The following is a 125,821-nucleotide window of genomic DNA, read 5'->3' on the forward strand; positions in this document are numbered from 1 at the left end:
TGGTGAGAGATCCTGTCTCAAGGGAGTGAAGTGGAGAGCCACAGAGGGAGACACACGATGTCTTCTGGTCTCGGCATACATGTTCAGCATGTGCCCACCCACGCATGCACATACACACATGCACACACACATGCATGCACACATACATGCAAACATACACAGAAATATGAAAGTAGTGGCACACGCCTGTCATCCCAGTACTCAGGCTAAGGCAGGAGGATCATGAATTCACAGCCAGCCTAAGGTACAGAGTGAGACCCTGTGTCATAAAATCGTCTGCTTACTCACTCTTCCATCCACACACAAACACTCCCCCCCCCACAAAAACACCCCTCCCCACAAACACTCACATACACACAAATACCCCACATACAAACACCCCCCAACACACACATACAAACATCCACCCTCCACACATACACAGCTCCCCACAAGCACCCCCAACACACACACCAACACCCCAAAACACACAAACACCCACCCCCCACACAAATACCCCCAACACACACAAACACCCACCCCACACACAAACACCCCCAACACACACAAACACCCACCCCACACACAAACACCCCCAACACACACAAACACCCACCCCACACACAAACACCCCCAACACACACAAACACCCCACATACACAAACACTTCCCAACACACACAAACAACCCCCAATAAACACACACACAAACACCGCCCCCCACAAATACCCCCACACAGCTCCCCCACAAACACCCCCAATATACACACATAAACACCTCCAACATACACAAACACCCACCCCCCACACAAATACCCCCAACACACACACAAACACCCACCCCCCATACAAATACCCCCAACACACACACAAACACCCCAACACACACAAACACCCCCAACACACACAAATACCCACCCCACACACAAACACCCCCAACACACACAAACACCCCACATACACAAACACCTCCCAACACATACACACAAACAACTCCCAATAAACACACACACAAACACCGCCCCCCCCACACAAATACCCCCATACAGCTCCCCCCACAAACACCTCCAATATACACACACAAATGCCCCCAACATACACAAACACCCACCCCACACACAAACACCCATACACATAACCCCCCACAAACACCTCCACACACACAAACACCCCCCAGTACACACACATACAAATACCCACTCCCCCACACACATAAGCACTCCCAACACACACACAAACACCCCCCAACACACACACACACACACACACACATAGACAATAAAAGGGGACAGATGCTGGGGGTGGATTTAGCAGAGGACTCAGAACCCTGAAAAGTTAGTACATCTGAATATTCCTCTTCATTTATTTATTTACACAAGGTTTCACTATGTAGCCCTGGCTGGCCTAGAACTATAGACCAGGCTATCCTTGAAGAGATCATTCTATCTCTGGGATTAAAGACATTCCTCCATAACACTAAACCTGTCCTCCACATCATAAAGTGACACTCAAGACAGGGATGGTAGGGTCTTGGTGAAGAAGCTAGGGACGGGCACTGAGGTGGCGCAGAGGTAAAAGTGTGCACATAGGGGAAGTGACTGAGTGTGAGGCCCAGGTCCCACAGCGGAAGAGAATGGATTCCAACAGCGGTCCTCCATACACTCAAGGTGTCCAGATGGACACAACGCGCCTGCCGTCTCGCTCTCTTCTCACAATAATAACAGCAATGGTATGCCCAAATCTCCAAAGTCCCCACAAAAGCCAACAAGGAGATTGAGTCCCATATGTAAAAGCAATGAGCCTTTATTTTATACAAGTTTGCAAACTCGGTCTCTCTGCATGTCTAACATATTGGAATAGACGGAGAGCCCTGAGATCAGTTAGAACTGGGTTTTTATAGTAGTAAAGGTGGGGGTGAGGGGTTTAGGTTTAGGACCCCTGATTGGCTGACATTTGTCTAGGGGTGTCCTGGTGACTGTATGCTGGCAGGTGATCCTATCTACAGCGGTTGAAATGCTAGGCATTTCCTTTGAATGGGCTGTTCTTGGATGGTGCTCAGGTAATCTCAAGTGTGGTTCTTCCTGCAGCCAGGTATTGCTTTAGGGTAAACAACTGAGACTCAGGCCTCCATTTAAATTTATCAATGGCTGAGTCCTACTCTGGCAGGTGATAATGGTTGGAAATAAAGAACTTCCTTTGGGTGACCTGCCCCTGTTTAGCTTATCATGGCTGGCTCCCACATTTCCCCCTTCACAAGCACCGATGACAGGACCCAATTTTGGGTCCTGCTTGCCCCTGGTTTTAAGAAGGCATGGAACTACTTAAATTGATAAATCTATTAATTGACAACTCTGGACCTAGTATATCAACAGGCACTATAGGTGGTTATCTTGTCCCCCATGCCAGGGAGTTCCCCTTGTCTCAGCCTTTTAACCTATTTTGGGCAGGGGGCATGGGACAACATGTTCCTTTCTACAACTACTTCAAGCTGATATTGGGACATTGTTATCAGGGCCCAAGCAGGTAGAAAGGCTAGCCAAAGTTGTGTGTGGGGGGGGACATTTAGGCAATGGGGCCCTTATCAGACTTTGTTGAAGGGACAGGGAGCGTTCATGTTCAAATCAGCTGGACTGGTCCACATCAGCTTTCAGGAAGTCCAGGGCTCACCACCATTCAGAGCAGGTTGTAGTCAGCAACTGATGCTTAGATGTATCTGCCAGCCATGTGGAAGCCTATTGAGATAAGTTTAAACTAGGAACAGAAGTTAAAATTTAGAAAAAGAGCAGATAACAGATGTCTGTAAACAGGAAGAATAGACTCACACCTTTGAGTCCTAGCTAACAAGTTGGCTATAGCTTTGTGGAAGAATCTGGATACCTTTTGCTATTAAACTGACATTATAACGGCCCCAGCCATTAATAGTATCAGAGATCTCAGAATGAGAATTTGAGTGTTTAAAACATTTATCCTTCTTAGTCTTTCCTCAGAAAATGAAAAAATATTTTTGTTTTATTATGTTTTTTTGAGATAGGGTTTCTCTGTGTAACAGCCCTAGCTAGAAATAGCTCTTGTAGACCAGGCCGGCCTCGAACTCACAGAGATCCACTGCCTCTACCTCCTGAGTGCCAGGTTTAAAGATGTGCACCACCACTGCCCAGTTGTTTTTTGCTTTTCTTTTTGTTTTTAAGACAAGGGTCTCACTGTGTAGTCCTGGCTGTCCTGGAATTCACAGGGATCTACCTGCCTCCACCTCCCAAATGCTCAGATTGCAGGCATGTACCATGATATTTAGCCGCAGGTTTTTTTTTTTTTTTTCAAGACAGGGTCTCACTATGTAGCTCCTGGAACTCACTCTGTAGAGCAGGCTGGCCTCCAACTTACAGAGATTCACCTGCCTCTGCCTCCTGAGTGTTGGGATCAAAGGCATGCATCACCAGGCTCAGCTTGCAATGAAAGAAAACAAACCAAAAAAAAAAAAACAACAACAACTACAAAAAAAAACCACGTTATTACAAAAAAGAAAAAAACCCTTGCAAACAAATGAAAATATAACAGACTGAAATTCATCAATTCCAACTTCTGTACAACTTAGTGAATTTGCAGATAGCTAGTACTGGCATTTGAAACGGAAGCTGTGAAGCTTTGAATTAAATTTAACAATGTCAGTATTGGCAATATTTTATGCATTTATCCACCACCCAAATCAAAAAGCCCATGATAGAATTAGAACTAGAAAAGCAATTAGCTTTATATAATTATTCATTACTCTCAAGCACACTCAATATCAATAGTGAAGTGAAATATGTAAGAGAAGAATTAGGGACACAGAGGATGAGGTCTATGTCTGAGTGCAGTGGCTATAGGCACAAGGACTCAGACGGGCAGGACCTTTACCCAAGGAGGGACATGCCACCCAAGGTTTCCAGCACCGTGGAGACCACCAGACTTGCCCTTTGAGAAGCTCACTCTGGCTGTCAGGTAAAAGAAGGCACTTTGAGCTCTAGGAAGCTAGCTCGGTGGTTAAGAGCACTGACTCCAGGTTCAATTCCCAGCACCCATGTGGCAGCTTGCAACTGTCTGTAACTCCAGTGCCAAGGGATCTGACGCCCTCACACAAAACACCAATGCACGCAACATAAATCATTTAAAGAAGAAGCAGCAGGAGGAGAAGCACCGAGGGAGATGGGTAGGAGCAGGCAGCCAGTGCAGAGGCTGCTGCAGAGTCCAGAGACGGGGAGACAGATCTGAGCTGTGTGGGAAGAGGCCAAAGGGTGAGACCAGATAGGCCAAGGCTGATGTCCTTGCTGTTCAGGGTGACACCAGTTCCTCATACAGACCAGAAGTCTCCAGGGTGCTTTCCCCACCTTACCCATCGCCACGTAAGTGCCTGCTACTGTCAGAAAGCTTTCTGAGGCCTGAGGGCTCGGTTGGTAAAGTGCTTGTCCAGCACACGTGAACTCCTGGGTTTGATATGTCACTTCATAAACTAAGCACACCTGTAATTCCAGGACTCGGGAGCTGAAGGCAGAAGAATCAGAAGTTCAAGGTCATTCCTTGGCTACCTAGGGAGCTTGAGGCCAGCCTGTGCTACACGAGACTCTATCTTAAACAAAACCAAAAGAGAAAGAAAGCCCGGTGAGGGCTTCCAGCTGTAGTTGGAGCTCTATTGCACACTGCTTTGTCTGCTCAGTGCTGAGGAAACCATGGGGTGAGAGATGGGCTAGAGCCAAAGGCCTGAATGGCAGGCATGCCTCTTGCATGACCACTATCAAGCGAGCCAACCCCTGGTGCCCAACAGACTCAGACCCAGGCAGCCTGTGCCAGGGTGCGTGGGCTGGAGAAGTCAGCGCAGAAGCTTCCTGCCCCGGGCACTTCAGGTCTGTACCGGCCCTTCATTCCACCTCTGGAGGCTGCTCCTACATCAGAAGCCTCCCTCAAGTCCCCACTGTAGACTCCATAGGCTCTTCCTCTGATTCTTTCAGAGGTGGGAGGCAGAGAGCAGAAGCTCTGATCCTCATGCCAGACACAAACCCTGGGAAATTACTCGCCCCAGGATGAAGTTTCAGAAATCCTGGCAAGGGACCCAAGCCCCAAGGACAGTAAGAATGGCTAGTCAGCCGAGGCTGTGGTGCTGGGGATGGGGGTAGGTGAGCAAGGGGGGCCTGGAATGCTGGGGGCGGGGGTAGGTGAGCGGGGTGGGGGAGGCTGTGGTGCTGGGGGCAGGAGTAGGTGAGGGGGGCTGTGGTGCTGGGGGTGGCTGTAGGTTAGTGGGGGCTGTGGTGCTGGGGACGGGGGTATGTGAGGGGGGACTATGGTGCTGGGGGTGGGAGCAGATAATTGGGGGGCCATGGTGTTGAAGGTGGGGGTAGGTCAGTGGGGACTATGCTGTTTGGGTGGGGGTAGATCATTGGGGGGGCTATGGTACTGGGGGTGCCCCCTTGCCAAAGCTGTGCAGATTCCCACCCCTTTCAGGGCCTCAGTTGCCGCCTCTGTAGAAAGGGTGTCGTGATTCCAAGAGTACTAAAGAAGTCGGTTTTATTCCCAAATATTTCTGCCCGCTACCTATCACTCATTCCAAAGCTCCCCTTCTTTTGCAAGCTCAGCAGCTCTCATCTGTCACTCAGAAGGCAGCTAAGGATCTGGAGCTGGAGAGATGGCTCAGCAGGAAAGAGCACTGGCTGCTCTTGTAGAGGACCTGGGTTTAGTTCCCAGCGCCCCCAGGGCAGCTCACAGTCATCTGCAACTGTGACACCTTCTGACTTCACAGGCCAGCATGTGGTGTGTCCGCATATATGTAGGCAGAACATGTGTATAAATGAAAATAAAGTAAGTAAATGCAAAAATAAGGTAAGCAAATCAAAAAAAAATTACATATTCTAGTAGCCGGAAGTGGTACTTATTATCAACATTTTTTAAGTAAATAAATAAGACAGCTGAGCACCCAGCCCGCTGCCTATCTCTCAAGGAGGATTCTACAGATCTTTCTATAGGAGGCTTTATAAGCAGAGACCTCCAGGCAGCTTCTTTTCCGTGTTGTTCCCCATGCTATTTCCAGATGGTTCCATTTCACTGGGCCCCAAAGACATCAACACAAATGTTCCTTTGCTAACAGGAGGCTGAGCTGTCACTGGTCCAAGCAGGGACACTGCCACTCAGTCATGCCATCCTGTATTTCGTGTGACACCTGTTTTCTCTTCCTGCACAACAGACCTGTTGATTGGCTTGGAGGAAGGGGGTAAGCGGGAAGGGAGGTTGGTGGGTTAGCCATATCAAAGACCACTAAGGATGTCCCTGGCTAGTGGCATGTCTACAAAAATGGTCTTGAGGTTCAACTCCAGCAAACCTCTCAAAGAGGGAACCCCCTCCAGGTCTAAGGAAGGCCCAGAAGATTCAGACAGGTCTCTAGGCCTTAAAATGAGATGGAGACAGACTGATCAGAGGCTGAAGGCCTCTCACATGTAAGGAAAACCAGGCTGTTGGATTTCCTATCAGACTCAGAAGCCAGGAGCTGGTAATAAATCAAGAACAGAAAAGTAATGTTAGTGCTTCCAACGAAATTTCCAAGCCCAGGAAACAATTGAGCATTAAAATCCATCGGAGGGGAAAAAAAATCTATTAAAACTTCAAGAGAAATGCTTTGCTATAAATTAGGTTTCTCTGCCAACTGGGATAATTCAATAATTTCCTCTTGACATTCTCAAGATTGCTCTTCGGGGGGAATTATGATTTGCTGAAGTCGAGAGCGATTTGTTCCCAAAGACAAAGGTGGTGTGTGCTTGTAATCCCAGCACCAGGAGGCTGACAGAAGCTGGGGCTGCAGCTCAGCTGGTACACTCTTCCTCAGCATGCGCAGAACCTTGGGTTTGGTCCCCAGCATACGCCAGGCACATGCCTGACATCCTAACACTCAGGAGCTGGGAGCTAGAGGGTCAGAAGAACACAGCCATTCTCAGCTATCAGTGGTTTGAGGCCAGGCTGAGGGACATGAAACTCTGTGCAAAATAATAACAACGGCAATGATAGATGGACCGACAGACAGACAGAAAGACTCAAGTAGGAGTAGAGGTGACAAATGACAATGCTTCTAACTTAGACTCCCGTGGAAAGATCAGTTCATTGAACTATGAGACTCCACAATGGTGTGTTGCCTCAGTGAGACACTCGCGAAGGCCACATTTTGACAGCAGAGCAAGTGAGGGGCTCAGACAAGTCCTTGAGGGTCCTCCAGAATCTTTTAACACTTAGAGCAGTCTCTTTCCCACCTCCAAAACCTTTTGGAATCAGATCTAGGCCCAGGTCACAGCATGCTGGAATTCCTTCTTAACTTCAGCGGGTGGGGGCTGTGGACCCCGCCCCCTCAATTTGCTTTTGCTGTGCAAAGCCCCATCCCACAATGCATTCTCCTATCATTAGGGGCCTCCATGCCAGTACTTAGAGACTCTGGTCTCTCTGTACAAGGCCCAACAGAATTATGATGTCTGCCTATTGGCTAGAGTCACCCTGGACAGGTCAGCTAAAGGAGGAGGGAAGGAAGGTATCCAGGAAAGGCGGAGACCTTTGAGAACTGGAGGCAAAGAGCATGGCCATCTGGCACTAACCTCCAAGAGGGGAGGGGAGGGATGTAGAGCCTGGAGGCTGAACCGGGATCTTCCTAGAACAGAGCTCCAAAGACACCCCATGTGTATGGAAAGTCCCAGGACCATGCCCTGCACCCAGAAAGGGGATTTATTAGTGTTCCGAGCCTTTCCCCGATACCGGAAACCCATCCCATACACTCCCTGCTCAACTCCCCTCCGCTCTTCGGTCCTCTTCCTGGTCTTGGGAACTGGCTTCCTCCAGAAATAACTGGGAAGGATACGGTTTGCCCACAAAACTAGGCCAACTGAGAGGCACCAGCCCTCATCATGCTAGGTCACAAGAGTCACTCAGCGCTGTTACCAATACCCTTTCCAGGAAGGATGTTTGGCATTTGAATTCTTTGGTTTTGCAGAGGCCCTGAAAGGTTAAGTGATTTTTGCACAAGGTCATGCTTTTCTGAGAAGTCCTTTGAACCCAGACTGTGGACCAGGTCAGACAAACTCAATCACAGTATAGGGTCCCATCTCGAGATTTCCTCTTTCTTCCCCTCCTCAGATTTTCCCATGAGTCAGAGCCTCCGAGATCTGCAAACACAGGTCACTGAGACCAAGGGAGGCACTGAGGCAGGGCTGTACAGCAGACGCAGGCAGTGTGCGCTCTTTCCGGTTATCCTGTGGGTCTCCAGAAGCTAAGATCACAGGCTCAGCAGAAAGAGGTCAAAGGGGAAGGAAGTGGGAGAGCCTGGGAAAGTTTCCATCCAGGCAGCTGTCAGAGCCAGGCTTCACACACTGCTTGGCTAACACCACACAGGGCACAGGGCGGGGGGGGGGGGCGGCTGAGGGGCTATCTCAGCCCTGTCTACTCCCTCACAACTCCCATTGGTGGCTTTGTTTAGTTTGTTGTGTACCGAGACAGGGTAGCTTAGGGTTTTTGGTTTGGTTTGGTTTTAGTTTGGTTTTTGGTTTTTCAAGGCAGGATTTCTCTGTGTAACAGCCCTGACTGTCCTTGAATTTGCTTTGGAGACTAGGTTGGCCTCAAACTCCCAGAGATCCTGCTGCCCCTGCCTGCAGAACGCTGGGATTAAAGGTGTGCACCACCACCTCTTTCTACACCATTGTTTTTTCCTTCTTGACATTTTGGAATTCAGTCTCTCTTGCCTCTCAGTTCACTATGTAGACCAGGCTAGCCTCAAACTCACAGCTATCCACCCACTTCTGCCTACCAAGTGATGGGGTGAAAGGCCTGGACTAGCAGTCTTGTCAACACTGCCTTTCTGTGGCACTACCCTGGTCTTGACCCCCACACCTGTAAGAGACAGCTAATGGTCACAGAGTGGCATGGGCCTCTTGCTAATCAAGGTCTGAGTTCTCAAAAACCAATCAATGGGCAGTACAGAACTGGGCTCCAGGGTGGTTAATGCCTCGCAGGAGATCCAACTTAGCACCCAGGAGTCTTCTTTAGATAGAGGCAGTTACAAGGAAACTCAAGGCTAGGACACTTCTGACACCAAACCAGACTGTCTGAAAATGCTTAACAATGCCACTGGACTTGGGAAATGTGTGTGTGTGTGTGTGTGTGTGTGTGTGTGTGTGTGTGTAGTTTTGGGTTTGTTTCTGTTTTTCAAGACAGGACTTCTCTGTGTAGGCCTGGCTGATCTGAAACTCACTCTGTAGACCAGGCTGGTCTCGAACTCAGAGATGGGCTTGCCTCTGCCTCCCGGAGTGCTGGAATCAAAGTCATGGGCCACTACATTGGTGGAAAAGGACATATTTTTGTATAGAGTTAGTCTCCAGGCCCAAGGATCTATCTCTAGGTTCCTGGTTTTGCCTTAGGAAGATAACATTGGGATCACCCACTATCATATAGCTGAGTGTGATTTGGGACAGACAAAGTTGAAGAGGGGTTGCTTGCTTGAAAGCTGCAGTCCAGCCACTCAATAGCTTGGCCTCTTTGTGCCTCAGTTTACTGCTCTAGGCAAATGCCAGCCTTAGTAACTTGACACAGAGAAGGGAAAACCCTTGGGACTTGCAGGCTCCTCTGAGAAGCTGGGCGTGGTGGGCCAGTCTTCCCGGAGCGGCGGGAGGTGGGGGGGAAGCGGGAGGAACGGGGACTGGGTGTCCAACCCCCCTCCGCCCCGCCCCCTCCCTCCCCACTCAGAGCTTCCTTACTGCTGGCGGCAGCTGAGTCACCGTGCGGGCTCGCCTGGTATCCTCATCTCTGGACTTCGTAGTCCTGGAAATCCGGAGTCTATCCTCCAGGCTACATCCAACTTGCGCCAGGTGCCTCCAGGAATTCTGGAAATGCTCCTGGGGGCCCACGGGTTTGGGATGTAGAGGAAGCCGAAAACCTCATTCTCGGCTGTCTGGCGAATTCCAGGAAGCCCTTGGGAATCTCCCTGGCACCGCTGGGCACCGAGCCTATCTCTGCGCCTCTTATCTCAGCTTCCCTCGGGGGCTAGAGCTCTCTCTACAGAACCCCCTTGAAATACACCTGCCCCGGAGTGGACGTGTCACTCCAGGTTAGAGAAAGACGCCAGAAGAAAGGATGCTGGAGGCAGACGACTATCCGACTATCCGAGCCTGGATGGCGAGGCGGGCGGCTAGAACTCCCACTGGCCCCGCCTGTCCCCTCCCAGCCCCCAGGACTCCAGGGGAAGTGGTGGGTGGGGGAGGGGAACCAGGCTGACAGATTCTGTAAACAGAGCCGGTTTGGGCAACAGCCAAGGACTGGGTGTCCTGGCCCAGCCTGGGTGTGAGGTCCATCCGCGGCTCTCCAGGACACCCCGCCCTGCCCAGCTGCCCTGGGGTGCCCGACCCACAGCCAGCTCCAGCCAGAATGTGTCTGCGTTTTGGGAAACAGCCAGCTCCCTTCTGGGGAGGTGGGGGGTGGGGGTGTGCAGTGACTGAGCACCGCGGGAGGTGAGGTGGGAGGGGGCTTCTCTCTACGAACCCTCAGTCACCTTTCATTTACATAGTATGGAGTTCAGAAACCTAGGCAGACCTGGTTCCCCGCTCTCCCAAAACGCGGGTGCTGCTGCGTTGTCGCCCCACCCCTGCCCCCACCTCAGTCCCTCGGTCAGAGGCAGAGTCGTAGGTAGAGAAGCTGACCAATGGGTTTCGGGTTCTGAGAGCTCCCTTCAAGAAACGGTCCCGCCCCCATAGGCTCTTGCCAAATGTGGTCTGTGGTGCCCATGACCTCAGAGAGGCAGCTCAGAAGGCAGAGAAAGCCCTGGAAAGGGAGGCTGAGGGAAAAGCAAGCTTTCGGGGTGATTCAAGCTACTGTGTGAGGAGAAGCAGGGGAGGAGGTCCCCGGTGGTTAGTTAAAGATCTCTGTACCCCAGCAAGTGGAGGCTTGCAGAGAACTGTACCTTGTCAAACGAGGAGAGGAGTGTGTGTGTGTCCACCACCCACTACACCCCCACTCCACCCCGGGTGGGAGGAGAGGAAAGGGTGGCCCAGTGCTAGGTGCAGGACTTTACTGTGGGGATAGCTGCCAGGGGATACTACATTAAAGTGTGCTCTGCAAACAGTTCTAAGACCTATAGCTGAGGATGTCCCTCATTTGGTAGGATTCTTACCTCAGGAGAACGGGGTTTCGATCTCAGTACTGCATGAACTGGGCATTGTGACCCAAATCAGCGCTCTCGGCACCGGGGAGGTAGAGTCTGAGGGACAGAAGTTCAAAGTCATCCCTAAGCTACATTTGGCTATGTGAGGAGTTTGAGGCCAGCACCAGCGATTGATTCTGTCTCAGAAAACAAAACTAGTCAGGGACTGGCATGGGAGGCAGAGGCAGACGAATCTCTGTGAGTTCAAGGACATCCTGGACTACGTAGAGGGTTCCAGACCAGCCAGTGAGAGTATCTTAAAACAGTGAGAGTATCTTAAAACAGTGAGAGTATCTTAAAACAGTGAGAGTATCTTAAAAACAAACAAACAAACAAAACAAGTGACCCACACCAACAGACCTTTCCCTATGGGCTTTCTCGGAGCCTTCATTTTTGTCATTAAATAACATCTTTGCTTCTCCAGGAGAGAATTGAGTGTAGAAGGCCCTGTGATAGTTAGTTTCTGTCACCTGAACACAACCTAGGCTTACGTGGGCAAAGGGCATCTCAGTTGAGGAATTGCCTCCAACAGAGTGGTTTGTGGACATGTCTGTGGAGCATATTAATGAATGTGGGAGGTCCCAGCCCACTGTGGGTGACTCCACCCCTAGGCAGATGATGTAGAAGGTCCCAGGCTACTGCGGGTGGTGCCATCCCTAGGCAGGTAGTGTAGGAGGCCCAGCCCACTATGGGTGGTGCCACCCCTAGGCAGGTGATCTAGGAGGTCCCAGCCCACTGTGGTAATGCTATCCCTAGGCAGGTGGTGTAGTACAACCCAGCCCACTGCAGGTGGTGCCATCCCTAGGCAGGTGGGTCTGTGCTGTACAAGAAAAGTAGCTGAACGAGCCTTGTGGGAGGCAAGCTAGTAAGCAGTAGCCTCCGTGGTCTCCGCTTCTGTCTCCGCCTTCAGGTTCCTGCCTTGGTTTCCTTGGATAATGAACTGTAAAGTGTAAAACGAAATAAACCCTTTCCTCTGCAAGTTTCTTCTGGTCACTGTTTTATCTCAGAAACAGAGAAGCAAACTAGAATAGTCTCTCCTTCCACCCCAATCCCTTAGAACTTGTCCGAGCCCCAGTTTGTCTTTCTTGCTGGCTGTGGCCCAGATGGAGTGAGTGGGTGTATATATGTAGGCACCTAGAAAGTCAGATTCAATGGGTACCTCCTCCAAGGTGGGTCAGCCTGGGCAAAGCCGATGGCTGCGACAATATGCTAAGAGTGGGTTGGTAGATGGGTATGGGGATATGTGGCTATGATTCCAGCACATGGGAAGTGAGGCGGGGGGTGGGGGGAATCAGGAGTTGAAGGCCAGCTTTGGCGACTTAGAGAATTTGAGGCCAACATGCGCTACATGAATCCCTGTCTTAAAAAAAAAAAGAGTTTGACAGACTCGGAAGAGTTCTAGGTGCTAGACCCCAGTCATTTTCCCTCCCAGATCCCGTCCCAATGCAGCATCTGAGCCCCTTGGTGTCCTGGTTGTTGGGGAACTGGTGGCCTGTACAGAGCACATACTAATCAGAGGTTGTAGATTATGGCAGGGGCCGTGGCTCGAGGCTGGGTTCTCTTCACCGCTTCAGGCAGGCAGCCCAGGCTGCACTGCCCAGGGGTCCCTTTGCTTAGATGGGGCAGCACTGTGAGGACCTGCATCTCTGCTGGGGGCAGAGGGTGGCAGGAGGAACTTCAGGGGAAAGAGAGTGAAGATGTTGCGTCTCCTTGCAGCATCCCTGGGGCTCCCAGGAACCCCAGAGCACTAGGAAGGACATTGAAGAATGGACACGTTAGCAGGTAGTGAGTGTGTACATGGGGGCAGGGGCAATGGTCAGTCTTCACTGTCAACTTGACTGGATTTGGAATCACCTAAGAGATATACCCCTGGGTGTATCTAGAAGTTTCCAGGAAGGTTTAACCAATGAGAAAAGCCCTACCGAGGTGGTCTGGATGAGAATGATGCCCTGCCCCCCCATAGGCACATATGAATGTTTGTCTCTCCCCCATCAACTGTAGTTGGTAAAACTGGGAAGGACTAGGAGGCGTGGCCTTTTTGGAGGAGGTGTGGCCTTTTGGAGGAAGTGTGTCATTGGGAGTGGACTTTGAGGTTTCAAGAGTCCATACCATTCCTAAATAGGCCTCTTGCTCTATCTGCCTGATGCTTGTGAGAAAAGATAGAAGCTTTGAGCTACTGCTCCAGCACCATGCCTGCCTGTCCTCTACCATGCTCCTCACTACCATGGTCATGGGCTGTAACCCTCTGGAACTCTGAGCCGCCAAATTAAACGTACTTATTTATTTTGTTTTACATGCAATTAGTGTTTTCCTGCATGGATGTTTATGTGAGGGTGCTGGACCCACTGGAACTGGAGTTACAGGCAGTTGTGAGCTGCCGTGTGGGTGCTGGGAATCGAACCCAAGTCCTCTGGAAGAGCAGCCAGTGCTCTTAATCCACTGACCTATCTCTCCAGTCCTAAATGCTTTCTTCTATAAGTTGCCTTGATTGTGTGGTTTTGTCCTGGCGCTAGAAAAATAACTAGACAGCCACCCACCCTGAATGTGGGCAGCCCTCTATCCTGGGTTGAATGAAGTGAAGATGTAAAAAGTGAAGGAGGCACTGGGCATGCGTCACTTTCTGCCTCCTGACTGTGGATGCCATGTGACCAACTGCCTCGCACTATCGTCCTCCATTATGGACCGCATCCCCACAAACTGTGAGCCACTGGAATAACCCCCTCCTTTCCTAGGCTGCTTTGGCTCGGGATTCTGTTATAGCAACTAGAGGGAAGTAGTAAGGGACATGAGGCAAATGGGCTGTGCTCCTGCTGGGTCCCCTCCCCTCACTGGCTTCAGAAGCAGTGAGAGCTGCCCTTCAGCCCTGCCACACTTGCAAGTTGCTCTTGGAATGCATAAACTTCAATCTGACCGGGCTACCTTGCATTGAGGAGAAAGTGGTTAGTGAGAGTGGACATCGAAGGGAAGGTGTCCAAAGGCAGGCTGGGTGTGGTTTTTCCAGGTGGCTACATTTCAGTGGCAGGGGACTGGCCTGGCCTGTCTGGTCAGTGTCAGGAAAAAGGACTGGTGAGACAAGCTGTGGAATGCCACAGTGTCTCTCATGGCACAATAAACAGCCCTACTTCTACCCATCATCCCCGTCTGCCTTTGTGGCTAGCACAGCCACCAGAGCTGTCTCTGTGTCTTCCTTGCTTGACTGCCTGTCACTTCACCCAGCCCAGTGTAGCTTTGACTGAGGTCATGAGAGACCAACCTGACGCAATTGTCTTGTTGTGGTTTCTGGTTTCATGAGTCAGGATATCACTATGTTACCCTGGCTGGCCTTGAACTCACTTTGTAGACTAGGCTGGCTTGAGACTTGCAAAGGAGCCTCTTGATCGGCCTCAAGTGCGAGGACTGAAGGCGTGCGCCACCTCACCTGGCATAGCTGCTTTTCAAAAGAAGAGCTTAGAGCGCTAGATAGATGGCTCAGTGGTGAGGAGCACACAAGGAGCACACAACCGTCAGTGACCAGGTGACCAGGATTGGGGATCCCCCGGAACTGGAGTTACAGGTGATTGTGAGCCACCGTGCGGGTGCTGAGAACCGAACACAACTCCTCTGGAAAAGCAGCAAGTACTCTCCACCGCTAAGCCATCTCTCCAGCCCCAAAATAAATGCATTTAAAAAATAAAAATAAAAATGTGGGGTGGGCACTGGTGGTGCAATACCTTTAATCCTAGCGCTTGAGAGGCAGAGGCAAGTGATCTCTGTGAGTTCAAGGCCAGCCTCGTCTACAAAGGGAATTCCAAGACAGTCAAGGATATACAAAGCAACCTCTTCTACAAAATAAAAAAGTGAAGTAGAATTTTTAAAAATTATATTTATGAGTATGTTTGTCCTATGCCAGCCTGGACTACATAGTAAGACACTACCTCAGGAAACGGTTTTGAAAAGGAAAAGAAAACTATTCACCCCTTTTCATAGCCGAATGATATTTATATTTTGTTATGCAGATACACCACATTTCCTTTTCCCATTCGTCTGGTCATGGGTGTTTGGTATGTTTCATACATTTTGGACGTTCTCGGTGCTGCTGCTATGAACACTCATGGGTAAACTGTTGGGTGGACATGGTTTCACTGCCCTTTGGCCTGTGCCTGAAGAGAACGGCGGGACCATACAGGAACTAGTGCTCACGGTTTGTGGTTAACCTCTGTTAATTGCTTTCCAGTGCAGCCGGGCCACTTTCCATTCCTGCAGCCGAGAACGAAGGTCCTAATTTCTCCACACCCGTGCCAACACTTGTTACTGTCTGTCCTTTCGCGTACAGCACTGTGGTGTAGGGAGTCATATCCCGGTATGGTTTGTGTTTTCTTGATAATTAATGATATTTGTGAGTTTACTCCCCACGTGTGCTGGGAGTTGAATTCAGACCTCCCATATTGCTAAGAACACTACCTCAAGGTGGAGCAGGCTCACATCTGTGGGTCTCCACAACTCACTAAGCTGTGTCCCAAAACCTCATTAGCTACTTTAATATCTTCTTTGGAGAAATGTTAGCATCTCTCTTTAGCCCAGGCTGTCCTCAAACTTGAGGCCACCCTCTTGCCTTAGCCTCTCAAGTGCTGGGAACATGAACATGAGCAACCACTATAACCTTAGATGTGACTCTTACCACACATACACTTTGTAAGCATTCTCTGGTTGTCTTATATCTTTATTTTTAATTTTTTGAATTGTTGTGTTAAGTGTATGAGTGTTTTGCCTGCATGTATGTCTGTGTACCATGTGTGTCCCAGGTGCCCTCAGAAGCCAGAAAGAGGTGTCAGATCCTCTTGAATGAGTATCAAGTATTCAACTGTATAATCCTCTGGGGGCCCTTCTCATTCAAACACCATAGGACCTTAGGGGGTCCTCCTGGAAGGTTCTAAGCCCATATTCTTGTCTAATGCCCATCCCATCAGCTTGTTCCTCTAGAGAACTTGGGTTCAATATTGCCAAGAACCTGGCAAGGGGTCCTTTCCTCGTCTCTTTCGTTGTTCTGTATGTCTAAGCCTCATGCCAGGAGCTCACAGGCCTGAGTGTTGTAGCTTTGAAACAGTTTTGAAAAGGAGAAACATGAGTCCTAGACTTTTTCTTTCCACATCATTTTGACAATCCTGCTGGGCATATTTCATGAGATTTTAAAGTAACAATATGTTCCTATTTCCTTGTGTGGTGAATTAAAATAATAGCTGACGTTTATATGCGCAACTCGGGATCACGTGGTGATTTACCGATGGCTGTGGGGTATTTAATTAAATATAATGTCTTGTTTTACTGTATATCTAACCCACCTAAATTTTTTATTATTACATATTATGCTTTAATGACTATCCTTTCCATTGTTTCTTAGAAGTGACTCATTATTTCCCGAGAATCATTTCCTTAAGATTGATTCCTAGGAGTGAGTGGTTAGGTCAAAGGGGAGACACCAACACTGGTAAGATTCTTCAGTGGCTGGTGAAGCGGCTCATAGATAAAAGTTTACAACATGAACATGAAGAGGCCCTGGGCTTGGGTCCCAGCACCCATGGAAGAGTCATATGTGGTCCTCTGCATGGCCCTGTGCGCCTGTAGTCACAGAGCTGGGTTTGGGGTATTGGGGATAGAATCACTGGCAATGGGGCTGCTGGGGTTTTCTGGCTGCCAGCCTAACTGAAAGAGAGACTCTCTCCCAGGGGAGAAGGGTGAAGAACGACAGAGGGGCACCCAATGTCCTGCTCTGGCCGCTGCACACATGCATCTCCACACTCTTAGACCCCCACATGAGCACATTCAAAAACAACACACATGCACACACACACACACACACACACGCACATACAGCTTCTTCAAGTACACTTCCAATTTTCTCCTGCAGCTTCAGCAACACTTGCATAATTGTGTTGAAAAACAATTCTTATTCACATAGGCACACTCAAAAAAGTAAAGTTTTTAAGTTGGGGGGTGGTGGTGCATGCCTTTAATCCCAGCACTTGGGAGGCAGAGGCAAGTAGATCTCTGAGTTCTAGACTAGCCTGATCTACAGAGCAAGTTCCATGATAGGCAGGGCTATGCAGAGAAATCCTGTCTCTAAATAAATAAATAAATAAATAAATAAATAGATAGATATAAAAATAAAGCAATAACAAAGATTTTAGAAAATACCCTAGGAGGCCTGGTTGCGTGAGTAGGTGGAAAAGCTTGCCTGGCGCACATGAGCGTGCAGCCCTGGGCTGATCCCGAGCACCTGAAACAAAAACAGAAGAGAGGTACATTAAACTAAACACATGTCTCTCTCTTGTCTCTCTCTCTCTGTCTCTCTCTGTCTCTCTCGCTCTCTCTCTCTCTCTCTCTCTCTCACACACACACACACACACACACACACACACACTCAAATGTATATATGTAGGCTAGGCTGAGAGTGCCGGGACTGTGTCAGGGACCCTCATTTGGAACCTTTGGACTAAAAAGCAGAAACTAATACACAAATTACGCTACAGTGGAATTAAGGACTTCAGTGGCAGCTTGGTGGTAGAGCACTGGCCCTGGATGGTCCTCAACACTGGAAAATCAACTGACATTGTCCTGTCCATCAAAGTGTCGCTAAAACATCGACATAAAGCTAAGTGAAGTGCCAGGCAGTGGTGGCGCACACCTTTAATCCCAGCACTCAGGTACCGTGCAAGCGCGGGCTGGAACCAAGAGTCTCCTCGGAGGGTGTCCAGGTTGAATGAATTCACAGAGCACGAGGTTGAGGTGGAACAGCTTCTTTATTGCTCTGCTGGGGCTAACTTTTATACCATGGCACCAAAAGAGAAGGGGGCTGCAAAGGGACTGTCACCTGACCCCAGCAGGGATCAAGGAATGATAACGTGCACTCAAACTTCCTTTCCCAACTCCAGGAGCAGAGGGAAGTTATTATGTTTTCTTTGCAGATAAGCACCTCAAATGGGGGCAGGGAAATGTAACTCGGGGCTGCAATTCCCACGCTCAGGAGGCAGAGGCAGGCAGATCTCTGTGAGTTCTAGGCCAGCCTGGTCTACAAGAGCTAGTTCCAGGACAGCTAGGTCTCTTACACAGAGAAACCCTGTCTCAAACAAAACCAAAACCAAACCAAACCAAAAACAACAAACAAACAAACAAAAAGCCAAGCGAAGTGGTGTGTACCTGCAGTCACAGAGGAGGCAGGAAGATCAGGTGCTCGAGGTCATCCTCAGACACAGTGAGTTTCAGGCTAGCCTGGGCTACATGCGACCCTGTTTCTGTTTTTTGTTTTGTTTTGCTTTGTTGTTTTGTTTTTTTTTAAAGAAGGATATTAAAGGGAAATAGCCACAAAAAAATAATTAGTGAAGAACTCATATTGCTTTGTCAGATGAATAAATAATAATAAAAATCCTACAAATCCAAGTGTATGCCTGGTATGGTGTCATACAAATACAATACTAGCACTCTGGATGCTGAGACTGGAGGATTGCGGCAAGTTTAAGACTAACTTGGGCTTCATAGAGAACAGCAAGTGAACCAGAATTATACAGTGAGATTCTATCTCAACGGCCCCTATAGATAGATAGATAGATAGACAGACAGATAAATGGATGAATGAATGCATAAATACACGCCTGTGAAGTGAGCTAAGGTAAAATTGAAAGAAAGATCTACGGCACTTCGTGTGTATTTAACATTGCTGAAAATTGACAAACCAAAGAGAATCTTACTCCAATAATGAAATAATATAAATGTGAGATGAATGGGTTCTGTTGTTGCTGTTGTTTTGAGTCTCACGTAGCTCACCTAGTTCAGGCTGGCCTTGAACCTGCTAGATAGTCAAGAATGACTTTGAACTTCTGATCCTCCAAACTCCACAGGGAAAGTTCTGGGACTACAGGTGTTTATGCAGCACTAGGGATCGAACCCCAGGCTTTGTGCACTGGAGACAAGCCCTCTAACAATCGAGTTCCAGCTTCGGCCTTTTTATTTTGGAGACAGGGTCTGTTGTAGCCTAGGCTACTCTCAAACTCGCTGCATGGCCAAGCATGCCTCTGCACTCCTGACCTCCCTGCTTCCGCCCCTCAAGTGCTGTGAATATGGGCATGAGCCACCACAGCTGGCTGTAGAAGAGAAAAAAAATTAAATAAAAGCCAAGCATACAATAGGGAGAATTTTTTATTAATATACTTTGTTCTTCAATTTAAAAATAAATCACTGCTGAGAACTGAACCTACAACTCTGGGCGTACTGAAAGCAGGATGCTCTTAGACTGAATGTGATGGCTCATGACAGTCCTCACAGCATGGCGGACCAAGGGAGGAGAACTGTCATGAGTTTGGGAACAACCTGGGCTACAGTGTGATACTTCATTTCATTTCAAGAAAGCAAAATAAAAAATTGCTGGACCGCAGAATTAACACACAGCAAGACTTTAGATTGATAAATTTCTGATAAGACTATTAATTAAAAACAAATTACTATGAGGAGTAAAGAAGGGTCATTCCAAGAGCGCCCACATACGACTAACGATGCTGAGAGCAGGGCGGGGAAGGTGACTCTATGGGTAAAGTGCCCGCTGAGTGAACACTGAGCTCAGAGCACCAGCACCCACAAGATGCTGGGCCAGCGGGCACTGGGTTTAATGAGAGAAACTGTCACATATGATAAGGCGTAGGATGAAACAAAGACACTTAGTGTCCACCTCTCGCCTACACATGCATGTGCACACATGTGCACTCTCATAAATGCATGCACATGCACACACGCATACCACACAGACTGTGTAAGTAAAAATAAAGCCAAGATACCAAGAGGATATTATGAGTAGCTTAATGCCAACAGCTATGGGAGGCTTAGATGAAACAAAAAGTTCCTAGAAATAATGAACTATCAAATGACTCACTGAAGACATGGGAAACCACAATATCCTATAAATCCTGTAGGTTCAAACAGCAATTATGAATCTGTAGCTGGGCATGGTGGCACACACATAATCCCAGCATGTAAGAACATGGGAGATGAACTCCAGGGGATCAAAGACTCAAGGTCAGAGCCTGCAAGGTGTCTCAATGGGCAAGGTCCTTGCCTGCAAGCTTAGATTTGATCCCTGAGACCCGCATGGTGGGAAGAGAGCATAGGCTCTTCCACAGGTTGTTGTCTGTCCTCTACATGCATGCTCTAGCATGTGCACTGAAGTGATGTGAAATGTCCTTCTGTATATGTGTTGCTTTATTGGTTGATGAATAAAGCTGCTTCGGCCAATGCTTAGCAGAGTAAAGCCGGGCAAGAAATTTGAACAGAGATATTGAGAGAGAGAGGATAGGCAGAGTCAAAGAGATGCCATGTAGCTGCTGAAGGAGAAAGATGCCAGAATAGAACTAACCTTAACCCGGTAAGTCACAACCTTGTGGCGATATACAGTTAATAGAAATGGGTTAATTTAAGATGTAAGAGTTAGTTAATAAGAAGCCTGAGCTAATAGGCAATAGGCCAAACAGTATTGTAATTAATATAGTTTCTGTGTGAGTATTTGGGTCTGGGTAGACGGAAACGAACAAGCGGTCTCCTCTTACACTGTGGTATACATGTGTGCATACACATCAAATTATTACTTTTTTATATTCAAGGCTAGTGATAGCTACATAGGAAGTTTGAGACCAGCCTGGACTACATGAGAGTTTATCTCAGAAATAAAAGAAAGAGAGAAAGAGAGAAGGGAGGGAGGGAGGGAGGAAGGAGGAAAGTACTGAAGATAGATCTAAGTTGTTAGAATGCTTACCTAGCATGTAAGGGGCCCTGGATTTGATACCCAGCATAAAACAGGCGTGGTGGCACATGGCTGTGACCCTAGCCTCTGGAGCTGGAGGCTAGAGGACCAGAAGTTCATTGTCATTGGCTACACAGCACTTTTGAAGTCAACTTGGTTGCGTGAAACCCATTTTTAAAATAAAAAGTCTTCCCAGGCCAGGAAGAAAACTACAAATTCAGATGCTTCACCTTTGGGTTATAGTGAAAACTTGAGGGAAAGATATTCCATGACAGCACTTTTTCTGTAAATTTAGGCGATCCACCCCACGGACAGAAATTATCCCTAACTCACCTTACGGAGTCAACACTGACCCTGACCTCCAAATCTGAAGATCAATAAGGGAGAATTAAAGGCCAGTCTGGTTTATGAGCACAGCTATGAGATCCCTAAGCAAGTTTAATGAACAGAATTTTCCATACATAAAAGGGATAAGACGAGGGACCACCAAGTTATATTCAAGTCTAGAAATGTGAAGTTTGGTTAATGATCAAAACATAGTCTATGTAACTGATCAGGACAGACTTCACAAGTCTCGGCTGGTTATCTTAACGAAGGCAGAAAAAGGGCCCCTACATACAATCCAGCACTGATTGGATTAAAGGGGCAAGTAATTTTAAAAAGTTTTTTGTCAAACTAGAAACAGAAAGAAACTTTCTTAATCTTATAAAGACTGGTTTTGGGGGCTGGAGAGATGGCTCAGTGGGGGGGGGAGAGAGAGAAAGAGAGAGAGATCATTAATTCTAGATTGCCATAACAGTTTTTGAAGCTTAATTTTTTTAAAAAAAATATGTTTATCCATTATTGATCTTGTTTTGTTTTGTTTCTTTGTTTGATTTTGAGGCTGACTCTCCACGTAGCCCTGACTGTCCTGGAACTCACTATGTAGATCAGGCTGGCTTCAGATTCACAGAGCTCTGCCTACCTATGCAGGGATCAAAGGCATGCATCACCGTGCCCAGCTCTTCCTATCCATGTTTTATGTGTATGTTTGTACCTGAGTGTACCATGTACATGTCTGGTACCCAGGGAGGTCAGAAGAGGGCATCTGATCCCGTGGATAATTCTTAAAATGTTTACATTTCTTTACTCTCTGAGCAAGGTGAGGTGGTTACATGTGCCACACCCTGAATGTGAAGGCCAGAGGACAACATGGAGGGCGTGGCTGCCTGGAATCAAACCCAGGTCACCAGGTCTGATGCAAAGTGTTTTGACCCTCTGTGCTATTGCACCGACCCAGTTTTTAATTTTTTTGTTTATTTTTTTCAAGACATGGTTCCTCTGTGTGATAGTCCTAGCTGTCCGAGAACTCTGTAGACCAGGCTGGCCTCAAACTCACAGAGATCCACCTGCCTCGGCCTCCCAAGTGCTGGGATTATAGACTTGTGCCACCACCTCTGGCTCCAGATTTTAATTTTGACAAAATTCAATCTATCGATTTTTATAGTTTGTGTTCTTAGAATTCTATTTAGGAAGACTGATAGTTTTAGTTCGTGATGGAAGAGTGTAGGTCCATTCCTCTCCCAGAGCTGAGAAACTCCCCAGCATCATTTGTTGGCAAGGTTAACCCATGGTTTAGCATTTTTTTCCTAAAAGCCAATGGGCTTATTAATGGCTCTTTACAACAGTGGATTTTTGTTTATATGTATGTATGGGTGTTTTGCCAGCATGCCTGGTGCTCACAGAACCAGAAGAGGACGCCAGATCCTGTGTGTGTGTGTGTGTGTATGTATGTGTGTGTGTGTGTGTATGTGTGTGTGTATTTTATATATATACAGCTTGTTTGTTTGCTTATTTGTTTTTAGAGACAGAAGCCCTGGCTGTCCAAGAACTCACTCGGTAGACCAGGCTGACCTTGGATTCACAGGTGCCTGTCTCTGCCTCCCTAGTACTGGGATTAAATGTGTGGGCCATCACCGCCTGGCTGCCACATCTGCTCTTAGGAAGATCTGTCTCAGACCCCACACCACCACCAAGAGTCACGAAGAACTCTCTCCCCTCTGCCCATCGCCCATCCCGCACCTCTGTCCTCTCATCTTGTCTGGTCATATCCATCCTCACACGAGACTCAAAAATCCCTGTCTTCTACAGCTCAGGACTCACTGCCCTTTCTGACTTCATTTCCCACCTCCCCCTTTGCAGAAGTCCACGGCTCTCTGAATCTCTGGTGAACTCCCCTCCCACAGTCTCAACCTCCTTTCTAATTGTCCCCATCACTCCGTTGCTCTGACAGGAAGGTGCCTCCAATGACTTGTGTTTCCTCTCTGGTAACCCATGTGCCCCTTGGGTCTAACTAAGGATGGGGAAGTTCAATTCCCAGGGGTTTCCCCCCATAGCGATGTACCATCATGCTGTGAAATGTGTGGTTCTGTTTTCATATTTGAGACACGGTCTCGTTGTGTAATCCAAGCTTGCCCGAGAGCCTCCTGCCTCAGCATCCTCAGTCCTGTGATTACAGGCAGATGCCACCATGCCCAGCTCACTGTTTTCTTCCATCACTTCCTGTTTCTCCTCCTCCTCCTCCTCCTCCTCCTCCTCCTCCTTCTCCTCCTCCTCCTTCTCCTCCTCCTTCTCCTCCTCCTCCTTCTCAGAGAGACCAATGGCAGGCCAGAGAGATGGCTCCGCGGTAAAAGCATTTGTGTTGCAAGCCGGACCTGAAAAACTGAGTTCAGTCCCTGGAACCCAGGTTCCAATGCAGCACTGTCCGTCTGAAACTCCGGCCCTCCGTTAGTGAGATGGGAGGCTGGAAGAGGAAAACTGTCAGAAGCTGAGAGGTCGGCCAGCCTGGTGTATCCAGTGCAGCGTCCAACACAAGGTGGAAGGTGAGAACCATCTTCAGAAAGCTGTCCTCTTACCTCTGTACCTATGCAGCGGCACAGTAGCACCTGCACGCATGCACATACACATGCACGCATGCATGCACACAATTCATTTTAAAAAGTAATGTCCAGGGCCGGGGCTATAAAACAGCTCATTGGTAAAGTGGTAAAGAGATTGACTTGTATGCAAAAAACCCCGAGTTTTGTCCTCAGCAAAGTGAGAAAGGTCAATGGTTAAACGATTGAATACAATGGGTCTCTTGTAGCCCAGGCTAGCCTCAAATTTACTTTGTAGCCGAGGCTAGCCTTGACACCCTGATCCTCCTGATCCTCACCCCAGCTCCCAGAGCTGGGATTACAGATGTGTGAGACTGCCCTGCAGTAGAGTTTGTTGTTGTTTGGTTGTTGTTTTTGAAACAGGGTCTTAATGGTAGTCCTGGCTGGCCCAGAACTCACTGTATAGATGGCACTTGTTCGTAACTCACGGAGATCTGCCTGTCTCTGCCTCCTGGGTGCTGGGATTAAAGGTATATGCCACCATACCCGGCCGGAGTAATTTTTGATTCCAGCATTTAAGTACATAAACAGTTTTCTCTCTCTCTTTCTCTGTTTCTCCCTCTCGCTTTCTCTCCTCTCTCTCTCTCTCTCTGCCCTTTGTCTCCTCTTCAGACTTCTATAATAGCTCAGTCTCCTCTCCTCCAGCCAGGCTTCTAAGGAGTGGTTGGTTATCTGTCAGTGAGATCCTTCTACCTCTCAACTCCATGAATCCCACTGTCCCGTGGACACTGCCCTTCTCTGCAGCCTACCCTCTCCGCCCCCACCCCCCGGAACTCCAACCCAACACTCCATCTGAAATCCATTGATCTGAGCAAATATCTGGGACCCAGCCTAATGTCCCACTTCCCTCCTGCGCCGGCCTGGAAGCTATGTCCTAATGTCATCTACTGACCTTACAGTACGGTCCTCTGGAAAAGACGCACAGCCCGAGTAAACTCAGCTCTTTATCCCCACCCGGTCCCACAGGCAACCAGAACTGAAGGTAAGCCTCTAACTCACCAGCCGGCCTCCACTCACCCACTCATTCCAGAGCTGGAGGAGTCGAGGCCTCGTGCATGCTCCCCCTGACTAAGCTGCGGGCTCAGCCCCCAGCCCCGCTCCCAGGGCCACAACTGCCCAGCCACCACACTCTGCCCCTCAAGTCTATTCACACCCATTCTCCTAGACGACTGCTTCACACCTCCTCCTCCACCTCACTCTCAGCTGACAACCTCTTCCGATTTTGCTAAGAAAATAGAAGCCCTTGGCACAGGAGTTGTGCTGGCTCCCCTGCTCCCCGCCCACCTGCATCTGTGCCCATCCGCTCTGCCTTTCCTCCCACTGAGGCAGCACCCGCCCTTGTCCCATGGCGGGGCAGCCCCGTTTCTTGTTTCCTTTTCTTTTTTCTTTTTTTTCCTTTTCTGCTGTTTTTAGACAGGGTCTTATGTAGCTCAGGCTAGCCTTGAGGTTGCTATGAAGCCAAGGTTAGCCACGAACTCCTAATTCTCCTCCTGCCTTCACCTTCTGAGTTCTGGGATTACAGGCATGTGCCACTCCACCCGGCTGTGCACCAGATGCCAACCCCACCTGCCTCTCCAGGGCTCCATGCCAACGCTCACCCTCTCCTCACCCATACTTCCCTGACTCTGTGGTTATTTCCACCAACACACAAAAAGCCTCTGAATTTTCTTCCTGAGAGGAAAAAAAATCCCTCATGACCTTATGCTCTCAAATCTCTTCCTTCTCTCTCGCCGCCCCTCTCTGCCTCGTGACGTGACTCCCAGAAGGAACGGGCCCACTGGATCCCCTTCAAGCTCTCCCCTTCTCCCTTCCTGTTCCGTACTCCGAACGTCCATCCGACCCCCACCCCTCGCCAGCCCAAAGTGTTCTCTCTCCACAGCCTTAAATTCAGTGGTCAATCATTGAACCTCACCTTCCTCTGTCTCTTTAGCACACAAGAGTTCATCTCGGAGCTGGGAGGTGGTGGCGCATGTCTTTAATCCTAGCACTCTGGAGGCAGAGGCAGGCGGATCTCTGTGAAGTCGAGGTTAGCCTGGTCAATAGAGAGAGTTTCAGGCCAGCCAGGACAACATTGAGAGACCCTGTCTCAGGATTTAGAAAAAAAAAAAAGTTTATCTGGGGCCAGCAAGGTGGCTTACTGAGTAAAGGTGCTTGCAGTCAAGTCTGATGATCTGAGTTCAATCCCTGGATGGAGAGAACTAACTCTACAAAGTGTCCTCTGACCTCCACATGCATCCAACACCCCCCCCACTCCTCCCCCCACCCCCCCACCCCCGGCAACACACACAAATAAATGCTTTTTGAAAAGAAAAGTGTTCATCTTCCATCTGGGTGCTGTGGGAGGTAGATCCACGAGGATCTTGAGTTCAAGGGCATTCTGACCCTAACAGGAGTTCCATGCCTGCCTGGACCGCAGAGTGAGACTCTTGTCTCAAGATAAATAAATAAAAGAGGAAGCAGTGAGAGCGCCAACTAGAGACCCGCCCTTCTCCATCCCTTTGACCAATCTCTGCTCATCTCCGAGGCATGCGATCACCTTGCCTCCACCTCCTGTCCCCACCCTGAGCGCCTCCTCCAGTATCTTGGCTTTAAACATCATTTAGCGGCTGGTAACTTCCAAATATATATCCCAGCCTGAACCTTTTTCTGAATTCCATTGCCATTGTCTCCTGAGGCTGACTCACAGCCACCCCTAACAATCAGGCTCCGCTTGCCAATTCTCCCAGTCCAGAGCTGGCCCATTTTCCTGCAGACATTCCGGTTTGGACTCTCAAACTCTCTGTCCAGCATCCGGAGCGCAGCGGCGGCTCACCCAACATGGCCGCCAGTGGGCCCTCTCCTCCCGGAGCTGGCCCAGTAGGCTCAGTGTGTGCGTGGCACTCGGGGACTAGGGGGCCATAGTGTCTGCACCTCTCATCCCACATGTCTCACAGATACAAGCCTCTGCTTCTTGAGAATTGCATGTCCACCTTGCCTCTCCAGATGTGGGGATGTAATGGCACATTCCAGGAGGGTTTCGCTAAAGGCTCAAGTCCTGGAGACAACTGCCATTCCATCGTGCTAATATGAACTCTCCTCTGACTTGATTGTTTTTAGGACCCATGAAAGTCCTGGTGGGGACCTCTGTAAAAAGCACCCTGGCTCCTGACCTACATGGCTTTCATTTGTTTGCCTGATTGGTTTGTTTTATTTAAAAAATTTTTAATATATTTATTTATTTAATGTATTCATTTTTGAGAGAGGGCTTCACTATGGATAGCCTGGAACTCTATAGACCAGGCTGACCTGAAACTCTCTCTATAGACCAGGCTGGCCTAGAACTCACAGAAATCCTCCTGCCTCAGTCACTGGAGTGCTGGAATTAAAGGCATATGCCACTACATCCAACATTTTTAAAAAATATTTATTTATTTATTTATTTATTTATTTATTTATTATGTATACAATATTCTGTCTGTGTGTATGCCTGCAGGCCAGAAAAGGGCACCTCATTACAGATGGTTGTGAGCCACTGTGTGGTTGCTAGGAATTGAACTGAGGACCTTTGGAAGAGTAGGCAATGTTCTTAACCACTGAGCCATCTCTCCAGCCCCCCAACATTTTTTTTAAGACAAGGACTCATGCATCCCAGGCTAGCCCCAGATTTCATATATAGCCAAGGATAACCTGGAACTCCTGATCTTCCTGCCTCTACGTCCCAATATGCACCCCCATTTTATGACGTGTTGGAGATCGAACCCAGAGCTCCGTGCACACTAGACAAACTTTCCAAGTGAACCACATCCCCCAATCCACAACCTGGCTTTCAGGGTGGGTTGGGTCCCCCTGACCCAAGAATCAGGAATGGGGAGTGGACCTCTCAGCAGCAAATGGCAGCACCAGGCTGACCCCTCCCAACACTGCTCACAGTTACAATTTACAAACCAAGAATTAAAGCCTGGAATCCTCCACGCCACCCGCTGTGCGGTCTCCCAGAGTGGGAGGGAGGATCCTTCAGCGGGGCTCAGCTGCCCTGGGAAGCCAGGCGCATTGGCAGCGGCTCCCCGGGTGAAGAAGCATTCTCTGGGTCATGCTAATCTGCCGTTTCCTCTTCTTTAGAGTGTCTGGCTGAGGCTAAATTGAATTATTTATCTAGTCCTGTGTGCCCGCGTCACTTGTCCAGACAACCAGTTTATTCATGGCTCTACCCTATCAACTTCAACATGCAATTTGCGATGAAATTTGACTGATCAGCAATACCGTAATTAGTTGCAAATGTCTGCGCTGGTGTTTGCTGGGTGTAGGGGCTGTCTCATTAAAGCGATGGAGGCCAATAAACGCTGTGTCTTTGCCCTGGGACACAGGATGAGCAACGCTTGTGTCGCAGGGCAGGGCCAGGCCCAGGCAGGCTGGAAGGGGAAATCAAAAGGATTCGAAGCTGGCACCAGAGCTGGGTTTTTGCTTCCTGGGTTTTCGTAGTTTTTGTATTTGTATAGATGTTTATTTGTCTACATTTGGTTAAACTTATTTACTTATTGTGTGTACAGGTATGTACATGTGTGGGCCAAAGAACATGTGTGGAGCTCAGAGGACAGCCTGAAGAAGTAGGTTCGCTCCCCACCAGGTGGGTGCCGTGAATTGAGCTCTGATCACCATGCTCCACATCAGACACCTTTGCCCACTGAGCTGGCTCTGTTTATTTCTTTGTTTTTGTTACAAGGCTCCTGTAGCCCAGGCTGGCCTCAGGTAGTTGAGGTTGCCCTGGGCCTCTGACCTGCCTACTGAAGCCCCCCAAGTGCTGGAATTACAGGTGTGCACCCCACACCATACCCTGCATTTGGTTTTCATTCTAAACTGCTTGTTGGTGTCACCCAGAGCGCCTGGGGCCGAACAGGTGATGCCACATGTAACCCACGAGGGGGAACTGGAGCTACCCTGAAGGCCTCCCTGTTCCCAAATCTGCTTGCACACCTCCAGAGAACCTCCAGTGACAGAGGCTTTGAGTCTGAAGTGGCTCTGCTTTCTAGAACATTCTTTTCCTCATCGAGACCCTCTCCCAATTGGAGGTTCTCCCCACCTTGCTCTCATCTCAACTCAGAAAATATGATATTGCATAGGCGTGGAGCCAGCTGTTAAGCCTCACCTGGGGACAAAACGGGGGCCACTCAGCCATCCTTCCTGGAGACTGTCATAGTCAGCGCTCCTAGCTCCTTGTAACCTGACCCAGGGCCTTGAAAAGGCCAGGCAGGTGCTCTGCCACTGACCTCTGCGTCCTGAAAAATGACTGTTAATGAAGTAAACTGACATTGGGCCAAGCACGAATATAATAAAGCAGTCAAGTAACGCTGAGACTCTCTGGGAAAAGCTGACCGTGGCCCCAGGTCACACTGCAGGTCAGGCTCTGTCAGGCACTTACGTCACTATTGTCTCTGCTGCCACCATCTACCAGACACCGTGGCTGTGCCCTAGCCCAGGAGTGCAAACATCTCATTGTCCTGAGCGTGCCATGGCTACTCACGGTGCCCTCCACGGAGACTGGCTTTTCTGCCAGCCCATGGATTTGACTGGCAGAGTCTATGTCTTGTGCCTTTTTCAGGGACGAGAGGACAGGACACAGGACTTCTGGTCTCCTAGTGGGGGGAGCTTCCCATCTTAGGAAGAAGGCTTCAGTTCTGAACAGCCAAAAGGAAAACTTAAGAATCAAACCAAACGTCAATAGTAAAGAGGGCTGAGAGGTAACAAACTCCACACACATGCCAACACGGATTCACATCCACTCAGCAAGAGTTTCTGCAGTTCTGCGTGGGAGGAAGTCGTGGGCCCTGCCCTCACAGGCAGTACATGCTGAGGCCAATAACCTTAGCCCAGACAGTTGACTCTAAGTGAATCAGGGTGCCCAGATTACACAGTAATAAAGATAACAGGTCCTAGAGGGGTGAGCTGAGGGCAGGGGCTGCCAAGCAAACCCCATCCTTCCTTGGAGTTGGGCAACCTCTCACAAGTTCCTTGCTCCCAAGCTGTGTATCAGCACACGGACGTCTCAAGCCAGACCTAGATCAGAGGAATCAGTTCACACTCACCTGCCCCCTGCTGAGAACATGGTTTCCCTGCTTAGGCTCCATTCTCTTGTCTGGTAAGAGCAATCCAAGTTTTTAAAAGAAAGATTTACTTCTACTTTTATTAGTTTTTAATTGTGTGTGTGTGTACATGCACACACACACACACACACACACACACACACACGAGGGCAGAAACCCATGAAGTACAGAAGTATCAGATGTCCCCTAGATCTGGAACTACATGTGATTGTGAACTGCTAGACTCGGGTGCTGGGAACTGAACTCAGGTCCTCTGCAAGAGCAGTTGTCTCTCCAGATGGTCCCCAGAATCCCAAATTTTTATTTTAGCTTTTTTTTTTTTTTTTGAAACAGGGTTTCTGTGCACCACAGCCCTGCCTGACCCGAAACTCCCTTTGTACACCAGGCTGGTCTCGAACTCACAGAGATTCATCTGCCTCCCGAGTGCTGGAATTAAAGGCGTGCACCACCACGCCCAGTCAGCATCCCTATTTTCACCTGGGCAGCTATTGCTCTCATCACTTCCAGCTCGAAATCTTCAGATGGGATTAGCTCCCTGGCATGAGAGTCACACATGAGCCATGCCTAGCCCAAGAGAGCTAGAGAGCATCTTACCCGTCGTGCTGAGCTGTGAAGCGCCACGCCCCAGTGCTGAGATGCAGAGAGCTTTATCCACATACAGGGCTGCTGTGTAGCAGCTTACTCACAGTGCAAAACTCAGAGCACTTCCTGCCTGGTGTACAGCTGCACAGCACCTTCCGGATGGTGCAGAGTGCATTGTGTTCAACACAGGGCTTTGGGACGCCTTGTGGGCCATGCAGAGCTGCAGAGTGGTTGGTTTGGAGGGGTCTGCGATCCCATGCCAAACCAGTGGTCTAATCGTGAGCTATTTGGAGAGCCAAGGTCACTATAAATCTGAGGCTGGCCTGATCGGCCAAACCCTGTATAAACAAACAAACAAACAAACCCATCAACAACAAATAACCATCAGGGCTGGTAAGATGGCTCAGTTGGTAAGGTAAAGTGCTTGTCAGTGCGAGGCCTTGAGTTCAGATTCCTAGAGCCCATGGAAAAGTTGGGCAAGGCAGTACCCATCTGTGCCTCCAGCACTGAGGTGAGGGCAGGAGGACCCTGGAGCTCACCTGTCAGTCAGTCTAGCTGAATCAATGAGTTCCAGGTTCAGTGAAAAAACTATTGTCCCAAAAACTGAGGTGGAGGGCTGGTGAGGTGGCTGAGTAGGCAAAGGCACCTGCTGCTAAGCCTCATGACTGGAGTTTGGCTCCCAGAACCCATGTGACAGTAATGAAGAGGACCAACTCCAGAGTTGTCCCCGGACCTCCATGTGCACTCCACAGCGCACACTCTCCTACACGCAACAATGAAAATTAATTAAATAAAATGAAGTGGGAAGTGATTGAGAAAGATAACTAACATCAACCACTGACCTCCATGTGCTTATGTACAAACATGGACACAAGAACTCATACATACCACACATACAAAATAAATTAAGAATTATACCTACTTATTTGTTATGTTCACATGTATGTGCTTAGACATGTCAGAAGACAGCAAGGGGGAAACAGTTTTGTGCTTCTACCATGTGGACTCTGAGTATCAAAGTCAGGTTATCAGGTTTGGTGGCAAGTACTTTTACACCATCCGTCTGTGTGTGCGTGTGTGTGCGTGCGTGTGTGTGTGTGTGCGTGCGTGTGTGTGTGTGTGTGTGTGTGTGTAATAGGTTATTCGGCCATGCTATCCATATAGAGTTGAGAAAACTAACGAAAGTCTAGTTTAACATCTATTAGGAAAATCTTTCCTGGCATCTGGAATCCGATTGTGGCTCATACTTACAATCTTAGCTCCTAAGTGACTGAGGCAGGAATATTTGAGGACTATCTAAGCTGTATAGTGAGATCCTGAGATTCTGTCTGGGAGGGGAGAGAGAAGATAAAGAGGAGGAGGAGGAGGAGGAGGAAGAGAAAGGGAGGAAAGAAAAGCCAAGGGCTGGGCTGGAAAGAGATCTCTCGGTGCTAAGATGTTTCCTGCCAAGCCCGATGATCTGAGTTCACTAAATTCGATCTTCAGGACCCACACTGTAGAAAGAGGGAACCAACTCCCACAAGTTGTCCTCTGATCGCTACACACACCACAAGTTGTCCTCTGATCGCTACACACACCACACATGTGCCCCCTCCACACACACAAAATGAACAAATGCAATAAATACATTTTCAAGGGGGTGGGACTGACAGTATAACTCAGTGGTAGATTTCCTAGCATGTGCAAGGGCCTGGATTCAGTTCCCAGAAGCTTAAATACTCTCTCTCTCTCTCTCTCTCTCTCTCTCTCTCTCTCTCTCTCTCTCTCTCTCCATCATGGTAATACTCAAACTAAGGGCCCTGGCAAGTCTATCCAAGGTCGGGCTACATGCAGGGGATACAGGCAGCAGGCAGTAACAAACCCAGCAGCTCCACAGGCTAGGACAGAAAGCTCACTTGAGTCCAGGAGGTGGAAGCCAGGCTCAGCGCAGCACATCTGCAAACAGACCAGCAAACAGCAAAAATGAACAAAGGAGAAGGTAAAAGACAGTCTCCTTGGGGCTGGAGAGATGACTCATTAATCAAGAGCACTGGCTGTTCTTCCTGAGGACCAGGGTTTAATTCCAAACACCCACATGGAGGCTCACAATGACTGTCTGTGACTCCAGTCCCAGGGGACCTGATGTCCTCTTCTGGCCTCCACAGCCACCAAGCATGCCCGTGGTGCATTGACATACATACATAGACAAAACACTCATACACATACAATTAGTATACTAATTAACTGAAACGAAACGCAGGTAGTTTCTAGAGAGCCCAGCCCCTCTCACCAAGGATACAGAACCCAAAGAGGTCAAGGTAACTATCTGGCCTTTGTCCCCACAACAGTAAACTAACCATGGTTCCAGCCTTCAAACCCAGCCCCTCACACAGAGAGACAGACAACTTTCCTCAGATGTTTAGAGAATCCTTTCCCAAGAAAGATTCCTGAGACCCTTGTTAGGGGTAGTGGCGCACGCCTTTAATCCCAGGCAGAGGCAGGCAGAGCTCTGTGAGTTCAAGGTCAGCCTGGTCTACAAAGTGAGTTCCAGAACAACCAGAGCTACATAGTAAGACTCTCGTCTTGAAAAAACAGAAACAAACCAGCCAAAAAAAAAAAAAAAAAAAAAGATTCCCAAGGTCCACTCTCCCACTCTTTCCAGGAAGATAGATGGACAGGAGGACAGACTCCAATGTCGAGAAACCCTGCTTGTAGTGTTGACAGTGGTCAAGAAATTGGCATTCCCTGAGTTGGAAGTGAAGCAGGCACACAAAAGTACCTGCTCACAGGCCAAGCCCTGGCTTAAGCCCACAGGGCAATGCTGAAAGCTCGGCATCTCTGCTGCATTCGGTCTTGGTTAGAGTCACATGAGAAGTAGTGCTGAACCTTCTTTGAGTCATCCTGAATTCCAGAAAGATAAGCGCACAACTCCGTGGACACTCAGAGTCCCCACCCCACCCCCAGATGAGGACAGCCATCCATGAGGGGAAGTAAGGCTGCTCTCTCCACAGCTGGTGAGTTAACAGCTGCACTTAGGACCACCTTGCAAGGCAGACTTGAGCCGAGATGCTGATGGCCAGTGATGGGCGGGGCTACACTTGACCAGCACTGCTTACTTAGACATACTTCTTGCTCCCTATGCGAACCGAAAAGGATGGATTTGAAGTCCCCGGACCCCCTAATCTTCTCTTCCCACTGTAATCACATTGAACAACCCCCTTTCTCAGCCTTTCATCTCTACTCACCTCTCCAAGTGGCACACTAGGGACAGGGGACCCAGCCTGGCTTGGTGAGACTGCCAGGGCCCTAGACTTTGATCCTAAAAAGTGGTAACTAAAGCCAGCTCAGAAAGGGACCAGGAGAAGACCTTCCCCTTGTGGCTCAGGGAACAGCCTACAATCCCAGTCCTAGCCCCTAGCTATATCAGTCCCTCATTGAAATAAGTAGGGAAACTTGTGGGAGCACATGGGACCCCCTTTTTCCTAACAGCATTAAGTGACAGCGTTGGGGTGCCCGACACCGCATGTTCTCATCCTTAGTCAGAAAACCATGCTCTCTGGGAGGGTCTAACCTCAATGTTCTAACCTGGGTGGGGCCTCCATGTCACCTGAGGGGTTTCTGTGGCCTCCAGGGATAAAGGCCTCCCAGTGCATGCTTCCTGCAGGTTCCTGGCACCCAGCTGGCCTGGGCTCTAGAGCTTATTTAGCCCACTCCTGTAGGGCATCATCTTAGAGCCCTTTTGGGGAGCCGGCACATACAGATGCTCCCTTAGGCACACCCTGACCACCCCTTTACCGTCACAGAGCACAGATATCTTTGACCTTGTAGTCAAGGCAACAGAAAAAAAAAATTACAGGTAACTACTCTTTCTGGTCCCCAGTTGGAGAGGAGGATGTCTCCCACCACTCCCTTCCTTCCCCTCGGCTGCTCTTGGTCATAGGGAGGACATAAGAATTAGAAAGTTAATGAAGGCAGATGTAGCTTTGAAGTCATTACTCACGCTTAGATGCGACATTTTTTTGCGACTGTTTTTGAATCACCCGGGCTCCTGTAACTCCTCACCCAAGTTCCTATACATAAACCCAGTAAACCAAGTGGGGCTTGAGTGGACCGACTGACTTACTCGGTTTGTTTGCAGTGCCCCTATCTAGGATGAAAAGACAATAGTTCACATCTTCAGAAAAAAAAATAAAAAACTCACATTCACCTTGTCGGGTATTTGCCAGAAATGAAAAGTTGAAAAGGGTCTGTGGAAGACTGGACATGGTGGCGTACACTTTTAATCCCAGTCCTTAGGAGGCAGAGGCAGAAGGATCTCCGTGAGTTTGAGGCCAGGCTGGTCTGTATAGTGAGTTCCAGGATAGCCATAGCTACACAGCATGACTCTGTCCCAATAAATCAACAAAAAATAAATAAGGGTCTGTGGATGTGGGTGCCTGGTGTGCACACAGCCCTGGGTTTGATCATCAGCACCAAAACACCAGGTATAGTGGCAATAAGATCAGGAGTTCAAGGTCATCGTCAGCTATGGAGGAAATTCAGAGCCAACAAGCCTTGTCTTTAAAGGAGGGAGGAAAGAAGAAAGAAGTAGGTTGTGAAGTTGCCTCTCTGATAATATAACTAGGTCTAATGATACCACCTGAAGTTTCAGTTTATTGTAAAAGCAACGAGCTCCCCATGTAAAACCAGTCAAAAATGTTCAGCAGTCACCTCCAATGTTAAACACTGCACCCTTTTCCCCCCAACAATTCATTCCTAACTACGTATTCCTAACTATGTCTGATAAAAAGGAATACAGCTATAACCAAAAAACAAAAACAAAAACAAACAAACAAAAAAAACCCACATGCAATGTGTAATGGCCTAACAGTGATACAATCATAAAACACAATATAGCAGGAGACTGGGCAAAGTGTTTTATCCTCCATAGCACGAGTGAGTAGAAGCCAGACATAAAAATAGCCCACACTATAAGATCCCATTGACAAAGTTCAAAAATAGATGAAACTCACATGTGGAGGCAGAGGTCGAAACAGCGATTGCCCTTGGGATGTGACTGGGAAGGAGCACAGGGAGCCTGGGCTGCAGGTGTCGCTTCCATCCCACAGGGGAGGTGGCGGATTGGAGCACTGTGCACTTTTCTGTATGTGTTTGTACTTCAATAAAAAGTGTATTCGGGGGCTGGAGAGATGGCTCCGAGGTTCAGGGCACTTGTGCTTGCAGAGAACCTGAGTTCAATTCCCAGCACTTCGTGGCACTCACAGTTCCAGGGGCTCCCGCTCCCTCTTCTGACAACTGAGGACACCAGGCACATACATGGTTCTATTATGAGGCAAGGTTTCACTATATAGCTCTGGCTGTCCTGGGACTCACTATGTAGGCCAGGCTAGCCTCAAACTCATAAAGATCTGCCTGTCTCTCCCTCCCTAGTGTTAGGTCTATGCTATGTAACATTTGCTATCTCAGCAAATTATTTTATTTTATTGCATTTATTTATTTTGGTTTTCAAGACAGGGGTGTGTGTGTGTGTGTGTGTGTGTGTGTGTGTGTGTGTGTGTGCGTGTGTGTACATGCGTGTGTAATTTTGGCTGCCCTAGAATTAGCTCTGTAGACCAAGCTGGTCTCGAACTCACAGAGATCTGACTGCTTCTCTCTCCCAAGTGCTGAGATTAAAGGCATGTGCCACTGCTGCCTGGCTTTTTTTTAAAAGTTTATTTAAGCTGGGTGCAAGGGCACACACATGTAGTATCAACATGAGACCCTGTTTTAAAACATATACACACTATATTTATTTATATGTTAGGAATACTGACTTCCCTTCCTGATAACCTGGGTCCAATTTACAGCACCTACATGGTAGCTTATAACCACCTGTAACTGCAATCCCAGGAGACTGAATGCCCTCTTCTGACCTCCTCTGGCACACACGCATGTAGGTATTACAGACATACATGCAGGCAAAACACCCTCCCCGCCCCCACACACAGAGCCCCTGTGACCCAAGACACTTCATGCAGGATTGCCAGTGGCAGCCCAGAAACAGCACAGGGCAGCTCATCCTGTATCAACCTCTGCCAATCCTTGGTTTTCCAAAGCACTCAAACCTGAGGTCAGCAAGCAGAGTTCTGGGGACACGGGAAAAGAGAGAGGTGACTGACAGGGTGACATCCCTAGGACAGTAATGGAGGTATCAGTGGCTCCCTAGGCAGCCTGAAGGGGGCTTGTCCTGGCCTTGTCTGAGTAAACTATGTGGATCACTGTGGAGGCTCCGCAGAGGTTGGCTCCCCACAGGTCTTCTTTCAAGATAGAACTCTTCCTTAGCTCTCTGGAAACACATTTCAGAGGCCAAAGGAGCACATGTTCAAAGTTATATCAGACTATTTAGGGAGTTCCAGGGCCGCTTGGGCTACATAGTAAGACTGTCTAAAGAAAAGGAGGAAGAGGAGGGAGAGAGACGGGGGTGGGGTAAAGAGCGAGTGCACCTGTGGTAGAGTGGAGGCAGGATGGGCGGATGGGTGGATGGGTTGGCCTTGGCCCTGAGCCCAGTCGCTCTCTTGGCTGTTTGAACTCTCAAAGCTTGTCTATCTACTTCCTGCTGGCTCAGCTCAGCTTGCAGGCTCTCGGAGCAGGCAGTCTGGGCACCTGACAGGTTTCCAGTGATAGGGGAGGAGGTGCTGGACTATGTCCCCTCTGCACCTGCTTTCAGGGTGAATAGCTCCCATCCCCCTGACTGGGTGCAACAGAAAGAGGGACCTTGGAACCTTCCAACGGCAAGAGGGTCTAGAGTGTCAAGCGTGCCGTGGGCTTCGCAGGACCCCTGTGGGAAGTCTGGAGAGGGTGAAGTTTCTGTTCTCAAGCCGAGTAGGCTCCCACCCAATAAGCTGACGAGCTCTCAGCTCGGATCCTGCACGCAGCAGTCTCTGTAGGTGGGTGGCTTATTGGAGAGGAGAGATGTATTTGCGAGGAGAGATGTATTTGCCCGCAAGTCTATACCATGAGACCAGGCTTCCTACTGGTCTCCCTACACTCCATTGTACAGACAGGCAAACAGAGGGAACTGTTGCCTTGTGCCCGCCTTGTAGCTCATCTGCTAACCTCGGTTTTGCTTGGGGTCAGCACACCTCCACTCTAACGGCTCGCCTGCCCCACCTTGGAGTTTCTTTGCTGTTATCGCTGCCATCCGTGTCTTATGCACACCCTTCTGTCCTGTTCTAGAATCAGGCAGGCCGTCTGCTTCCAGGAAGGGTCAGCTGGGGAGTCTCATTGGGTTAGGGGTCCCTAAGGTCAGCCTGAAGGAGCTCAGTTCCACTCATGTGGGTGTAGGCAGCAGAGACCGTAGGTAAATGACTAGCATGGCTAGGTCCTTTATTCATGTGTGCTGAAATCTGAAATTTTAACTATTTTAATTGCATGATTGTTTTGCCTGCATATATGTCTGTGTACCACACACATGCCTGGTGCCTGAGGAAGCCAGAAGGTGGCACTGAGTCCCATAGAATTGTAGTTACAGATGGTTGTAAACCACCGTGTGTGCTGGGAACCAAACCTGGGTCCTCTACAAGAGCAGCCAGCACTCTTTTGGGCTTTGTTTAGAGACAGTCTTCCTGTGTAGCCCTAGCTGGCCTGGAATTTCCTTGGTAACCTAGGCTAGTCTCAGACTCACAACAAAGGTTTGCCTGCTTCTGCCTCTCAGTGCTGGAATTAAAAGTGAGTACCACCACACCTAGGGGCAGTAAGCATTCTTATTTTTATTTTATTTATTTAGATTGCTTCTTTTTTTTTTTTGAGACAGGGTTTCTCTGTGTAGCTATGGCTATCCTAGAACTAGCTGTGTAGACCAGGCTGGCCCCAAACGCACAGAGATCTGCTTGCCTTTGCCTCCCGAGGGCCTCAGGATTAAAGGTATGTGCCACCATCACTCTGCCTTATTCGTGTGTGTGTGTGTGTGTGTGTATGGGTGGTTTGCCTTCATGTATAGTTATCTGTGTACCTTGTGTGTGCCTGGTACCATTGGACAGTAGAATAGACCATCAGATCCGCTGGGACTGGAGTTGCAGGTGGTTGAAAGTCACCCTGTGGGTGCGAAGAACCAAACCAGGGTTCTCTGGAAGAACAGTCAATGCTGCTAACCACTGGACCATCTCTCCAACTCTGACAGTAAGAACTCCTGAATGCTGAGCAACCTTTCCAGCCCCTTGTGTAACTTTCAATGCCTGGTATTACTCTCAAGTTTGTTTTCAGTTATTTAAAACACGAAAACTCTGGAGTTGGTCACCCAGGTGGTAGAGTTCTTGCCTAATGCACTCAAGGTGCTGGATTCAGCTCCCAGCACCCATACAAACCAGGCTTACACACCTGCAATCCTAGCACTTGGGAGGCAGAGGTAGTAGCATCCCAATTTACCTCTATTAGTGTGATAAAAACACTGGCCTACAGCAACCTGTGGGGGGAGGGGTATATTTCATCTGGAGGGTATATTTCAGTCCATCGAACAGAGGAGCCAAGGTAGGAACTCAAGGCAGAAACTAAAGCAGACCCTGTGAAGAAACATTACTTACGGACTTGCTCTCCATGGCTCACTTCTACAATCCAGGACCACCTGCTCGGGGTCCACACAGCCCTCAGCAGATGGGGCCTATCCAACAGACATGCTCACAGACCAATCTGAACCTGAGTTTTCTTCTTTCAAACTCTAGTTTGTGTCAAGTTAACAAAAAGCTAAACCAGCGTAGGCAGGAAGACCAAGCAAGGTCATCCTAGTCTTTACGAGTTCCAGTTCGGCCTGGGTCGTGTGGGATCTTGCCTTAAACACTAAACAAAAAAAGTATAAACTGTTCTGAGCTTGTAGGCTATAAAAATACATGTATACATTCATATATACATACATATATACTTACAAGCCCTGTGGGTCAAATGTGGTCTTTGGGACATAGTTTGCCAGCTCTCTCTTCTAGAATGCTCTGCCCTGAGGTTTAGAGTGCCACTCACCACAGCCATAAGTCACGGGTGGTGATACAAGGGTCAGTAGCTGTGGTTGACCTCGAATGGATGACTTCCTAGGATTTGGGATTTTAGGTGTTAAAGCCAGGGAAGTCCCCAGCAAAGCAAAACAGCTCATCACCCTGTTTGGCAACTGTTAACCCAGTGGGACCAGGCTTCGGGAGACAAGTCAGCCAGGGCTCCAGTATGGCCCTCTGGGGTCTGCCTATGCCCTGCCTGGTCCTTGGTCCTGGAGGTGTATGGTGGGGCCTTTGTCCCATGTCGGTTGGTCTCCTGCAGGGAGCTGCCCCACTCTTCCCAGCAAGGAAACCTCTGTGGTCAGGGCGCTCTCTCAATAGGCAGGAAGTTGAATCATCAGCTCCAGTAAGGTTTCTGTGGTGTGTGGGTCGGTCCCAGAGTCCAGGCTTCAGGCCCAGTGGCTGGCTCCAAACTTTGTTTTCTGCTTTCTCCAAAAAGGAAAGCTCCAGAGCAAGGAGTCTGATGAAAGGAGAGCCCCTGTGTCACACGCAAGTGAAGAGCAGGTTCAAGCGGGCTCTGTCCCCAGCTGGGTAGCCTTCAGTGACTCCCTCACTTGCTCTGTTCCTTAGCTTTGGCTTCTAACACAGAACTCTGATTCCTGATGTTTTGTCGAGAGCAAATGTGTGACGAAGGTGAGAGGACACCAGGTCCCAGGAGACGCGTAGGTTTAGCGGCGACAAAGGATGCTTCGGTATACATCCTTGTCCTCAGCTTGCTTGGGGACAGAAGCTGTCCAGGCACCCGATGCAGGAAAGATTTTTGTCAGGAGGTAGGGGGAGCAGCAGGAGGGACTAGCTTAAAGGACTTCCTCCCAATCATAAGAATAATCATAGCATCTATTGCCTTTACTGTCTTATTATCTTATTCATTTATTTTAATTTATGCACACATGTGGAGATCAGAAGACAACTTGCAGGAGTCAGTTTTCTCCTTCACCGTGTGGGTCGCAGGAATTAAACTCAGGTCTTCAGGCTTGGCTACAAGTAACTTTTTTGACTGAGCCGGCTCATCAGTCCCAGGCTGTTGTAGGCTGAGGACAGAGTGTGTGCATAGCATGGGTAAGGCCCTGAACTCCAGGCGCTGCACGGTGTGTGTGTGGGAGGCACTTGCAATATTCCCAGCCCCTAGGCTATCTTCTTTGATCCTCACAAGGGCTTTTAAGATAAGAATGATCATTGTTTCCACTGTGCAGGTAATGTAAAAGGGGCCCAGAGAGTTAGAGACCCACACAGGGTCACTAACACAGCTAGCCAGGAGGCATGACCTTAACTCCACTGTTAGAACGATATTTTAGGGTAGGATTAAGGGAAGACATGAGCTTTTGAGGAAAGTCAGGCACAGGGATGTGGAAAGATGTTCCATTCCTGATGCTGCATAAGGACATTGGAGAACATCGAGAAGTCGGAAAAGGAGCTACAGGTGAGATTGAGAGTTGGCTCAGTGTGTAGGAGCACTTGCTGCTCTTGCAGAGGATCCAGGTTCAGTTCCCAGCACCACAACTGTCTGTAACCCCAGTTTCAGAGTATCCAATGCCCTCTTCTGGTCAAATCCTACATGAAGGTGGTGCCCATAGGCACATACACATAAGTTAATTATCAATCCATCAATCAAATTTAAAAAGTAGTTTGAGGGGCTGAGGCTGTAGGTTGGTGGGTAAAACATTCCTACACAAGTGTGAGGCCCTGACCCTGACTGAAGCTGAACGTGGCGACACAAACCTGTCATTGTGGCACTCCTCCAGGGAGGTGGGAGGTGTACCCACACTCCTATAAGTATAACCTCTTACCTGTGATCTCAATAAGTAAGCCCCAAAATTTCATTGGTTCCACAGAGTGAACTTTGGCTCTCTGTCATTGGGACCTTAAAGAGAAGGGTAGACTTTTTGACATTTCCCCAAGAGAAGGAATTATAACAACAGAGGTAGACACACAGAAACAGGTGAATCCCTGGAAGCTGGTAGACCAGACAGCCCAGGAGAACCGCTACCCACAATTGTCCTTTGACAAATACACACACATACACACATCACAACATGACATATGCACACCTGCACTCAACACACATCAACACACACACACATTACACACACAGGGGATAAAAATAAGTAAGTAAAAATGATTTTAATGTCTGAGAGACTGGGGTTATAGATCGGTTGGTAGTCTGCTTGCTTGGCTTCAATCCTCAGTCCATAAACCAGGCATGGTAAAGGACCCCAGTCACCCCAGCACTCAAGATGTGGAATTCAAAGTCATCCTCACCTACATAATGAGTTAAGAAGAGGTAGCATTTGCTGGGTTAGGGTAATGCACCCCTAGATAAGCAGCCTGTTGAGCAGGTTGTCCCCACAGTCTCCGCAACCATGACGAGGATTTGGCACACAGCAAGATCTTACTGTATGCAAAGCTATCTGAACAATGCCGAGCAAGCTGTGCCAGCTTTCCCAATGGTGTGACTTGTGGGGGGGGGTCCTTTATGTCTTACCCCTCTTAGTGTGGATGTCATACTTAAGATGGACCACAAACTCTAAGTTTATGGGGAGGAGACAGCGAAGGTACAGCAGAGTTTATCACCTTTCATAGAGAGCCAAGGCCATGAAGGGCTAGTGAGTCCACCCCATGCCCCATTTGGGATGTGCAAACACAGCCAAGGTTGATGCTGTCTGATTGGCTCAATTTAAGGCCTCAGAAGCCACGCCGGGCAAAAGGCCAAGAGAAGGATGCAAGAAACGGATCAAAAGAATTGTGTGAAAGAGTAAAAGGCCCTAACCCAGAGTGCTTCCTGGGAGAAGGACAAGATAGACCATTCTAGAGAAAGAAGTCAACCCACCTGCCTCAACCTGACCTTCTGCCCAGACTCACGCCAGCTGCAGAGATGGCGTCCCCCATGAGCGGTAGAGTCAAAGCCCTGGGAACTCAGTCTCACTGAGACACCGTGAAGCCTCCCATGAAGTCACACATCTAAGAAGTCTTTTGCTCGTGGCAGCTGTGTGGTTGCTGTCTAGAAGCTGTTAGGGCCAGAGCTTCAGAAGTATCAGTACCTCAGGACAGGTAGGGATCAGAACAAGGTTGGAGAAGGGCAAGAAGTGAAGAGCAGGGACTGAGACTAACCTCTGACACCCCACTTGGGACTGTTTGAGACTCAGGACCCTAACCACTCCTTCGGACACTGACTTCCATTAACTGGCTATTTTTGGGCAGCCCCAGACTAGACTAGTGGTTCAGAAACCTGAAATAGATCTGTATTAGACGTGGCTGGCTCACCATCTTAAATGAGTCTTTGGGGCCCCCCAGGGGGGGTCTGGTGGTGAGCACACCTCACTGTGTTCCGCTCCACAGATGCAGGAGTAGTCAGGGCCTCCACCCAGAGGCTAAACTCCATAGCACCACACATGTGGGCTGAGGGCAAGTGGCCACATGGTGCCTGCAGCCAGGTCTGTCCCGTATTCTACCTGGACCTCCTCCAGGACCAGCTCTGAGCTCCACCTCTAATCAGAAGGTAGAACAGGACTGGCTGGTTGAGAGCCCCATGGGATTGCCCTGTGGGCGCTGGAGAGTGACAGTTCTGAACCTCTCCCTGATTGCTGTGAGTGCCAGCCTGGCACCGGGCCCCAGAAGCTCTGCTTCCCCAGTCCAAAGGCCACTAACAGCCAGAGGCTGGGAGTGCATGAGGGCTGTGCTCTAGCCAAGATGGTGCAGATGTGGAGAGAGGGCCAGAGGGAGAGGAAGCCCAGAGCTTCAGGGCATACACAAGAAGGCCTGAGACCGTTCCAGCTGCCAGCCAGGGCTGCCTGGCTTCCCTCGCCTCATAGTCAGCTGACTCTGGACAAAGCCTCACAGATTAGCCCATCCCAAGCTCAGGTGGCAGTTCCCCTAGAGAATTTGAACCAGCTGTGAGGAGCCTGTCGGGCCCCTGAAGGGGCAATGCCCACTTCCTCCCAGGGCATAGGTCTTTATGGGGTAACACTGACAGGCAGGTAAAGGAAATGGTTGGGTCAGGAGTCTTTCATCTGGGTTGTAATTCATGGCAGGCCTGGTCTAGGTGGGCCAAGGGGACTCTGTAGGGCTCTGAGGGGCTGGAGGGAGATCCTAGGAAGGATACAGTGGGGTCCAGAGCAAGAAAACCTACCTGAAAGTCAGGAGATTGGTCTCTGTGTGCACTCTGCAGTGAAGACATCCAAGTCCAAGTAGGAAGTGTAGCAGGGACAGTGGACCTGAATCTGCCCGAGGGACCAGATTCAAGGCTTCTAAGGCCAGGCTTGACACGCGTTTCAGAAGAGACGGCAAGTGCCCACCTGAGCACTGTGCCGTAAACTAAGTAGGGCTACACCAGAGGCAGGTACCCACACAGCAAGGTCAATGGCAGAGAGACAGGTTGCCAACTGAGAAAGCAATGCTGCCAAGTCAGATAAGATGGTGAGTGCCCGGACTAAGGCTGAGGCAGGAGGATGGTGAATGTGAGGCCATCCTGGGATACATATTTTTTTTAAGTTGTGGATGAATTGAAAATAGCCAGCCATCTGGCCCTGAGCTCTCGCCTTCCAAGTCTTTGCTCAATTGTGTTCCAGTGCCCCAGCTTGCAAGAAGATGTGCTGAAGTCCTATCTCCTAGTGCATGCAAGGTGACCCTAGGTGGAGCAGAGTCCTTGCCAATTTAATACAGTTAAATTTGATCATTAGAGTAGAGTGGGCCCCTATCTAGTATCTTTATAAAAATGATAAGGCTGGCGTCTTTTTAAAAACAAGAATATTTGAAGCTGGGTGTGGTGGTACAGTCCACCTGTTATCCCAGCACTCAGAAGTCTGAGGCAAGAGGATTATGAGTTTAAGGGCAACCTGGGCTATACAATACACACAGTAAGTCCAAGGCTAGCTTAGGTTACAGAGTGGAATCCAGTTTACAGGAAAACAAAAACAAAGACAAGAAGTAGTGGAGAAGGGAGAGAAGGGAAGGGGAGGGGAAGAAGAGGAAAGGAGGGCATGAGATGGGAGGAGAGGGAGAGGGAAGGAGGAGGGGAAAAGATGGAAGGGATGGAGATTTGGGTACATACACAAGAAGAAGGAGAAGAAGACATTTGAAGACACAGAGGCACACAAGCAAGCACGGAAGAAAGACAGTCATGTGGTGATGAAGGCAGAAACCACAGAGATGTGGCCCCGAGCCAAAGAATGCTTGAAGCAACCAGAAGCTGGAAGAGGCAGAAGCATCCTCCCCTGAGTCAGGCATTTGAAGGAAGAGGTCTTGTCAACACGGATTTCTGGCTTCCAGATCCCAGAGCAGGAGAATAAATTTCTGTGTCTAAGTCATCCTCTCCGTGGTGCTTTGTTATAGCATCCTGGAGAAGGATGCTGGCTTGGCTTCCCGCAGAGCACTCCCACACCGCCACTTCGGCAGGTCCTCTTACCGCCCAGCATCACCTGCCCCACAACCCTGCCCCTCCCCTGCCCCCCAACTCGGAGCCCTTCCCTCCTCAGTAAAGCTGTAGACTTGGTAGGTCAGTTGATCTCCCAGCACAGGCTGCAGGCACTTGGAGGGCAGGGTCTGACCTACAGTTAATCCTGTGATGCCCGGCACATAGTGGGGGACTAAGTGGACAGTGAGCCCTGCGAGACCACGTCAGTGCCATCCACAGCTGCGTAGCCTGCTTAAGCTTCGGTTAGGGAAACAACAGTCCTCAGAGAGCTTCTTGCATGGTCCACACAAGGGCTGGAGATACGGCAGTCCCTGAGTCTTCCAGCCTCGTCTGCACAAGCCATCCTCAGTTACTCCACCCTCCAGTTCCCTCCTGGACCTGTGTAATTCTGAGGAACTTGGGGAAATTCCTAACCTCCCCTTTCAACCGAGCCCTTGGCTCTTGGAGTTAGCCACAACATAACTACTCAGGTTCCTCCAACAAGGGGACTGTGTCTGTGGCCGATGACTCATGCATGCTGCTCCATCCCGCAACCTTGGGCGGGACTTGGGCTGGGGAGGATGCCAGCCAGCTCAAGCTAGGAGCTTGCATCCTGTTGCCCCAACCCAGTCCTTCAGAACAAAGTGTACTCAAAGCTCCAGGACAAAAATCTGGAAGCGGAGAGCCAGCTCGCGTTTGGACTGAGACTGAGTGATGAAAAGAGCAGACAGGGGAAAGAGCAAGTTCAAAGTTCCTGAGGTGGGAATGCACTTGGCACGACCAAGAATTGAAAAGAACACAGGGAGGCAGGAGCAGTGCTACAGGAGAGGTCAGGACAGGCGTGGGACCAGAAGGGGCTTCACCTGGACAAGCCGAGTAATTGCCCATGTCGAGCTCCTTATTCTTGTTTGTTAGCTTTTTGAGACAGGGTGTCTCCATGTAGCCCTGGCTGTCCTGGAACTCACTCTGTAGACCAGGCTGGCCTCAGATTCACAGAGATCTACCTGCCTCTGCCTCCTGAGTGCTGGGATTAAAGGCGTGTACTATCACTGCCCAGACTAAGCTCCCTTAACTTTTTTAGAGTTATGTTTTATTTTCATTCATATGTATTTGTGTGGATGCACAAAGGCATGTGAGTACCTGCAGAAGCCTGAAGAGGGCTCCAGATCCCTGGGAGCTGGAGTCATGGACAGTTGTGAGACACCCAACCTGGGTGCTGGGAACTGAACTTGAGTCCTTGGCAACAGCCGCAATGATCTTAACTGCTGAGCCATCTCTCCAGACACCATGTCCTTCATTTAATGATCTCTGCAGAGTCTCTTTTGCCCCATAAATAAGAGAACATACTTCACAGGTTCTGTGAAGTCCACTGAAGACGATGGGGTGGGCATTGTGTCTCTCCCGCCCTCTTTGTCTATCCCTGATCTATTTAGATGGATAATCTGCCAGCTTATCACCAGGCCACACGCTATGTCTTCCTTCCCTTTATCATACAGTCGATCAGACCCTTTGATCTTTCTCCTAATCTGACACATATCCTACCCGTCAGTGATCTCATAGGCAGACTTTTAAAAAGCCAGCTGAGGGGGTGGAGAGATGGCGCAGTAGTTAAGAGCACCAGCTACTCTTGCAGAGAACCTGGGTTCTGTTCCCAGCACCCGTGTGGTGGCTCACACTCATTCGTAACTCCAGTTCAGGGGATCCCATGTTATCTTCTGTCCTCCTTGAGCACCAGGCACACCTGTGGTACACACACAGTCAGAGCACTCATGCATGCCAAGGAAAAATTAAATCTTTTTTAAAAATGCCTTTTCCAAAGGACACAGTCAATAGGACAAATGGCAGCCTATAGAATGGAAAAAGATCTTCTCTAACCCAATATCTGACAGGGGGTTTAGCTCCAAAATACATAAAGAACTCAAGAAAAGACATCAACAAACCAAATAATCCAGTTAAAAAGTGTGGTACAGATCTAAACAGAGAATTCTCAATGGAAGAATCCCTAAGGGCTGAGAAATATTTAATGATATGTTCAACATCCTTAGCCATCAGAGAAATGCAAACCAAAATGACTCTTGAGATTCCACCTTACACCTCTCAGAATGGCTAAGACCAAAACCACAAATGACAGCTCATACTGGAAAGGATATGGAGCAAGGGGAACACTCCCCCACTGCTGGTGGGAATGCAAGCTTGTACAGCCACTTTGGAAATCAGTGTGGTGGTTCCTCAGAAATCTGGGCATCGACCTACCACAAGACCCAGCTATATTGCTCTTGGACATATACCCAAAGGATGCTTGATCACAAGAGCACTTGCTCTACTATGTACATAGCAGTTTTATTTGTCATAGCCAGAACCTGGAAACAACCTAGATGTCCCTCAACCAAGGAATGGATAAAGAAAATGTGATACATTTACACAATGGAGTATTACTCCGCTGTTAAAAACAAGAACACCGGGAAATTTGAAGGCAAATGGATGGAACTAGGAAAAAATCATCCTGAATGAGGTAACTCAGACTGAGAAAGACAAACATGGTATGTATTCACTCATAAGTGAATATTAGCTGTAAAATGAAGGGTAACTATGCTACAGACCACAGACCGAGAGAAATTAGGTAACAAGGAGGGCTCATGAGGGGACACCCAGATCTCCATGGGAAGAGAAAATGGAAAAGATTTGGTGAGTGAATTAAGGGCTATTGAGGATGATACAGTGAGCGACCAGGTTGGGGGTGATAGGGAGGAGGAGAGTACGGAGAGGGACAGCTGCGGGGTGCATTTCGGGGTCGGGTAGAGGCCTGGCACAGGGTAATCTCCCAGGAGTCTACAAGGAGAGCCCCAGCTTAGACTTCTAACAATAGCAGAGAGGTAGCCTGAACTGGCCCAGCCATCCCCTATGACCAGATTGGTGCCTGGCCTGGTTGTCATCAGAAAGGGGCCATCCAGCAGCTGATGGAGGCAGATGCAGAGACCCACAGTCAAACACTGGGTGGAATTTGGGGATCCAACTGACCTGGACTCACAGGAGCTCACAAAGACTGAACCAGCAACCAGGGAGCCTGCATGGGACTGACCTAGGCCCTCTGCACATATGTTACAGTTGCATAGCTCGGTCCTCTTGTGGGACTCCTAGCCGCAGGAACAGGGGCTGTCTCTCACTCTTTTACTGGCTTTGGGACCCTACCCCTCATGTTGGGTTGCCTTGTCCAGCCTTAATACACGGGGAAGAGTTTAGTCTCATTGCAACTTGATATGTCATGTTTTATTGATATTCATGGGAGACTTGCCCTCTCCCGGATGGAGACAGAAGAGGAGAGGATTGGGAATGGGAGTGGGGTGGGCAGTAGGGGGAAGGACTTGGAGGGGAGGGTATGGGGGAGGCTGCAGACAGGATGTAAAATGAATTTTTTTTAAAAAAAGTGTCTTCCGCTCCTGAACTTTTTGCTGACCATAGGACCCTCTTTGATGCTGTCACCATCAATCCATGCACTCTGTCTAATCTTGTCATATTCATGAGGGCTTTTTTGACATGGGGTTCTTGCTATGTAAGTCATGCTGACCTCAGACTTACAGCAGCCATCCTGCCTCAACCTCCCAAGCACTGGGATTACCGAGATGCCCCCACCAACCCTGGCAGGACCATTCTTCTCTAGACTTACTCCAGGCTGCTCTGGGCTGCCTCTTGCTCGCTATGCATAAATAATGCAGACTCACTTGAACTGGATGTTGATCTTAGATTAAAGTGCGGGTTGAGAAGTGTCTATGCTAGACAAGCTTCCTGGGCATCAAATCACAGATCCCGAAGCTGGACGGAAATTATTTTTAGGTTGTCTGGGGGAAAAAGCACAAAAGGTGGGGACTCCAGAGAAGGGGCCGTAGGCTCGTGTGGACATGTGCAGACGATGGGCAGCCACAAAGGCATACATATCCGAGTACCCTTTCCCTCCCTTCAGCCCCCACACCAGCATCTCCTGTCTGGGGTCCTTTCTCTTCTCTTCCGCTCCCTGCCCCTCACACAAACAGAGCAGACATATGTGAGCAGCAGCTTATGTCTTCCTTCATCTTATACCTGGTTTCTTTTAAAGAACTGGGAGGGAGGAGGACCAGACACACATGCCAAGCAAGACATTTATGTGCAACTCAGAGGACAACTTGAGTGAATTAATTCTCTTGTATCCCATAGCTCCCTCCTTCACACCCCTTGCCACCAGCCCAAGCTTCTTTTTTTTTTTAATCTTACTTTATTTTTTTAAGATAGTGTCTCAGGTAGCCTAGGCTGGACTTGAACTCTCTCTACGGCCCAGGACAACCTTGAACTCAGGAAAGATTTGAACTTAGGCCACTAGATTTGGCAGCGAGTTCCTCTACCTGCTCAGCCATCCCTCAGGCCCCTGGTCCCTGCTTCCCTTAAGGAATACCTGTCCATTAGGGACTGCACACAAATACCTACTGGCCTTTGTTTAATCTCCAAGAGCAGTCGGGGATCAGGGATGACATAAGGAGCGGAGTGGCCAGGGCGGTCTGCACCGCCCATGCAGCCCCCTCTGTCTCACCTGCAATGTGCCCTTCCTGCCCAGTCTGGATGTCAAAGGACTTTCTATAACTTGCCCTGAGGTCGGTAGATAATCTGTCTAGAGCTAGCCTAGATGAGGAGCAACTCAAGCAAAAACTCTCTCGTTCTCATCGTCTTCCTGATGCATATATCCAGTGTGACTCCATTCCAAGTCTCCCTGAGGCCCTGGCTGGACCTCCGGCACCTCCCGCTACAACCACAGGTCCTGGATGTCCAGTAGGCAGTGGCCAAAGTCCAGAAGGAAGACCATTAGCTCCTTCATCCCCTAAGAGTGCCGGAGCACTTTCTACAGCAGAGGATTGGTCAGAACCAGGACTGAAGGCTAGGGGGCCATTTACGGTTGGCGTGAGACAGCTCAGTGCCTGGCTGTTTTGGGTCCCACACTGAGCCTCGGCTCAGTCCATGCACCTCTATGGTTTTCCCTTCCCTCCTGTAATACAGGGACCTCATCAGCCACACATCTGTAACCTGAGAACAGCTCACACCAGGATACACCAGCCCAGAGCTCAAGTTTTGCCATTGCCCACACCGAACTTGAACTTGCTCTGTGGTCCAGGATGACCTTGAACTTTTTTTTTAATTCCTTCTATTCCGTTCCTCTGGGTGTGGGTATAGGTATGCCTTCTCACATCACAGAGTGCATGTGGAGATCAGAGGAGAGCTTACGTAAGTCAGTTCTCACCTTCCGCCACGTGTGTTCCGGGGATGAAACTCAGGCTGTCGGGTTATGGCAAGTGCCTCTCCCAGCTCAGCCATCTCAGCCCCGAGTTTCTGATTCTCCTGCTTCCACTTCCTGAGTGCTAGAGTTACAAGCATCATATATGTTGCGTGCATCATATATGTTACGTGCATCATATATATTACGTGCATCCTATGTCGCCATGTTCAGTTTATGTGATGCTGGGGACTGAACATAGGCCTTTGTGTACACTGGACAATCACTCTATCACCTGAAGAACATCCCAGCCCTGAGCAGTTTCTTATTAACTGTTTGAAGAATGAATTATGCCCACCTTTATCATACCTGGGGCCAGATATGTTTAACCTAAATATACTGGGGAGAACAGGAAAACTAGAACCTCACCTGCCAAAGGAAGCTGAGCATCCTCTGGAGGCCAGCCTTCTCAACAGTGTCTTTTATTCCACTTGATTCCCAGGCCCAGCCCCACCTAGCTGACCAAGACCCCAAACATGGGGTTTTCCAAGTCCCTACTGGGGTGTAAGCTCCGTGGGAAGGCTCTAAAAGGCACGTAGGCTCTGAAACTGGTCCGTCTGGACCCATCCAGAGAAAGACCATAATTCTAGGTGCCAAAGAAAGCCGAACAGTCCCAGGCCACACAGACCACAACACTAGAAACAGGCTCGTACAATCCATACCAAGTGTCTTGAAGTAAGTGCCACTGTCCCTTAGCTGAAGGTTTCTGTCAGAGGTGGCACCGCCCCATGCCCAGCTTGCACTCCTTCCCATTTCCCAACACTTACCAAAGACTATAATTAGCTTCTTGTTATGTATTATTTTTCTTTTCTCTCTCTCTCTTTTCTGAAAGTTTATTTTTAGATCAGGTCTCATAGAACCCAGGCTAGCCTCAGACTCAATCCACAGCTGAGGATGACCTTGAACTTCTGACCTTCCTGCTTCTGTCTGCTGAGTGCTGGGATTTCAGGTGTGTTCCACTGGGACTGGAGAGATGGCCCAAGGGTTAAGAATGTTTCTCTGAGGACCCAGGTGTGGTTCCCAGCACCTACATAGTGACTCGCAATTGCTTGTAATTCCAGTTCCAAGGGCTCTGATGCCCTCTCCGGCCTATTGGGCCCCTGCACATACTTCATACATAGAAACTCATTCAAACACACACACACACACATACACATAGACAAAACAATGAGACTTGAAAGGTTTTAAAAGACACAAAACAAAGCCAGGTGTAGGGGCACACGTCTTTAATCCCAACACTCAAGAAGCAGAGGCAGGCGGATCTCTGTGAGTTCGAAGTCAGCCTGGTCTACATAGAGAGTTCCAGAACAGCAGGCTGGGGATGACAAGGGACTCCTAATCCTTATGCTTTTATTTCTCACGTGTGATTCCAGACGCGCACTCCCATGGCCTGGCTTTCAGACTGGAGTTCAGCTTAGTAGCGGAGATTCCCTGGGACTCAGCAGGCTCCAGGCCCTAGCTGACACTAAACTAAAGGGGGACTGGGGGCTGGTCCTGCAGGCATCTGGTTCTCCTGTGAATGGGATGACATGCACCTCGTAGCCTGAGGCCTGCTCATCACTTGAGGCTTTTCTTTTATGTGATGGGTGTTTCGCCTCTGTGTGTGTGTGTGTGTGTGTGTGTGTGTGTGTGTGTACCATGTATATCTGGTGCCCACGCAGGTGAGCAGAAGGCATTCCAATTCTCTGAAACTGGAGTAAGAGATGGCTGTGAGCCACTATGGGTGCTGGGTCCTCAGTGAGAGCAGCCGGTGCTCTTAACCACTGAGCCACCACTCCAGTCCCAGGTACCACAATTTTAGGTCTTTCTCCACACCGGAAGTACACAAGGCTGCTCCTTCCTTGGCACCTTGTTCAGTTGGCACTGTGCTCTGTTTTCTTTGCCCTCCTAGGCAGCTCTCCTGTGCTCCAGTCAGAGGGTCTACCCAGAAGAGCTGCTGGGAGTAAAACTGCATATTCTCACCCGCACCTCCCAAGTTGAAGACCCAGGGTTCCCAACTCCACCTCAGAAGGCTCCAGAATGAATGGCATTTCCTCGGTCAAGAGACTCCTCTCAGGCGATTCTGACTCCTGTCCCTCTGCACTGCAGTGTCCCCGGCAAACACCCCTGGCCTCTCGGGGACATCGCTCCCCCTCCCTATACCATCTGACATGACATCTGCTGAGGTTTACAAGTGGTCCATCCCCCAAGGATTCATGGGTTGGAAGCTTATTCCCTGGTATGCTGCTGTGGGAGGTGATGGAACCTGCCAGAGATTGGACCTGGTGGGAGGTGTGTAGGCCACTGCAAAGCCTGTCCTCCCAGCGGGTTCTCCAGATGCTGTGTTGCCATACAGCCCTGAGCTTGGTCTGAACTCCTTCCCTGTTTCTGGCCTTGTACTCTCTCCACTTCACAGAATTCCTGCCTCTATGATGCCATCAGACACGAGGCTCCCTGCCAGAGCCACATCAAGACTGGTACTATGCCCTTGAGCCTCCAAAACTATGACTATTCAAACTTTTTTCCTTGCTGTGTTGGGGCGAACACCTAGGGTCTTGTGTACACTAAGTAAGCAGTTCGCCAACTGAGCGACTTCCCCAAGCCCGGCGTACTTTGTTACAGAAATGAAGAAGGGAGGAATACTACATTTGTATGATCCCTTCAGGAAACTCTCGTAGGTTTGGCGTGGTGTCGCACACCTTTATCCCTGCACCCCGAAGGGGCCAGCAAGGATCTCTGTGAGGTGAAGGCTAGACAAGTCTTCACAGTGAATTCCAGGACAGCAAGTCCCAAATAGTGAGACCTGTCTCACAAAACGTAAAGAAAGGAATTTTTTTTGACCATTTAAACCCACATTTACCAAGACAACTTTTTCTCATTTGTGTTATTATTTGTTGGAGACGGGGCGACAACCTTGAACTCACTATGTAGCTGAGGATATCCTTGAATTCACTATGTAGCTGAGGATATCCCTGAACTCTTCAAGCCTCCACATCCCAAGTGCCGGGATTATAGGTGCTCACCACCAGGCCTGGTGTATGCAGTGCTGTGGATCAAAGCCAGGGCTCTGTACATGCTATGTAACTACTGTATGTGCTATGTAACTACTGTATGTGCTATGTAACTACTGCATGTGCTATGTAACTACTGTATGTGCTATGTAACTACTGCATGTGCTATGTAACTACTGCATGTGCTATGTAACTACTGTATGTGCTATGTAACTACTGTACCAACCAGATGCATCCCGAGCCTGTAAGTCTAAAAGTGCACTGTTTCTAAGAAGGCCAGTCACTGCCCTGTGACTGAGGACGGAGAGCCTGGAGGTCCGGCAGTGGGAGGGGTTTGTTTCACCCAGGAGAGGTGAAAGACTTGCTTACAGTACTCAGCTTGACTTAGAATCAGTACCTTGGGTTCCTGGTGGCTCTTGGATGGGGCTGATCCCCTCAGCTCAGAGTGGGGCATCTCACACTTGGACTCTGCTTGGGTAGGCACTGATCTGCCAGGAGTGACTGGCTGCTGCCAGGTTCTGGAGAGACATCTGGAAGCCCCAGGGATCTCCACTGCCCTCTGCCATCTGTGGCCAACGGGCTGGGTCTGAGAAGATGAGAAGGGACAGGTGGCCCGGCTGGCACATTATTTAGACATCTCTTGGGACTGGTCAGAACCATGTCTGAACCGACTGACGGTAGCTGCGGAGGGGCATCTCTCCCAGCCATGCACTGTAGTTTACCCAGGCACAGCCAAGTCCAGATCTTGCCAAGGTAGTAGAATCCTTAGCCACAAGCAGCCCTGAGTGACTTTTCACTCTGTTCCAAGACCCAGTTGGAGTTTCTTTGTTAGTGTCCAGGAGGCTTACACTTTTGGCTTTGTTGTCTTCTAAAGGTCTGTTTGGCACACAGTAGGTACTCAGCAGATATCCAGTGAATGAGCAAGGGACTGAATGTTAGCTGTCGTTAAGATAAAGCCACCTTATACTACTGACCCTAGACAGAAGAGAGAGAATTCTAGAAATGTTGATAAGAGCAAATCTGAGGGCAGGAAATGTTGCTCAGTCGGCAAGGCACCAGCCTACCATGCACAAGGCTCTGGGTTTGATCCCCAGCACATAAAACCAGGCATAGTGACACACATCTATAGTTCCAGCACTTGGGAAGTTGGAAAGTAGAAGTTTGATCAGAAGTTCAAAGTCATCCTCAAGTACACAGAGAGTTCAGGGCCAGCCTAAGCTACATAATATCCTGCCTCAAGAAAAAGAAAAGTCAGAAGTGATGGACTGTGCCTTTAATTCCAGGAGCTGGGAAGCAGGGGAGGCTGTATCCAACTCTGAGGCCAGACAGGGCTACATAGTGAGACTATGGGAAGGGAGGAAGGAGGGAGGGAGGGAGGAAGTAAAGGAGGGGGGAGGGAGGAAAGAAGGAAGAAGGAAGAGCAAAGCTTACTGGTGTCTGTGCAACAAGCATCTTCACAGACTCACTCCCCACAAGGGAGACTCCATTTCCCACAGGGATATAATGCACAAATGTTTCAGGAGCCCTAAGGTAAGAGCAGGGTTCTTACCTGGCTTCCTAACCTCTATTCAGTTTCAAGGGCGCCCTGTGCTGCTGCTGCAGGGAGCTGCTGGAGGCTTATGAGAAACAGAGACTCTCAAGCCTTATCCCAGGCTTCATGAATCAGAACCTCCCCTTGAAGAAGCTCCTGGCCACCCGGTCATCTGTGTGCCTTCTATCTTTGAACAGACACCGAGCCCCATCTGAGTGACTGTCAGCCTGGAGCCTGCAGAAGGACTTCTCACCCCGCCTGGTCCTCTGGAGGCAGACTGCTGGCAACTGTGGCTGGCACATCTGGGGCTTCTTTCTGCCTACCTTGATGACTCAGACAAACGTCTGAGTCAGATGATTTGTCTCTCCAGCCCTTGAACGTTGCCTGGAACATAGCAGGCACTCAATAAATATTCAGGGCATGAATGCTGAACAAATCTTACACTTTTTTTTTTTTTCAATTAAAGCACTTACGGTACAGGGGACCTCTGCTTCTGGACACAAATTGCAAGTTATTTTAGAGGATTTTTGTGCTCTCAGTAAAGACTCCTGGAAGAACATCTATCGTCTAATGAGCAATTACTGAGTGCCAAGCCAGGGTTTGACACCGTGTGCACAAACTCCCTGTTTCATAAAGGATAGTTCACAGGCAAGAGTATCAAGAATGACCAGGTAGGGAAGCTGGAGAGACAGCCCAGGGATAAGAACACCCACTGCTCCTGCAGAGGACCTGGGTTTAGTTCCCAGAACCCACATGGTGGTTTACAACCATCTGAAACCCCGGTTCCAAGGGATTTGATACCTTCTCCTGGCTTCAGTGGGCGTGTTTGAAAAATACTCAAACATAAAATAAGTGAATCTTGGAGAAAAAAAAAAAAGAACCACTAGGTAAGGGTGGGGGTGGGGTGGGGGATGGGGTGGGGGATATAATGCAGTTGTTAGGATGTTTGCCTAGTATATATGCTACCCTGGGTTCAGTTTCCAGCCCTGTGTGATGGCCCCTGTCTGCAATTCCAGGCACTCCAAAGGTAGAGGCAGGAGGATCAGAAATTGAAGGTCAAGTCATATAAAAATTGCTTTAAAAATGATAAATAAATATAAAGTTCAGGGTCATCCTCAGCTACACAGCAAGGTTCAAGGTCAGCATGGGCTACTCAAGACCCTGTATCAATAATAATAATAATAATAATAACAATCAATGAGAAAAAAGAAAATAATGACCAAGTAAGGCAAGTGTGGTTTAATCATTGCACGTGAGAGACTGAGGCAGGAGGATTACTGCAAGTTTAAGGACATCTTGGGCTACATAGTGGATTGTAGTTGGCCCAATATAAGACTTTAGCCCAAAAAAACAGAAGGAACAACTAAGTGATTGTTGAAAATACAGAGCTATAGATCCATGGACCCTGCTTAAATCTGTCTATTGAAAGCCCATGGTTATCAGGCCAGAAATATGCTGGTCAGAAATATGCTGGTCTGTCTGTCTTCTGTCTGTCTGTCTCTGTCTCTGTGTGTGTGTGTGTGTGTGTGTGTGTGTGTGTGTATGCCAGAAAGCAAGCCCAAACCCCTGCTCTTTTCTTTTTTCTGTTTTTTTTTTTCTGAGACAGTCTCGTTTAACCCAGGCTAGCCTTGACTTTTTATTAACTGAGACTGACCTTGAACTTCTGATCCTCTTGTTTCTCATTAAGTCACGCCCCAGCTCCTGCCACTCTCTTCTGACAACCTAGTCAAGTTTTTGCTTGACTTTTGCTCTACTGTTGTCAAGGTCACCAGTGAACTCCATGGTTCTGAACCTTAAGATTTTTATGTTTTGTTTTTTGACACAGGGTTTCTCTGTGTAGCCCTGGCTATCCTGGAACTCTGAATAGCCCGGGGTTGCCCTTAAAGTCAGAGATTTGCCTGCCTCTGCCTCTCTGGTGCTTGGATTAAAGGCGTGCATAACTACTCGTGGATTTTTTTTTTTAAACACAGTGTCTCCCTAGGTAGACCAGGCTGGCCTCAGACGTGTAAAGTGTGTTGCTAGAATTAAAGACCTGCATGACCGTGCCCAGGGTCATGACCAAACGTCATCTGATTTTTCAGCAGCTTGGTACGCGGAGCTTTCACACCTTCCTCCCAGTTCTCTGGATGTTTTGTTTACTTTGCTATTTGATTTATTTTATTTGTGAGTAGGGGTCTCATGTAGCCCAGGCTGTCCTCAAATTCAATATGCAGCTGAAGATTACTGAGAATGTCTGGTTCTCTACCTTCACCTCTCAAGTGCTGGTATTACAGACACTCACCACCACACTGGTTTATATGAGGCGAGGGATCGAACCCAGAGCTTTGTGTGCGCTCAGCAAGCACTCTACCACCTGAGCTATGGCCTCCGTCCTCCCTCTCTCTCTCTCTCTCTTTTGATTTTTTGAGACAGGGTTTCTCTGTAGCTTCGGAGTCTGTCCTGGAACTCACTTTGCAGACCACACTGGCCTCAAACTCATGGAGATCCTCCTGTCTCTGCCTCCCAAGTGCTGGAATTTAAGGCGTGCGCCACCATCACCGGGCCCTGACCCTTTCTCTTAATGATACCTTTGTTGCCTCCTTCTATTCCAGATCTCAGCCTTACAGTACCTAAGTGCATCATCCTTAGCCCCTCTTCCCACACTTCTTTGATGATCTCAGAGAGCCCTATAGCTTTAAAAAGCACACATCAGCCCTCACTTTGCTCAGGCTGAAACTGCCACATCCAGCTGCCTATGAGAACCCCAAAGTTGGACCTGCAACAGGCACCTCAGGCTTAGGATGCCCAAAAAGGAGCCCCCTTTCCTCCTCAAACCTCCTCCTTCCATTTTCTCCACTCTAGGAAACAGCAACTTCTCCCACTGATTTACGACAAAACTTTTATAGCTGTTCCTTTATTTAAAACAAAATTTCAATTATATTTTATTTATTTGTATGTATATGGGCATGTGTGGGTATGCAGGGTCATGCATATGCCACAGCATGTGTGTGGAAGTCAGAGGACAACATGAAGGAGTTGATTCTCTCCCTCCACCAAGTGACTACATTCAGGAAATTGAATTTGGGTGGTGAGGGGTGGCTGAAAGTGCCTCTCCCCACTAAGCCTCCCCATCAGCCCTTCTGGTTTTCTAAACTCTCGCTCTCTCTTGTTCCATCAGCAAACTCTGTTAAAATATATGCAGAACCCACCCACTTCATGAATTATCACTGCTATTACTCTAGTCCAAGGGAGCATCTGCCTCACGTGACGCCAAGTGACCTGTAAAATCACAGTACCAGACTGTGACACTCTTCTGCTCAAAACTCTCCATGCCACCCCAGCACAGGCCAAGTCCCTAATAAGGTTGCACAAGGCCCTATAAAGTCTCATCCTTTAAAAGGCAGCAGACTCTTGTCCAAGAGCAACCACATGCCAGACCCTTAACCTGAGACCTAGGGATTCTTCTGGAGTATAAGACCTTATTATTTTTGCAATTCTGAGCATTGAATCTAGGACCTTAGGCAGCTTAGGCTGACTTCACATTTGCGATTTAGTCAAAGATGAGCCTGAACTCCTGATCCTCCTCCATTAACCCCCTACGTAGTAGAGTAGGAGGTGTGAGCCACCGTCCTGCAGCTTTTACAGCAAGTCCTATGAATTATGGAGGAAACTGATCATCTTAAAATGCAACTCACAAGACATTTTCAAAATGTGTACCATACCAACATGTGTGCTTTATTAAATGACAAGAGTAGCATAATTTGGGGCTGGAGAGATGGCTCAGAGGTTAAGAGCATTGCCTGCTCTTCCAAAGGTACTGAGTTCAATTCCCAGCAACCACATGGTGGCTCACAACCATCTGTAATGGGGTCTGGTGCCCTCTTCTGGCCTGCAGGCATACACACAGACAGAATATTGTATACATAATAAATAAATAAATATTTTTTAAAAAAAGAGTAGCATAATTTGAAGTACTGATGTGCAATGGTATTTTAGGGTATTAGTAACAACTGTAACGGAGCATGAAAATACCTGTGATTTTTCACCTGCAACGATGTCATGGTGTAGCTAATAGCAAAGATTTGTTGTCCCTATTCATAACTGAAGAACATGCTACATTTTATTGATGAAAATGAAGATGTGATTTTTTTTTCCATCAAAATTTAAGACCCCTAATTTGTGTTCACAGACCTTTGTAGGGGGATGTCCCTAAACTCCAGCATGTTCCACCCTCAAATGCACACACACACCACACACACACACCACACACACACCACACACACACACACACACACACTACAGCTCACTCTTCACCAGCCATATTCTCAGATCACCCAGTTTAAAATGGTACCCCTTGATCTGATGACTTCTTACCTCTACGGGGAATGCACACACATGAAACACAGACATACATGCAGGCAAGACATCTATACACATAAAATAAAAATAAATCTCAAAAAATTACAATGGTAATTCTATAATGTTTTGCTTTCCAATTGAATTTTTCACTGTAGAAAATACCTATGAACAACACATCACCACACACCTGTAACCCAAGCATTTGGGAGTCTGATTGATATAAAGATTACAGAGAATTTGCGTCCAGCCTGGGCTTCACAGTGAATTTGAGTCTAGTCCGGGCTCACACTTGATTATTCAGTGAGATCTTACCTTAAACTTATTTGTTTGTTTGTTTTCAGGACTGAAGAGATGACTCAGCAGTTAAAAATCTCATATTACTCTTGCAGAAGACCAGAGTTTTGTTCCCAGCATTCAGGGGACAAAGCCTGTAACTCCAGTTCAAAGGCATCTCACGCCCTCTTCTGGCCTCCACAAGCGTCTGCACTCACACACAGGCACACAGGCATACACATACACATAATTAAAACTAGAATGTAACATAAACATTTTCTCCTTTCCTTCCTTTTCCATGTGTTTGGGTCAGGGCTGCTCTGTGGCCCATTCACTCTGTTGTCTCATTTTACTGTGCAGGCCAAGCAATCCTCCTGCCTCAGTTTTCCAAGGGCTGAGATTACACATGTGAGTCATGAGGTTTGGCTACACCAATTTCACATTTGTTTAATTAAACTGTGTGTCTCTGTCCACCAGGAAGTAGGTACCAAGAGACCAGGCATCTATGGTCCTTTCACTTGAGCCTGTGTCCAACAGGTACCTAGCAAACAGCAAGTGATGCTTTCTCCACAAGCCTTCTCTTCTCACTTTTTTCAAAAAAGTTAATGAGTGGTGAGTGGTTGGTGAAACTTTTTATAATGACTATGGAATTAAAGTTAGCTTTGTTGTTATCATTTTGTTGACACTTCCAAGGTTCTCCTTAGGCAATAGCAGAGAGCTGTGGGAAAGGCAAAAACCAGAGGGGATTTGGACCCTAAACCAGCAGTGTTTCCTAGGGACGTCCTTCCTTCTCTCCTTTCTCACTCTCTCTCTCTTGCTCGCTCTCTCTTTCTTTTTTTCGAGACAGGGTTTCTCTGTGTAACAGCCCTGGCTGTCCTGGAACTCGCTTTATAGACCAGGACTGGCCTCGAACTTCACTGAGATTCACCTGCCTGTGCCTCTCAAGTGCTGGCATTAAAGACGTTCGCCACCACTGCCTGACCTCCTAAGGACTCTTTAGGGGCTCTGTTCTGGTCTCAAGTTAAAGAACTCAAGGACTAAATAGAGCAGTTGTTCTTGCTAAGATCAATCACAGACTATTTAATAATGCTACTTTTTATTTCTAGAGTGCAGCAAAGGGCAGCCACACTGTGATCAAGGTCATCTGGACTTAGGTGTCCACTCACTACCTCCGGCTATATGATTACTGTTGAGTTACTAAAGTCTTTCTGAATGGGGTTGATGGGCTTCTGCCAGGGTGAAATGGAACAGCTTCCATACAGGGCACAGCAAGAAGCACACGCTCATGAAACGCTCATTCCTTGCCTCTACCATCTCTCTAGGTCATTCTATAACTCCTTGTCAAGACATTTTCCCGTTCCAGTTCATGGGTTCCTGCTGACCAGGGGAAACAACCTGCCCTGTTCTATCCTGTCCTATACAGAAGCCCCAAGCAGCAGACCAAACCTGCGGGTCCCTTTAGACTGTCTCTATGCAGTGTACCTCTACTTACATCCCAGATTCATGGCTGGCACTGTTGTCAGGACCTTGACCATGTAGCCCATTATTTCCCACAGTTTCCTCCTCTAGTCCTTTCTGTGCACACTGGGAATTCTTGTCTGTATCCTCAGGAAAGATAAACGGTATCTCTTGTTCTCACCCTGCATGGGTAAAGCCCTGGTTTCTATCAGCAGCAGCTGCAGCAAACACAAAAAGCAGGGGCTGGAGAGATGGCTCAGTGGTCAGGAGTACCTGCAGCTCTTCCAAAGGACCCGAGTTCAGGTCTCAGCACACATACCAGGTGGCTCACAAACATCTGTAACTCCAGCTACAGGGCTCCCATACCTCTGGCCTGTCTCACTTGGCACTCATGTGCCCCTGCCCACATGCTGACACACAACTAAAAGGAGGTATGCAGGGGCTGGCGAGATGACTCAGCCATTAAGAGCACTGACTGCTCTTTCAGGGGACCCAGGTTCAATTCCCAGCACCCACATGGCAGCTCATAACTGTCTGTAACTTCAGGATTCAATAACTCCAGGATTCAACACACTCATACACACAGGCAAAACACCAATAAAATGAAAATAAAATTTAAAAAAGTAGGTACACATACACCTTCACATAATTAAGAATAATTTTAAAAATAAATAGAGTTTATAAGAAAGAAAACAGTTGCAAAGCCCTCGGGTACCACCGTGCACTCTTAACCAGGTCCTGCTTTACTTATCCAGGATGTCAATTTACATATTTATACACACGTGCGCGTGCACGTGTGCTCTCTGGAACCTTCAGCTCACCAAAGGTGAAAAACAGATCCAGAGAGAGGTCCTCGGTGGCTGCTTCACACAGCCTCTGAAAAGGAAAGCCAGGATTAGTAGCCATTAACCGTGCTGTTAGGCACTCCCAGCCTGCAACACCTGTTAGCAGACAGTGACCTTGGCCTGGGAAAATCTTCTCAGTGGACCATTGAGAGCCAGAGCCTAGCCAGGGCTAACTGTGAGGTGATAATGAGCCCCTCCTCCTGCCAAACAAGCCTCTTCAAACTTTGTGAATGAAGGCCAAAGACGAGAAATTCTACTGGTGGCTCTCTTTTGAGTTCATATTTCTTTCTTGTTGCAAACAGCGCTTCTTTCCGCATCCATCATGCCCCTCTTTGTTGCACAGACAACCTCCCTGTCAGAGGATTTGAGCTGTTATGAGTTTGTTTATTATTAGATTTATTTCTCCTATAAGCAAATGTGTTCACAACATTCCATGGGGAATCTTCTTAATTGTCACATAAATGTCATCTTATGTAAATTGAATATTTATCTTTCCATGCAAGGGGGGTAGTGGAGGGGAAAGGAAAAATAAACAACCTTCAGTCTTGGAGAGGGAAAGGGATTTAAAACTCATCCACCTGCCTTCAAAAACAAAGGTGAAGGAAGGAAAAAAAAATCATTGGATTATCTTGGAGGGGGCAGAAAACCTTGGCAAGAAGGAGATGGTTTGGGGATGCTGGGCCAGGCTTCTCCAAACCTTAGCCCAAAGCTAACCAGCCTCCCCAGCTGGAGCATTCCCAGGAGGCAGAAGGTTGCCCCCCACGTGCCTACCCATCCAGGAGGCCTGCCCTTTTCCTTCCTAGAGAGAAGGTGAGCTCCCCGGGCGCAGCGGGTTGGGTGGGTGTGGCTCGCAGCTCAGGGAACCGACCCAAGGCTCCGCCACTGCCGGCTAGCCGCCCGACAGCCCGCCCGCCTGGCGAGCGCAGGCTCTTCTTCCAGAAACTGCGAGGATTGGAGAGCACTGTTTGTGCACCACAAGGTCAAGTCGGGAAGTGGAGTCGGAGGAGGAGGGGCGAGGAGGAGAGGGTGGGGAGAGGGGCGCCCCGCTTCTCCGCCAAGTACCAGCCCTGGGAAGTTGCCCCTCGGTTTTTAACCCTTTGCGGTTATAAGAGGCACGAGGCAGAAGGAAGGGGGTGTCCGGGGGCAAACTCCGCCTGAGGCTAGGACGCGCTGCCACCCTCCTAGCCACCCACCCATCACAGCGCGCCTCACTCTCCCCCCCCCGGAAATGCAGGGCAGCACCGGGCGCCAGGAGGCATCCGCGAGGGGGAGGGGGCAACGAGCCCAAGAAGGGACCCCTCTCCCTCTACAGCAGCCCCTTTCTTCCGGAGGTCGCCCACAATTTCAAGTTTCCCTGCCTGGGATGCTAGTTTGCATTTGGTGTGGGTGGGGGAGGAGGACCGCGCCCCCTCCCCCAAGCGCGCCCCTCCCCTGCACTCCTGCCAGCACTTTCTGCTCACTTCTGGCGCTGCAAAAAACGCCACGCGATTTATTCGATTCCGATTTTAAAACCAGTGATTCCTAAACCTGGCGCAGGGCTAGGGTCTTCTAGCTCCGGAGTCCCCGGGGGTGGGGCGGGCGGGCGGGGTACTCCGTGCAAGCCTCGTTTCCTCCGCGAGTGTCGCCTCCAGGCTGTTATTTGCAAAGAAACGTCTTTTTGACGCAGGGAGAAATGGCAAATTTTAAGTACGTCATTAATATGGCGCCAAAAGATTTTTTTAAGTATAAGCTTGCTTTTTTTTTTTTTAAGGTTGTGGGGGGCCTCCGCCTGGGTCTGGGGCGCGAAGGGGGCGGGGTGTGAGCAGAAAGTGTGAGTGAGCGAGTGGAGGGGCGGGGTATGTGTGTGAGTGTGTGAAGTGTGAGCCGACCTGATGGGACTTGCACGGGCTCAGCCGGCGCTCGGGCCCGGCCCTGGGGACAGGGCGGGCTGGGGGCGCCCCGGAGTCCACGAGGAGTTCGGGCCCGCGTGCAAGCGGGCGGGGGACCATGCAGGGCACCCCCCCCTCGCGGGGGGGGGCCCGCAACGCTACCTGGGACTGTCGCCGGAGCCAAACAACTGGGCGAGAAGGGGGGGGGGGGACACGGCGGGGGGGGTGCCGGGAGCGGAGATCCGAGTGAATTAGAAAAAAGTGGCTACTCCCCCTCCCTCTCCTCCTGCCCGCCCCCACCCCACCCCCACCCCAACACATTTTTTTTCTCCTCTAAAGAGATCACAAGGAAGTCTTGGTTTAAAAAGAAACAGAAACATACACAGGGGGTTGGTGAATGGTGCCGACCGCGGCCATCGCAGTTGGAGGCTATTTTTTTGGGGGGTGAGTAGCGTCCATGGAGTTACTTTGCGCCCACTCCTAGAGGCACCAGCTCAGGAATGGAGGGTTGACCGTATTCCCAGCAGGGGTGCGGGGCTTGGGGACGCTGCGGCCCGGTCGCCTCCCTCGCCACGACCCCGGATGGATGCGCGCCCCCCGCCCTCCCGCGCCGGCCCCAGGAGCTCCTGGCTTCGGGAGCATCCTTCCCGCGCCGGCCCCCGCCGCGGCGCGTAGCCGAGGGCAGCGCCCCTCGGGAGGGCACCGCGGAGCAAGGTAAGAGTCAGCCCCCAGCGAATGGGCCCTGCGCATCTCAACGGCATTATTTTGTAGGCTTTTTTTTTTTTTTTTTTTTTGCAACAGATCTGCCAGTGCTCCTCGCTCCCTCTCTCTCTTGCTCACTCGCTCCCTCTCTCTCTTGCTGGCTGCCTGTTCTAGGAAGCCAGCGCGGGGGGTTGGGGGGGGGGACGCACAGCACTGGGGAAAGAGATTGCGCATGTTGGTCAGCCGTGTTTTAAAGAGTACAGTGCGGGGAGGCTGAGAGGGGCACATGCAACAACTTTTGGAAGGGTGAGCCTGGCGACCTTCTTTATTAATGACTGCGGCAAAGCGCCCCTGGGCCGGCGAGGGGGCGCGGGCGGGTGGGGGTGCTGGGGCTGCAAGTTGCCTCGCGGGCTTCGGCCGGCCCGAGGGGCTGCGGCGCTACCGGGGTGCGGGGTGGGGAGGCCGAGCGGCTGGGAAGCAGGGCACGGAAACCCGGAGCTATCTGCCCTTCTGTCTCCCCGAGTTTCATTTTGTTGATACGCAGCACGTCCGGGTGCCGAACCGGACTGAGCCGATGCACATGACCCCGCGCTGGGCTCACGTGCAGCCGGTCCAGTCCTAGACATCTTCCGGGGGCCACCGCCTCCGCCCTGCGCCCCCTTTCCAGGCTGGGTGCACGCGGGCGCTGCACGCGGGGGCAGCATGCTCGGTTTCTGGGCTCAGAGGCATTGCACAAATTAAGTTTTTTTTTTTTCCTTTTTGAGGGGCGGGGGACAACCTTTCCAGGTGAGTGCAAGATGCGCAGCCCAGGTAGCTAGGGTGCGTACTGGGGGTAGGGAGCAGAAGCCGTTCGGGGCTGCGCGGGAGTCCGGCGGGGGAAGAGGCGCTGCTGCTAGAGTGGAAATGTACCGGCGACGGCCGGAGCGGCGGGTGCGCGCTCGCGGGGCGACGGCAGGGGGCGTGGCCCTTGTTTACCTTCTCCCAACTCTGCCGGTTCGCGTCCCGCTTTGGGGACTACTCTGCAGCTCCCTGCCCTCCGCCCTTACACTCTGGGTGGTACCTAGGAGCAGTGGGCAAGTGGCGGGCCCTGCCTAGGACACACGCACCTGACCCCAAAATGAGTGACATTGCAGCCCCCGCCCCCACCAAGCACTGCTGCAGTCCCTCCGGCGGATCCCCGGCCCCGCCCCGCCCCCGGCAGTGGCATCTTCCCGGCTCACCTCCTTCCTCCCTCTCCCTCTCCCTCCCTCCTTCCCACCCACTTGCCTGCGCCTGCGGAGCGGCTCTCGCACGCCCACTCCCAGCCAGGGTGCCGACTTGTAGCTCCCCACGGTCCCTTCCCGCCCATCCCTGGGTCCCGAGACACCCCCTTCTCCGGGCAAGAGCTTATCCTGGGTCAGCTTGGCGACTCGTAGCTGTTCTGCCGGAGGGTGAGGACGTTTGCAAAACCGGCTTGGAGGCTTCTCTTTACGTTACAGAGAGGCCCAGCCAACCCTACCCGGTCCCACTACTGCACACCTCTACACCGCTCAGCACCCCTGCCCCCACCCGGGGCTCTGTTGCCCTTCCCTGAGTCCCCCTAGAGCCCTTCCCCGCCTCGGGCGCCAAGCCCACCCACCTCCTGGCACCGCCCCCGGCCCGAACCGCCTCTTGCCCTTCCTACGCCTGGGCCGGAGCCCCCCGCAGCCACCTCCGGCTCCTCCTCCCGGCTCCCGCGGTCGGAATCACGCCGGCGCGCCTTCAACTTGCGTGCCCATCGCCCGCCACCAGGGGCAGGCTGGAGGCGCTCAACCTTCTTCTAATCCCCTTAGCGACTGCAGCCGGCCTGGGCACTTTTTTTTTTCAAACCAGTTGGCCTCAGGCCTCCTGCCGGGGGCGGGGGAGGGGCGCCGGATTTCTTTATGCCCGACAGTACATTGCACTGGCCATCTCAGGGCTCTGAAGATTTCCAAACTTCACCCTTGCCCCTAGCACCCCCACATCTGCAGAATTCCGAGGTACAAAGTTTTACTCAGAGGTAGTTTGCAAGAGGTCAATGGGAGGGATTATGGTTGTTTTCAGAGAAGTGCCAGAGGGGTTAGGGAACCCCTTTTTGAAATTAAAAGTTTTGAGCCAGAAAGAACTGTTAGGGTGTACCCTTAAACATTTATATTTGCAAACAGGCCCGAGTTTGGGAGGTGGGTTCTCCTCCCAAAGTGGCACTGTCTCATCTCACTGGTAAAATTCCCAGTAGGACATTTGGCAGGAGGGCCGGGCAGCGGGCTGCCAACCGGGCCTGGCCCTGTTTCCTGGGTTCCCAGGGTACTGACTTCTTTTTCCCCTAGCCTGATTTCTTTTTTCCCCTTAATGCCCCAAGCGAACACACCAACCCTCCAGGTCCAATTGTCCCATCTTCCTTGGGCGGGTTGGGACTCGCAGAGCAATCCACTAAAGCAGAGGAGGAAAATAACAGAATAAACTGTAAGGTGGGGGGGGGAATGAGTAATAAAACTGACCCAGTCAAGGAGGAAGGCTTTCATGTTTAGGCTATGCTATTTGCTTTTTAGGTCACAGGCTGCAAAAACAGGCTTTGATCCGAAGCGGGCGAATAATTTATTGAGAAAGTTTGTATGGTGGTGGTGGTGGGGGGAGGATGTTTGTTTGATCTGGAGCCCTCTCCTCCGTAGTTCCAAGTGCTGTTGGCTGTTGTTTGGAGTGGAAAAGCATTTGGTTCCACAGCAAATGCTTGGTAGAGGGAAGTCCTCACCCTGCGCAGCAGGACTTACCAGTGAATGTTGGTTTTGAAACTGTTTGGCCAAGGGTCTTCCCAGCACTCTTCACAGATGAAGTGTTTAAGGGCAGGGTTATTTGGACTCTGGATACAGCAAATGTTTTCCCATCCAACATGCTTTTCCTTTTCCCAAATTGCCTGGCTAAATGGCCAGTGACTCTTATCCAAGAGTCTATCGTATCTCAGCCATTTAGCTGACCGTTTGGATATGTGATTCCCCAGCTCTCTAGTGTACCTTACTATCCAAGTTGAGCCTTTGACACTGACTCCTCGGTTTTTGAGGTTCTGGGTATTTCCAGCCAGTGGTTCTATTGGGCTAGAAGGTGGCTGGTTGTCCTGTGCACCCGCCGGGAACTTCACTGAGTGTGCAGCAGGCTCTCTGGAAATTTTGTGGATGTTTAAGTTGGATGAGAGGAGGCCAGATAACTTTGGGAGATAACTTTAACTTGTCCCCGTATAAGACCTATGTCTTGAGACTTAAAGTCTTAAGTGACAGGTCTATATTCAAAGTTTAGGCATTAAGGGAGGTTGGTTCTGGGGCCTTAGGCAGTCCTCTCCGCTTCCACTCAGCCATCCCATTGGAGTTTGGAAAACTTCCATCCGTGCTACGAACCGAAGGCCTCCCTACAGACTTGAGCCCCTTGACCGGGCAGCCAGCTGGCCTAGGTTTGAATGGAGTTTCCAGCAATGGCAAAGGCACTGTGAATCTCAGTTTATCAGCCCGTGGGATTGATGATAATTCCTATGTCTAGGTGAGCATAGGAAATGAATGATTGTCTTAAATACTCACCCTGAGACGGAGGATGTAGTTGGTCTAGCGAGTGCAAGGCCCTGGGTTCGGTCTCTGTCACTGCAATGAAAAGGGAAGGGGGAAAAGGCCGAAGTGAGTTTTGTGGTAGTACCTGCACCGTAGCAGCCAGTCTTACTCTTAATGAACTGAGGCTAGCCAGTTTATTATATACACCCTGGCCTTTGGCCAGCAAACCTTCTGTGAAGAAGGGATGAGAAGCATCCAACAGGTGCCCATGGGCAGCTAGACTTAGAACAGTCCACTGAGTTTTGCCCTGGGTATGTGGGGGGGGGGAGGAATAGGGTTGAGGAAGTACCAAATGACAGATTAGACAGAAGAACCCATCACATTCTTGGGATCTCCTTGGTTGAGTCCCTAGAGCTGTCCTGCACAGTGCCTGTAAGCGCTGGAAGCTGGAGCCTGGTGGGGACTCTTATAATTGCAGGTAGGCAATGATGTGGTAGGAGAGGGTTCAGGTTCCCCTAGGACTTGGAGAAGTAGAGTTGACAGTCACAGACAGCAGCCCTCTGCCCTGTGTGCACAAAAGCACTTTCTGTATCTGCAATTATTGTCCCCAAGAAGGCATTAAAGTTAATGAGAGATGGGAAAGAGTGGGGCTGTGACCCCCGTTTGAAGCGGTTTAGGAGTGCGCGAGCTCTTGTTTTCTGAATGTCTGGCCTTCCTTGCACAAGGAGGCTCTGAGGACAGGTTTTCCAGCCGAAATATCATTAAATTGTATTAGCATCTTATTACACACACGCCTTCGCGGTCTGCCTCAGACAGGGAGAGTTTTTGTTTCTCTCTGAGAGATTGTGTCTGGAATGGTAAATTGCCTGCTTGAAGGTCCCCCCACCCCCACTTTTTTTTTTTCAGGAGGACGGAATCCTGCTGTGTGTGTGAGGGCAGGCCTAGTGGCCTCTGGAGAGGAGAGGCCGGAGGCCAGGTTGGGGTGTTTTAACTGCCCCAGGGAGTGGCTGCAGTAGCTAGCCTGAAAGACCCACTGTTCCCAGGGTCAGCTGGGAGGGCGTTAATGGAGGCCCAGGGTGTTTATTTGAATTTATTTGCAGAGACATCTTTAAAAGAGACTGGCACTGGGCAGTGGCGTTCCGGGGCCAGAACTTTAGTGGGGACTAAAGCCGATGGCATGTGCTGCCAAGAAAACATCTGCCACCAAATTGCTGCCCTATTACTGAGTTGACATTGGTTATTAGCCAGGAGCCCAACCAAATAAAGCTGCCTGGAAAATGTGTAGGGTCAAGACTGGGAAAGAGGACCGTGGAGACAGGAGGGAATCTTGGGCTGGTGTGTTGGTGTCTGCCAGCAGCAGGCCGGCCAGCTGGGCTGTGTGGTCCTGACACTCCAGGAGGGAGGGACCAGAGTTTGCTCAGTACTCCCCATTGTCCTGGGTCCAGTTCTGCTAAGAGAAGCAGAGGAGGTAGGAGCCCACGCTGGGCTTAACCCTTGAAAGGGTTCCTGGCGTTCACACGAGGATCTAGCCAGACATGCTCTTCACTCATTCCCAAGGAGGACAGTTGGCAGGTAGCTCAGCACACTGATGGGTTCTCCGAAGACAGACAAACAGGGTAGCTAATTTCTCCAGATAGGGTAATGGGCAGTAACTGACATAGGCAGCTGACCCGGCTTATGCCCAGGTCTGGAAGCACAGAGAACCTTTGGGAAGAGAAAACAAAAAGTGGCAGGGGCTGCGGCTGTGGTTGAGTGGTGGAGTTCTTGCCTTTGGTGAACGAGGTCCTAGGTTCGGTCCCCATTCTTAAGAGAGGGAGTTCACTGTGTTGGGATGTAGTGAGGAAGGGGAAGTCACTGTCAACCTGAGGTAGGCACTGTCCAGATTGGTGTAGGCTCTGGGGAGGAGATGAAATTTGGCCTTGGATCAGCTGGAAGTCTGTGAAGGAGTTTGGAGGTGGGGGGCAGGAGTTGGCAGTGTGATAGGCTTTAAGCTTTAAAGATTTCTTTGATTGCCGTGTGGCGTTTTGAGTCCGCGAACGTGGTAGCGAGAGCAAGGAAATGAAATGGACCAGGTAGGCGGTGAGATGGGCTTGAGCCAGTGGGATGATAGTGGAGTTGGAGTGGGCGTGCGTAGGACTGGCCAGAGGTTGACTGGTGCAGAGGAGGCACGGAGGCCATGGGCCACTGCTGCTCTGTTGAGGGCCCTTTGGTCACTCACAGTCCAGAGAGCTCCCCGTGTGTGTTGCTATCCTGGGGTGGCATGGGGAGTGCAGTGGATCCAGAAGAATCAAGAAAAGATCTTTCTTGCTCAGACTCTCCTCTACAGATAGGATTTCAGGACTAACTACTTCCTGCTAAAGCAAGTGCCTGGTGCCACTGAAGTCATCTGCCGGGGCAGACCGAGCCTGGGGAGAGCTGGGAGGGGTCCTTAGAGGGAAGACCAGAGGCCAGGCTGAACCAGAGGCCAGGCTGACGGCAGCTCCATCACTCCCACCTGTTAACTGCCCCCCATTCTTGCCAGTGGGCCAGGTGATTTGTAAATCGCCTCATTGAGGAGGCTGGGTGTAGATCTGCAAGCTGACAAGTCACCTGTTGGTCTTTGGACAAGGACCCAGCACTATGAGAAGGGCATGGGCAGCCATGGTCACTGTCTGTTCTTTCCAAAGGGCTGGCCCCGGTAGGGCTCTCCATTCTGGCTCAAGGCCCCCAGTGTGCAGGCGTTTACTAGCTAGTACCCAAGCAGCGCTCCAGCCGCTGTGCTGAGAGTGCTTCTCACTCATTTAGTCTGACCAGCTGATTCTAGCCAACAAATGTGTTTCGTTTGGCCCTTTCAGGGTGTCCTTCAAATCCTGACTCAGTCGCCAGCTTTTAAAATTCAAATGTATGGGGAAATCAGATCCAGTTTACCTCCTGGGGGAAGTATGTCTTTGCCAAGACCTCTGGCCTTGAGAGCTACCGGTGGGGCTAGAATTTGACCCCAACACTCCTAAGTCCATAGCTCCTGGACTGGAGGTCACACTCAGGGACTTGTGCCTAAGCACACTGCAGGTGGCTCCTGAACTCTGCCCTCAGCCCCCAGCCAGTTCTTAGTGCTGCAGGAGCTCTTGGTCTGGAAGTACTGTTGCCCTCCTTGGAAACGTGAGCAGTTCCTGCTCAGGGTTGCTGGAGGAGCTGGAGGAGCTGGAGGGGTGAATTTACTGCCACACCAGCGGGAGGGCTAAGTGGGCCCATCTGTGGGCCAAGGCCAGAGTTCTTTAGAAAGCCAGCCTTCCTCAGATCCTGGATGTCACAAAGGACCAAGTCTGGTACCAACATTGTCACCTTGGGTAATTCTTGAGCCTCAGTTTCCTAATCCCTTAGATTCTAAGAGTGAGGGAAAGGCAGTTACCGTATACACTATTAACCAAGGGCTATCCTGAGATCCCCATGGTGTTCTTGTGTGTTTGGAGACACCCCTCTCCTCGCCCCATCTGCCATAAAGAACAGGTCTTTATTGTTCCTGCCTCTTGGGTTGCTTGCTCTGGCAGGTGTCTTTCACTCCCTTGCCCTTTAGGAAACACTGACAGCAAACAAACAGCCCCATTGGGCTCCTCCCATTCTCTTGGGGGACAGTGGGTAAGAGAGGCACCTACTTGAGGTCAAGGGTAAAGCAGGAAGGTCATTGTGGTTGGCCCAGAGATCCGGATAAGCATCCTCCCCACTTAGTAAGTGTATGTTCCAGGGTCTCTGTGGCTCTACAGGAAGGTAGGCAGGGGCACCCCATAGTTTGACAAGAACTGTCTAGAGAGAAGATGGGGTTGGGGGACACTGGCTGTGGTGAGGCCATTCTAGGACTGAACGGGAACATGGTGGGAGTCCCTTGATGCGAGTCAGATATTAACCAAGCAGGCTCCACCATTCAGACTTTTGCAAGACCTGGGGAAGAAATGGATAGGCACAGCTTTCCAGGTTGAAGCTGATTCTTTGCACAAAAGGAGCTCAGGGTAACCTTGGGGATCAGGCCTCAGATTCTGGGATTCAGTACTCATCTCTATCCAGCCAGTTAGTAGTGGGATGAGGCAAGCATCATCTGTAAACAGACCTGTATCTTACAGTGCATCAGCTGTCTGGGACTTGGCCCTGTGGATGAGGTTCTGACAGCCATGTGAGGGAGCCACCCTTAGTGTCTTAGAAGTTAGATGGTGCGATTGAGATAAAGTAGGATTACATTTTATCTGAGAAAGGACCTGCTACCCTGTTTCCACAGCCCAATAGCCACTATGCTCAGGATTTGGGCCTCAGTCATGGTTTGTGCCTTACCTTGAGAGCCTGGTCCTGGCAGAATCCTCCTTATTCTCTCTTCTCCCTCCTTCCTCTAGGGATGCTCAGGAGGTACCTGCAATAGGTGATATTTTCTGGTCTTCTCATTTCATTGACTGGGAACCGGGACTTGAGTGGTCATTGTCACCTTTTGGTGTGTGCCTGCTGGTCTCCCTGCAGTCCTGTCTGCTGGACACACTTCTGCTTATCAGAACCTTTAACAAAGCTCGCCCTGTGAGTGGGTCAGGGAGGGATGAGGCCGGAAGAGAGGCTTGTCCTTCTCTGCGTGGACGTGTGGGTCGAGGATGCAGCTGATGGGGTGTTTTCCAGAAAGACTGAGGATTTCCCCAGATGTCTGTGGAGGTAATGACCCTTCTTGCCTTTTGTTGCAGATGGAAGAGAAGAGGCGAAAATACTCCATCAGCAGTGAGAACTCCGATACCACTGACAGTAAGGCCCTCCCACCTAAGGCTCTAGAGGGACAGCCTATAAGGAATACTGGCATACCCAAAGACTTGGTAGGAGGAGGCTGACCTTCTATTCAGCGCAGCCCAGGGCTGTCACATGGGTGAGACCAATTCAAGTCAGGTTCCTCTGCCCTTGAGGTAACCAGTCCCTGCCCTTACCAGAGAGCCTCACCATCCCCTTTAGGGACGCTACCCTCTAGGTATGCCTTCCTACTGATTGGAATAGACCAACTCTGATCCTCAGGGCATTTGCTATTGGCTGATAGAGGGGGAAAAATTAATTCTTTGGCTTCCTGTGGAGTAGGGACCCTTTTAGAAGTCTCTCCAAAACAGACGCTTTGTAGCCCTGTTAATTAATTATTAAAATCTAATAAGTGACTTCCCAACCAGTGGCAAACTCTGATCAGAGGATTCCTATCGTGTTCACTATGGCACATAGTAGATGTTTTATAAATGTTGGCTGAAGAAATTAATGAAGAAGCACATCCTTCACGGAATCTTGGCAGTAGATTCTCAGAGATTGATTAGATAAGGGCTGGGTGTGTCGGTTGGATGTCCAGAAGTGGAGAAAGGGGTTCCTGTTGTAGGTTCCAGGTCCACTAGGGCTGGTTAGTGAGACTCTGTCTAAAACAAAAATAGAAAAAGCCTTGGGTCTTCCTGACCCTTCTTGTTGAGGCCATTTCCTATAGTCTAGCAAAGGCCTCAGACCCTACAGTCGTGGCCAATTGAGGAATCCTTTTACACCATCCTAAGGCTATAGATAACAGTATCCTTCAGTCAGCCTTTTGAAGACCCTTCATTCTGTATCTCGTTAATCAGCTTCTTGTTACTGTCATGAAATATGTGAAATCATTAGCCTAAGAAACAAAAGGTTTACTTAGCTCACCATGCATGAGTAATCATCTCCAGTGACAATCCCTGTGAGGTTCCAGGTTCTAAAAAGTTGCACCATGATGTAAGAGGGCCTTCTGTCTATGTGTTACTTTCATTGGTCAGATAAAGAGACTGCCTTGGCCTTTGATAGGACAGTAGCTTAGATAGGCGGAGTAGACAGAACAGAATGCTGGGAGAAAGAAGCAGAGTCAGGCAGACGCCATGGCTCTCCTCTCCGAGACGGACATAGGTTGAACTCATCCCGGTAAGCCACAGTCATGTGGTGATATACAGATTATTAGAAATGGGTTAATTAAGATGTGAGAGTTAGCCAATAAGAGGCTATAACTAATGGGCCAGGCAGTGTTTAAACAAATACAGTTTCCGTGTAATAGTTTCGGGTAAGCTAGCCAGGTGGCGGGATGCAGCCCGCTGCTCCTTTTACAACACTGCCTCTCACCTTAGCCAGAGGACTAAGTCTTTGACACATGGACCTTTGAGGAACTCCTAAATCATCACTCATGTTACAGAAGAGCGAACAGATAGCTAGCTAAACTCCACACTGAGGAGGCTGAAGAAGAAGCATGAGTTAGAGGCCAGGCTGTCTTCCCTGACAAAGCAGCTTAAGGAGAGAGAGAGAGACAGACAGACAGACAGACAGACAGACAGAGAAACAAATGCTGAGGTTCAGCTTGCTTTCTCCCTTTTATACAGTCCAGGACCCAAGCTTGGGGTGTGTAATCTCTTTAGTGTGGGTCTTCCCTCTTTAATCCAGAATAGTCAAATAGTTCCATTGGTCTGTGGAAAGGCTGGGGCCCAGAGCAGGGGCAGTGCTTCCTGCCTCCTGACCTTTCAAGCTGGGGCTCCTCTCGAGACTTGCCATCCTCTGGTGTGATTGGGTGCTGATCCTGACCCTCCAGGACCCTTCATGGCCTGTGGTCTATCTGCAGGTCACGTGACATCCACATCAGCATCAAGATGTTCCAAACTGCCCAGCAGTACCAAGTCGGGCTGGCCCCGGCAGAACGAAAAGAAGCCCTCCGAGGTAGGTAGTGATGGTGGTGGTAAGGTTCCGGAGAGCGTGAGGCTGAGCTGTGGAGGTGACTAAAGCAGACATCTGTTGGGAGTGAGAGAGCAGGCTGAGCAGATGTATGAAGGCCGTGTGTTCTTGGCAGAGGGTCAAAGGTGACCAATGTGGCAGGATGGAATGATTGGGGGACTAATTCTTCTGAGCTGTTCTTCTTGACCTGAGAGAAGCCTTTGAATATTCATAACAGAACAGTGATATAATCTGATGTGTTTGTTGTCATGAGACAGGGTCTCTCTATGTAGACCAGGCTGGCCTCACACTCACAGAGATCCGCCTACCTCTGCCTCCCAAGTGCTAAAGGTGTGTGCCACCACATCAGGCATCATCTGATAGTTTGAAAAAGGTTCCACTGGCTGCTGTGAAAGAAAGTAGCTCGCTTGCAGCTTGTAAGTTAGAGCTGGTGGCAGTAGAATAAAGAGTAAAGGGATTTGGGATGCAGAGCCAAGGGTGACAAGGTTTGCTGGTGCTGGACGGAAGGATAGAAGTGTTCAGAACCCTTGGACGCTTCTGGCAATACCTCGTGTGTACCTACATTTTAAGCCTTTCTTGCTTTGACCCAGGGTAATGCTTTCCCCTCCTGACCGTAGAGGTGTTTATGGCTTCTGTGGAGGGAGTCCTTGGGGTTCGTGAACTGGCATTAAGACCTTGCTTCCTGAGGCCTATGAAAAATTGCATGCAGGGGCCCTACTGTTCCTTCTGAAAACTTCACTGGCAATGCCATTGGGCAAAGAAGAGGCCCTTGGTTTAAATGTGGCTACAGTAGCCAGCCAGACATAGTGGTGCACACCTTTAATCCCAGCACTCTGAAGACAGAGGCAGGCGGATCTACAAATCGAGTTTCAGGGCAGCTAAGGCTGTTAACACAGAGAAACCCTGTTTCGAAAATAAATAAATAAATTTATAACAAAGTGGCTGGGAGAACTTTGGGGGCTCTGCATTTCCAACCTGGTCGCTATGCGTGCAGCTGCTGTGCAGTTGATGTGGAGTGAAGGACCATGTCTTTTCTCAAGCCACGCCCCTTTTTCTGTTGCTCTCCACTAGGGCCATGTGCTGTCCAATTTTACCAGCCCCTGGATGTGAGTTTGGGGTGGTCATCCTATATGCTTGTAGCTGGTCTTCCCCAGAGCTTTGTACTTAAAAGATGACTCGATGCCTTCCAAGATGTCTGCACTAGAACCCTTCCCTTGGGAGGTGGGCTTGGGACCCTATGAGGGTGGTTTTCCATCTCCCTTTTAAGTTACAGTGATTCGTTTAGTGTATGCATGTAACCCATAGGTGCATGTGAGTGCACGTCTATGTCATGGCATGCATGTGGAGGGCAGGGAACAATTCGAAGGAGTTGAATTTTTCTGCCATTTGGGTTGCAAGGGTCAAATTCAGGCCCTTAGACTTGGCAGCAAGCACCCGCTGGGCCGTGGTGCCAGCCTTCATACCTTTCAAACCTGGGTTGGGTGGAAGCAAGAGGGAGATGTTTCTGGGGTTGTAGTGAAGGAGGGAATTGGATGCTGGGGCTGAGGGGTAAGAGCACACAGTGGCTCTTCTATACCCTCCTTATTAGCTGGCTACTAGGGAGGACAGAATGTACCAAACACAGTTTGGGATGCAAAAAAAAGGGCGGGGGTGGACTCTTAGAAGGCTCTGCCTCTTCAGGGAATCAGTAACTTTGTAATCACCTTTCCTTGGCCCTTCTGGTCCTGGGAGGCAGGAACTACCATGCACTTCTGGGACCTGAGGATGTTGCCTCTGAGAATCCTGCCTGTCTCCAGCTTCCCTGTGGTTCTGTATATTTGCATGAGATGTATTGCCATGAAATGGGAAACTCCTGTGGGGGCCATCTCGTCCCCTGCCCCCCTCCCCAGCTCGTGGGGGATGGGGCGTCTTCTACACTGGCTGGGATCAACCTTAGGAGGAAACAGGTGTCAGAAAAGGCTGAGAAGAAAGAGCGATTTGCATGGGGGCATAAAATTCCCCTGCCTCTTGGGTTTTCCAGCCCAGAGGCTTTGTACCCAAAAATAGACTTGAACCTCTCAAAAGGCCCTTTTCTGGGGACTAGCTATGCACAGCCCAGGCCCAGACCAGGAGCCCCTGCAGGTGGCTGTGTTGTCCACCCGGGAGGGCTGAAGAGTCTTCCCTGCCTTGAACTGCAGCCAAGCCTTTCCTCCCACAGCAGGCTGGAGAACAGCCTGAGAGGTTTTCCTTGTCCTCTTGAGTGAGAGGGTTGAGCCGTGGCCGGTATAAATTCTGAGTTATGGTGGGGCAGAGAAGAAAGCATCAATGAAAGCTTCCAAATGATTTGGCTCGCGAGAGGGCAAAGAGAGGAGCTAGGACTTGGCCGCGAGAATGTTCGCATGCTCTGGTGAATGAACTGGAAGCAAGGGCCCTGCCCGTGAGCCTGGCTTAAGAGGCAAAGGTTCCAGGCACCCTAACAAAACAGGTGCTTGGAAGCCCCAACTGTCCGGCACCTTGTGGGATAACTGCCAGGCTGGTCACACTCAGGGTTCTCACTGTGGCAGAGTGGTACAGGAAACACCCCCACACACACTCCACCCCACCCCCACTGCCTGTGGCTGCAGAGCTGAGGAAGCTGTGGTTCACTCCGTTTTTTATCCCAGTGTGTCCAGTAGTAGAGTTGGGAGCTTGAGGAACCATGCATGGTGCTAAGCATCGCACAAATCGTGGAAACGGAGTGAGCTGTAAGATGACTGTGGGCTGGGATTAGAAAAAACAGGTATGCTTTCTTGTTTGTCTGGGGGTGCTCTTCACTCCAAAGTGGTCCAGGGCCAAAGAGCATAGACCAACAACAGTCAGGACCCTGGACAGGGCTGAAGCAAACTTTCCCTTAGGGCTTTTTACCCAGGCCTCTCCCCCATGCTGAAGGGAAAGGGGAGTTTCAGTGTGAGTTGGAGTCTGCCTTTGGGAAGAAAATGTGGGGACTGAGCCAGGGTCTCAGCCTTCTCATAGGCTTGTCTGTGGGATGGATGCCCGCAAAGCTGAAGTCTGTCCCTTAAATTCAGAGAGACTGGAACCCCAGTCTGAGAAGCTGATACTGTGTAAATTCTGCTGGGGTCTTGGAGTTCTGACTCAGGCTCTCTCACCTGATAACGCTGGTGTCTTACTGCTTCTCCCTTTGTGAATAGTGACGTTGTAGAATCAGATATGAGCGGCAGCCTAAGATCATCTGATATCCCAGCACCAGCGATCTACCCCGGCTAAAGGCCATGCCGGTACATAGGCAGTTCAGAACCTTCCTTCTGGGGAACAAGCTGAGAGCTTGACCTAAATTTTCCCCCAGGATAAGGGGTCCAGGCTTCTTGCTCCCAGCGTGCTTCTTGAGTGGCAGACAGCATCTAATTGAGAACCAGTAAAGTGGCCTTCCTGCACATTACTCCCTGGCTAGTGTCATGTTGTCCCCAACTCCCCCTACACACACACACACACACACACACACACACACACACACACACACACACACTTGCAATGGACAGGGGCTACCTAAGTGCTAAGGATGGTTCTGAGAAACCTGGAGGCCTGACCTGTGGTTGGTATCTTCCTCATGCCCTGTGGCTGAAAGGCAACCCAGGCAGTGGGGATGTCCCCTGGAGGTGTGAAATCGTACCTCAGGAAGTCAGCGCTACCGAAGTCAGTCAGTGAGTCCCCGCTGCAGAGAAAGATGAGCAAGCACTGAGGGGCCCTGGGAAACCTGACTCGATGTGGATGCTTCAGGGCTTGTCTGCCGGGGGGACGTACAGGCTGCTTTGCCTCTTGAGTTTTGGAACCCTTGGCAAGTGACTCTTCTGAGTCTCAAGATCAACATTTATAGAGACTCCCTGCATGGACCCTTTTCTGGGGATGTCTTTTCCCAATACCTGTGGCCCCTGTGGGATGGTATCTTAGTTACTCTTCTACCGCTGAGAAGACATGCTACGACGTAGGCGATTTACAAAAGGAAGTGTTTAATTGGGGCCTTATAGTTTCAGAGGGTTAGTCCGTGATCGTCGTGGTGGGAAGCCTGGTGGCAGACCGGCAGCACCAGAGCAGCAGGCGAGAGCTCTTGTCTGATCTGCATCTGATCTGCATCTGATCTGCAAGCCTGGCAGAGAGACTGGGCCTTCTGTGCTGTGGGCTTTTGAAACCTCCAAGCCCACCCCTAGTGACACACCCCCTCCGGCAATGCCACACCTCCTAATCCTTCCTAAACAGTCCACCAACTAGGGACCGAGCATCCAATTACAAGCCTGTGGGGACCATTTTCATCCAAATCATCACAGAGAGGAAGGTTCCAGAAGAGAATGGGATGGATGGATGTCAGGAGAAGTTGGCCACTTGGAATGGTCCAAGTTGGGATCCTACAGTCCACTCCTCTGTAGGCTCTGCTGAGAAGTGAATGTTCCCAGAAGAGAGAGTGGGAGTGGGGAGGGGGCTTCACACCTTCTACAGAGGTCTTCCCCCTCCGCCATGTCCTGCTTCATGTCCACACATGGTCTGGCCAAGAAAGTGAAAACAACCTCTACCGTCAGCAATAGGATATCCCCAGATGTGTCCTAAAAAGCAACATAAGGATTCCCCCCGTCCCAGAATTACAGCTTTGCTAAAAACAAAACAACATAAAAGATTAGATCTACCCTGAGAAAAAGGCAGTAACAGTTTGTTGGGTCAAAACCAGAAAATAATCCTGGAGGTGCAGAGATGATGCCCAGATGTTTGGAATAGGATAGTCTGTATGAAAACGGCGGTGGGGGATGGGGATACAGCTCAGTTGGTAAAGCATCTGTCTAGCATACATGAGGTCCCAAGTTTGACCCCCAGCACCTCACACATGTTACAGTGGCAGGAAGTTTAGAAGTTCAGTGGCTCAGCAGGTTTACGTGGCTGCCAGGGAAACCTGCGCACCTGAGTCACAACAGGAGTGAATCAAGGACAAAACGTCTGCACAAGGGCCGCAGCACACTCACACCCCTTACATGCACAGCGCATACACAAACATACGAGGAATTCAGTTATTCTTGACCATACGCAAGTTCCAAGCTAGTCTGGGGCTGCATGAGACCCTGTCTGAAAACAGCCGGACAAACAGGCTGGGGTAGAGATAGTGGAATGATACAGTACGCACTGAGCCCTAGGTTTAATCCCCAGCACTGAATCTACTGGGCATGGTGGTACCTTCAGGAGGTGGAGGCAGGAGGATCAGATATTCAAGGTCATCTACTACATAATGAAGTGAGAGGCCAGCCTGGCCCTGGTCCTGAGACCCTGATTCAACAGACAAAACAAAACCAGCACGGTGTCACGTGCTATCACATGCAGAGTGGCCCACACACTTCAGTAAAACAGGAGAACCCCAAAGAAGTCCCCTGCTTATCCCTATCAGATCCAGCTCTCCAGCCAGTCGGGTGGGGGTGCCTGCAGGTGCACTTCCTCCAGGGCCAGGCGTGTGCTCTCTGAGACTGTACTCTGGGGTGGCGGTTAAGGCCAGACCCACTTCTCGTACAGGCAGAAATGGAGCTCTTGCCGCCAGCTGGAAAAGCCTCCTGGCCTCTGGGACTTGTCTTGCAAGCGAAATGTGTGCCATAAATTCTCTTTGAGAGCAGGAAGCGCTGTTCTCCTCATGAAAATAAGAGAAAGAGATGTTGAGTGGTTTTTTTTTTTTCCAATGTTTTTGAGCACCTGACCAGCTTGGCTCCGTGGTAGCTTGAAGCTGGAGCTGGGTAGAGGTGACTGTTCCCTGAACCCTTGTCTGGGATTACTGCCTAATAAGCAATGTAATTTTGTTCTTGACTGAGAAACCGTCTCAGGTCCAGCCCAGAAAGATTACTGAAAAGATGAAGTTATCTGGCTGGCTCGGGGGGTGGTAAGTATTAGTGTGGTTGAAGACAGAGCTGAAACAAGCGGTTTGTTAACTCCTGGGTCTTAGTCTCCACAGCTGTGAAATGGGGGAGCAGACCCAAGGGAGGACTGTATAGGGAGAGCGTTTGGCACGTGAACTGTGCCTTAGCTTTACAAGTGTTACTTCCGACAAGATAGGAGTCTCAGGAAACAACTGATTAAATTGAGGTTCCTGGGGTTGGTGAGATGGTTCAGCAAATAGGAGCACTGGGTGCTTTTCCAAGTTTAGTGCCTTGTGCTCAATGGGTGGCTCACGGCCCCCTGGAACGCCAGTTCCAGAGCAACTAACTCTCTCGGCCTTTACGGGCCCCTGCTCACTGTGTGTGTGTATTCGTCTTTTAAAATGCGAGTTTCAGAGAAGAAAACTCAGTTGATAGAATCCTTACCTAGCATATCCTGGGCTTGATTCCTGACACCTCATAAAAATGTGGTGCATACCCATAATCCCAGGACCCAAGGGGTAGAAAGTTTGAGGCCAGCCTGGGCTACATAAGATCCTATCTCAAAAGAAATAAAATGAGGTTCAGGACAGATGTCAAAGCTTTCTTGGGCAGACAGGGTAGAAGCAGAGAGAATTAATCCTGGCCAGATCCATTTCCAAGTTCTCACCGCCACCCCTATACACATACAAAAGCTCTCTGCCTGATAGGAACTGTTCCACAGTTAGCCAAACTTGAGGGAAGTCTTGGGGGTTTTCGTTGTTTTGTTTTGTTTTCGACTTAGTTACCTACCCATTCCACAAGCATTTCCTTCGAAGTTGCGAGATAAGGAGGATGGTGCCACAGAATAGACACAAGAAAGACTAGACATGCAGGATACACGCGGCACCTGTCTTATGTGGCTTGTCACATGAGATTGACATTAAATCTGTGTGTGTGTAGTTTAGTTTATTGAAATGGTCTCACGCAGCCTAGGATAGCCTCAGACTTAAGTACATAGCCAAGGGCAGTCTTGAACTTAGGCTTGTGTCTCTACTTCTCCAATGCTGGGGTATAGACACGTAGCGCTGGGGATCAAACCCAGAGCTCCCTGTGTACTAAGCAAGTGCTCCATCCGCTGAGCTCCACCCCCAGCCCCTTTGTAATTATGTTACGTGCTGAGTCTTTCAGTGCTGAGTCTTTAACCGGACTTCCTCAGCCATCCAGCCCCGAAGGAAAGGAAGCAGAGAAGTCAGTTTCCAGAGTGAGATGTTGCAAGCAGCAGAACACACATTGTGCCTCTTGGCCTGGTGTTCATGTACTTTGAAAGTTGCCCATTGTCATTATTGGATTTTGGAAGTCACTCCAACTGCATAAATACCCCTGGGAATGTGTTTTCAACCTTTCCTGGGCAGCAGGTACAGAAAATAAGTAGACTATGGCCTCATGAAAAGGAGCTGTGCAGTAGGATCACGTCATGAGCCCCAGGTTGACGTCCTTAAGTATGGGAAGAGCAAGGTCTTTGGTTCCCTCTAGGGTAGCCTTTGAACCCCTGGCCCTTGGGCTGGTTGGTGTCTGAAGGCTTTGAGCATCCTTTGTATGGGCAGAGGAAGCTACAGTCTATGTCCCCCGGCAGCTCAGCAGAACTTGGTTGCTAGGCAGCAGACCTTTAAAGACAACCAAAAGAGCGACGAGTAGTAAACATTCGTATTCTAAGAAAATTGCTTGTTTTCCAGCCCCTCAACTTTCTTTCCACAGCAAGACTTCTGTTCATCGGTGTCTGTGTTATTCTATATTTAGTTTTCATAAATTATTCAAAGGCATTTTAGGAAAATCATTAAGCTTTTTCCAAGCCTAACCTCTGGTGGATCAAACAGAAAATATGTAGGTTGGGGAACAGGCCGCCATATTGGTGGTCAGGTGTCACCTTACTTGGGAAGGCCACTGAGTACTCAGCTGGAGCCTGTAACTAAAACCGAGGTGTTGATCCTCCCAAACGTCTGGAGTCGGCACCTAGCATGTGCCAGGCCCTATGTGCACCACTAACCAGCAGCATCTTTTGGTCCAGCCAGACCTCACTGAGCTCATCTGGCAAGGAAGATGTCCCAGAAAACCAGGTGATTCCAACAACAGGGGCTTTGGCAGTGTAGACAAAGCTCAAGACCCAGGATGGTTCAAAGCAAAGCTTCTAGAACCTCGGAGGGCCAGTTTGGGGGAGGGGGTGTGAAGCCTGCTGGCCCTAATGTGACAAGGGAGATGTGCAAAGGGTAAAAAGTGCTTGGGTGGTCTCTCTCTCTCGCCTTTTCTCTCTCTTCCTGTTCTCTTTCATTTCTCTCTCTCTCTCTCTCTCTCTCTCTCTCTCTCTCTTTCTCTCTCTCTCTTCTTGTTCTCCTTCATTTCTTACTCTCTCTCGCTTCCCGCTCTCCCTTCAACCAAGAGGCTCCAATAAAGTGTGATTTGAGAAGAAAAAAAAAAAAGTACTTGGGTGACAAGAACAATTGTGCAGTCACGGGGCCTGGGACACTTCGTTAATCACCCCACCTCTTGCTGTAAGAATCGCCTGATAAAGCAACTTCAAGAAGAAAGATATTTGTGGTGGGGATGTCCTGGCCATTGGTGCTGGAAGTGGCTGTCACCTTGCATCTGTAGTAAGGTAGCAAAGACAGGTGGATGCTACTGCTTAGCCCCTTTAACCTTTTTTTTTCCACTTTCCAGGCACGGTTTCCCTGTTTAGCCCTGGCTGTCCTGGAGTTTGCTCTATAGACCAGGCTGGCCTCAAACTCAGAGATCACCTGCCTCTGCCTCCCGAGTGCTGTGTGTGCCACTATGCCTAACTCACTTTCAGTTCTCATTTCAGTCTGGTGTAAGCGGAGACTGCTCGTTTGTTTCCTGGCCACTCAGATGCAGATAATCATACAGAAACTATATTAATGACAACACTGTTTGGCCTGTTAGCTCAGACTTCTTATTAACTAACTCTTAGTCTTAAATTAACCCATTTTTATTAATCTGTGTATCACCATGATAACCGGTAGGCCACAGCCTAAAGGTTGTGCGGCGTCTGTCTCCTTTGTCAGCTACATGGCATCTCCCTAACTCCGCCTCCTTTCTCTCTAGATCTCTGTTTGGATTTCCCGCCTGGCTTTGCTCTGCTAAGCCATTGGGCCAAACAATTTTATTCATTAACCAATAAAAGCAACACATATACAGAAGGACATCCCACATCAGTTTGGGACCCCAGCCTGTTGAATAGTGGCACCCAGAATTTACATGGGTAAATTCTGCCACTTCAGTAAATCTTTCAGAAGCATCACCAATGTGCTCTAGGTGACTGTAGATCCTGTGAGGTGGACAGTATTCACACAGAGGTCCTCCTGTGGGAAGTCACTGCAGGACTTGGCCCTGGTAAAGTCCTCCATCAGATCTGCATGTTCTTCCTTGGTAATCCACCTGATTTGGCTCCACGCTAATTTAGAGGCACCGAGCAGTCACCTCCATCCCGAGGAGATGGGGAGGTGGGGGTGGGGTGCCACCACCTACCACTCAGACTTTGGTAGGACAGATGAGTATAGCAACAACGCTTTCGGAGCATGATGGCGCTCACCCATCAGTCAGGAGTCTGGGAGGCTAGAGCAGGAGGCTTTGGAAGCTGGAACCAGTATCGCCTGTGTGAGGAGTGTCTGTCTCAAAACCCAGAAGCTTTCCATGCAGCTCCACTGCAGCTGAGGAAGACCTCAGCTTCTACAAGTGTGGCTTGTGGGTGTGTGTACACCCGGGCCACCCCATGCATGTGGAGGTCAGAGAATGGCTTCTGTGAGTCATTTTCCTCATTCCCCTGTGGATTGAAGGCAGCTCATCAGTCCTGTGTGAAAAAGTGCTTTTACTCACTGGGCTACTTTTCTTGCCCAATCTTGAACTTCTAATCTTCTTGTCTCCAACTCCTGAGTGCTTAGATTACAGGTGTTAGTGGTGCTGGGGATCGAACCCAAGCCTGTAGGTGTACTAGGTGCTAGGGATCGATCCCAAGCACCTAGTATGTACCAAGTATGTACTAGGTGCATACTCTACCTACTGAGTTATATCCCCAGCTGAAACATGCATGTAAGCACAACTCTTAGACTATCACTCTACCTACTCTGGGATGACTGGTGCAAGCAGGGCTATTTTTTGGAGTTCTCCTGAGTCCTGCCTATCAGGGCCACTAGGGTCCCATCCCCTCTTCCCTAGTGACAGAGAAAAAAACCTAGAGTTGTCTCAGATCCTGGCTCACGGTGTTAAAGGACCCCAAGTTGAGCCCCAGATCCCCTCCTGCTCTGAGGACTGTAGAGTCTGAAGTCAGGGCTGCCTCTCTGCCAATGGGACTTGGCACACTGGTCACTCCAAATGCAGCACAGGCTCCTCACTGACCATAAGACATCAGGCCCTGAGGGAATACGTGGTGGGGGGCACAGCTTAACTTGCAGAAGCCTCATGCAGGGCCATGTGGTTGAGGGTCCTGGGGTCTCTCTTGTTTGTCTCTCTCTTATCTGTAAAGTCCTTGTGCCCAGCACCAGGCACTGAGAACACCTGACAGCAGGACAGTGTGTGACAGGGGAGAGGGCAAGAGAAACATTACACAAGAAGAACAAACAGCCCCTGTGTGTGGAAATGGTCAGATGGGGGTGGGGGGAGGGGAGGTGTCCTGCAGTCCCAGGGCTGATCGTGAGTAAAGGTCCCAGGGACAGGGACAGTTAAGGTAGAGGCCAGGATGAGGAAACCAACCGCAGGGTGGCTTTATCTTTGAGGCAAGGTCTCCTGTAGTCCATGCTGGCCTTGAACCTTGTAGAGGGAGGCGGCCTTGAATGGACTCTCCCGCCTCAGCCCCCACCCTGCAATGCTGGGTTCTAAGCACCTCCCACCACACCCGTTTTTAGTGGTGCTGGAGATCCAGCCCAGGGCTGCTTCGGTCACGCGAGACAAGCATCTTCCCTACATCCCCAGCCCGTTGGTTGATGCTGAGGTAGGCTCCCTGCGTAGATCTGGCCGGCCTGGACCTCACTCTGGAAATCAGTCAGTCCTCCTGACCACTGGGACCTCAGCCATGTCCCAGCAGGACATTTTTAACCACATGGTCTCTTCAGAGGTTGATTCTGGATGGCGCGGTTCAGAACTGTGGGGTCTAAGAAGTTTGAGGGGGCTCTATATCGGCCCAGACCGTGGTTGTACTAGATCCTGGGTTGAAGCCCCAAGAGAAATAACCCAGTCACAGCACTGTTGTAACACGCAGTCTGCAGAAGCCCCAGCGGGGAAAACCTCACTAGCATAAAGCAGGCTTCCGAAGGCCTCTCGAAAGTGCTGGCGCCTGGGTTTGCACTCTTGTCTTAGCTCTCTTGCTGCTTGCTAATAAGATATGCAAATTATCAGGGCTGTGAAATCCTAGACCCATTCCATCTTCTGTTTAATTAGCATTTAATCTAATCTGGGTTTAATTTTTTTTCACACTGGCACCCTAATTAAATGTTAGGGTGTTAGTCTTAACAATTAAATTATATTGGCAAATAGAGTCTTCAAGAAACTTGACCTTTTTTCAAGTCAGAGTCCTCTCCAGCTAGATGCAGATATTAATTAGATTCTGTGAGACGCTGCTTCTAGGTCCATTGATGAACCCATTCAGCTGTTTTCCCGTGGCTGTGGTCCTCGATTCCACGAGGCACACACAGCCAGTGAGCTGGCCCCAGCAGGCAGTGGGTCACAGCCGAACAGGTTTGTCAAGAGCTTCCAGAGGGCCAAGTGAACTGACTGAGCCCTAGGACTTACGCTTCAACAGTGGGTGTTAACTTCTCGAAAGGGCTGGGGTGGGAGGCGGGGCTTAGGCCTAGAGTGCCCTTGAAGTGGCTTCTCTCATCAAAACGAGCTGGTCCTTAATTTGTGATTCTCAAGTGATGACCGCTGGGAAAGTAAGGACTTGAGTAAGTCACATGGTGTCTAGAGGTACCACTGTATTCCGTAGCCACATTTTGTGGGTGGGGTACAGAGGCAGGAGGCTTTGCCGCTGCCAGCTGGGAGGGGGTTCAGAAGTTATTCTGGGTAAGGTTGAGAGGCCACAGACAGAACAATGCAGAGAACAGTTTTCCTAGTGAGGGAGCAGATGGGTGGCAGAAGAAACCCCAAAACATGACTTCGTGGTAGTTCCCAGACAGGCTGAAGGACGACCAAAGACAAAAGTCTTCTTCCCCGCCACGTATCAGTGAAGGGCAGCACCAGAGCTCCCCTGCGCTGGGAAACAGAGTGTCTCTGAGACAACTTGGAAGTCAAAGCTCATGGAAGTTTGTCCTTGGGCTGCGCCAGCTTTACCCTTCGTAAAAGACCCACATCTTCCTTCCTGGGACCAGTGCCTCATATTATACATATGCTTGTGCCTCTGGGTGCAAGTCTGTAGCACAGTTTTAAACCTCCACAGGCAAGCCCCGGAACATTCACATAGTGGGGAGTGTGTTGTGTTTGCAGGTAGTCATTCTACTCTTGGAGTTTCTGTGTCTGTCTGTCTGTCTGTCCGTCTCTAGCTGGCTACAGGAGCCAGGAGGCCAGGTCAAGACCATCAGGCCTGGGGATGAAGGGGCGACTGCATTTTGGTGAGGGACCTGCCAGGCATGCCTTTCTTTCTCCATTCTCTGTATCTCTGTTGTCTGTTTGCATTCTTTAAGACAGAGGTTAATTTGCAGGAATCTGTCCCCTTTTCCATGCGGGCATCAACTCAGGTCACCAGGCTTGGCAGCAAAGTCCAGTACCTGCCTGGCCGTTTCACTTACCCCACTCTGTGCTGCCTTATTTGCTCGCTGCCGTAGCCTGTGAAACCGGCCTCTCTGAGGCAGCATGAAGACTTCACCCTCTCACCTCCGCCAGGTGTTCCGGACAGACTTAATCACAGCCATGAAGATCCCAGATTCGTACCAGCTCAGCCCGGATGACTACTATATTTTGGCGGACCCGTGGCGACAAGAATGGGAGAAAGGTGTGCAGGTACCTGCTGGAGCGGAGGCCATTCCAGAGCCTGTGGTGAGGTGAGCCAGGTGGCCAGGCTAGGGCCATCGGGGCAGGGCACGAAGGGGACACACCTGTTCTGGGATTCCTTCTTAACCTGTCTCTCTTAGTGGTTAATTCTCTTGCCAGATAAAAATAACAACAGCATGTCCATTGGTTCAGAAATACTGGTAGGGTTACCTTTGAGGCTTGGGCTTGAAGTCGCCTCTGAAGGCAGATTACCTTGCTCCAAACTGCCTTTTACCTTCAGTAGGACCTTGAACCAGAAATGTAATCTTTCTGGACCTCATTTTTCTTGTTTCTGAATAAGGGTGAAAGCTGCTTTCCTTGTGGTTGGAGAAGGTGTGTTAAATGGTACACACCCGGAAGACTCCGGGTGGGTGAGACCTGCAATAGCAGATGTTACAGATACGGCTAGGGTTCGAACGTAGCCATTCTGCATAGCAGGCCAATCTCCAGACTTTGACCGTCCCTTACATGAGAAAAAGCCATGCCTAAAGTTCTTCTAAGTCGTTACTCTTTAAAGAAGCTCTTACAGGGAGGAGCCTGGTGCCCGTCACCCAGTAGGGGCCTAAGAAGTCCTCACTGGTGTCACCTGCTGGAGTCTGTCCTGTAGGGCTGCGTTAGAGTTCTCTAGGGCTTTAGAACCTGCTGGTCTTGTGGGCAGAGACTGTTGCCCGGGTGTAACCACAAATGGTCTTGCCTTAAACTACAGACTGTGCTCAAGTGCTTCATTTTGAACCTGAGGGGACTGGTAGCCTGGCCTCCTTGTCCCTCCAGCTAACCTGAGTTGGGCGGTTTCTGTGAGTGCCCCTTCCCGGTGTTGGCAGCTTCATGGCTTTTGAGAGATGACGCTGGGGGCACAGGTCACAGCTGTTCGTTCCTTTGACATCGATACCATTGCTTCTTGGCAACCACATCTCTGAAGAGCTTGCTTCATGCAAGCCCTGTGCTAGGATTGCAGGCAGTGGAGAAGCAGACCAGCTCTAAAGGAATGGATGTGGAAAGGCCTTTCCTCCAGTGACGTGAACTAGTCTGGGGCTCTCCAGTGTCGGGAAGCTTGGGCCCATCTGGAGTGCCTGGGAGTATGCGATGCGGTGGTTGGGTGGTGGGTGAGTGGATGGGTAGGCGGGTGGACAGATGGACGGACAGATGGATGGATGGATGAGTAGGTGGGTGGATGGATGGATGGACAGACAGGTGGGCAGGTGGGTGGATGGATGAATCAATCCATTCTTACTATCTTCATCCCTTCAGGGGCCTGTAACATAGGCCAAGAATGTAGTAAATTTCGTGCCCTGACCCTTTCAGTCAGGAGAAGTATGGCCCGACTTCTCGGAGGCAGTATGCTCCTCCATGAAACGGGTGATACTGATACCAGTGGCCACCTGATGATGTGGGACTCAGGATTACATGAGAATTCTCACACCAGCTTGTCACCTTACGTGCCAAGGCCAGGGGGATGAAGAGGGACAGGCTAGCTACTGAACAGAGACGCAAGTCCTGATTGGAGCCACCCGGGAGTGTGACCTCGGCACCTGATGTCAGTGACAGGCGCTTCTGGGACCATCTGCTGGCATCACCATTTATTACCGTTGCTTCTCTCCCCGGTAGCTTGGCTCCATTCGGTCTCTGTGTAGGGTGTTTTGTCTGATGCCATGGAGAGGGGCCTTACGGTCCTGACCTCCTGAAGTCCAGTCTTAGCTTCCTTCATCTGATTTGGTTGGTGTAGCCCACTTTTATTCTGGGCCATGGTCTCGTATGCCAGTCTTGAACTTAGTATATATCTAAGGATATAGTATACCCGCAGCATTCTGTTTTGGGGGGGTGGGGGAGAGATTTATTTCTTTGTGTTTTATGAATATGTGTGTATGCCCACAGAGGCCAGAAGAAGGTGTAGGATCCTCTTGGAATTAGCCACCATGTGGGTGCTGGGAATTGAACCCTGGTCCCTTGAAAGAGTGGTTAGTGCTCTTAACCCCTGAGCCATCTCTCCAGCCCCTATTCTCACAGCTGTGCTGGACTTACAAGAGTGATATTCACAGCTTCCCTATACTCAGGAAAGATGTACTGAGGTGGGCAAATGTGTCCTCAGGTTGTACCACACCCCTGCTTCCCAGTCTCCCCGAGATCAGTGCTGCCACCTCCCTGGGTGCCTCCCCTGGAAGCCTTTGTGACCGCTACCTTGGGGGACACTGAGAGCCTCCCAAGTCGAGCCTCTCCCCGTCATTCAGTGATCACACTTGTAGGGTAGATACAGTACTGTCCCCATTTTATAGATGAGGAAGTTGGGAAATTCTGGGGAATTTCCTATGGGGCCTAGTAGGCCGCTGGGCCAGGAAATGACAGACCACAGTGACAAACCCTGGGCTGTCCCTGCGAGGCCTAAGAGTGAGAGCGTGAAGCATAGCCTGACTGCTCTCGCCCGTAGACGCCCCAGCCCGACTCTCCCGCCCCTTCCAGACAGTCCATTGGGCAGTTCTGCCCACCTTGTGGACTAAAATCTGCCACTGAGGGTTTGCACTGGCCCTTTAGACTTAGTCCAGGGCAAATGCGACCTCTGGTGTCTGTCTGCTTCTCTGGGATAGAGTCTTTGCTCTCCCCTGTAGATCTTAGCACTTCCTTCCATCCCATCCAGCCCATGGCTACCGGCTGTGTCTGAGGGTGAGGCCTTGGCTTAGGGTCAGGTCAGTCCATGACTGGTAGGAGATGTGTGTGTCCCTCAGCCCTGGCTCCCCAGGTGGCACCGGTGAAGCGGGCAGGTGTGGCTGGTGGTGTGTTACACAGTAGGTGGCTGTTCGGATAAGGATGCTGAAACGCTTGACTAAGCGTGTGCTTCAGGCACACACAAAGCTGGAGTGTGACCGAATGCTAGGCTGTGTTTTTAAGAGATGTTCATTTGGAGCGACAGTTTCTTGGGAATGGCAGCATTTGGTTAGACTGAGGGCATAGTGTTGGCTTCTATTTGGAATCATCTTCTTGGTGTGGGAGGAGAGTCCTGCCGTCATTGTTACTTAAGACTCTCATGAGGGCTTCTGAAGTGGGATGGTGGGGCTGACTCTTAACTTTTGACCCCTTCCCTGTCTCCTGGACTGAATGACCTCTAAGCCTACAGTCTTTTTTCCCCTGCTTGCACCCCTGCCTCCCTGTGCCCAGCATCCTTCCTGTCCCCTTGCTGACATCAGGGCATTTCCTGAAGCCAGAGGCCCTCCCTGAAGCTCAGCCCTGTCCCCATGCCATCTTGAACCCTCCCCTCCCTTACCCAGCCTGAGCTGAGTCACAGCCCTTGGCAGGCCCTGCCTCCGACCCCAGGAGGCCTCCCGGGCAAGTGTGAGGCCTCTCAGGCCTGGCAGGGCTGGCCAGATGGAGGCCAGGCTCCAGACAATAACCATGGCAACCAGTGGGGTATGGGAAGGGCTGGCATTTTGAACTGGCCTCAAAATCTGATGGGTAGTACAGATGCATGAAGAGGACCCCACCCATCTGAGGCCAAATGCCCCTTCCCATTTCAGGGGGGGAGAGATGGTTGACATCTAGAGATCTTATCTCTCTCTCTCCCTCTCCTAGAGATCTTAACACATTCTCTCTCTCATCTAGAGATCATTCTCTGTCTCTGTCTCTCTCTCTCTCTCTCTCTCACACACACACACACACACACACACACACACACACACCTCCCTTGCTACCCAGCACTTTGCTAAGAGCTTTCTTTGTGTTAATCCCTGTCATCCCTTCACCAAATAAATGCCTAAGGTAGATTGTGTTAGTGGGATTCTGTTTGGGGACCCAGTCAGATGGAGCTTCGGTGCTGTAACAGGTCCCTGACCCCGAGGCAAAGCTGATCTGGGGTGGGATCTGAGACAGTGTTGCGAGTTTGGTTGTTTCAGGAGGCAAGCTGAAGCAGTAAGCAGCAGGATGCCCGTGTGGTCCCTGGGGAGGGTCAAGGTGTGTGGCTAGCGTTTCACTGTGGCAAGAGACCTTTAATCCAGAAAGCCCTTTCCGCTGTACGGAGATTCAACTTCTGAGAAAAGCAGACAAACTCATTTTAACTTAAGACCATGATATCTCCAGGCTGTTGGTGAGGAGGGGCCAGGGGTTATGAAGCCATGGAGACAGTCTTTGGTCCTAGCCTGAAGGGGTATGCCAAAGTGTCTAGAGTCCAGCTGGCTCTATCTCACTTGTCCCCAAGTAGTTGGCACAGGGCATTGCCCAGGATGGCACTTGGGAGACCTGGAGCCCCAGGCAAGGGCAGGTCCAGGGTGGGAATGGCCCTGACTGGGCAGGGCAGATGTTACACTGGCCAGGACTACATGTCATTCCCACGTGGACCTCACTCTGCCTTATGGCCCTTAGGGTCTACTATTCCTGTCGATGCATAGTTAATTGAGTCTGTACGGCAGATTGGCAACACAGAAAGAGGAGATGGATACAAGGGGCGGGCCCCGTGGAGCATCAGCGTCTCATGTCTTACCTGGGGTCACCAGTTCCTCAGCCAGGCTGACTGAGGAGAACCAGCTGAGGCCCCTCCCTTTACCAACCCCTTTCTTGGTTTCACAGGCTCCTCCCACCACTGAAAGGTCCCCCTACACAGGTGTCCCCAGACAGCCCCACACTTGGTGAGGGTACCCATCCTGACTGGCCAGGAGGCAGCCGCTATGACCTGGATGAGATCGACGCTTACTGGTTGGAACTCCTCAATTCAGAACTCAAGGAGATGGGTAGGTGATCCTTCCAGCAGGGATCCTCTTCTTCCCAGCCCCGGGTAGTGTCTGCACCTCCAGAGAGGCAGTGGCTGTGACTCGGGGCTATCCTTACAGCTTCACTGTGTTGTGTGTCTTTTATTGTCTCTGTCTCCCAGGTATCTACAGTTGTCAGGCGGAGGTAAGAATAAGAAGTAATTCACAGGGCTCAATGACACATGAAGTTAGCGTGCTGGTAGAAACAAGTGTTAATGGGCGTGAAGCTTCCTGGATGAAGCCTGTTGACATGTCCCCGGGGAAGATCAGCCTGGCCACTATCTGAGTGGACATAGATAATATATCCACAGTGTGGGCAGCAGATTTCTCGTGAAGCCAGCTACATCCCACAGACACCCTACATTGTTGCCGTGCACGTGGGAGGGAGTGGTCACAGGCCCTCCGAGTAGACGGTGAAGCAGCCGTGATGGGCAGGAACCTTTGGGATTGGATGGTTCATTTGTCCTCGATGGAGCTGAGGCCCCGGTCACACTGTAGATGGCTGGATGGAGCCTTCCCCCTGACACCACGGATACCTTGGCCCTGATTGCCACAAAGCCTGCTAAACTCCTCATGGTGTCCTCTGCTCTCCCATCCACAGAGAGGCCCGAGCTGGATGAGCTAACATTAGAGCGCGTTCTAGAAGAGCTAGAGACATTGTGCCACCAGAATATGGCACAGGCCATTGAGACGCAGGAGGGGCTGGGCATCGAGTATGACGAGGACGTCGTCTGTGACGTGTGCCGCTCCCCTGAAGGCGAGGACGGCAACGAGATGGTCTTCTGTGACAAGTGCAACGTCTGTGTGCACCAGGTGGGTGGACCCGATCGCCCTCTCTCTTACTGTGTGCACGCACACTGCCTGAACCCTGAGGAGGCTGGGTGAGTTGGTTATAGAAGCATGCGCACTGTGGACCAAGATCCCTAAGGAGGACTAGAGGCAGCTCAGTCCTGCTAGCCAGACCTAAGCAAGTGTCCTTTGGGGAGTCTGTCTGCTCTGTGTCTTTCTCGGGTCTTCCCCCTCAGAAAACTGTCCCAGCTCCTCACATCCTGACCTTGCAAAGGGACAGCGGCATCAGGTAGTGATGGAGAGAGAGCCACACTGCCTGATTTCAAAGCCTGGTTCTGCCTCCATAGCTCAGGAAGCTTAGGGCAAAGTTCCTGGCTTTTCTGGGGGCTCTGTTTTGTAAACTGTAAATAAATGTGAAGTCAGAGCAGAGATGCAAGTATGACCTACTGGTAGGATGCTTGCCTAATATTCATCAGGCCTTAGATTCATCCCCAGCACTACCCCAAGCGCCCCCTCAAAAGGGAATTGTTTGTGGTAAGTTATTTGCTTAGTGGAAGATAGTAGGGCTAAGCCTGTGGGATGACTCAGTGGGTAAAGACATTTGCTTGGAAGCTTGGTGACGTGAGTTCAGTACCCGTATAAGGTTTGAACCCGTATAAGAATTGAACCGACTCACAAAACTGTCCTTCGGCCCTCACATGTAGCCTGTGGCCTGCCATATTCTGTCCCCAATAAAGTAGGAAGTACATACACAGTACAATATACTAGAGTGTTTCTTACTGTTGTAACAGAGCAAGCCAGGGTCCCTTTCTTTTCTCTTTAAGACTTTTCCTTTTCTTTTGTGGGAGGTGGGGGGTGGGGATGGATAGGTTTATGTGCGTGAATAGGTGGGTCTCTGTGGAGGCCAGAGGCAGCCAGTGCCACTGGAGCTAGAGTTAAAGACACTTGTGAGCTATCTGATGTGAGTGTTGGGAACTGAACTCGGGGCCTCTGAAAGAGCCGCAAATGCTCTTAACTGCCAAGACATCTCCCCAGCCCACAGTTACCCTTTCTCTATTTCTTAAAAATCGTTTTATTATTGTATGTGTAGGGTGTTTTGCAATATATATGTAAATGAATTAGGTGTGTGCCTGTTGTAGGATGTTTTACTCTTTTGGTATTTTGGGAGCTCCCGCCACCCGGCTTCCAAGTAAATCACACAAATGGAAGCTTATTATTACTTATAAATGTCTGGCCTTAGCTATGCTTGTTTCTTGCCAGCTGTTCTTAAATTATCCTGACTACCTTTTACTTTTATCTTTCTCTACTCTGTGTACCTTTCTTTGCTTCTTGCTCCATGGCCTGCTGTGCAGCTGGGTGGCTGCCCCTGGTGTCTCGCTTCCTTGTGCTCTGGTTTTCTCTCTTTATGCTCTGCCTGCCAGCCCCGCCTGGCCTTGCTTCTGCCTCAGGTGTTTGAGACAGGCACAGTAACACAGCTTCACAGAGTTAGACAAACGCAGCGTCGGTTAAAGACATGCACCTGAAAATAATATTCCCCAACGTGTACCTGATTCCCAGGGAAGCCAGAGGAGGACATTGAACCCCTGGAATTGCAATTAATTGTGCTTGTCAGTCACAGTGTGGGTGCTGGAAACTGAATTTGGATCTCCTGCAAGAGCAACAAACCCTCTTGTAACTGTTGAACCATCTCTCTAGCCCATAGATCCCCTTTCTCAATCTCGGGTCCTGAGGTCTAGGTCCTTTGTATCTGTGGCCTTGTTCCCAGACCAGATTTGTGGGCAGGGGACCCACTCTGGACACCAGCTTTGAGGCACATGTACCCACTACAGCTGAACTAGACAGAACTGGGAAGCTGGGGAGCAGGGACTTGAGCTACGCAGCAGCTCTTGGGTCCATATGTCTCTCCTACACTGTGGCATGACAGGAGAAGTGGGGAGTGGTCAATTTAGGGAGCAGTGAGGTTTTCCCTGTAGCCCATGCTGGTTAGGAACTTGTGGCTAACATGGGTCTTCAGCAGAGAGCAGCCCCCACCTTTTTACCAGAGGATGAGTACACCCTCAGGAACTCTCCGCTGCCCATTGCTGCCTGGAGACAGAGCTGGCACCACTGGCAAGTTGCTGACCAGACATAGCCAGTTTGCCAATGCCCCTGACCCATGACCACCTGATCTCTTCCCAGGCATGCTACGGGATCCTCAAGGTGCCTACGGGCAGCTGGCTGTGCCGGACGTGTGCCCTGGGAGTCCAGCCCAAGTGCCTGCTCTGCCCCAAGCGAGGAGGAGCCTTGAAGCCCACCAGAAGTGGGACCAAGTGGGTGCACGTTAGCTGTGCCCTGTGGATTCCTGAGGTGTGTAACCATGGGAACTAGATTTCCGTGAATAGAACATGGGGTGTGTGGAGAGCTCGGGGTGGGCCTGGCAGAATTTAGGTGAGTGTATAGGAAAAGAAGGGGCTGCTGGACTCCCGTGAAGACTCAGTGGCAGGTTTGGGAATAACTAGGAATATTGTCTGTGGAACTGGTCATACGTTAGGTACAATGTCTATTGGGAAGTCAGGTGACGAGTTACTTGGACATTCAGGAGGGATGATTTGAGGTTCAGACTTCAGTCAAACAGGAAAGACTCAGATTATGAGATCCATCGAAACAAGGCTTTGGTTAAAATCAGAATGAACCCAGACTTGTTGGCACATGCCTGCAAATCCAGCCCTTGGAAGATGGAGGTAGGCAATGACAGGCTCAAGGTTATCAGCTAGCTACATCTTGAGTTTGATGCTCACCTGGGTTATATGACGTCCTGTCTCAAAACCAAGCAAGGGTACACAGATAATTCCCCTAGAATTATCTAGAGGGTAACAACCGGGAGACGGGTAGTGGGTGGGCCTGCCCTCTGGCTGGGATTGGGGTGCAGAGGTTGGGGTCACATGGGAGGGCCTTGGACATCAGGCCGGATCCACAGTAGCCGTTCATTTCTTTAACACGAGAGATGATAAAATCCCCCAGGGTTTTGGTCAGCTCTTTTGTATTGAAACTCCTGTGCATTGCTGATGGTGCCTAGAAGCAAGCTAGGAGACCCTGTTAGCATGTGGCTCTTCCCTTCCTGGTTTTCAGCCCAGAGGTTCCAAACCACTGGGGTTCACCTTGCCATTCTTGGGGTAGTGGTTGTTTGTGTCAGATCTGCATCTGGAAGTCAGGACTGCCGCTCAGTGCCCTCTCTCCTGGTTACAACATAAGACAGACTGACCTGTTAAGAACCCCATCCTCAGGGGCTTAACTGGTGAGATGGCTCAGCAGGTAAAGGTGCTTGCTGCCAAGCTTGATGGCCTGAGTTCAATCTCCGAGACCTACATAGGGGAAGGAGAAGACTGACTCCTGCAAGTTGTCCACTGACCTCCACACCTGTGCTGTGTCATCCGTGAGCATACACAGACACGCGTGTACCTCTGTCTCAGAGCCTGCTCTCCCAGGTACATACTTCTAGCCAGCCAGCTACACATATTCACTCTGGGACAAGGTCCAAGTGAGCAAGGTAACTGATTGGGCCAGGGTAGGGAACCCAGACCTCAAACTACCCGTGTCGAGTAAGGGACAACTTAGGATCTGGGAGTTCGACCATGGCTCTCTCTGCACGCTATCTGGCTACAACAGACAGCTTCCCCCTTGGCACTGATGCAGCTCCATGTATTCTGCCCAGGTCAGCATTGGCTGTCCAGAGAAGATGGAGCCCATTACTAAGATCTCACATATTCCAGCCAGCCGCTGGGCCCTGTCCTGCAGCCTCTGCAAAGAGTGCACGGGCACCTGCATCCAGGTATGTGGCCTTCTTCCTGCTGCCCTGAACCTGCTTCTTACCAGACAGATGTGCCTGAGGGATCTAAGGCCCCAATAGTTACACTGCTTGTCCCCTGTGGCTGCACCACTGATGGGCCTGAGAAGCTTAGTACTGAGACCATGCTTGGTTCTTCACCCATCAGGATGGGACATTTCCTGTATCCCAGGCTTCCAAGGAATAGGGACAGACCCCACCCATGGAATGCTAAGAACTTTGCTTTCCCTACGAGAGCAAGTGTCCCTGGACTAGAAGAATACATTGATTGGCTGGCCTTTCAGACTGCAGCCCTGACATATGAGAGGAGTGGAAATCTAAATTTCTCTCCAGCTCAGCAAATGGGCCTTCCTGACAAAAGACAGGCTTACTGGTCTACCTATGTTGATGTCTCCCTTCTTGGTGATCATTAAGATAACCCAAGGTTTTCAAAACACAGAGGCAAGCCTCACAGTTCTGATCCAGATGTGGAGGGAGCTGTGGGGTTGTGGTGCTTCTGGTCTCTGCTGTGAGGGTGGAGGGCCTCCTTTATCCCTCTCATCTCCCCCAGGAACACAGTTGACTTTGAAAATAGGCCTCCACCCCATTTACCAGCCCTCCAGAAGGACTCTGGACTGTGGCAGCGGTACCTATACCTACGTCGGGTATACTCCTGACAAACTGGTTCCAGTGGTCAAGTCCCCATCCAAGGCTGGGAGGCGTGGTCCATCCACCCTTTGACTATTTGGACAAGAGAAGGGAGGGGTCCAGCTGCTCACAGAGAGCAGAACTGGGGCAGACTCCTGACATTGATGGCAATGTAATAAAGAAGGCTTGACCCTCTTTAGCCCCCTCCCCCCATCATAAAGTCATTTTTCCCACAGCACAGCGCATGCTGTCGCCAGGAGAGGCCTCACCTTCTGGTTGTTGGCTCCCTCAGGGTATCTGGGATTTGTTCCTCTACCTTTCCAGCTGCCCCAGGGCTCCTGGGTTTTTCCTGCCAAAGCTCCTTCCACATTGAGATGCTGGAGCCCCTGCCACTTTATGTAGGCTCTCCCCAGCATCCACCGTGCCAGGATGGAGCCCCCTACATTGTTCCTGGGGCTCCTTTGATGCCTGACAACTGTCCTTTCACCCCTCTCCAGTGTTCCATGCCTTCCTGCATCACAGCATTCCACGTCACATGCGCCTTTGACCGAGGCCTGGAAATGCGGACTATATTAGCTGACAACGATGAGGTCAAGTTCAAGTCACTCTGCCAGGAGCACAGTGACGGGGGCCCTCGGAATGAGCCTCCTTCTGAGCCCGCGGAGCCCAGCCAGGCCGTTGAGGACCTGGAAAAGGTGACCCTACGCAAGCAGCGGCTACAGCAGCTAGAAGAAAACTTCTATGAGCTGGTAGAGCCGGCTGAGGTGGCCGAACGGCTGGACCTGGCCGAAGCACTGGTGGACTTCATCTACCAGTACTGGAAGCTGAAGAGGAGAGCCAATGCCAACCAACCGCTGCTCACACCCAAGACCGACGAGGTGGACAACCTGGCCCAACAGGAGCAAGATGTCCTCTATCGCCGCCTGAAGCTTTTTACCCATCTGCGGCAGGACCTGGAGAGGGTAAGTGGCCCTGGTGGGTCAGAGGCTTTGCCTAAGACCTTGGCTAAGACTCCGTGTGCCCTGCCTGGAGCAGCCAGGGCTCGGGCAGGAAGGCTGCCAGGATTAGAAGACAATATGGGATGAGGTGCTTCACAGAGACCCACTCTGCCAACTCTTGGTCTTTGACTCTTTTCTCTCTCTCTCTCTCTCTCTCTCTCTCTCTCTCTCAGGGTGGGGGGGTAGTTACACAGGGTTTATCTGTGTAACACCCCCGGCTGTCCTGGAACATGCTCTATAGACCATGTTGGCCTTGATCTCTGCCTCCTGAGTGCTGAGACCAAAGGCATGAGCCGCCGCCACCCGGCTCCTGAGTCTCTCTTCCAAGCCCTTTCCCAGGCCTTGGTGAAGGTGGCCTATGGTGACGGGGGAAGGATATTAGTAACCACTACCTTTAGTCCCACTTCTGACCTCTGTGAAAGGTGACTAGGACCAGAGGAGTCAGTATTGCCCAGGATACCTCTGTCTTGAGGCATTGAGAGCTGGAATTGTCCAGTTACCAGGCAAGCTTGTTCCTGGCCAGACCTGGGCGGGCAGGGGTGAATGGTGGATATGATTCCCGTGGACTGCCAGACAGAGCACAGGGATCAAGGGATAGGTGGCACCTAACATCAGACATTCCCCCACAGAGGTATTCAGGCCTCATCTGAGTGAGACAGTGAGCTACAGACACTACCATCTTCATTCTAGGATACAGGATAGAGGTGTGGCTTGGGCTCTGGTGGTACCTGTGGGGCTGAGGGAGGTGAACATGTCTGGATCCGTAGACCAGTCCTCTGAATCCTACCTAGGAGCTACTCTGGCGTTCCCTTTCTGAACGTTAAATCCTAGGGTTCAGAGAACTGTGGGATCATGTCACAGTGGCCTTCATGGGCCCAGGTAACCTGTCATCTCTCCCTGGGCTGTGTTAGGAGACAGTCCTGATTGGAAGCCTCTGTTATTGACTGCTTTTCCTGTCTGTGCCTCAGTGAGCCAGTCTGTCAGATGGGTGCTGTGCTGTGTGGAGTGGCTTTTTCTCTCTGCCTCAGTGAACCCATCTGTCAGATGGGTGCTTGTGCTGTGTGGAGTGGCTTTTTCTCTCTGTGCCTCAGTGAACCCGTCTGTCAGATGGGTGGTACGCTGTACAGAGTGATAGTGATTGTCCTCGGCTTCCCCATTCTGCACATCTGCCCTGCCCTGGTGGCCTGAGAGGAACCTTACTGCCTGACAGCCACTAAGTCTGTCACCAGGTCAGGAGGCGGTGTGGTAAGAATCACATGTCCCTGGTTCAGCCAGGCCAGAGGGGAAAGCTGGTTGCATCGCAGCCACCGTTACCCAGGCAGTTCAGCCTCCTGTCACGAGGAGATCACAGCTCCTATGGAAGTTGTCCGGAGGCCTCTCCAAATCCCCACCCCCAGGTCGCCAGGGCACATCACTGTCCCAGAGAACCTAGCAGATCTACTTCGCAGTCTGCGCTGGTCAACCTGGGTATGGCCCCCACCTGACTTGACTTCCAGAGAAAGACCTTCCCTGACCAGGAGGCGGGCTCAGCCGATGGGGCTCACGGGGGTGGGGGGTGGGGTGAACTGATAGGAAGCCTCAGTCTCCATGGACTGGAGCTTGACCTTGGATTTGGACTTTGAGGGTGTGGATGGGAGTTGAGAAAAGCAATATTGGCTGTTAAAGTTGTGTAGATTTTCCTGAGCAAATGTGTTCTCATCCCTTCAGCCTCCCACCCCAGTGTCGGCTGATAACAGGGGCCACTGTCTGAGGCTGGCGAGGCCTGGTATGCCATCCAGTCAGGGTCTAAAGGCTCAGGGCAGGTAGAGCTACCACAGACTGCTCCAAGGGCAGAGTGACACCTATCTGAGCATCTAAAAAAGAGGTGTAAGAACTTGGAACTACTTGGGACTCTATGACAGCTCTTGGGGGCTTGTGACAGGAATCCCTTTTCTAAACTGCTTCCCAGAGGCCTCAGGGTGGAACAAAGCTATCAGATAGCATTGACACCCAGCCTTGGGCCCTCCCAGGACCACACCTTGGTGACTTAGACCAATGAAAATCACCAAGCAGGGGAGGGTGGTCTCTACAAAGCCCCATGGTGGCAATGGCCTGGCCAACAGACCCAGTCTCTAACCATGGCTTAGAGCCAATAGCTGAGAGTGCCCGCCTTTGCCTGGGCACCAGGCCAGCTCGGGCCTGCTTCTGGAGTGAGTTGGAGTTGGAGGTCTTGGGTGGTCTGGCCGTTTACCGTTTCTAGCCCTGCCCATCCCCCAGCTCTATGACTGTTTCTGTTTCCTTTTCCGAGAAATGGAAGTAAGGATCCAGTTGGGCATGGGGTCACACAAGGACAGTGGCCTGTAAGGTTTATTCGGTTTGAGGCTAGGTCTCACCCTGTAGCCCAGGCTAGCCTCAGACCCACGGCAATCCTCCTGCCTCACCCTCCCTAGTGCTGGAATTCGAGGGATATGAGGCCCCTTACCTAGCCCACTGCAGGTTCTTAGTTGTCGCTGTTGGCCCCGGAAGCAGTTCAGCTGTGTCTCCAGAGTGGGCTCCGGAGAGGAGCCAGCCCTGGAGCTCCGGCATGGGTGTCTTCGCTGGCGGTTCAGGAACAGGGCTGCCACCGGCTTGAAACGGATTTCACGGCCAACCCAGAGGGTGCGCTTTCCTCCACCTCTCAGCCGCAGGCCTGGACTTTGGCAGGCACTGTGTGGATGGGCATGGCCCCTGCAGCCTCCAGAGTTATTCATGGCTCACAGAAAAATTGCAGTAGTGGACATCAGCCCTGCAAATGCCAGCTCATGTCCCCTAGCAACCACGCTGGCCATCAGGCCCTGCAGGGGTGCGATTGTGGTTCCTGCTACGTGAGTTATTCCAGAGACTGAACAGACCTTGTGTGGGAGCCAGGAGGGTGGCAGGGGCGCTCAGGAGTCTGTGGGAGCCCCACCCCTGTTGCCCTCTGAAGGATAGGGAGGACCCGTGGGAGGTGGATCCTGTCCTTTTTGGACCTTGCCACTTGCCTCCCTGTCAGTCCCTGGATTGGGGTCTCTTGCCAAAATCCTGAGCGACACTTGGCTGGTGGACAGTCACTCCATTCTCTACCTCTATCACCACTCCATCCTCTGGCCCTTTGTCTTCATTCAGCCTTGTTTAAGGACACCAGTCAATTGACCAAAGGGCCCACCCTAACCCAGGATGACTTCATCTTAGCTAATTTTTTCTTCTGAGCCCTTACGTCCCATTCTGAGGTTCCCAGCAGGAAATCTTGGGGAATTCAACCCATATAGAGGCCCTGGAAGGTGTAAGTCCGCCAGGAAGTGGTCTCATTTGCATTTCAAGAGCATTGCTGAGGGGTGGCTTTACTGTTCCTGTGAAAGGCTGGGGGATGGGCAGAACCAGGCTGTGAAGGGAGGTGGTGTCAGTCACCAGGACAGACTGGTGTAAACGTACTGATGGGTCAGTTGTGGGTGGAGGCCGAGACCGAGTCACGGCATGACTTCTACAACTGTCCTGGGCCCAATAGAGGACCCCCAGAGCCTGCTCCCCACCCCTACCCCCTGCTGGTTGGCTTTGTGTCCCCCCCCCCCCCTTGGCACTGTCACCACAAGGCCTAGCTAGGCCTCCTGCTGGGGCTAGCTGTCCCTTTATCCAGGAATCCAGGAAGCCTTGCCACCCTCTGGTCCTGGGAGTTCCTCTGCTCTGGAAAGAGAGAACCTGACCATGTTGCTTTCTGCAAATTCCTCCCAAACAATAGGCCCAGAGCCAGGCTGATGTGCAGGACTGTGGAGAGGCGGCTGGTTGGAAGGTGGGCCATGGTAGGAGGGTCCAAGGCTGGCACCAAGTGGTCAAAGTCGAGGGCTGTCCCTTGAGGAAGGGACTGAACATGGAAATTGGTAAAACTGGGGTCAGTGATGGGTGGACCACCGTGGTGGCCTGGTGTTCACAGTGCAGACTGGGAGTTCACACATGGGAAATCCCAGGAGAGTCCGTACTGAATCCATCCTGTTGATGCTTGTAGGCTGACTTGATCTTCTAGAATCGTCTTCACAACTAGTCTCAGAAAGGAAAGGGGGGAAAGCCATACCCGACAGAGATCTGGTCATGCTCCCTTGAGCTAGGAGGAGTTCATGCCAAGAAGGAGGAGTTTGAATTAAAGGCCACCCCAGGCAGCTTATGGACAGAGAGACTTAACTAAGTCAGAGCAGCTTACGGACAGAGAGACTTAACTAAGTCAGACCTGAAGACCCACGTGGGACTGGATAGAGGAAGACCTCGGTGGGAATAGGATTCAGGCTGAACAGCTGTGGTCAGAAACAGCTGTCCCTGTTTCTGGAAAGCTCCATATGAGCCCAAAGGAAATGCCAGACCAAGGGAGTTGTCTCATGGGCTGAATCCTGGCCTCAGCAGCCCGAGAAGTGTGTGAGAGAACAGTAGGGGGAGAGGGGGAAAGGGGGACAGGGCACCCTCTTCAGGCACTGATAGGTTCACCTTAGATGCTTCCAGACAGCCTGAAGACTGGGTCCCTATCCTGTAGGCTAAGCCAGATGGCTTCAGAGCCTGCTGAAGGGACTCTCCCGGCCGGCCTGAGAGAGTCAAGAGGTTGCTGTCTTTTATAAAGTAAGGCATCGTGTCTCTGTGGATGCATGAGCATTGGCGGAAGTGGCAGGGGCCTGGCTCAGGTCCTGGTGTAGCAGGTAGACTTGGAAAAGCCATTCAGCCAGATTGTGCTCATTTGAAAGTACAGTGCCTCTGGTACTGTGGGGCGGGTGCTGGGTTTTACAGTGATGCTTGTCTCTGAGGAGTTGCTTTGCTGGGAAAGGTACGTGATGGAGAGACCAGATACTCTCTGCACACTCAGGGTGTGGTAGTGAGTTCTCAAATGTCTTAGGCAGACGAGAGGTAGCAGCGGTGGCCCATGTCCAGAAACACTGCTTTCTCCAGCAACAAGGCTCCTTGAGATGGCCCGTCTGAGATGGTGAGGAGCCTCTCTTCCGTCTCCTCAGGTTAGGAACCTGTGCTACATGGTGACGAGGCGCGAGAGAACGAAACATACCATCTGCAAGCTCCAGGAGCAGATATTCCACCTGCAGATGAAGCTTATGGAGCAAGACCTGTGTCGAGGTAGGTGCGGCGCCTTCCCTCCTCCATTGCTGTCATCAGACCCATATGGGAACCTGCAAGGCCCTGGTTGTGTGAATAGGCAAGGAGCCAGAGTTGGAGCTGTGGCTGTCAAGCTTCCCTCGGGCACCACTGGCTCCCTGGGACAGCCCAGTTCTATCAGCAGTGGCTTTGCTTGCATAAGGACAGGTGCAGATTCACAGTTTTCCTGGCTCTGCTGGGCTCAAGATAGGCAGGAGCTGGCCAGCTTCCCTGGATCCTGGCGTGCCTGGGGGTCAGTCCTCAGGGAGGCAGCTGTGCAGAGATGAGGCCGTACGGCTCTTCTCTCTGGTCTCGCGTGATGAGATTGCGGCTCCGATCAGCTGTATTTTCTTTGTCCTCTGGGTATAACATTCATTTAGCCAAATCTAGAAATCAGGGGCAAAGGTCTGGATGTTGGTTGCATTGGTTAGTTACGGATTCTGGACACGTTAAGGAAGACATGCCTAGCACCCCACATACACATGCCATCACACGCTTAGCAATGTTGAACATATGCAGCAGCAATGACTGGGTAGACAGAGCTTTGGAGATGTGGACTGCCCCTGCCCACTCAGCCTGTGGGTCATTCTGGGACTTGAGTGGAAGAGGAGGAGAGCTGCTGGGTGCCATTAGAGGCAGTGCTGCCCCCTTCTCTGACAGTAGCTGAGTTGTTCCCTTTAGCCTTTGGGGTTATCAGCATCCGTGGGAGCCAGGTATGTGGTGGAACATACCTGTGAATCCAGTGCGCAAGAGGTTGAAACCAGAGGATTTTGAGTTCAGGGTTAGCCTGGGCTACATACTGAGCTCCTTTCTGGAAAGAGAGAGAGAGAGAGAGAGAGAGAGAGAGAGAGAGAGAGAGAGAGAGAGAGAGAGAGAGAGAGAAAGAAAGAAAATTTAAATTAAGAAAAAAGAAGAAAAGAGGATTGGAGAGATAGATGACTCAGGGGTTAAGAGCACTGGCTGTTCTTCCAGAAGATCGGAATTCAATTGCTGGCTCACAGCTGTCTGTACCTCCAGTTCCAGGGGATCCAGCGCCCTCTTCTGGTCTCTCAGAGGCTGGGAGTATAGCTTACTTGATAGGACGCTTGCCTAACATGCATGAAGTCCTGGGGTTTGATCCTCAGCACTGAATAGAACCAGATGTTTGTTCTGGTACACATCTGTAATCCTAGCACTTGGGAGGTAGAGGCAGAAGGATCAGGAGTTTCAGGTCATCCCCAACCAAGTAGTAAGTTCAAGACCATCCCTGACTATATAAGAACCATTTTCTTTGTTGTTTGTTCTATGAGACCGGGTTTCTCTGTATAGCCCTGGCTCTCCTGGAGCTTGATCTGTAGAATTCAAGAGATTCGCCTGCCTCTGCCTCTTGAGTGCTGGAATTAAAGGCGTGTGCAGCTGCCTAGCTAAGAACCATTTTTCTTACCTATATTTATTCTGTGTGTGAATGTTTTGGCTGCATATCTGTACATGCCCTGCCTGTGTCCCTGGTGCCTGTGGATGTTAAAGGGGGCGTCAGATCTCCTGGGACTAGAGCTAAAGATGGCCATGAGCCACCTATGCTGGAATTAAACCCAGCATAATCAAAGGAAAAAAGAAAAGAAATTGCTGTTGCCTTTTACAGAGGTCAGAGCAGGTCATGGGCTTGTGGAATTGTCTGCTCTGTAGCCTCCAGACCTTTCTAGCCGCTTACAATTTGCTCTCTGGAACGAGAAAGTAAAGTAGTGTCCCAGGATGTACGGTCAGTGGCAGTTCAGGGACAGGGGTATTGAGGGCCACACTAGTGTCCCAGGATGTGCGGTCAGTGGCGGTTCAGGGACAGAGGTATTGAGGGGAACACCACAGCACTTGGAGGAGGCCACACGTGTGTCTTCCTGAGAACTCCCAAAGCCCGCACAAAGTCCTTGTGTTCAAGGAAGCTAAGATTAGCAAGGAGGAGTAGCGCCTTGGAGCACAGAATCCTACATGCCAGAGTGTCTACACCCCAACGTAGGGTCTGGACACGCTGCAGCTCCTTGTGCTGGGTAGGAGAAAGCGCCATTGTTCTGGGCAGTGCCTCTTCAAAGGAGGCTGCTTTACCCCTGCTTGAAATGGATGAACCTAAGGGAGGGACAGTGCCTAGAGGAGGCTGTGGGGACCAGGGGAGGTCTTGGGACCTTAGGATGTCATGCCTGGGGACCGTGTAAGAGGCAAGGAAGCTGGGGCCCAGCTAAAGACTCTCGGGGTGAGAACATCTCAGGACATGCCTTGCACCTAGTTAAAACATTGTTCGGGAAACCCTTCTGCTTCTGCTGAGAAGCTGAGGACCTTCTTTTGTAGACCAAGGGGATGCGAGAGCCAAATACAAAACTGGAACCTCCCATCCTCTGTGTCACCACAGAAGCAGGTCAAGAGGCGCTTGGCTGTGGGGTCAGGCCCGAAACTAAGCCTCTTAGCCCCAGGTGATGCTCCTCTGCCCTGTGTCCAGCTCCTTGTGCTGACATCCAAGGCCCTACCCTGTCCATAGAACATCCAGTCACTGTTTCCACCCCGCAGGACTCAGCAAGGACTGTCCATTTCGTAGACCATACTAAAGTCCACATCAGGAACTTCCTGTGCCTACTCCAAGGCCCTTCCTAGAGCCGTGGGCAGTTCTGCTTTCCAGCTGTCCCTATGTCTGACACCCTGATGTGACCTTGGTGCCCAGGAGGACAGACAGAGTTGGTGGAGAACCGCTGGGCTGCCTCTCAGGTTTAACTCTCTCTCTAACCCAGAGCCTCCCGGGAGGCGAACAAAGGGCAAGAGAAGTGACTCGAAGAGGAAAGGCCGAGAGGGGCCCAAGGGCAGCAGCCCCGAGAAGAAAGAGAAAATGAAGGCCGGGCCTGAATCTGTCCTGGGGCAGCTGGGTGAGTGAGGGGGCCCTTGTGAGCTGGCAGGTACCAGCTCTTTCGGCTTCACCCCATAGGAGGCCAGCAGCGTGAAGCAGAGTTGACCGCCTCAGAGAAGAGCCACTTAGGCCGGGTGCCCACACCATCACAGCCTCCCTTCTCCTGAGATCCCAAGACTTCTAGCTGGATGGAGACGGTTCTGTCAGCTTAGGAGCTGCCCTGGCCACAGTGCTGGATCCTCCCAGAGGTCCCTAGAAATCAGTCCCATGCTGGGAGGGAAGACACCAAGAAGTCTGTCCTTTCCTGTTCCACCCTGCTGGAGTCTCCACCTCCACCCCCCTACACACACACACACACACACACATACACACACACACACGCACGCTGTTTGCTCAACCCCAGTCAACCTTTCTTGAGCCACCCAGAGACTAACAGGAGTGACAGCAGACCCCCTAGTCCCTGTCACAGTAGACTTCTGTGAAATCGGGCCCAAAGCTGAAACTGATCCTGGCCACCCTGTTGTAGGGAGCCATTTCTGACAGGTGCTTCCCTCTGAGCCGCTGGAGAGAGAGCCTGTAAAGACGCAGCGCCCCCTGGTGGCCTCTCTGCCTTCCCACTTCGAAATTCTTAGCGTTTGAGCCAGGCACTCACCATTTCCCTTCCACTCCACTCTACTCCACAATTTGCAAAGCTAATCCTGGTGAGCAGGGCCAATGTCTGGCCCTGCTCCTTGATGGCACTGGTGGGAGGGGTAGACAGAACAAGGTGACTTGCCTGCGTGGGTTGGTTGTCTTGGGCTACCTGAAAGGGTGATAACACACCTGCTTTGGTTCTCCTATCTGTCAGGTCTTTCCACCTCGTTCCCCATCGACGGCACTTTCTTCAATAGCTGGTTGGCACAGTCGGTGCACATCACGGCAGAAGACATGGCCATGAGTGAGTGGTCTTTGAACAGTGGGCACCGGGAGGATCCCGCTCCAGGTCTGCTCTCCGAGGAACTGCTGCAGGATGAGGAAACGCTACTCAGCTTCATGAGGGACCCCTCACTGCGGCCTGGTGACCCTGCCAGGAAGGCCCGAGGCCGTACTCGCCTGCCCGCCAAAAAGAAACCACCCCCGCTTCAGGATGGGCCCAGCGCACGGACCACTCCAGACAAGCCACCCAAGAAGCCCTGGGCGCAGGATGCTGGCAGTGGCAAGGGCACGCAAGGACCACCCACCAGAAAGCCACCACGGAGGACGTCTTCTCATTTGCCGTCCAGCCCTCCAGCTGGGGACTGTCCTGTCCCAGCAGCACTGGAAAGCCCCCCACCGCTGGCCTCCGAGACCCTGGACGAGACAGCCCTCGTGGCTTCCGACTTGAATGTCCAAGTGCCTGGCCCTACAGTGAGCCCCAAACCCTTGGGCAGGCTCCGGCCACCCCGAGAGATCAAGGTCAGTCGGAAACCTCCGGGTGCTAGGTCTGACTCTGGGACGGGACTGTCATCTGCTGTCACCGAGAGGCCAAAGGTCAGCCTGCACTTTGACACCGAGGCTGACGGCTACTTCTCTGACGAGGAGATGAGCGACTCTGATTTAGAGGCAGAGCACGGTGGGGTGCAACGGGCTTCCAGGGAGGCAGGAGCAGAGGAGGTGGTTCGCATGGGGGTACTGGCCTCCTAACTCACCGGGGCCCTGCCCTGGTCCCCCCCCACAGGGTCTCAGCCCAATCACAACTGCCATTTCCAACTGCTGAGTGTCCCAGACCCACCACTCTGTCGTGGTTTTATTTTTTAATATAGAGAGAGTTCTGAATTCCACTCCGTTGTCTTTCCTCTGTGCTGGCCTAGGACATTAGGATTCCTCCCGTGGCCCTGGCCAGGGACTATGCCAGGTTCTATGTGCCACCCTGTCCCAGCCCACACAACATCGCTGGGCTTCTGGCTTGATGTAGACAAGGTGAGGGAGAGCTCAGGGCTCCTGCCCACTGCCACTGGGTGACACAGACTGACGTTTGGGCATTATTTCATGGCAGATGGGCCATTCCAGGCCTGCCCCGCCTTGTCCCCCCAGATTGCACTGGGGTCTGTTTTTGGGGGGGGGTGTCCTGCTGCACTCCACTGATCCCTAAGGAAGAATAAGGGGTGATATACCCAGTCTCTTCACTGTCACAAGCACAACGAGTTTCTATGAGAAAGCACTGAGGGGGTGCAGGGGGCCCGCTGGCTCCCGAATAGCCCACAACATCTGAGGCCCGCCTGCCCACCCGCAACCCCCCCCCCTTGCTGCTCTGTCCCTGCCAGTGCCCAGCCCAAGCAGCTCTGGGAAGTGGTTCCCAGAATCCTTCCTGAGCTGTGCTATTTACTCAGGGGACTCCCCAAACAGCCAACCACCCATCCGGGTGGAAGGCTCCAAGGGAGGGCCAGTGCCCAGCCTGGGGCTTGGGGCTCAGATCAGCCCACTGCAGAGAATTACTCTGGGGCTTCAACTTCCTTTCTTCCTTTGGGGCCAGTCTCGGCCACCGTCTGCTCTCTCCACGTGGAGCTGGCCAGACCAGACCGTTTGCCTTTTGAAGTTTCCTAGTCCTGCTAAGAGATGAGCTTCCTCTTTGGTTTCCTTCTGGAAACATCCTTCCAACAAGTGTAGTGGGATCCCGGGGCCCAGGGCAGGCCACTGTTAGCCTGCTAGGGCTGGTTGAAGTATTGCTGGATCTTCCTGTGTCCCTTTGTCCCTTGGCGCCTTAACCCCCTTTCCCTCCCTAATGTACCCTCTTTCCTACCCCTCTTCAATCCTCCCTCTTCCAAGTCCCCAGGTAGTTCTGAAGAGTTTTGATGGAGTGGCCCCAGGGTGATAGCTCAGGGAACAAAGGAATTCCGTGAAAACATTTGGATTTTTTTTCTTTTACGAATTACTCTTGGGTCACTTCCACCACTGGTAAAGCCAGAACTTCTCCAACCAGAACCTTGCAAAAGTCCAGTGAACCAGTCGAATCATCCTGAGAATGCCAAAGAATATTTTGACCATAATATACAGCACAGCCCGGACCTGACAACTGTCGACTTGAACTTCCGTTTCAAAGGAGTTGGTTAGCAACAGAGTTCCAAGACTTGGTTATTGCACACACCTACAGAAAAGGGCCCAAGGCCTCGGAGGAGGAGACCGCTGCCTGCCGCCGCTGCTGCTGCTGTTGATCATCGGGCCCTGGGCTGGGCTGCTGTGAGTGTGGTCCTAAACTTTGAGGACTCCCCCTTTTTTTGCGGGGGGGGGGGAATCCTGACTGCGAATCCAGCGTGGTTCCCCCATCGCCACCACACAGATACACAAAGAGCAAATACACGGGACCTTCACCCACCTCGACTCCAAGACTATCAAGGTACGACGGTGAGTTTGAGCAAAATCAGAAACAAAGATAATGACTTCAGTTTGGTGGATTGGACAAACATGTCTGATTCCAATGGACTCCGAAGGCGTGGGGTGGACTCCAAGGATCCTGGGCCTCGGGATGGCATCGGCTACCACCTAGACTTAGTCTGCCTGCCCATCTTGGTAGTAGTGACAACGCAGTTTCGGCGTCAGCACCCCCACCCCAGTCTCTTGTTTACTGCCTTTGAACAGACCTTCCTTAACCCTGTGCTTTGAGTCACTTCGGGTCGCAACCTCGTCTGCTGGATTGCCTGGTGGTCTGACCTTGGGATGCAAAGGGCATGGGGGCTTAAAGAACAACCAAACACTGTAGGGCGAGGGAGGGAATGGCCCTGACCACTCTGTTCCACCCCAGGGCAGGGGCTGGGCTCTGCGGGTGGACATTAGTGATGAGCGGGGTGAATCCGACCCCTTTTCCTGGGCCTCTGGCGCTCTTTCCCCAGAGCCTGGGCTGGGCAGGCAAGAGAGGCACTTCAGAGAGCCTCTGTTTATTTTGACCTCTGAGTTCTGGGCCTCTTGGCAGTTGGCGCCTACTTTGGACTCACTCTATCCACTAGGTCCTGCCTGCCACGAAGCCCAGTTGTCTGTTCCTAAGGCTGGCTAGCGGGCCCCTTCACTAGGCCAAGCCCTAAGGCAATCTTCCTCAGGCAGCTGTCTCCACCTCTGAGATGTTCGCCAGGCCGCAGGGAAGATAAGAATGCCCCATTCGCCTCTTTCTCCCCTTAGTTCCTCCCAGGCCTCTGTCCATGGTGTAGATGGCTTTGCCACACTACAACCAAGGCACCGTTTTCAGGCCAAGGCACCGTTTTCAGGCCAGAGGCAGTTCCCTTGCCCGCATCCACTACCCCTCCTTAGGGAGGCAGAAAAGACTCTGTAACTCATTCTGGCTATTGTCCCCTTCCCACCAACCCTGGCTGCCTTCCACCTCATTCCCTCTCACCACAGGACACAGGCTAACGTGCAAGGAAAGTATTTTTTGTGTATCATTAGGTGTGTTTTGAAACAAGTAAAGAAAAAGATAGGATGCTCGTTTACTTTATTAAATGGGCTCTGACTTCGTACATGGTGTGAGAATCTGCCATGGAAGGGCCACAGGTTCGTTGGAGAAACCAGCCACCCAGGTTCCTGGGCATCAGTGTTGGACTCTGAGTGAGTGAGTGATTGCGTGTGTGCGTGTGTGTGTGTGCGCGTGTGCGTGTGTGTGAACAGCAGAGCACTGTGCACATATGTGAGCATGCACGGACACCCTATGGGACTTGCTAGGGTTTCTAAAGAGTCAACTGTCTGATTCTACAGGAACATTGGCAGCAGGTTAGACAGGGTTTCCCCATCATTGCCACATATGGCCAACCTGTGCTAATGCCTGAAGCTCCGCAGAACAATATGTGATCTCTGTAGTAAGGTCCTTGAGGCTACTCTCCCGCGCCCTTGGCCTAGCTGGCCACATTGGCCAAAGAGCCAGAGGTGTTGGAGTCGGGGACTTTTGGTTGTTCTTTAAGGCCCTTCCTGCCGCCTTCCCTCGTGGACACAGACTTGTGCTCCATCCAAATCATTTGGGGGTGGCGGCGGGGAGGGCGATATGAATGTCACAGGAGGAGACACCTTCTGTCTTTGTTTCAAAGAAAGTGATGTGCCATTTGTTAATATACAAGAGAAATATTGAAAATATATTGAAAAGAGCAATTTTAAATTATTTTTGGCTTATGTTGCAATATTTATTTTCTTGTATTAGAGAAGATTCCTTTGTAGAGAAAAATGTATTTTTCATTACCGCAAAGACCTATTTCTCCTTTTTGTACATTGTCCTTGTTCGCAACCCTTAACGAGCAATAGAATGTGCGGTCACCCGCGCGTGACCAGTGCCCACTGTGCCCTGCATGATTGTGTTGCTGCTGCTGTTGCCGCTGCTGCTGCTGCATAGTTTCCAGCCCTGTCCTGTCCTGCTCACTCACTGGGGCTTCTGGATTGCGGCCCCCACCAGGGTCTATGTCTAAGGAGCCCACTGCACTCCTTGTGTGTTGGCGAATTCAGTTAATAAAGCAATGTTTTCTGTGCTGGCTGCTGTGAGGTTTTGTTGCATTGGGTGGGCAGGAGACCTGGGAATCCCACTGCGGGCCTCCAGCAGTGTACTCAGTAAGAGTCCCAAGTTCCAGTGGCAGGGCTGTGTCTTCATGGGGAGTCTTTGATCTTCAGTGTTAGCCCCTGGCATTCAGGGTCAAGGATGAAGGGGTAACCCAGTGAGAGGTAAAGGGCCACATGAAAGGCAGGACTGCTGTGCTCCATGACACCCCCTGCTGAAAAGTGTGGGAGAATTTTTTAATCAGAAATCAGTGGGGAATTCTGCCTCGGTTTATGTTTCATTATTGCTCAGCCCCTACTCTTGGGGCACACAGGGGAGGGTCTAGGGAATGGCTTCCAGTACCAGCTGAGGACGTCCAGTCCAGTGTGGACAGACACGGCACAGGGAGGGTGCCTCCAAGGAAGGGCATCACTCCTTCCTTTGGTAGTTAGTATATTGACTGCGTACTATTAAGGTGTTGTGCCCACCTAACCTCCCATTGGAGACCCAAAGAATCAATAGAAATTGGTGTGGCACATGGTTGTGGTCCCAGTACTTAGGTGGAGGTGGGTGGATGGGAAGTTCAAGGTCATCCTGAGAAGTAGCAAGTTTAGGGCGGATGCTGGGGAGGTACTTGTCTGAGATCAGGCCACAGAAACTGCTTTTTTAAAAAAAGATCTGGTGTGCTTGTAATTCAGAGTACAGTTGTTCGCTGACCTCCACATGGGCACTGTTAGATGCAAAACTTTCGAAAACCAAAAATCCAGCCAGGTGGTGGTGGCACAGGAGGCAGAGGTAGGTGGATCTCTGAGTTGGAGGCCAACCTGGTCTGCAGAGTGAATTCCAGGATACCCAGGGCTACACAGAGAAACGATGTTTTGAAAAACCAAAAAGAAAACAACAAAATAGCATCAATTTGATGATTCCACTTTTTTTTTTTTTTTGAGACTGGTTTTTACTATGTTTTTACCTGACTGTCCCAGGATCACAAAAAAAAAAAAAAGAAAAAAATTAAAAATCCGAAACTTACTGCATCATAGCCACCAGTCTCTTGAGATGATGTGAAGTAATGCTATAATGGTGAGACGAAGTGAATTGTTTATTTCTAGAGTTTTCCATTTAGTATTTTTGGGTAATGTTGAACTGAAGGTGACGTACAGACAACAGAAGTGGTGGGGACTGGATGCCATAGCTATGGGCAGAGGGCTTGGACAAATTCCTAGCCCTGCCTAAATCATGGGATATAGGGAGACATTGGAGATTGAAACTATGACATCTAAGTGGTACCATGCAGCAATTGTCTGTCTGGCTCCACATCACTTAGCATAGTGCCCTTGAGGTTCATTGTGTGTTAGGATTCCCTTTGTACTGCTTTCTTTCCCTTCGAGATGGTCTCGTGTAGCCCAGCTGCCCTGGAACGCTACAGTTGAAGACTTTGAACCCAGCTCTCCAGTGCTGGGATTAGTGTGACCAGTACACCCAGTCCCTGCAGTGCTGACTCATGTTACAGTCACGTGACCCTACTGGGAGGTGGTGGCCTAGAGGAAGAAAATTGGATCACTGGGGACGCCCCTGGAAGGGAGCATTGAGACCTCAGCCCTTCCCCTTTTCCTTTGCTTCCTTGGTTGTGAGCTGAGGCTTTGCTGTGCGCTCCCTCCACAATGCCCTCCCTGCTTCTCCACAGGCCCAAGAGCAACAGAGTCATCTGGCCAGACCGAAACTTCCGTGAGGCAAATAAGCTGTCCACCTCTGTGTGTCCTCACAGTGACGGAAGGCGGAATAACATGATGTGGATTTTTTTTCCTCTTTTGAGACAAGGCTTAGCTTGTGTCTGAGAACACAGGCATGAGCCACTACATACAGATCATATGAAGGATAGTCAAAATGAACAGAGACAAAAGCAGGCTGGTGGTTGCTGGGGACTGGGAGGAGAAAGTGTGGACGTGTGTAGTGGGCTAGTGGTAGGAAGTAGCTGATGCCCATCAGTGTGTACGTGTAATACTGCGCCGTACTCAGGGACCGTTGGGTTCCTATTCTATTATTTTACACATGACGTTATCCAAAACACCAAGAAGTGATTATTTTATATTATTTGTCTCACAGTTTTGTAAAAATAGCAGTTGTAGGGGCTGGAGAGATGGCTCAGCAGTTAAGAGCACTGACAATTCTTCCAGAGGATCCTATGCCCTCTTCTGGCCTTGGTGGGTCCTGCATGCAATGGTGTACAGACACACATAAAATAAAAATAACAAAAAAGAAACAATGGGGCTAGAGAGATGGTTCAGAGGTTAAGAGCACTGACTCTCTTCCAGAGGACCCAGGTTCAATTCCCAACACCCACATGGCAGCTCGTAACTGCTTGTAGCTCCAGTTTCAGGAGATGGGACACAGACATACACACAGGCAAAACACGAACGCTCATGAAATAAATTAGTATTGTTAGTACTGGTTTTTTGAGACAGGGTTTCTCTATAGCTTTAGAGTTTGTTCTGGAACTCGCTCTTGTAGACCAGGCTGGCCTCGAACTCACAGAGATCCACCTGCCTCTGCCTCCCGAACGCTGGGCTTAAAGGCGTGCACCACCACAGCCAGCTGAAATAAATTGTTTTTTAAAAGGCAAAAATATAACATTATACAGAAAAAGTACTCTGCTATATATAATGCCACACAATGGCTTTGCTGCAATGACAAATACATGCTGGACAAAGGAAACCATCCTGAAACATGAAAGAATTCATCCTGGAGACTGGGGTGTAGCCAAAAGGTAGAGGAATCACGTAGCATGTGTGAGGCCCTAGTTCCACTCCCAGCACCTCACAGACGTGGGAGAAGGCAATGAGAATCCTCAATGGGTGAAGGCAGCTGCTGTTGACCCTGGCATGTGGAGGAAGAAAAGGGCTGACGTCTGCAATCTGCCCTTCCACCTCCACACATGTGCCTTGGTGCACACATGTGACTTGCATGCATACTCACAATAATAAGTAGAATGCAAATGGTTTTAAAAGACTATTGGGCTTGAGAGATGGCTCATCAGTTAAGTGTGCTTGCTGTGCTTGCAGAGGACCCAAGTTCAGTCCCCATGTCAGACAGCTCACAACTGTCTGTCACTTCGGCTCCAAGAGATACAACAACCTCCACAGCCATGCACACATAGACACATAAATAAAAAAATCTTCCTCTGTCCCTAGCTGTCCTAGAACTCACTATGTAGACCAAGTTGGCCTCAAACTCACAGAAATCGGATTGCCTCTGTCTCCTGAGTGCTGGGCTTAAAGGTTTGAGCCACCATGCCCAGCCAAAAAGAAATTTTAAAATTAATTAGTCAATTAATTAACCTGATCTTCCCTAGCATGCTGGCAACTCCCTTACGGTCTCCCAACTTCAACTCAAGGCTCCCTTTTCTTTTCTGACCCCATATCCACCTACCTGGCTTTCTGAGCAGTGGTTTACGAAAACCCTTCTGCCCCAGGAGTGAGAAGCTCTCCAAAGTCCAGCCCCTGAGGCAGAGCCCATGCTCAGGGAGACCAGGTCTTCGTTATGGTCCCATTGCTGTGAAGAGACACTATGACTATGGCAACTTATAAAAAGGAGGCATTTAATCTGTGTCTTGCTTACAGTTTCGGAGGGTTAACCAATGATCATCACTAGCGTGGGCACCAGGCATTCAAATACATGAACCTATGGGGGGGGCATTCTTATTCAAATCACCATATCAGGAGAGAACGTTATAGGTATTTTTAGGGGTGTGTGTGTGTGTGTGTGTGTGTGTGTGTGTGTGTGTGTGGTGTATGGGTGTTTTTGCCTGCCCGTAAATACGTGCATATCCCTGGTGCCCACAGAGGCCAGAAGAGGGAGTCGGAACACCTGGCACTGGAGTTTCGGAAGTTTGAGAGCCACCATGTTCTCTGAGAACAAGGGCCCTTCTAGCCCTCCAGGCCCCCGTGAAGGGTGTTTAACCTAGACCAGCGGGGTGAGGGCTGGCTAACAGGAGCTAAGTGAACCTCCAAAGTAGACGTGGGCAGAAAAAAAGATAGGGAAATTTTAATCCATGCAGTTTGGGTCTTTGCCCAATCAAAACACTGCATGGGTCCTGACTCATCTGTTGCTGGGTGAAAGGGCCATTGAAAGCATAGATTTAGTTAGGGGAGTGACTGTGTAGTGAAATGCTTGCCAGATCATAGAGTACTTGCCTAACTTCCATGAGGCCCTAGGTTCCATCCTCAGCATTGCTGGTGGTGAGGATTGGGGCAGAAAAAAGGGGGGGAGTGAAGCCATCTGAGCAGCTGGGGACAGGACTTAGGACAGTATAGAAAGCCCTGCTTTCTGACCCCAGCACTGGGGTAGGGGTGGGGGAGTGGAGGCAGAAGGATCACAAAAGTTCAAGGTCACCCTCTATATGTGTTGAATTTAAGGCCAGCCTGGACTACAATAAAATAAAGTCATGTATGGCTGCCTGAGGGATGAGGGAAAGCAGGGAACAGGGCCTAGGGTGCTGGAAGGCTGACATCCGTGAGGCCTGGGTCACTCTTGTAGGTCTTGAGACTAGTGATCTTTTCTTTTTTCTTTCTTTTTTTTTTGGTTTTTCGAGACAGGGTTTCTCGGTAGCTTTGGAGCCTCTTGTAGACCAGGCTGGACTTGAACTCACAGAGATCCGCCTGCCTCTGCCTCCCGAGTGCTGGGATTAAAGGCATGTGCCACCACCGCCTGGCACTAGTGTTCTGAGAGGCGTCCATTCCAAGGTAGGCTGGTGCTGGTATCCGGTAGGTAGTCCCACCCATCCTCCCCTCCCTCGTTCACTTGGCTTCCATCAAACAATACGTGGTCATCTGAGCGTAGACCATGTTTGGGTGCACTGTGAAAGAGGAGCGTGGATTTCTAGTGGGAATACAATAGAAATAGACTCGTGTGGGGCCCGAACTTCCGGAGAAACAGCCTGCATGCTGGTTTCTTCATTTGCTACATGCCTGCCTGGGCCATTTGCTCAGGGTGACCAAGAGGCCACCTAGATGTGGATTTAAGGACAGTGAGATGGATTGTTGGGGTCAAAGTTATTAGAAGAGTTAATGCCATGGACAGACAGCATGCTGGGGGGCTCTGAAGATGGGACTCAGGTCTGCTGGGCTCTAGTGGGGTGGGGGTCTCTTCTCTCATTGTTCCAGAGAATGGGAGTGGTTTCCTAAGACTCAGGTTCTCATGCAGGAGGCAGGGAAGGGGAGGAGAGCAGGATGTGTAGTCAGCAACATCCCCTCCGATGGATACTCACTTCACCAGGTGGGAAATCCCGGTACCTGAAGTCTGTTAGCTGGAAGTGGTATGGGGGTGGGGGTGGTGGGGGTTGCTTCAGTCATGTGACCTGAGCAGCAGTCTGGGCTCAAATTGTTTTTAAAAAATACATATTTGTTTCATTTTTAACCATAATGTATGCATCAGTGTGGGTTTGTGCACCTAGACCCTGGATCCTCAGGGCTTTAAACCATCCGAAGCGGGAGTTACAAGCTGTTGTAAACTGCCCAAAGCGGATGCTGGGAACCAACGTGTCGTCTGCGCAAGCAGAGCACGTCCTTAACTGCTGAGCCATCTTTCCAGCCCCTTTAACATTACATCCTTACAAAGGGGACAAAACTATGGTGTTCCAAAGGCATTGAGGGAGAGAGGGTTCCTCCAAAGGTATAGAGTGCCGGCAGCTTGGCCACTGGCCCAGAGGCAAGGTGGCCGGCCAGCTGGGATTGTTTACTGACTTGCACTTCCTGGAATCAGAGCTGGTAGCCAGCCCTGTTTGTTTATGAGTTCTCAGGGGCCTCTCCAAGCTGGGGTCACAGCAGGTACTAGCCTTCGGTAGTTCCCTGATAGGGGCTTGTTAGAAGCAGCTGGTGGGGACCAGAGACAAGTCCAAGGGGTGTGTGACAGTCAGCTGCTGGAGCCAAAGAGACACAGCTGCCAGCTTCCTGAGTGTCTCAGGCTCTCCTCAGCTGTGGTCACCCAGCGCACCTGAAACCTTGTAACCCTAGAGCAGGGCTGGCAGAGGAATCTGGATTGCCCCCACTCCTCCACCAGGAATGTTCCATTGCTTGGGACTGACTGTTGTGATCAATGCAAGACGCGGAAGGTCAGCTAGAGACATGTAGGAGAAAGCAAGGGAGAAATGCAGCTTGCCAAAAACCTCCCTTCACCCGTGGGCACTGGCTGATGCTATTTCCGGGATCCGAGAGGTTAGCTGGTTCTGGTATCAGTTGTTTGGCTGCAAAGACTGTAACTCCTACCTCCAGTCACAACATGTCTGCCCACTGTTGCCAAGGAAGTCTTCTGCCTCCTGAAAGGTCTTGGATACTGTTATACAGGACCATCCTCCGTGAGAGTCATCAATTTCAGACATGCAGATGGGTCTCCCTGGGAAAGATCATCACAGGAAGGAGGGAGGGAAGAGGGAAGGAAGGAGGGAAGGAAGGAGGGAGGGAGAGAGGGAGGGAGGGAAGAAGGAAGGAAGGAGGGAGGAAGCGAGGGAGGGAAGAAGGAAGGAAGGAAGGAAGGAAGGAAGGAAGGAAGGAAGGAAGGAAGGAAGGAAGGAAGGAAGGAAGGAAGGAAAGAAAAACCTTGTTTTTCAAGACAAGGTTTTTGTGTAACAGCCCTAGCTGTCCTGGAACTTGTCCTGTAGACCAGGTTGGCCTCCAACTCACAGAGATCCACCTGAGTGCCGGGATTAAAGGCATGTGCCACCACCATCCAGCAAGAAAGAACTTTTAAAAATCTATGTTTAAAAAAAAAAAAATCGTCCTAGCCGGGTTTGTTGACAGTTGGGTTCCCTCATAGAAGGAGGGGATGGGAGATTCATGGGGCCCTCCCCTGGTTATCCAGATCCTCCTTCTAGCCAATCATGTTGCGGTCTTTCCTAACTGGACCAGGCCTCAGGGGCTTGGGAGGGGCTTGGGAGGCCTGAAAGAAGGGGGTTCCTTCCATACAAGCACAGAAGCCATCACCCATTCTGGAGGTACACCTTGTAGCACTGCTGCTCAGAATCACCCACATACCCTTACTTGGGAAGTTAACTTTAGTAAACTCATCAGCTCCCTAGGGCGAACTTTGGTGGATGGTCTGTAGGACCTAATGAGGAGCAGGGTAGACATTCCTAGCCCCTGCCCCAGCCCTGGGGTGAAAATTCTCTCACAGATGATATGGACACTGAGACAGAGAGTGTTTCTGGAGGCCAAAAGATTTACTTAAGGCCATAAGAGGGCTCCGAAGAGAGGAAATCGGGGCCCATGTGACAACAGTGGGGGGCTCTTATATACTTTCTTTCCTTTTTTTTCTTTCTTCCTTTTCTTTTCTTTTCTTTTCTTTTTTTTTTTTTTTTTTTTGAGACTAGGTTTCTCTGTGTAACCTTGGCTGTTTTGGAACTTGCTCTGGATACCAGGCTGGCCTCAAACTGAGAAATCCGCCTGCCTCTGCCCCCCAAGTGCTGGGACTAAAGACGCACACTACCATGCCTAGCTTTCTTACAACTTTCTGAGGAGGGAGGTTACACAACACAAGCCTGTAGCCAGGCTCTCCAATTCCCAGGCAAGAGGAAGGGAAAGGGAGTGAGGAGCAGGTTAAGGGGCCACGAGTGCATTCTTTGACTTAAATTCACCGCCCCAGGTGAGACTGTTAGTCCTAACTAGGGACTCACGGTGTCCTTAGCTGGACACCTGTCAGGATCCGTGAGAGGACAAGGCTGCTATGTTGAGACCTGAGCAGCCGCTGAACTTTTAAAGAAGTAACATTATTTATTTTTATTTTATGTGTATTGAGTGTTTCGCCTGCATGAATGTATGCTCACCTGTTCATGGGTGACATTAGATTATTTAAGGCAGCCGTAGAGAGACTGAAGGCGGGAAGAAAGGATTGGTCTGACCTTAGGCAGGATCATGTTTATTCACAGCGAGAGGTAACCTTTGTCACCTACCTGTGTGCAAAGCTGCCTCTGACGGGGCTGGAATTAGCACAGCGCAGTCCCTCCCTTCCGGAACTGCTTGGTTTGGCCACAAAGGAAGCTGGGAAGTGTAGTCTTTTAGCAGGAAACTCTTGGTACTCATCCTGAGACCCAAAGAAGGTATTAGATTCCTGGTACTGGAGTTTACAGTTGGTTATGAACCGGCATGTGGTTGCTAGGAACAGAACCTAGGCCCCTCTGCAAGAGCAGCAAGTGCTCTTAAGCACTGAGTCTTCTCTCTAGATCCAGCAGCTTGATCGTAACATTACATTCTGAAACCCATCATTACTTCCTTCCCAGTAAGTTTTTATTCAGGCAGGTCTTGAACTTGTGGCTGTCGACTCTATTTCTACAGGTCTGGAGTGCTGGGATTGTAACTAGAGTTGCTCTGGTCAAGGCTTGACTCCGCCAGGGCTAACCACGCAGGCTCTGCCATTCATCCACAATACGCCAATTACACAGACAATAGTGAATAGAGAAAGGAGATTTAGTCAGTGTGGCCACTCTGGGAAGAGGAATAGATTAGAGCTTCAGTGACCCCCTTCCCCCACCCCAAATCCACCTTCAGGGTCCCGATATGAGGTTTAGGTTAAATAGAAGGCAAGAGGCGTGCATAACCAAGCCATCTTGGTGTAGGTGTAGTCTGCCCATCATTGACCCATCATTGTCTGTCCTCTAAGGTGGGCTGGCAGTTGTCAGAATTAAATCTCTCTCTAGGAACAAAGTTCCCCCTTTAGCAGGCACTAGGGCTTTATCCTCTTCCTCCTGGAGAATTTCAGATTTCTTAGGTACCCTTGTTTAGTCAATTGGAGGGGCAGACGCTTCTCTAGACCAGCTTCAGTCCTACAAAGACTGTTATAGGTTACAAGATTACAAGTGTGAGCTGCCAAGCTCCCAAACACATCCTGCTCATGGGCCTCTGGGGCCTCACCTCACAGACATCTAATCCAGTTCAGTTTCGCCGTAGGGGCATTTTCTCATAGTCGAGGCTCGCTGCTGCCTGACTTTCCAAATGTCACACTTTATACGGTGTCCCCTCTTCTGCCTCTGCTACGTCCTGCTCAACAGATGGACTCTGCCACCTTGTTCAGGCCAAGCCAGTCACTGGCCAGAGGTTAATATGAAGACCAGACTGATATGGCTCAGCTGTCTTAGGAGCCTCATCTCCAGGGCTCAGTCTGATGCTTTGTGGGTGAGCTGTACCCACTATTTCAGTAACTTCAGCTTGCTTGGCATTTTTGGGTTTTTGTTTGTAGTGCTGGAGATTGAATCCAAGGTCTTATGCCTGCTCTCATTCTGCTACCAAGCTGTGCTCAGTCCAGTGTGTGTTCAAGTTTTCCTTTAGCCCAGAATCTTCCACGGTGTCACACACGTCAGTACACAAGCTCGATGCCCAGTGTGCCATTTTAAGGACATGCCTCAGGACGGTCCTGACTTCAAATGGTCTCTCTTGATCCGATGGCCCATGTGCCTGTGAGCCCAGTGGTCGATGGCTCTAAGCTTAGAAAACAAGTTCATGTCATACAGCGTTGATGTTGGAATCAGCATTGGGCCTAAAGAATTTATCACAGTGGTTAAGAAATGGGGTGGGGCTGGTGGCTTAGTAGTAAAGATACTGCCACACCTGGTAGCCTGAGTTTGACCCCAACATTCACAAGGGGAAAGGAGAGAACTAAATCCCCAAAGATGTCCTCTGCTGGCCACATGTATGCAGTAGCACATGTGTGTACACATACACACACACACACACACAGTCTTAGTTAGGTTTATATTCCTATGAAGAGACACCGTGACCATGGCAACTCTTATAAAGAAAACATCTAATCGAGGATGGCTTACAGTTTCAGAGGTTCAACCCATTATGATCATGAAGGGGAGCATGGCAGTGTGCAGGCAGGCGTGGTTGACCATGAAGGGGAGCATGGCAGTGTGCAGGCAGGCGTGGTTGACCATGAAGGGGAACATGGCAGTGTGTAGGCAGACATGGTTGATCATGAAGGGGAACATGGCAGTGTGCAGACAGGCGTGGTTGATCATGAAGGGGAACATGGCAGTGTGCAGGCAGGCGTGTTGACCATGAAGGGGAACATGGCAGTGTGCAGGCAGGCGTGGTTGATCATGAAGGGGAAAATGGCAGTGTGCAGGTAGGCGTGTTGATCATGAAGGGGAACATGGCAGTGTGCAGGCAGACATGGCAACACATAGACAGAAGGTCCTCCCACACCGGAGAAGTCAGTAGCAGGACAGAATTAGAATAGAAGCAGAACAATAAAGAAACTGATGCAGAAAAGCGCGTAGTGAGAGATTCTTTCGATCCCAGATAACCAGAGGGAAAAAAGTCCTTTTTGCTTGCTGTAGCATCTGATTCTGAACCCTGAAGAGTACCTTGGGACTGGACCCCAAAGGCTCTCAATAGTAATCCAGCCTGACAGCCAGCAAATCCAACGGGGCCTCTGTGGCTACCTGATTGCCAGAAGATGCAAGGGGCCTGTTGATTCTCAGGTTGGCCACAAATAGAATCTGGGGTGGGCTGAAACCCTGAGACTGTTCTCTAAATAGCTCCGTGTCCTGTCATCTGCTGCCAGGCAGTCAGGAAGGAAAGCAGCCCCGGCTGGCTTCCTTCAGGAGCTGTTGAGCAGGGTCCTGGGGTCATGGGGTTTTATCTACACACAAGTGCCCATTAGGTTCTCTACAGCCAGAATGGGCTAAAGCTCTCCTCCCTTGACTTACTGAGAGTTCCTTGCCCATTTCAGTATTGAAAGCCCTAAACAGAAGCAAAATCAACGTGCTTTTCTCTAGACTGCGACCAACCTTGTCTGGCTTCCTAATCAGGAAGTGGGACTAGAAACCAACTCAAACTTAAGGTCTAGTTGGGTGCAGTGAAAATCCAAGATCTAGATGAGACCCGAAAGGTGGTGCCAGAGCTTGGCCATGTTTATATCCTCTCAGCTTTCTGCAATATGGCCAGTGCCAGATGAAATAGAACCGCAATCCCACTGAATTTCATATTAAACTCTCTCTCTCTCTCTCTCTCTCTCTCTCTCTCTCCTTTTTTCTTTTTTGGTTTTGCAAGACAGAGTTTCTCTGTGTAGCCCTGGCTGTCCTGGAACTCTCTCTGCAGACCAGGCTGACCTCAAACTCCAGAGATCCACCTGCTTCTGCCTCCCAAGTACTGGGATTAGAAGCATGGTCCACCACTGACCAGTTATATTAAACTTTCTTCAACTCAAGAAAGCAATCAATAGAGCTGGGCGGCGGCTCAGTAGGTGAAGTGCTTACCAGGCAAGCATGAAGACCTGAGACAAAACTGTTCAAGACCAAACACAGTAAGACCGTGCTTCTATAACGTTAAAATTCCTACGGATGGAGAGATGGGAGAATTTGTGGAAATCTGAGGTTCAGTTGGCCTGACATATGCAGCGGTGAACAAGAAGCCCCGTCTCAAGCAAGATGATAGATGATGCCCAGCATCCAAGCCAGGTTGCACTTAAACTCACAAAGACCCTCCTGCCTCTGCCTTCCAAGTGCTAGATTATAGGCGTGTCCCACCACTGCCCAGTTCTGCTTTATATCTTTAATCTCTATTTTGTCCTTCTTCCTTGAATTTTTGAAACATCACCAAATGTTGTATATGTTTAAACAATACAATACAAACAATACTTAGGTTTTTTATTGGTGCCAGGGATTGAACCCATAGCTTCTACATGCTAGACAAGTGCTCTCCCACTGAGCTAATACTCAATCTACACACACCCTTTTTTAAAGCTTTATTTTATGTATTCGAGGGTCTTGCATGCATGTATGTAGAGTGCACTGGGTGCATGCCACTGGCAGGAGGGTTGCTGCCAGATGCAACAGCTCCCTTTCTAGGTAGGCTGGGAGCACCCTCTGTCATTGTCTCTCCTTGGTCCTAGTGTCAGAGTGGGAAAGGAGGTTTAAGAGAAAGCCGCTTTGTAGTAGGAAGCATTTCCCCCTCTAGCATCTCTCTGGATGGGGGATATAGTGGAGTCTGGGGAGCTCTAAAGTTTTTGGGAACTCGCCCCCAGCGAGTAGCTTGGTGGAGCTCCATTACTAGTTGGCTTCCAAGAGCTAACAGAAGTACAGGCCTGCCAGGCATGGTGGCACTCCTTTAATCCCAGCACTCGGGAGACAGAGGCAGGCAAATATCTGAGTTTGAGGCCAGCCTGGTCTACATAGTGAGTTCCAAAACAGCCAGAACTACAAACTACACAGTAAACCCTGTCTCAAAAAAAAAACCCTAAAAACAAAACAAAAAAACAAACAAAAAAGTACAGGTCTTTTGTCTGGCAGCATCCACCAGACCTTTTCTTCATGTTTGGCTCCCTCTTGCTTGGCCCAGTTAGTCCCCTCCAATGTATAGTCTGGGGAGTTCAAGCAATGTCAGCCAAAACCTGGAGAGAATGGACTGGCCCGAGGGGTGCCTACCCGGCAGCCAAGTCTGCTGCCCTTTTATCTTGTGTTTAGGGGAATCTCCCTTTTGTTGTTCCTTGCAATGGACAATGGGTACTTTCCTGGGTAGCCAGATGACTTCTAACAATGTCAAGTTCTCCTCTTTGTTTCTGATTTTCCCAGTGGAGGTGAGGATCTCTATTTCTTGGTACAGGGCCCTACATATGTGGGCCCTGTACCCACAAGTCTGTATGTAGTGACAGACTTGTCTTTTCCCCAATAGAATGCTCGAGTTACTGCTAGGAGCTTGGCTCGTTGAGCTGAGGTTAGTTAAGTGATTGCAACTCAACAGTCCTATCCTGGGTTTCCTCTGCAGCCACGGCATACCTGACTCATTCTGGACAAAACTGCTTCCCTCAGTAACCGTACCTCGTCCACCTTCTGCAACAGGGCATTGGTCAAGTCAGGCCTGACAGGTTGAATCAGGTCCGTTTCCTCAAGGCAGTCTTGCAGAGGTTCTGAAGGGCCATCATCTGGTGACAGGCTAGCGGGGTTGTGTGGGAGCCCACAGTGACTCTTTCTATTTCCATCTTGACTTAAGGTCAGCAAATTCAATCTTTTCAGATAACAGAATGTTTGACTAAGGGCATGGTTACTAGATGTTTGGAATATTAAGGAGGTAATTATGCTTGTTTTTCCCTGTATGATGGGAAGGCAGTCAGTCTTTTTTTTCAAAAATTTTTTAATATTTATTTATTATGTATACAATATTCTGTCTGTGTGTATGTCTGCAGGCCAGAAGATGACAGCAGACCTCATTACAGATGGTTGTGAGCCACCATGTGGTTGCCAGGAATTGAACTCAGGATCTTTGGAAGAGCAGGCAATGCTCTTAACCGCTGAGCCATCTCTCCAGCCCAAGACAGTCTTCTGCGCTCTCGTTTTTGCTTTGGGTATAAAAGGATGAGAATAAACTGGAGGCTGCTACAGCATTCACTGGGAGCCCTTCCGACTCTGTCTTCTGCCTTTTGTCTCTTTCTTTTCTCCATCTTCACTCCCCTTTGCAGGCACGCTCAACAGGTTGTCTGGTTGGTCCTGACAAATGGCGCTTGTACACGGGACCTGAAAACAGGGACTAAGTGAAGGACCCCCGCAGTTGAAGAGGCCACTCAGATAATAGACGAGAGGAAGTGCGGTGAGTAACTTGGAAGGAAAATGGTGAATGTGAGGCAGGGAAGTAGTAGCCGGATGTTTGTGCATTTGCTTAAAGATATAATAATAGACTCTGCAAGTCTCCTGTTTTCAGAAGGGCATTTCTCTTCCTACTGCAGTGGCTGGTCTGCCTAGGGGGCCGTCCCTTTGTAAGGCAAGGGCCTACCCGAGCATGGCGAATGCTCACCGTTTTTGTGTCTCCTCTAAGAGCTAGTATTAGAGAGGCAGTTAGCAGAGGGGAGAATGAGCAAGGGTTTCAGGTGTTTCCAGTGATGAGGCAAAGGGACACTCAGGGAAATTTAGTCCAGGCGCACGTGCAGATTTCATTTAAACAGCTCAAGGAATTGAAACCAGTATGTATGTTCTCAATACCCGCTGCTCCCTACACAAGCACTATTAGAAAACATGGCTATAGAGGCTTTGCCTCCCCGGGGATTGGAAACAAATGGCCAAAGCTTGCCTGTCAGGAGGGAACTACCTGTTGTGGAAATCTGAATTTGCGGGACAATGTCAAGTCACAGCTGAAATAAATCGGGCCAAACACGTTCCCATTACTTTTGA

At 50.3% G+C, this 125,821-nt stretch overlaps 1 protein-coding gene across 5 annotated transcripts; it reads left to right on the forward strand.

Moving 5' to 3' along the window:
• The first annotated feature begins 62,482 nt into the window (after positions 1 to 62,482).
• On the forward strand, positions 62,483 to 111,667 carry Jade2 (jade family PHD finger 2). 5 transcript variants are annotated; one of them, XM_087910668.1, is made up of 13 exons: positions 63,805 to 64,193; positions 66,529 to 66,611; positions 72,395 to 72,456; positions 74,297 to 74,391; positions 87,120 to 87,277; positions 91,815 to 91,975; positions 92,595 to 92,806; positions 94,961 to 95,128; positions 96,474 to 96,590; positions 97,730 to 98,194; positions 103,213 to 103,330; positions 106,099 to 106,230; positions 107,059 to 111,667. In XM_087910668.1, the coding sequence occupies exons 1-13, from the start codon at positions 64,065 to 64,067 to the stop codon at positions 107,871 to 107,873; spliced, it is 2,715 nt and encodes a 904-aa protein (XP_087766794.1). In that variant the 5' UTR covers positions 63,805 to 64,064; the 3' UTR covers positions 107,874 to 111,667. The 5 variants fall into 5 exon arrangements, with proteins under 5 accessions (XP_048293577.1, XP_087766794.1, XP_087766791.1 ...); XM_048437620.3 differs by lacking the exons at positions 63,805 to 64,193; positions 66,529 to 66,611 and adding an exon at positions 62,483 to 62,589 and having other exon boundaries at positions 72,399 to 72,456; XM_087910665.1 differs by lacking the exon at positions 66,529 to 66,611 and having other exon boundaries at positions 63,807 to 64,192; positions 72,399 to 72,456.
• The last annotated feature ends 14,154 nt before the right edge of the window (positions 111,668 to 125,821 follow it).

The sequence above is a fragment of the Myodes glareolus genome, chromosome 9 (genome assembly GCF_982192425.1).
Source record: "Myodes glareolus chromosome 9, mMyoGla1.1, whole genome shotgun sequence".
NCBI lineage: Eukaryota > Metazoa > Chordata > Mammalia > Rodentia > Cricetidae > Myodes > Myodes glareolus.

What these genes read in the sequence shown, in the direction of transcription:
- Jade2 (XM_087910668.1), top strand. Translation starts at nt 64,065, where the DNA reads ATGCGCGCCCCCCGCCCTCCCGCGCCGGCCCCAGGAGCTCCTGGCTTC. An exon ending in ATTCCAGAGCCTGTGGTGAG is followed by an intron (nt 87,278 to 91,814) that starts GTGAGCCAGGTG and finishes TTGGTTTCACAG; the next exon opens with GCTCCTCCCACCACTGAAAG. An exon ending in ATCTGTCCTGGGGCAGCTGG is followed by an intron (nt 106,231 to 107,058) that starts GTGAGTGAGGGG and finishes CCTATCTGTCAG; the next exon opens with GTCTTTCCACCTCGTTCCCC.